We start from the raw sequence: 144179 nt of genomic DNA, 5'->3' as shown, positions 1-144179 counted from the left end.
TCAAATTGACTCTTCCAAATTTTTCAGGTGGGAGTACAGAACACTCATTAATTGTAGGTTTTTATCGATTGGTTTTTATTAATTTTACGTTTTTTGGTTTCTGAAACGACCCAGTATCTTAAAAAATGTTCGGATGGTCTATATGTATGCCTTTTGTGAATTTTTTTACTTGTCCAGGTTCCGACCACAATGAAATTTTCTAGGTTGTTTTGAATATAATATGCCAGTTCTGTGTAAAAATCATTCAAAACCACCTATTTCTGGTCAAGCTCAAGGCAAAACATGGGATAGAAATTTGAGATGCCTGGTATGGGTTCACCTGTCAAATTTCCTATGGCATAGTTCCTCCATGCTCTATTGGTTTGCGAGGCTTTTGAAATGATTCAGAACCTTACAATTTCCTGAAACGGCTTGTATCTATGCCATCCGTGAATTATCTTTACTTAATTGGATTGTGGGGACAATGAACTTTTCTAGGGACAGGCTCTAGGCTTTTTCAAGGCCTTTGAAGTGACGAAAAAAACCTTGAAAAATTGTTTGCTCTACGAATCTATGCCTTCTCTGTATTTTTTCCTTCATCTGATTCCAATGACAATGCCTTTTCCCGAATAATATAATATGCCCTCCACCCCATTTGTCTTCGTTATAATTCTAGACAATTACTAATTTATAATCTTCTTTTGTTTTTTAATCATGTTTTAAGGTTAATTATAATAAAAATAAGATCATATTGTGCTGAGAGACAAACTCCATCCCTAGCTAAGCGAAGGGAAGTGATACTCTCACTCTCTTTTATAAGTGACAAATAGGGTTCATAAAAATATATATATATATATTTCTTAGATATATGGATCTGCACTCTATCTAACTGATAAAAAATGAATTCAGAAAGACGCGAAAAATAAAATAGAACTACCTGATCTAACTTTAGCACTGTATCTTTAACCTGAAATATAACGATAAACTTATCCTATTCTAAGGAAGTTGTGCATGCCGTTGGTTTGAGTAGATTGTTTGATTGTATTACATTTAACATTTAGATTTATTTTATCATTCAGATTTGGCTATAGTTAGATCACCTAACATATCACATATTTTTCATTTATGTTCTTCTTCCATATGCGCTGCCGACTTACGGCGTTTCCTTTGCAACATCTGGTGCAAATGCTAGTTAGTTGTTTTCCATGACAATCTCGAGATGGAGTTCACACTCCCATGTCAGTAATATGATAAATAAAAATACAAGCAATAAATGAGAGGCAACCTAAACTCGGAAATAATGATATTTGTCCTTCTCGAATTTAAAACATACGCTACAAATTAACACCAATTTTCTAAATTAAAAGCTGCAATTCGATAGATTCGTGGTTCAATTTCCATTCCATAACCTAATTTTTGAAATCACCAAATACAAATCTAAAAGATCCATCCCAAATATATTTTTGAAGAAAGAAAAATAAACATAAATATTTGAAGTATAAAGATATTCAAAAATTTCCACCCTCAGAAAAGATATTCTAATTACGTTGAAATAATTCTTTAAAGAGCTAGTTCCTCTCATTATTCTTTTTTTAATATGCGCACAACTGGTTAGGAATTTGCAACCTACATTTAATGGCGAAATCAATTCATGGAATTAGATAACAAGATCGAGCAAGCTCCATTTACCTGCACGCCCCCTTCACCTTCACATTTTCCTTATTAACTAAATGCGAATTTACATTATTTTATTCATTAAATATTATTTTTGGATTTTCTCAAATATATTTTTTAAACCTTCTTATTTTTGTTTTTATTTGTGTTCCTAAAATAATGATAAATACATATTAAGTATAAAAATATTGTAAATAAATATTGTTAAATATTGGAAGCATAATTCTTTGGTTATGTAAATTTGGTTTATTCACTTGAGTGGAAGGTGAAAAGCCTTGAGTAAATTTCAAGAGTTATAGAAGTCAAAAAAACCTTGTGGAAAAAGAAAATCAATGGGCAGAATATTGTGTATTAATATATACATCTTCGGAATAATATTCATCACATGATTTATCATATTGGTTTGTTATTTTATATGTGTGTTTAATTATCAAATTGAATTTGATGTGTGTTTATATGGTATTAGAGCTAATTTTCCCAATATCCCCTTGCCATATGAGCTTGTCAAAGCTAGGTTTGGATGCACACCAGTGTAATTCTAATACAACTTGCTCAATCTTGTTATGTTTTAGATCCACGTTGCTTAAAATTCACTTACCCCTATCCGCTACCATCTCTTGAGATGTCAAAAATCTCTTTGTTTTAACTCCCCACAAAGATATTTGTGAAAAACCTAACAGGAATACCATTCTCTATCATTCTCCTGAGTTTGTGTGTTTTCATTTCAACGTAATTTCTACCCAAGACATTTTTCACATGAACATTTATGTCGATTCTCAAATTTCTCTCAAAATATGTTGCATTGGGGGGATTTTTGTGGCTACGAGGCCATGACTCAACACAGGTTGAATGCGGGGAAAAATTGAAGTTTTTATTTTTTGCAAAATTTTGGAAAGGAAGAGGAAAAAAGCACAAAAAATACACACAAAAACATGTGTTGTTGCTCAATTACTCTATTATTCATAAAATATTTTTTCTCCTATACATCCATTGAGGTGCGGATGGTATCTTTATCTTGATTCACCATTAGAATGACCCGACCACGGGTATATAAACATCACGAATACTAATATGTAATCATTCAAACTCTAACTAGACAACTTTTCTACGACCAACTACTTCATGCAAACTCATAGTAGACTTGACTTCTAAGATTAGACTCGACTTTATTTTCTTAACTTAAGTCAACTCTTCGTGAATTATATGCATATGCGAGTAATTAATATTTCTAACACTCTCCCTTAATTACGACCATATGACTCAACCTTAACTTAATCATGACTTAACATAACTTAAACTTACATGTTGGTCTAAGTCCCAACTAGACTTACAGTAAATCAAAAACTTTTTACAACGTTGGACTTTCTTTTTCATTTCTTTCAAATTTTATATCATCAAAACTACTTCATTCTCAGTTGTGCTTTCTTGTTGTAAGCTCCATAGTTCTTCACTTATTTTTGCTACAATTTTTATTTTCTTTACTTCTCTTGTATTTGTTATGAAAAAATAATTTAGGATTTATGAGCTTTTCGTCTACGGCTTCCTCTTCAAACATTTGTTCACTCATGGGCTACTACCACAGCTCTTCATCTTCAAATTGTGACCTTCACTCTACTTGTTCCTCTTCATATTCTTGATCTTCTTCTTTCCATATTTCTTGATAGAAGAATTTGATCTCTTCTCTACTCCATTGCCGAAATGATGTTTCAATGCTTTCTTCTTCATCTTCAAATTTTCCATGTCCCTTTCCTACATCTTTTTCCTCATATTCTCTTTTTATTTATAATTATAGATGGGTTGTTTTCCTGTTTACCTGCACATTAAAAATGAATGTTAAAAATATATTCATTATGATTTCCAGTGAGAGCCATTTTCACTTCTTCTTTCTTCTCTACCTTTTCCCTCTCTTCCTCTGTCATTGCATAATAATTTTCATTTTCAACTTTTTTTACCAACCTCTATTGTTTCACATAGGTTTTCTTCCACTTGAATTCCAAACACATGTGGACTTCTCTCACCAAATAACAACAATCAATGAGATATTTCTATTGCATAATGCACAACAACTCATAACTAGTTAATTATTCTTCATCAAAGTTAACATAAAAAATTCAATTGTTGGATCCACTAAATCCCTTGCTTATCCATCGGTAGCTTTATCTATGCCAAACTTAGTTGTTTCTAGTTCAAACATTGCTTAATGAGCAATTCCGACTTCTGCTTCATAACTTGTTGCAAGAGTGGCAACTTCAACCTTGAATTCTTAATGAAAAGTGATAGTTTCCATATTTCCACAATATGTTTTTTTTCCAAAAAAGAGAGAAAATATGTCATCAACATAATTTTCATCCACTCTATGGCGGGATATACGAAAATTCAGGTGTTCATTAACATTTGCAACTTCACCAAATTCATCAATTGTTGTTGAATTCACGAGAGATGCACTCTCACCTCCGCAAAAAGTAAATTCATATGAAAAGCTCTATTTTTCATTCTCAAAATTAAATGTCTCAACGTATTATGTAAATAGGTCATCATCAATTTCAATCTTACCACTTGGATCACACATGTTATTCACTATTTTATTGGAAGTTTCACCATCATTAGCAAGGGCTATTGCTAGATTCACCAATTCACAACTCACTTTGCAGTGATCATCAACATGTCTTGTCATAGTAAGATTCACCATAATCTTCCCCATCCATGTTACAGTGTATTTCTCGAGCATCTATATACTCTTTCACCGCTTCACAGATAGATGATTCAACTTCTCTCTCTACAATCTTTTATGTCTCTTCTTCATCCATATGCACGTCTGCATAATGGTTTTCACTTTTAAAGTATTCATGACCATCATCCACATTTGAGTGGGATTCTCTAAGCTTTGTTGTCCTCCCAGAGTCTTGCTCATTTACTCTCATACATGTGGTTGATTTCCCTAATGATTCTCTAATAGACTCTGACAAAATTTGTTGTTGCATGTCACTTTCCTTTGTATGAAATTCTGCTTCCAGTATATTCTTATCAAATGCCTATTAAAACTTCTCATCCAATGCCTATTTTATAAGGTCCAATACAAATCATCGCATACTTCATCATATGGGTTATTTGATTGGTACTCAATCAACCCTTTACATTGAAGAAAAGTTTTCATTTTCACAACCCAAAAATCAATTTTTTTACCATTAAATTTTTGAAGTGTTAACAAATCCACCCTGATCCATTCATCCTCAAATTTTTCTGCTTCATCTACTTGTCTTTTAGGCACCTCAGTTACGATGGGAACTTCTATGAGCTATTTGAAACAATCAGGCTCTTCCTTTTGGATTGTTTTCTTGGCATGCTTTAGTCTAGCTTTACGACCTATGAATGCCATATTTCTTCTATCTTTTGTATTTATTGTGTCAATCTTCTTTCCATATTTCCCTTGAAAAAAAATATGTTTTTGAATATATGCCCTGTGGACAAATTCATGGAAATAGAAGAGTCACTTTTGTGTGAGCTAGTTTGAGTTTGGACAAATTTATGCCATTTGTAGAGTCTAGTCAACCCATAAATTTATATTACATTGGAAATAAATATTCATATGTTATTTTGAAGGCGTTATAATGCAACTTCAAACTCCTCGATGAACGATTGTAAAAGTTTTAGTGTGTTATATATTGGGTGCAACATACACAGAGCATGTTTAGCCATGATTGGGATGACCTACGTAGAAGGGCTTGGAAAGAAAACCACTAATAATGCAACATCCTTTCTCAAAAGGAAAAATATCATCCACTACTCACACTTCATCCTATCCAACATTGGGACCTTCATGGCCTCTAATTCATTGTTCTTCATATTCCAAATGATGAACCCACTTCAATCGTCCAACTCAACGTGTATGGTATGTATATTAAAATATTGATGGCCATTAATATGATGAAATGAACTCTGGAATAAGTTTTTAAATCAAAAATAGAAAAATTAATTAGGAGGAGCACATCATTTTGAAGCACTTCGTCATATTTTGGTCAAAGTTTTCGTTTTGGAACTCAATCAATAACGTATTTTTCTAGTGGGATGCGTTGATATGAGTTGTTTAATTATCTACTATCTAAATGTATCTTGCAACACCCTTCATTAGCTGACCTTCCATTATTAAGAAAATGATAATAATTGCTAAGTTATTAGAGTTATTAGATAATGCGTTAGTATTTGATATTGAATTTGGGACAATCAAAATCAACAAAGTCTGTGTCACTGATATTTGAATTTGTTCGTCAGATGCATAGGAGAAAGTCTAGTTTCTCTAGGTTGAATTTCAACTTCGGCATGATAAGTTACTCTAAAAGAATCAACATTCTGAATTGTTGAATGTTCAAAATAACTCACTTTTTGAGTTTGAGGATGATTTCCATTAGTAGCCAACATTTGATCATATTAATCAGGCCATTTTAGGATCATATTTACATGAAGATGCAAAGGTTCAATTTGCACTTCCCACGCCGATCATTAGATCTTTGGAATAACTTATTACCAATAAGAACACAATCAATTTCAAATATGAAAATGATGTGTCCTTTCACATTCCAAACTATTCCAAACCAATCTAGTTTTAGAGTGAAGGGTTTATTCACAAAAATTCATCTTTAGCTGCTTAACATACACTTCTACATGAGATTCAAAAACGCCAACACTCTAATCAAGTTGGCCACTTAAAAGATTATTGTTTTGATCTTCACCCTTACGAGCATTGTGGAAGACATACAAATCATTCAAAGAGATGCTCTAGACAAAAGACTCTTGCAAGAGAAAAGATTCACCTTTGATGGATCACTTCTTTACAATGATCTTCAATAGAGAAGAACATATGTCAGTTATAATTTAGATTTTATTCTTGAGTATTGACACGTCTTGTAGTGGGTCTTAAATATTTTCATCTTGTCACCTTATATCTAACAAAGGTGCGATTCTGGTCAACTGCTAGATTCAGAGATATAGCAAGTAAGCCTGAACCACAACTTGGGCGAGAGCTAATTTCTAGAGCATAAAGCCAAAGAAAGTCAATGTGATACTCAAACTTGCAGGTAGAGCCAGATTCATGTTCCATGAACATCGCTGGTGACATGCCTTAAACTGCCACCTCTGAAGGACTTCGACTTCTACCACCCATATCATCAATTTGTGGTTATCTTCAAACCATCATTAGGGAGACATCCACATTGTAGAAGTCTTCATCTTCTAGCCACATTTTTCATTGTTCGAGGAACTACTTTGAGATAAGTTCCAAAGTTGTTAAATAGCCTTAAACCTCCATCAGCAAAATACTTTGGTTTCTACTGCTTTATTTGTTTTGTAGTCTTCGTTAAACCACCATTTAAGATAGCACATACATCCTTTGGTTGTCATACACTTGTATTTCAACTCTCTTATTTGACTCATATATACCGCTTGAGGCTAAGGGGGCTACTGTTAAAACCATAATCCTTTTGAATTATGAAAAATTGGATTATTCACTTGATAGGAGGCTATAAGACCTCAAATAAATACCAACAATTATGAGAATTCCAAGTAACCTCTTAAAAAATGAGAACCAAATATCATAAAATTATGTATTAATAATACATATTGTAAAGCATTTGCATCAAACTATTTATTAAATTAATCTATTATTTCATATATATATTAAAATACAAAATTAAATTAAATCAAATTAAAATATGTTTTTTCCCTTTATTAAAAACAAAATGGTACAACTTTAAACAATATAATCATCTCAATTTACTTATCTCACCATCTTCAAACAACATAATGATTCTTCACTTTGAATTCCCATTTTCTTACCACAAAAAAAATGCTAATAATTTAGCAACAAAATCTTTTCGAAATTTTTTATTTCAATTTATAAATATTAAAATATATATTTTATAATAAAAAAAATGAGTCAAACAATTTTTTATTTCAATTTATAAATATTAGATTATATATTTACGTTGTAAGGCGTTGTAAGGCGTTTTTTCTAAGATGAACTTCCCTTTGGTCTTTGCTGTCAGCATTATGTTCTGTTTGATTTAATGTTAGGTGATTCCGATAATTTCTGTTGTTGGATAAAAAATCTTGTTGTCATAACTAACTCGTCAAACTACCCACCCTTGCCCGACTCAAGGAAGCATTCTTTCTCTCTTCATGGGCAAGAGCAAAAGATTCACCACGACGGATCGAATCGCTTCACCATGGCGGATCGAATCACTTCGGTATGTTTTCTGAACAAGCGTGTGGTTTGTGTTGTAGATCCAAACGATGTAAAGGAATAGGTTGTGTGTGGAATCTGTGAGAAGTTGCGGTCAACTCGTTACCTCAACGTTGTGCAAAAGAAGTAAATATTTGGGTTATACGAAGGTTTTTGATGACTAGACAACTACAGTTTGAATCTATTATTTTTGGGAAACTTTTATATATATATATATATATATATTTTGTGTTTGATCTGCACATACCTGTTGAAGCAGCTTGAATGCGATGTGTTTTTTTGTGCGTTGAACTTCATTTTACTTGTTGGAGGCGCTTGAATGAAATTTGTTTCTTTTTTATGTTGAACATTTTCTTGCTGTGGCACTTGAATGTAATGTGTTTCTTGAGAAAAGTTAGCATTTTTTGATTGTCTTCCGTAAAGAAAATGCAGTTAAGCTAGTACGCAGGCAGTTAGATGGGCTTGAAGTTTTATTTGTTGCTTTAAGGTTTCCTTGCTAGATGGATAGGTTTAGTCACGTTGGATAATTTTTGATTAAGATTCGTAACCATAGAACTAAAATGTAAGTAAATGTTAAACAAAGTATGAACCGACTGTTCTTTTTTTATTTTTCAAGGTTTTAATGTTTGAGCTACTACTTTTGTAGAATGTGCTTGTTTGTCTGCAAAAATGATTAAAAATTTCATTAAAAGATATTAAAAAAAAATAAATTAAAAATCACAATATCAAATTCGTATATTTAAATAAAGATATATTTTCAATTTTGCTTCAAATAAGTTAAAGGGTACATTCAAAACAGCTCTGTTGTTGTACTGTGCTGGAATTGGTAAATCATATTTACTTCGTCAATCTAATGTTAAACGATTGAAAATTTTGTCTTAGCATGGAAGTTCACTTTAGATGATTTGATTTTATCTTTAATATCGTTAAGCTCGGCTCTAAAATGCATCTGATTAGCCATGTTAGTCTAAATCTTATTGTCCATTGTTGGATTGACTTAGTACATTGGGGGATTCACTTCCAAAAAAATATTGAGATCAATTATTTACAAACAATAAAATAGGGATTTAGTTAGATGATTTTAGCTATTTTTGGGTTTTGTATTTTTAAGAAAGCTCAAATTTGACAAATGAAAGTGATTTTAGTGGAACTTAGAATAATTGAATAACACAAAGGACATATAAGGTGGAAAATTGCCAATCAAATTGTTATGCAAATTAAAAATCACACATTAAATGCTTACGGCCATAACCATTTCCAGTACACTTTTATCCCATTGGAAATAATGGTGGCTTTGATGTAACTAGCCAAAGGTAGGCATTATCACAGGCATAACCATTTCATACATATTTGATATAGACACTTAACAACACTAAAGAATTGCATCTCAGACATGACAGTAAATGGTCGGTTAATTGTCAAATTGTTATGTAGATGAAAAATCAAACATTAATCACTTATGAAACAAAACCATTTGTAGTCAACTTTTGTGCTAAAAGAAATAAGTTGGCTTTAATGTGATTGGCCAAAGGTATCTATTATAGCAATTGGAACCACTGCATACATATTTGAGACTTATTTGCCTTCCTCTTAACTCTTATAGACTTTGAAGTCCTAGTCCATAAGCAATATTTATACATTGTCATGTTACCATTTGATAAAGAGAAATGCACTTAGCTTATAGAGATTTTATTTTCCTCTTCCAACCATGCATATTTTCCCATGATGAATGCATATCATTATCTCTAATTTCTTCATGAGATTGCATCCTACCATTCACATATAAAATTGAATTCTTACTCTCTCCAATGAGACTTATCTTTTCTGACAACTCTATGGATATTAGTGGTTTGACATAGTTTCAGAATGTGAATGATGTTCTATTCTAAAATCACTACATGATGCAACATTTCATGTTGATCCCCAAAACAGTTAAGCAATCTTCACCGACTAGAAAAAGAAAATTTGAAGGCATTTAGATAATCACCATCTTCTACTTGAAACAAAATCTACATAGATGGCCAAGTCTCATAAAATATCGTGTTGAATAAAGGAAAGCCTCATAAAATATCGTGTTGAATAAAGGAAAGCTGATGGTTGCTACTATAAAACTTCACCATGGTACCTCTCATAGAAATTTTTTTTTTTATTATATTTCATTCAAATAATTATATTATTTAAAATAAAAAATTACAAATAAATTTTAAAAAAATTCTTAATTTATATCTATTAAGCTATATTATATTTTTATCACATTTTGAAGTAAATTTAATAAAATCTTATTATTTTGAATAACTATATTGATTTTTTTTAAATTATTAATAAATTTATAAATAAAAATAATTTTTGAATTGATTTCATATAAATTTGTTAATTATAAATAAATAAAAAAATTGAAAAAAAATTATGTCTCTCATTTCATATGTATTGAGTGAGAAGGTATTATCTTCCAATATTACTTAATATCATGATCATTTCAATATCTAATATGAAAATGATTTAATTTGGTTCATCAAAATCTATCCAATATGTTCTATTGGAACTTGAAAGAGCATCTTCGAACATTAAGAGACAACCTATGCTGGAAAGGTTATAGAATCTATCAATTTGGCATAATGTAATTGATTTGTCTTTATCTTCTACCTTTGAATGACATTTTGTTTAGTAATTTCTACCTTCAATATTTTTTTATATATCATGATTCTTTTTAAATTTATGCCTTACTAAGTCTCCTTTGCAATATTTGGTGCAATCCCTAGTCTCTGATACATAAGAAATCACTATAATAAGACGAAATATTACAACTTCAAACTGTTAAATCATCTTAACTTTTCTTTTTCTTTCTAAAAAATCAGATATTTTATAATATTAATTTAAATTTAAATATATATATATATATATATATATATATAAAATTTTAAATTTTTTATCTCAATTTATAAATATTAAAATTATATACTTTATAATATTAAAAAATCAATATGATAAAACTTAATTGTAACAATAATCTAACTTAAAATAGAAAGAATAGAGAAAATTTATATATAAAATATAATAAATATAATTATATAAATAGTCGTTAAATATAGATATGTATAAGAAAATAATTAAATTGTAATATCTATCTATCGATATACATTAATATCACATCTAAAAATATCATAGTTTATATATATATATAAATATAAATTTTATTTTATTTTATTACATTAAAATATAAATTTTATATTTTATTTATAATTGATATAATTAGTGTAATTATATAAACGAAATGACGAATAATTTTTTTATAGATATTATAAATATAAAATGCGTACTAAAAATTTCCAACCCTATGTAGAGCTCTCTAATACAAGAACTCTCATCATGCACACTCCGCAGTCCCCCACTGCTATTTCACAATGTCTTTACCATGCTATATTGTCTGAATTTTTCTACTGTTTTTACATGCTTAACACGATATTTCGATACTTTCAATTTTTGCGTTAAAATTTGCCACGCGTAGTGAGCATGAGTTGGTGGTGCGTGGAATAATCAAATTTCCAACGTGGAAACTTTAAATACAAATGGCAAATGGCGAAGATGGTGGTAGAACATCAATACTTATTTGACTATCACAACCACATTAAAAGTATTAAGGTTTTATTTATTAAGGTTTTATTTTTATCTATTATTGATAAATCAATACATTAGTGACCATTTGTGTATAAAAAAACATTATTATAATAAAACATTATTATTATTATTACGATTATCATTATTATTTAATATTAAATATTATTTTTTATTATTTAATTTGAAATTATCTAATATAAATATGAATTCAGCAAAATCACATAAAGAATCATTTGTCTATGTGATTTTGCTGAATTCATAAGTCTAAATTCTTTGATAAATATGAATATTAGGAATATGAACTCTTAGATTAATAAACTCTAGGGATTGATATTATAAATCCAAGATAATAATAAACCCAAGGGGTTAATACTAAAATCCCTATGGATTATAAACCTTAGGGAATAATATATTATAAACTCAAGGGGTTAATACTAAAACCTAGAGGGATTATAAACATTACGGAATAATATTAACACAATGCGACATTGGACCATGGTTGACCAAGATTTATTTTCATATCAAGACAACCTTAGTTACAATGTGACATTCGACTATGATTGACCAAGATTGTTTTTCATATCAAGAAAATCTTTGTCACAATGTGACATTCGACCATGGTTGGCCATGTTTCATTATATAAAACATGGTTGACCAAGATCAATTGTGGTTGACCATGGTTGACCATGATTGTCCATGATTTTCATATGGAGACAATTTTTTTCATAATGCAATGTGCAACCATGGTTGACCATGACTGGTTATGATTGACCATGATTGACCATGATTGATATTATAAACCCAAAGCAATAATAAACCCAAGGGATTAATATTATAAACACAAGGGAATAATAAAACTAAGCGATTATGAACCCAAGTGGATAATATTAAACCCAAGGGACAAATATTATAAACCCAAGTTATATAAACCCTAAGATAAATATTATAAACACATGGTTGACCATGGTTTGATTTTCATATTGAGACAGTACAAACATTATAAACCCATGTTATATAAACCCTAAGATAAATATTATAAACACATGGTTGACCATGGTTTGATTTTCGTATTGAGACAATTCTTATCACAGTGCAACATTAGACTGCTGTTGACCATGGTTGATTTACATATCGAGACAATGTTTATCACAATGCTATGTTAGACCATGGTTGATTTTCATATCAAGTCAATCTTTGTCACAATGCAATGTTAGACCATGTTTGAACATGGTTGATTTACATATCGAGACAATTTTTGTCACAATGCGATGTTTGACCATCATTGACCATGGTTGGCCATGTTTCATTCTGTAAAACATGGTTGATCATGACCAACCATGGATGACCATGGTTGAACATGACTGTCCATGATTTTCCATGATTTTCATATGGAAACAATTTTTGTCATAATGCGATATTCGACCATAGTTGACCATGACTCACTATGATTGACCATGATTGACCTTCATTGATATTATAAACCTAAAGGAATAATAAAACCAAGGGATTAATATTATAAACACAAGGGAATAATAAACCCAAGGGTTTAATGCTAAAACTCCAAGGGATTATGAACCCAAGGGGATAATATTAAACCCAAGGGATAAATACTATAAACACAAGGTATATAAACTCTAAGATAAATATTATAGACACATGATTGACCATCGTTGATTTTCATATTGAGACAATTCTTATGACATTGCGACATTAGACCATGGTTTACCATGGTTGATTTACATATCGAGACAATATTTTTCACAATGCGATGTTAGACCATGGTTGATTTTCATATCAAGACAATGTTTGTCACAATGCGACATTAAACCATAGTTGGACATGGTTGATGTTCATATAAAAACAATATTTGTCACACTGTGATTTTGGACCATGGTTGATTTTCATATCGAGACAATTTTTGTTGCAATGTGACGTTTGACCATGGTTGACCATGATTGTCCATGATTTTCATATGGAGACTTTTTTTATGACAATGTGACATTCGACCATGGTTGACCATGGCTAGCTATGAGTGACCATGATTAACCCAAGGGAAGAATAAACCCAAGGGATCAATATTATAAATGCTAAAATAAACATGGTTGACCATGGTTGACCAAGTTTCATTCTATAAAACATGGTTGACCATGAATGTCCATTATTTTCATATGGAGACAATTTTTGTCACAATGCAACATTTGAGACCATGGTTGATTTACATATCAAGACAATCTTTTTCACAATGTGATATTGAACTATGGTTGACCATGGATGACCATTATTGATTTTCATATCGAGACAATCTTTGTCACAATGCGACATTCGACCATGTTTGACCATGATCAACCATGGTTGACCATGATTGTCCAAGATTTTCAGATGGGGACAATTTTTTTCATAATGTGATATTCGACCATGGTTGACCATGACTTGCTATGGTTGACCATGATTGACCATGATTAATATTATAAATCAAAGGTGTTGGACACCTATTCCTAAATGGGTTAGTGTGGAAGCCGAATGGACAAAAGAAGTCCAAGAGACCTTGGGATGTGAAACCCAACGGTCAGATATTGTACTATAAATGTAAAGATTCATTTGTTAATAAAAATTGTACTGCATGTTTTATCTTTCATATTATCTCTTGTTGTCCATGTGTGTTTAACATGGTATCAGAGCGGGCGATTGCTGGTCCTGATCCAATTTAAGCCACCAATTTTTGCGGTCATTTTCTGTGAGTTTGTTTTTAAACCTCAACGTTATCTAGACTCTCTGAAATCTGCAACTGTTAGAATGCAGGACCTAAATTGGGCTCTCTTCCCCACTAAATCTTGCTATTAATCATTCACCTGTCGCTACACCTTATTATAGCCTGCCCCAGGCAGTGTCATATACGTTTTTGATATTGTTTGCGCCCTCTGTCAAGCCTGCGCCCTCTGTCAAGAGACCTGCTGCAAACGCTGCCTCTCTGCGTGTCTTCTGTGCATAATTTTCTGTGCCCTCTTCTCTGGCCGACCTTTTTCACGCTGCGCTGCTCTGCTATAATATCTTCCTTACATAATACCTTCTGGATGTTGCCGGAGGCGTTGGAGGAATTGTCAGTTGTAATCGTTGGAGGCAAACAAAAGAATCCTAATCCCTGTCTTGCTGTGAGTGTCAAAAAAAAAAAAAATCCGAACCCATCTCTGTATTGCAGCCCTGCTGCTCATACCTCGGCTTGGAACGCTGTGATAAGGGTCAGAAATCTCAGCGCTTTCGGAAAACTCATCACTGTCATATGAGACCGTCAGGGGCTTCTCTTGGCTTATTACATTGAAATGAGTTGTTTATTTAAGCTGCTCCATATTACGTTGAATGTATTACGTTGAATGTGTTGAATGTCTTTGTGGGGTTGAGCATGGCGCTCCGCACGGTTCAGCTCATGGTCGCCACCCTAATTCATTCCTTTGAGTTCTCGCTCCCCAACGACCTGTCCCCTGAGAAGCTCGATATGGCAGAAGCCTTCGGTCTCACAATGCTTTAATACAGCTCTCAAACGCTGCCATCAAAGTCTATTTGAAGATTTGCAGCTCAGAACGCTGGTATTTGAAGATTTGTAGCTCAGAATGTTGGTATTCGTTGCTTGGCGTTCCACTTATCATTCATTGCATCAAAATGGCTGAGATCATAATCAGTTATGGAAAATAGAAAGACGCGGAGCCTTGAAGAACCTTCGCCACCCTCAAGCCTGGCATACTCTTTCGCTCTGCTTCACATCGCTGCCACTACCTGCGGCCCCTGCTCTTCAGCTCTCCGCTCCCATACGTTGTCGCGGCATCGAACCACACTTCCTCTACTACACCTTCCGCTTGCAACCCCATTACAATTATCTGCGGTCCTCTACACAGGCAGGATCTGTTAAGATAGTAAGATCTTCATCTTCAGAAATTTCTGTGGAAAATATAAATGTCTGATGGGTCTCCAGAAAAATTTCGGATTTGGCACATTCTAATTGTTTTGCTTTACAACATTGAACCGAAACTGACATAACATCAGAAACATAGAACCGTCATATAGAGCCGTCATCTTGAATGCTCTCTCCGAAAAAAAAAATATAGAGCCGTCATCTTGAATGCTCTCTCCGAATTTTTTTTTTTTCACTTAACTTTGAAGCCAGCCATTTGGCAGTTGCTTCCACGTTTTTCCTAAATTCGGTCTGGCATTCTTCTAACAATTTGGTAGCAAGATTCTTAATGTATCTCTATTCGATATATATGTCTGCGGGGGTTGATCTAAGACCAGGCTTTCCATTGCTTCTGTGGAGGTGAAGAGCAATTTTCAAACGCTTTCTCTTTTCCAAAGACCATATGCGACCGCTTCTTTCCAGAAATTCGGTATTATTTCGGACGGATAATCGATTCCCGAGCCAGAGTGATAAAAAAAACACTAAAATTGTCCAAATTGGGATGAATTACAGTTATATTTGGCTATTCTGACAAATAAAGTCTTGTTCCGGGGTTAATCTGCAGAAGAATTCGAATTTTGCGCTAGAATCGAACAACGAACGTGGCCGCAGCGGAAATTTTGATGTGAAAAACTAAGATTGGACGGTAAACCCCCCCTGGTTCGATCTTGCCACAGAAGAAGCCAGTTTGCTGAGTTTTATAAAAGTGCTCTTCTGTTTCTGGCTTATACTACTGTAGAGTCTCTTTCGGAACCGTTCAAGATGGATTTAGCATTTGACTTGTCTCTTGCTGCATTACTTGGAGATAACATATACAACTTTGGAGAACTGTTGGCACATCCAATTGTGAAGAGTCTTCTGGGTACAAGTGTAGAGTGGCTATATTATATTTTACAAGCTTTTAATGCTGGTGACTTAGCTCGGTATCAAGAACTATGTCATGTTCATAGGGATGCTCTCATCTAGTAGCTTTTTACATTCTTTCTGTTCACTTTGTTCAAGTTTTAATGCAGCTATTTGCATTCTAACATATAGTATTGGTTCCTCAATTCGTGTATCCCTTGTGGCACGAAGCTTCTCGATTACTCCCTCTAAGTAGCTGATAGCAGCTTCCCTTTTTGTGTACTGACGAGAAACAATAACAGCAAAATGTGCAAGCTTAAGCAGATTGATCTTCGTCTCAAAATCTGTTATAAAATTGTGATATAGTTGGATAAGCGCATCACCAGCCTGAAAAACTACGAGGGCTACGAACTGTTCAAGCTTGAGAAAAGTGGCAAGATCAAAGAATACTGATTCATACCCTAGTCAAGGCATATGAGCGTTCAAGTCCTGTCCATGATAGTGTTTTGTTAGCCATCATTTCTGATTCAAAAGGGAAGGAGTATTTGAAGGATCCAAGCAAGTTTGGAGTTGCTGCTGCCCCAGTTGTGGAACTGTATTTAAAACTCATTATAGTTTTTGTTCCTTGATTCATTTGCTGCACATTTACAAAGGATTTTTCTGTGTCTTTGTACTGTGAGTGGGTGTTACTTTTACTCATTGGGTCATAGTTGTAATCAGTCTTTTAAAGGGGTGTAATTTTGACAATGAAGAATATGCCTCGAATTACTGAAATATTAGAGTTCTTAAAAACTCTGATATATTCCTCTAATCATGAAACATTCCAAATCAGCAAAGGCTCTCTCTCAGAAATTCAGACATGTCTACAATATGCACAAGAGAAAATTGATTTTTTGCAGTTTGAAACACAGCTACAGTAAGAAGAATTAAAACGAAGGAGTCATTCTGAACCTGTTTCTACTCAGAACAATGAAGCAGACTCCCATAAACAGCAAGTCAATATTGTTCAAGTTCATTCAGATCCAGTACCCAATAAAGCAGCAATTGTACATGCAGATGCAGAAACTCAGTCTGCACTTCCCAAGCCCATCATCAGACCTTGGGAACAACTTGTCCACAACAAGCACATAAATGGTCTTGGATATGACAAGGACTTGTCCTTTCATATTCCAGACTACTCAAAGCCCATTCAGTTTCAAAGTGCTGGATTCATTCATGACAGTTCATCTGCTCCTCATGACAGTTTAGCTTCAGCTGTTCCAGACTCTGCCTTTCTTCCACAGCAACAACAACAACAAAAACACATTGTGAAATGCCAACACTGTGACCGAGTTGGCCATTTGAAAGATCACTGTTTTGATCTTCATCCATGTAAGCACTGTCATAAAACTAGTCATTCTTCACACAGATGCTTCAGAAACAAACACCCTGCAAGAACAAAGATTCTTCTTGGATGGATCGCTTCTTGGCAATGGGCATCAACAGCCAAGAAGATATTCCAAACACATGTCAGAACTTGTTCCAGAGTATTGAAAAGTCTTGCAGTTGAGTTTCCTCCATCATCTCACCTTGTATCTGACAGGGGGGGAAATGATGGTCATCTACAAGCATCAAAGTCACATCAACAAGCCTGAGCCACAACTCGACACACCAGTTTCAGAGTTGTAGCTAGAGACAAAGATGCCCGTGAACATGCCTTCAGTTGGCAATCTGGGACACTTCCTCTAGCAGAAGACTTCAGCTTCTTGCCAGCTTTGGAAGAATTCCAGTAACAAAATTGAGGACACTTCCTCTAGTAGAAGACACCAGCTTCTTGCCAGTTTTGGAAGAGTTCCAGGAATTGCATTAAGCATTCCAGAGTTGTTGGTCATCCTTAAACCATCATAGGTTGAGACTTCCCTTTTCAGGTTGAAGTTTTGCCTTTTATGCGGGGTGAGACCTCCCTTTTATGGTTGAAGGTTTCCCTCTTTAAAACAATAGGATCACTTCCTCTAGCTAAAAACTTCAGTTTCTTGCCAGTTTTGGAAGAGTTCCGGGAACTGCACTAAGCGTTCCAGTGTTGGTGGTCATCCTTAAACCACCGCCCTTTATACCAACATTTCAAAGAGCACATTCAACCTAGTGCTGCCATGCATATTTGCACATTTTGTATTACAACTCTCTTCTTGGACTCATACATAACCCTTCGGATTATGGGGGGGAATGTTGGACACCTAATCCTAAATGGGTTAGTGTGGAAGCCGAATGGACAAAAGAAGTCCAAGAGACCTTGGGATGTGAAACCCAACGGTCAGATATTGTACTATAAATGTAAATCATTTGTTAATAAAAATTGTACTGCATGTTTTATCTTTCATATTCTCTCTTGCTGTCCATGTGTGTTTAACAAAAGGTAATAATGAACCCAAGGGATTAATATTATAAACCCAAGAGATTAATTCTAAAATCCCAAGGGATTATGAACCCAAGGGCATAATATTAAACCTAAGGGAGAAATATTATAAACTCAAGGTATATAAACCCTAACATAAATATTATAAACACATGGTTGAAAATGGTTGATTTTCATATTGAGAAAATTCTTATCACAATGAAACGTTGGACCATGGTTGATTTACATATCGATACAATCTTTGTCACAATGCGACGTTAGACCATGATTGATTTTCATGTCGAGAAAATCTTTGTCACAATGTGACATTGGACCATGGTTTTCCATGCTTGACCGTGGTTGATTTTCATATCAAGACAATCTTTGTTACGATGCGACGTTTGACCATGGCTAACCATGATTATCCATGATTTTCATATGGAGATAATTTTTGTCACAATATGACATTCAACCATGGTTGACCATGGCTCGCTATGATAAACATAAAAAATCCTTAACCATTTTATAAATTCATTTTCCAAATATAAGCAAAATATCCTCAAGAAGACATCATCATAATGAATTTAAACTAATATTTGAAGTTTTGAAGATCTCCCATGTGATTTCCGACACAAATGACATCAAGTTTGGAAAAAAACAAGAAAGTGAAACTTAAATTTAAAAAAGAATAAGAAGAAGAAGAAGAAGAAGAAGCATCAAGAAAGTGACATTTATTATTAAACATACTCCTATAAACTCTATTTTAACTTAATACAAAATTTAAACATAGGTTGCATGTTTAAAATAATTTGGTAATTTGGAAATAGTAATTATGAATTAAATTATTTATAATTAAATTAATTAATTATTTAATAAATGAATAATAACTTATTTAATTAATAATAATTATTTATAATTAACATTCCATGTTATATTAAATTGTTAAAAATATTATTTAAATGTTGTAAAATGTTATATATTTATTATTGAATTGAGGCTTCTGTGATCCATAACAAGTTGATAAGAAAAGATTTCGTCGATAATCACATCAATATTCATTTGTCGACGCATTTCGAACTAGTAAGTGTGGTTCATCGTCAGGACGATGAACCACACTTGCTGGTTCAAAATGCTTCTACAAATAAATTTTGATGTGATTATCGCCGAAATCCTTTCTTATAAACTTATATATTTATTTAATTAATAAAACGATTTTGAAAAAAATGTTTCTTATATTAATTAACAAAGCCAAAGCACATCAAAACACCAAAAACAATTCAAACTAACTACTTCACCACTATACCACTACTACTGTTACTGCTGGCTAAAACACACTACTCCAACTTCCCATTCTTCCACTTATATATGTACGACTACTACTATGCTAACTTTTCAATATAAATGGATAGACATTAAAGAGTGATATAATATTATAACATTTTTCCTCTTGAGAAGTTAAAATTCTTAGTAATTTGGAAGTCTAATCCATTTTAGGTTGTACTGTAATACAATTTGGTACTTCAAAGTTCAAACAAAGTAGGACAGACAGTACACTACGCAACAAAGTAGTATAATAGACTAGACTATATATGTTGACAAATAGACTATTTATATTAACATTGACAGAAGCTTGCAATCCATGATCACAATGAGAAAACAACACTCTTCAACATCATTTAAAGGAAAAACTTATTATTTAGCAGAGCCTTAGCTCTGACGTCGCCAGTATATTTACACATTACCAGTCACTCTTCCATTTTCTGTTGGAAATAATAATCCCAACCACCACCTTAAACACACTGACAAACACCATGCTTGCCCAGTCAACCACTGCACGATTGTGATTTTATTTGCAGGCGAAAGGACAGAAGCTTGAGAAGAAGTACAACATGGACCATTCTGTAACACATTGCAGAAGTTAAGGCATTTAATGTGTTGAGATTGCAACAAGATGATGGAGCTTAGTGAAAAGAGTCGCCTTCACTAAGTGGGCCCGCAGGCTATTTTTGGCGCAAGTCTATTTTTAGACTATGTCTATTTTTAGACATATGGATCATGTCTATGGATTGCAGGTTGTTGTTTATGGATGATTGATCAAGTTGGGAAAAAAATAGATGGACTTCTATTTTTGATGAAAGTGTGAGTGATCACAGTGTGAGTGATCAAAGTCAAAAATAGAAAAGTCAAATATTATTATCTCACAATAATATTTGGACTATAAACTTAATCTTATTCTCTTGGAGCACTTCAATTTGAGCTACAGAGGTGGCACATGCAGCTGTCAGAAGGAAATACGCTTTTCTTATGAGTCAGTTGAGTTGTTGCATGCATGACTTCAGTTAGAACTCAATCAGTTGAGTTTGGTGGAGTTGATTGTGGAGTTGATGGAGTTGTGTTCAGTTTAGCTTTGTTAAACTAGTTGTATTTAGTCTAACTAGCAAATAGACTAGAGATGAGCTGGGTGAATTAGTTATTAATTAATTCACAAGTTATTAACTCATAATACAACTATTGAATACATCAGTTAACTCAGTTGCATGTCAGTGCATGTTCAGTTCAACAGGGACAGGTGGTAGAGAATCAGATTGCTATCAGTTGTGACTATAGTTGTGCACCAGATCTTGCAAAATTAAGGGATTGAGTATGCCAATGAGTTTGCTCACGTATTTGCCCACATTATAGCTTGTGCTCACGTCCAAAAAAGAGTGAGTGACTATTTTGCAGGTGAAAAACAAGTTTGGTAAGCCATTCTCATCAGTTCTTGAGTAGGTATTGAGCAGTGGAGGCAGGCAAGCAGTGGAAGAGATTTGGAGATCAGATCTGAGCTGTATTGTGTGTAACAGAGGTGGAGATACTTGTGAGAAGTATTATGCTGTGTAATGTTACATGACTCAATCATTAATATATTGATAGTTGGGGTTTTTAGCGAGATGCTTTCCCCAGGATACATACTGTGTTAATGTGTGAATGCTCTTGATGTTTTATTGTGATTGATGCTGCTATATTGATGACCAACGTAGAGGAGATTATGTATTGTGTATGTATTCCGCAATAGTACATGATCAGGATAATCTCTGTTGAATATGTGTTAAATTATTCAAAATTTCTACATGGTATCAGAGCTAGATGATTTGTAGAAAAAATTTCTACATGGTATCGGAGCTGTTGATCATCAGATCTACTATTCAGGAAGTGTTTACATTCTATTTCTTCAGGCAGAGTCTGTAATCGGGCCAGGTAGCCTCTGGATTCATCCTTCCTTTGGAAGGTGAGATATCCGGTGAATGCCCATACAGTCAATCTCTGTACGAGAAATATTGTGTTCTCACGAATTCTAGATCAAAGGCGGTTGAGTTTGGAGCTGGTGGAAATCGAATTTGCAGTAGTGTTGTTGAAATGTCTTTCAATGGATTGCAAATGTTATTCCAAAGCAAGAGCGACCTGGCGCTCAAGGATAAACTCAGTAACAATAAAGGTGAGAACGGATCTTCATCAAAGGTATCTGATGAAGAGAATTGTGCTTTGGCTGCCAAAGCAAAGAAAGGGAAGAGCAAGAAAGATTCTCAGTCTGGTGCGAAAGGCAAGAAGCAGGATATGTCCAAGGTGAAGTGTTTTCACTGTCACCAGCACGGACACTATGCCACAAATTGTCCGCAGAAGAAGAAGAACAAGCAAGCTGTTGGATCTGCAAAGGGAGAGGCCTTAGCTTCTCAGTTTGAGCTTGATTTTTCATTGATTGCATGCTTGGTTTCAAGTGTGATGGGATCAGTGTTGTTCTTGGACAGTGGTGCATCTTTTCACATGACGGGAGATAGAGATTTGTTCTCTGATCTGGAGGACAAGGATCTTGGAGTGCACATCGAGATGGGCGATGATGGTAGATATAGTGCGACCGGTATCAGTACCATTTCCTTTGAGAGGGAGTCTGGTAAACCCTTTGTATTGAAGGAAGTCATGCATGTTCCAGGATTGAAGAAGAATCTCATCTCAGTGGCGATGTTAGAAGACAAGGGGTATGATGTTGTTTTCAGCGAGGGAAAGGCCTTCCTGCGCAGCAAGACAACTGGTGAGACCCAGAAGATAGGGGTTCGAGTGAGGAACCTCTATCAGTGGCATGTAGATGGATGCGCAGCAATGGCAAGCAAGGCAGAAGGATTGGTGAGCCGGGATGATGGCGAGTTGTGGCACAGGAGATTGGGTCACCTTCACCATGGAGCCTTGAAGATACTGCAGCAGATCACTACAGGGCTTCCTAAAGGCACACTTCAGTCAGATCAGTGCAAAGGGTGTACTTTGGGGAAGTTTGTGAAAGCCACCTTTCACGAGAAGGATAGTCGCGCCACGACGATCCTTGAGAGAATTCACACAGATGTGTGTGGACCTTTCTCAGTTGCTTCGACAGCAAAACACAGGTATTATGTGATTTTTGTTGATGATTTCTCTCGTAAGTGCTGGATCTTCTTCATGCAGAAGAAGAGCGAGACATATTCAAAGTTCTGTGAATTCAAAGCACTGGTCGAGAAGGAGTCGGGGAAGAAGGTGAAAGCTCTTAGGAGCGATAATGGTGGTGAATACATCTCGGACGAGTTCAAGGATTTCTGCAAGACAGAAGGGATTCGTAGAGAGCTCATAGCTCCCCATAACCCACAGCAGAACGGGGTAGCTGAGCAGAAGAACAGAACGATTGTGGGTGCTGCACGGGCAATGTTGCATGATCAGGGCCTACCCCTTCACTTGTGGGCAGAAGCATGCAATATAGCAGTTTATGTGTAGAACCGTTGTCCTCATAGGATACTTGGCATGAGTACACCCGAGGAGGCTTATTCTGGTAAGAAGCCTGATCTTTCTCATTTGAGGATTTTTGGTGCTAACGTTTACATGCATGTGACGAAGGATGCTAGAAAGAAGTTGGAGCCGACCACAGAGGTTGGGCTATTTGTGGGGTACACTGATACGCCCCACAAGTATCGTGTGTATTTGCCAGACAGTGGTAAAACTGTTGTGCGATGGGATATAAAATTTCAGGAGGAGAAAGCCGGGAAGTGTTCGCTTGAGAGGGAGCTACACTTGCATGTAGATGAGGAGCTATTAGTTCCTAAGGATGAACTTCAGGATGTGGATCAGCCACAGGATGAGGTTCATGGAGTGGACGAGTCCACTCATGCAGCGCCAACCATCAGAGGGTGAAAGCGCTTGACAGAAGCTGAGTGACTGGCTCAAGATGCAGAGAAAGTTGTAGGACCACCTACAGCCCAACGCAGGCAGAGACAGTCACCTGATCGGTACACTGGATACATGGCTCTGATGAGCAAGTGTGTTGTGACTGAGCCATCCTCTTTCGAGGAAGCTGTGGAGGATCCCGTATGGGTAGACACCATGGTGGAAGAGTATGATTCTATTGTCAGAAACAGTGCATGGGAGATTGTTCCTAGACTGGAAGGGAAATCAGTGGTGGGTTCGAGATGGATCTACAAAGTTAAGCAGGCAGTTGACGGGAGTGTGGAGAAGTACAAGGCAAGATTTGTTGCCCGAGGCTTTTCACAGATTGAGGGGATCGATTATGAAGAGACCTTTGCACCTGTCGCAAGGTATTCTTCCATACGGACGATTCTTGATCTCTCAGCACAGATGGGATGGCACATTCATCAGATGGATGTGAAGACTGCGTTCCTTAACGGAGTCATTGAGGAGGAGGTGTACATTGAGCAACCTGAAGGCTTTGAAGTCTTCAGCAGCGAGTCGCATGTGTGCAGGCTCAAGAGAGCGTTGTATGGGTTGAATCAAGCACCACGTGCTTGGTACACACGGATAGATAGCTATTTCACAGGACTTGGATTCTCCAAGAGCGAGGTGGATCCGAACCTATACCAGATTGTGGTGGAGGGTAAGTTGCTTATCATTGTACTGTATGTTGATGATTTGATTCTAACGGGTGATGAGCTGTTGATACTGTCATGCAAGAAGGATCTTGCTACAGAGTTTGAGATGAAGGATTTGGGCCTCCTTCACTATTTCCTGGGATTGGAAATATGGCAGCGTAGTGGTGGACTGTTTGTTTCTCAGGGCAAGTATGCTCGGGAGATACTGGAGAAGTTCAACATGCATGGCTGCAAGCCTGTTGATACTCCTCTTCCTGGAGGTTGGAGGAAGGAGGATGCCACTTCGGGAGAAGAAGTGGATGCCACTCTTTATCGATAGTTGGTGGGGTCGCTGATGTATTTGGTCAATACACGACCTGATATATGCTATGCAGTTAACCAGCTTTCACAAGCTATGGTTAAGCCTACCAAGCTCTTCTGGAAGGCGGGCAAGCATGTATTGCGCTACTTGAGAGGCACATCGGGATATGGTTTGTGGTACACACAGGAGGATGAGGTGAAGCTATGTGGCTTCACGGATGCAGATTGGGCAGGGAGCCCAACAGACAGAAAGAGCACATCAGGAGGGGTCTTCAGTATCGGATCGACTGCAGTTTCTTGGTACAGCAGGAAACAGAGATCCGTGGCACTCAGTTCAGCGGAGGCCGAGTATATGGCAGCAAGTTTGGCTGCATGCGAGGCTATATGGATGAGGAAAATCCTGGTTGGTTTGTTCGGTTCTCATTTGGATCCTACTGTGATTTACTGTGATAACCAGAGTTGCATTAAACTCTCGGCTAATCCTGTATTTCCTGATAGATCTAAACATATTGACATCAGGTACCATCATATCAGAGATTGTGTGCAGTGGAGGATCATGTTACTTTCGTACATTCCAACGGAGGATCAGGATGCTGATATTCTGACGAAGGCTCTCACCAGGAGAAAATTCGAGTACCACCGAGGCAGGATAGGGGTTGCTGATAATCGATATCTTGTCGAGAGGGAGTGTTGAGATTGCAACAAGATGATGGAGCTTAGTGAAAAGAGTCGCCTTCACTAAGTGGGCCCGCAGGCTATTTTTGGCGCAAGTCTATTTTTAGACTATGTCTATTTTTAGACATATGGATCATGTCTATGGATTGCAGGTTGCTGTTTATGGATGATTGATCAAGTTGGGAAAAAAATAGATGGACTTCTATTTTTGATGAAAGTGTGAGTGATCACAGTGTGAGTGATCAAAGTCAAAAATAGAAAAGTCAAATATTATTATCTCACAATAATATTTGGACTATAAACTTAATCTTACTCTCTTGGAGCACTTCAGTTTGAGCTACAGAGGTGGCACATGAAGCTGTCAGAAGGAAATACGCTTTTCTTATGAGTCAGTTGAGTTGTTGCATGCATGACTTCAGTTAGAACTCAATCAGTTGAGTTTGGTGGAGTTGATTGTGGAGTTGATGGAGTTGTGTTCAGTTTAGCTTTGTTAAACTAGTTGTATTTAGTCTAACTGGCAAATAGACTAGAGATGAGTTGGGTGAATTAGTTATTAATTAATTCACAAGTTATTAACTCATAATACAACTAATGAATACATCAGTTAACTCAGTTGCATGTCAGTGCATGTTCAGTTCAACAGGGACAGGTGGTAGAGAATCAGATTGCTATCAGTTGTGACTATAGTTGTGCACCAGATCTTGCACAATTAAGGGATTGAGTATGCCAATGAGTTTTCTCATGTATTTGCCCACATTATAGCTTGTGCTCACGTCCAGCAAAGAGTGAGTGACTATTTTGCAGGTGAAAAATGAGTTTGGTAAGCCATTCTCATCAGTTCTTGAGCAGGTATTGAGCAGTGGAGGCAGGCAAGCAGTGGAAGAGATTTGGAGATCAGATCTGAGCTGTATTGTGTGTAACAAAGGTGGAGATACTTGTGAGAAGTATTATGCTATGTAATGTTACATGACTCAATCATTAATATACAGATAGTTTGGGTTTTTAGTGAGATGCTTTCCCCGGGATACATACTGTGTTAATGTGTGAATGCTCTTGATGTTTTATTGTGATTGATGCTACTATATTGATGATCAACGTAGAGGAGCTTACGTATTGTGTATGTATTCCGCAATAGTACATGATCAGGATAATCTCTATTGAATATGTGTTAAATTATTCAAAATTTCTACATAATGTATTTTGGTAAATAGATATGGGCAAGCATCCACTCAACGACTGTTGCCCACACTATACAACACCTATAAGTTCAAAAAATCATTCACTATGTAAAATTTCCCATGTTGCGTATTAAATATTTTCTCTGTCATGCAATTAATGTAAAATTTGTATGTTAAGATAAATATGCAAGTAAAAGTCATTTGTAATGTTGGTCATGTTGGGAAAGTTAGAGAGCAAGAGTCTGTAAGGTAGTGAGGAGAAAATTGTGGAGGAAATATTGGTGGGCACGTGAAAACCAGTTTTACAGAAGTTTACTCCACAAACCAGTGATGCATAAATTACAGTAAGTTTGTTGTGTTTTCACTTGGAGCTGTAGCCTCCATTTATGACGTGAATGTATTTCTTTATGTTTTAACATATAATATAAAGTGTGGCTAGTTGCGTTATCACTTTAACCCTTCGCAAGTAGATTTACGACAACCTCCTTTGCTTTCTCTGTTTTGCTGTGCATAAAATTTATTTTTTAATTAAGTCCCTGTGTGGTTGCGATATCCTCACCGCAACATAAGATTTACCTTGCCGCAACTGAAATTTATTTTGCCTACTTTACCGCAACCTATTTTTGAGCCCCTTTTCCCTCGTTAAATTTTTCTAACATGGTATCGGAGTGGGTTAAACTCTGTTAGTGTAAAAACAACTATTTTTACTAGCAATTAAAATTTTTTTTGAGGGCAGAATTTTTGAAGTATATTTACCAGCAAGTAGAGAGTTTTTTATTTCACTCATAAACAGCAACATCAAGCACAAGCTTGACTAATCCTTAGATGCCTTAGTTTAATGAAAAATTTTATGATTATTGGGCTATTACAATGAAGGCCCTTTTCTCGTCTCAAGACATTTGGGATTTAGTGGAGAATGGTTTTCAAGAACCAGCAGATGCAGCAACATACAATGCCTTGTCTCAAGCAGAAAGATATTTGTTAAGAGACAACAGGAAGAAGGATTCTAAAGCCTTGTTCCATATTTTCCAAGCAGTCCATGAAAGTATTTTCCCAAGGGTTGCAGCAACAACGAAGTCCAAGAAAGCATGGGACACCCTCTAGACAGCCTACCAAGGCGTGGCAAAAGTGAAGAAAGAAAAAGTGAAGAAAGCAAAGCTACAAATGTTAAGGAGAGATTTTGAAACACTTTGTATGGAAGAGTCTGAGAATGTAGACTCGTTTTTTACACATGTAATTGGGTTGGTTACTCAAATAAGGTCTCATGGTTAGACACTTGAAGAAAGAAGAATAGTTGAGAAAGTTTTGAGAAGTCTGCCAGCAAGGTTTGATGCCATTGTTGTGGCCATAGAAGAGAGAAAGGATCTCTCACAGTTCTTAGTGGATGAGCTTCATGCATCACTGATTTCTCATGAACATAGACTGAATAGAGCAAAAACCTCCTCATTGGAGCATCCCTTCAAGACACAAGTTTCCTTTGGTCAAGGTCGAGGCAAAGAAAGATCATATGCTAGAGGAAGAGAAAGAAGCCCACACAGAGGTTGAAGAAGCATCCCTTTAAGCTCAAGTAGAAGGGGCAACAATCAAAAACCAAGTCAAGGCCCAAGTCAAAATCAAGCACAAGGTCAGAGGTATGACAAATCTCAAGTTCAATGTCATTACTGTAAGAAGTATGGTCATTATGCGAATGAATGTAGAAAGAAGCAATATGACATTAGTAACAAACCAAGTGTAAATTTCACAAAAGACAATCAGAACCATGAGAGCATGTTTTTAGCTTGTAATGTAGCACAAAAAAAACAAAGTGCTATATGGTATCTAGATTCAGGGTGTAGCAACCACATGTTAGGAAACAAAGAAATGTTTTGAAATCTAGATGAAAGTGTGAAATATGAAGTGACATTGGGGATTGATAGTAAAGTCCCTGTCATGGGAAAAGGAAGAGTTAATATCCTAATAAATAAGGGAGAGAAGTACATCTTAGATGTTTACTTTGTCCCTAGTCTGAAGCATAACCTCATAAGCATTGGACAGCTCATGCAAAAGGGCTACAATGTCTTCTTCAAAAATGATGTGTGCACAATTTTGGATAGGCCTCCAAGCAAACAATTGATTGCAAAGGTTCAGATGACAAACAATAGAATGTTTCCCCTAAAGATAAGATCAGATTTGAAGGAAGAAGGTGCACAAGCACAACTATCAATGAACTCACAAGAGAATGGAAGAAAAGAGGCAGTTGTCACACAAGTGAACTATCAAGCAAAAGCTAAAGATGAAAATTGGTTATGGCATTTGAGATTTGGTCATCTCAACTTTGGAGGTTTGAATTTGCTGCATAAGACAGGCATGGTGAATGGATTGCCACTCATAGAAAAAAAGGCAGCCTATGTAAAGGATGTATCTTGGGCAAGAAACATAGAGAGACATTTCCAGCAGGAAAGTCAATAAGGGAAAAGGCACCTTTGGAGATTTTCCACTCAGATTTATGTGGACCAATGCAAACACCATCAATTGGTGGCAGCCACTATGTATTGACCTTCATAGATGACTACAAAAAGAAGAAATGGGTCTATAAACTAAAGTAGAAAAGTGAAGTGTTTGAGCACTTCCGCCAATACAAATCTCTTGTTGAGAAGCAAAGTGGACACTACATCAAAGTCCTCAGGACTGAGAGAGGTGGAGAATACATCTCAACTGACTTCCTTCGATTTTGTAGGGAGCATGGAATTCACAAGCAATTTACAACAATATATATGCCTCAACAAAATGGAGTGGAAGAAAGGAAGAATAGGACCATTATGGAGATGGCAAGGAGTATGCTGAAGGAAAAGCATTTGCCAAATGTTTACTGGGCGGAAGTTGTCGCTTGTGCAACATATATCTTGAATAGATGTCGAACCAAAACTGTCTAGAATATAGTTCCTGAGGAGGCATGGAGTGGAAGAAACCATAGTATCACTCACATGAGAGTTTTTGGATGTGTGGTTTATGCACATGTCTCGGATGAGTTGAGGAAGAAGTTGGACAACAATGGGGAGAAATGTATATTTGTTGGATACAGTAATGAATCCAAGGCATATAAACTCTACAATCCATCAACCAAGAAGGTCATAATCAATAGAGACGTGAAGTTCACAGAAGAAGAAGCATGGGATGGAAGTTTAGAGAAGATAGTCAATGTCAAAGCATGTATACCACATGAGGACAAAGAGGAATTGACAACAACAAGTAATTCCTCAACAATGACTCCCTCTACTCCTATTCAAGTGCAACAAAGGATGCAGCAAGTAACACCATTGAAAAATAATAGGACAGCGTCACAGAGTCAAGCAAGTGCTTCTCCAAGCATGCCACAAAGCGCAACACAAAGTGACATGTCAAGCCCATCTTCAACAAGCACAAGAAGGCCAAAATTCATAAATCTAAATGAAATTTATGAAAAAGATGAAGTAGATAGCAGTGCTGGTCTGAATTCCTTATTTGCATTGTTTTGTGATGTGGATGACCCGATCCATTTTGAAGATGCAGTCAAAGAAGAAAAATGGGTTTTAGCAATGGAGGAAGAATGGAAGCAATAGAAAGGAACGACACATGGGAGTTAGTGAACCTTTCGCAAGGAAAAGAAGTCATTGGAGTGAAGTGTGTCTATAAGACCAAGAGCAATGTCGATGGGAAGATTGAAAGGCACAAAGAATGGATAGTTGTCAATGGATACAAGCAGCTACATGGAAGAGATTATGCAGAGACGTTCGTGCCAGTTGCGAGGATGGAGATAGTGCATACAGTTGTGGCGATTTCTGTGCAACATAAATGGAAAGTGTATCAAATGGATGTAGAGTTAGCATTCTTGAATGGAGTGCTGAAAGATGAAGTGTATGTTGCGCAACCGCCTGGTTATGAGGTAGAAGGAAAATAAGACAAAGTGTATCAGTTTAGGAAAGATCTTTATGGGTTGAAGCAAGCATCGCATGCATGGTACAACACGATAGATGCATACTTGTTGGACAATGGTTTTGACAAATGTGATGGTGAGCCTACTCTCTACATCAAAGAGAATGATGGTAAGATTCTTATTGTCGTCTTATATGTAGATGATTTGATTTTTACACGGAGTGATGATATCCTCATCGTTGATTTCAAATAAGTCATGAAAAATGAATTTGAAATGACTGACTTGGGGTTGGTAAGTTAGTTTTTGGGCATAGAAGTGAAGAAAATAGAAAATGGAATTTTTATCTCTTAAGCAAAGTATATGGCAAACATTTTGGAGAGGTTTAAAATGCAGAATAGCAAGCCCGCACCAACTCCAACTGTCATGGGGTTAAGGTTGAGCAAAGAAGATTGTAGCAGCAATGTCAATCTGACATAATACAAAAGTATGATAGGCAGCTTGATGTATTTGACCACCACTAGGCCAGATATAATGTATGCAGTGAGTTTGGTGTGGAGGTACATGGAGACACCCAAGGAGATGCATTGGAAAGTAGCGAAAAGGATTCTAAGGTATGTCAATGGGACAAAACAATATGGCGTTTTTTACGCCGCAATAGATGATTTCAGGCTGGTTGGTTACACTGACAAGATTGGGCAGGAAGTGTTGATGACAGGAAGAGCACGTTAGGATATGTTTTGCATTTGGGTTTTGGAGCCATTTGATGGACCTCCAAGAAGCAGCCAATAATGTCACTGTCAACATAAGAAGCTGAATATGTCACCACAACAGCAACAATGTGTCAGGCTGTTTCGATGAGAAGCATGTTGAGGGATCTTCGCCACGACCAAGAGGGAGTGACAACTATTTTCTGCAATAACACATCTCCAATTGCACTGTCAAAGAATTCAGTTTTTCACAAGAGGACTAAGCATATTGATGCTAACTATCATTTTATCAGAGAGTTGATTAACAATGATGAAATTCTGTTGTAGCACTGTCGGTCATAGGAATAGTTTGCTAATATTTTCATAAAGCCATTGGCACGTGAAATTTTTGTTTATCTCAAAGACAATTTGGGAATTGTCAATGGCAGAAGTTGTGATTAAGGGGGGATGATGGAAATAATAATCCCAATTACTGCCTTAAACACATTGACAAACACCATGCTTTCCTAGTCAACCACTACATGGTTGTGATTTTGTTTGCAAGTGAAAGGACAGAAGTTAGAGAAGAAGTACAACGTGGACCATTCCACAACACATCACAAAAGTTAGGGCATTTAATGTATTTTGGTAAATAGATATGGGCAAGCATTCACTCCACGACTATTGCCCACACTCCACAACACCTGCAAGTTTAGAAAATAATTTACTATGTAAAATCACCCATGTTGCATATTAAATATTTTCTCTGTCATGTAATTAATGTCAAAATTGTAGATTAAGATAAATATGCAAGTAAAAGTCATTTGTAATATTAGGCATGTTGGGCAAGTTAGAAAGCGAGAGTCTGTAATGTAGTGAGGAGAAAATAGTAGAGGAAATATTGGTGGGCGCGTGAAAACCAGTTTTACAGAAGTTTACTCCGCAATCGAGTGATGTGTAAATCACAGTAAGTTTGTTGTGTTTTTACTTGGAGTTGTAGCCTCCATTTATCACGTGAATGTATTTCTTTATTTTTAACATATAATATAATGTGTGGCTAGTTGCGTTATCACTTTAATGCTTCACAAGTAGATTTACGGCAACCTCCTTTGTTTTACTCTGTTTTCCTGTGCGTAAAATTTATATTTTAATTAAGTCCATATGTGGTTGTGATACCCTCGCTGCAACATAAGATTTACCTTGCCACAACTGAAGTTGACTTTGCCTACTTTGCCGCAACCTATTTTTGAGCCCCTTTGCCCTTGTAAATTTTTTATAACATTTTCAATTGTAAGATTATTCTAAAACTTTAAATTTGGTTAACAAAATTATTGGAAACGGTGATTATTAATATATGTAGTTGATAAATTTGTATTTTCTTCGATACGAAATCAAAATAAACAATTTTGTGGTTATGTTTCAAACTCCCTGTATATGTTTCATGTGTGATTATGGAATTTCCATACACGGTACATTATCGTTGATATTATTTTGATGAACATAACACATTGAATCATAACTTGAGAAGTCCTTCAGAACTTAAATTGATTGCAGAACCCCAACAAGCTAATAGGTAGGTTTCGTTTTCGCAAAGTGCGTTGAACATCAAAAGAGAATCATTTAATTGCTTAACCATTGTCACTATATATTATTCTTTTATATTTTATATCATAAATGTGAGATATTTGGACAATTTAGAGCATTGAAATTGCTACATGAAAGGGGTTTTAGGATATTTTTTTGAGACAATTTTTTTTTAATTTTTTAATTTAGTCTTAAAATTAACTTATTGTCTTAACTATTTATTGTCTTTGAATTTTCAATGATGCCTTTTTTGCATGCTTAGCACTCTCCCACTAACTGCTAGATCTCTTTGCCTTTCCTCCATTAGCTCCAAGGCCGTGACAGTTGGATTTAGGTCTAATGGGTGGCATTGTCTAGGACGAGTAGTACAAAGGTTGTGAAAAAAAGAGATCCCCTTCCCTCCCCTGTAGTGAATGCTAGAGAGTGCCTTGCTAAGGAGAGACCTTGGGGAAACTGAACTAGATAGATGGATTTGAATGGAAGGGAATGACATCATGGGATATAAGGTATCCTAAGTTTCACTTACCATTTTTATTAATAGATTGACTAGTTAGGTCGAGAGTGTCTAAGACTTTCTCCTCTCAACTAGCTCAAGTTATAGGAGAGAAAGAAAAGCATCCAAGGGAATATAGGAGGTTGGTAAGAGCTATGATTAAAAACTCTTTATTTATAAAATGCATCACATCTTGGAACATTTTTGGGATCAACAGATAGGTTCAAAATCTTGCCATGGTTCGAATTGGCTAGCCCGGCTACAAAAGAACAAGAGAGACTAGGATGGAAGGACTTAAGAATGGAGGTCAGTCCCCTCTATGGCATTTTCCATTATTTCATGAGTATGTTGATCTATCTCCATGAATATTCACTGAAATGAAGGGCATGGTTTGATAACTTGATGAGATGATGTGCTCTAATCCGATGGATGTTCAGTTGGGGTAAATCCTTATTAGGTCAAAAAGAGCGTTTCAAGAAGCTAAAATGGAAATCTAAAATATTTCGGGGGAAACAATCACAGAAGACCTGATGAAAAGGGTAGGGGTCCAAGGTCCTTAAGAGAAAGCAAAAGAAGCTCTTACTGGTGGAAATGAGAACTCGATTTCTACTTTCCACCTTAAGCGAGGAGCTTTTCCTCACATTGAGCCGAGGGACTTGCCTTCACATTTCTTTAGGCATAAACAGACTTGAAGGGAAAGAATTTGAAATAAGGACCTTTCTGAGGATAAAAATAATCTCCAGGGTGCATTCCTTTTCGCTCATATGCACAACACCGAGAAGGCTATCATTATCATTATTTGCAACAAAATTGACGCACGTGTAGCAACCGAGAGGTGCCATCAAAAGATGAAGCTCTACATTGAGCCACCCCTTCATGTTGCTCCAATTGTCCCCAAAGCTTGATTTGATATATAATTTATTGCTCAATATTCTAATATATATTTATTCAAACATTTTCTTTGTTCCGTGTAGAAAGGATTCTTTTCAAAATTCCTTGCTCTCTTCTATAATTATTTTTCATATCTGGGTTTCAAATCTTATTCGATATGCATGCATGAACATAGAATTACTTCTATCTAGATGTCTCAAGATTCATAACACCTCGTTAAATGGTCAAAGGAGCATAGCAAGAAGATGGCACTACTGAATCCCCCTACACAATAAGAAATCCCTCCTATTTTTCCCCAAAATAGAGGGAAAGAACTTGAAGACCAAGGGGATAGGTTTCCTTGCCATTACCCATGTGGTATGACCAATTGGCTATGCCAAGGATTAGGTTTGTGATGTCTAGATGGAAGTGGATAGTGTAGATTTACTTTTTATAATGCTGGAGCTTCGTAGGGAAACCATTGTTTGAGTTGTGATGCATAACTTATAGAGCACCAACCAATTTTTAATGTGTTATGATGACATATTTAGGATTATGGTTGCAGGTGGTTGATGATACACTTTTGGTCAAAGTGATTAGCTCTCTTGCACTTCATGTTGTTTTTTTAGTACACCTTTATGTTATTAACAAATATTGGTACATGTACTCTTAACTCATATACAACACAAATACTAGGAACTTGAAATTATTTGTTTGATCTTTAGGAAGGGACTTGGATGGGGAAATTTAACAAATTTGGGAACTAGATTCTCTAGGGGAAAAGATAGATTGAAGAAATGGGGATAACAGGTTGAGAGGGCTAGCTTCAGTAGGAACGCAGGAGCTCAGGGCATCCTTTCAAAGGAATTTACACCCCATATCTATTTGGGGGAATCCATTTCATTGGAATTCTAAAGGAATTCCTCTTTATCCTATTGGATTCAGTGCCCTTGAATGCCCTTTAGCTATTGGCTCGCTATAATCATCCTTAGGTTGGTTGGGTTAGCTTAGGTATTAACACCATGTAGTAGCTTATGAATTAAAACCATCCCAATAAACTAACATTAATGCAGGTAAAGTGTTTGAAAGTTTTCGTAAACTAAATATTGTGTCATGGAATCCTATCATTATTGGTTATTAATAGAATGACATTGATTTCCAATGTCAAATTTGTAATTGAAAGATTACCCCAGTTGACCCATCTCATCTCGTGGTTTGTGAGAATCATATGTCAACTCAAATTATTTAATAATATCAAAAAAAATTATCCCCATCCAAAGTGAAGAGCTGGTGTCATGCATCATGTTTCATATAGTTCATAATATGTTTTCCCTTAATTCATATACGATTATTATCTTGGTAATCCATAAACTTAAGAGTCTTTATAGGCATAGATTTTTTATTGTTGATCCATACATTTAAGTCACTCTACATGCACAACATTTTTAATTTTACTCCATCCTTTGTCTTTAGTTTTATATGTGGAAATAATTGAAGTCCATAAAGGAAAGGAATCATAATAATTGAGGCCATCAAACAATCTCTCACATGTAGTGTGAGGTATTTTTGTGTTTCATACTTTTGACATAATGATAACCATTATTAATGTTCACAATATATTAGATCGTAAGAAATGGTAGTTGATGGTTTAAGTTATAAATGAACATGACTCTTTACAACCCTCTTCGGCCTGCAACTCTACAGAAATAGGAGTCTATTGAAGAGAAATTTGAAATTTATGGACCTGAAAGTGTATGACGCCAAGTTGTTTGAAATTCAATATCTTTACATTAGATAATGTAGATTGAAAGCTTGGAGGAGATAATTTCACTTTCTGAGATGATTACAACATTCTAAATTACATTGTAAAACTAAATTTGTTAAATTGAAAGTAAACGCTTGGAACTTTGTAATATTGATGGTGACAAAACTATTTTATCCATTTTCCTATTGACTTATAAATACCATAAGATGAAAATCAAATGTGTCATTTTTTAAATGAAATTCAAATTAATAAGAGCCTAAAGAAGTCTACAACTCTATTGTCCAAATTGATAAATAAGCATGTTGTCCTGTTCCATCTATTGAAATGTAAATTTCGATGGAAGGAGATTTGACGATTTAACTCTGAACTATCAACCAAATTGTTGTTTATTTTGGAATAGATTAGTCTTCTCCTCCTTAAAAGTACACAAAAAAGGACACAACTTAGATTAGTTACACATGACATTCAAATGTCCAAGTTTCTAGTGGTGTATTTGGAATTTCTATAAAATTCCATCACATCACTGCCTAGCTGTGATGCAAGTGTGAAATGACCATTACAGTCAAGTTAGGGGCAATAGAGGATATATTTTTACTCAAATACAAGAGCCACTATAATTGCAATTTGTTTTAAGACTATGGTCAGAGTATTCTGAGTGGTATTCTTTGTAAACATTCTAGATTAAGTATAAAACCAAAACCTATTTTGGGAGTGACTCTTTCAAACTACTTCATATTAAACGAAATTTCTGGAGTACCATGCATTTTTGATGAGTGAATGAAACCTAACCTAACATGTATATTGTAAAAATAATATTGAATTGAAAAAAAATAATTTGTAACATCCAACATTTTCACTTTCTTAGCAATGCACCTTTGTAATAGAATGTACTATTTTAAAATCCTTATGTCCAACCTAGCTTGGAATCAAACCCTTTATCAATAATTGTCTGTAGATCAAAACAATTTTCCATTTCTGCATAGTTCTTTTTTCAGAGTAATATATTTATTTATTTGCTTGTTATACCATCAAACCCTAACTATTAAATGTATGAAACAAATCAACAATATTGTCCTTAGATTATAAATATTTTCCTTTTATGCTGAGTTCTTTTTTCCTGTTATACTTTTATTTTCTTCCCTATTATACCTCAAACCCTAACACTTAATTTTTTGGCCATGAATATTTGGATTGCAAGCATGATATTTGTTTCTAACATTAAATATGGTAACCGTTTAATTTTGTAGTCTATGATTGAGCATACTCTTGGTGCTGCTAGTGCACTGAAAGCAATTGCAGTGATAAACGCTATCTCTACTAGGTGTATTCACTCCACAATAAATTATTTGTAAGTTACTTACTAGAATGGAAGTTCTTTGTTAATAACTAAATTAAAACAAGCCACTCATTTCCCTTTGATGTAGAAATATCATTTTAAAGGGTCATTGGTTGGTTTCACTTTTCCTTTTTGTTGTACCCGGTACAACCACCCTCCAAAATTTTGCCTATGCTTCATTTTTTAGCCTCCCTTCTAAATCAAAACAACTCATCTTGTACTGTTCCAGGTACTTTTGCTTTGATATAGCCTTGTCCTTTGCATCATTCCTTTTGTTTTCTTATTAGTTTTATTGTCTAACCTACAAGCTGATCCCTTGACTTAGTTTTCATCCAGTTCGAGGCTTGCCTTAGAGAACTGTGCAATCCTTGAGGACAACCAACCTTGCTCTCAGGAATTGCGTGATCCAAGATGACAGATAGCCTTGAGCTCAAGAATTACATAGTTCTAGTTGACAACCAACCTTGATATAGGAAATTTCACAGAGCATGAGAGGAAGCCGAGAGCCACTCAACCTAGAAATTGCATAGAAGCCTTTCTGCTAAGAAGTTTCTTAGTGCATGAGTCAGAGATTTGCCTAGTACTTCCCACAATTGTGCAGTCTCTCTGGGAAAGCATAGTAGTTTTTACTGAAAAAGAAAAAATTAAAAAAAGAAAGAAAAAAAGCATCCCTAAAAAATAGGGATCTATTTTTAGCAGTCCAAAGGAGGCACTTGAGTTATTTTGGAAATTGTCACCAAGTGTCGCTTTTTCCTTGATTTTTGGCCTTCACATCATAAACCCTAAATTGACCAAATCTATTTAATTGACACTGTCAGAGATCATTTTCACATTCGATCTTGGAGCTCTGGCATTCCCGAGGAGATCAAGGAACCTTCGGTGTGATCGTCATCGCTTTTCTAGGTAAGTTTCGCTTTTCCAGGTAAGTTTCGCTTTTCTAGTGCTTTAATGCTTTTTCTTGTCTCTCTTGTGAGAGTGTTGTTTCACTTGTTTTGTTGAATGAATGATGGTGTTTTGATTTTTTTTAGCTTGTAGACATGTTGTTTCAAGTTTTATAACGCCTTTCTTAATTTTTGAATGTATTTTGCCATTTTTTGCACCAACGGTTGTCATTGTGATGATTCCATTCACATGCATCATTTTCCTTCAGTTTGATTGATTCCTACACTTGTTTCACTTGCATGTATCATCACTTAGTCAAATATGCACTCAACATCACACCATCCTTTAGGTATGCTTGATTTCACATTCCCCTTGGGGCAGATCTAGGCTCCCCGTGCCCAAATCTTACACTCCCTTTCATGCACTACACATTCTAGGAGCTCAAGGTGTCTACCTTTGCTTTTGGAATTGCGTAGAGGTTGTCCTGGCTTGGCTCCAACAACACATTGCACAGTTCCAGGAGCCAACCTCCTAGTTTGGTCACTGAGACTGCATAATTCGCAGTCTCTCCTGACCTTGGCCCTTGACTGAATTGCGCATTGCATAGCTCTGGTCAGCGAACTTCCTGACTGACTGATGTGACTACACAATGCGTTGTTCCAGAAGTCAGCTAGTGACCTCTGGTAACCAGAATTATGTTGTAATTCCCATCTTGAGTTTGGTTTGTTTCTTGATCTTGTTTTGAAGTTGCTTTGGTTTCTGAGTTGACATTTTCTTGCCATGAGTGTCCTCTCTGTCCCATAGGTACAACAATTGTTGAGCATATCTCAAGCAGTTACAATTAACATGGTATCCAATAGAGATGGATCAAAGGAAAATGCTAAGAGTAGTACTGGGGAAACAGTTGAGAAGATATCAATTGATCTACGAGTTTATGCAGACACTCAACTGTTCATTGAGAAGGGCACAAAGTTGACATGGCAAGAAATCAAGGATACTTTTGCAGAGGACTTCAAGGAGGACTTAAAGGACCGACATGTATATCAATATCCAATGGTCTGGCTTATATAAGGTGGCATGCAGGTACCCTGCCTTCCCATGTGCGGACATTATTAACCGGATTATCTCACACACATATAATGAGACTACGACATTGAGCAGTGCAAGCGGGATATATATTACCACCTTTAGGGTGGAGAAATTTCAGCAGATGTATCATTTACCTGAGCCAGTGAGGCGCATGGGCACACTTTTCTATGTCACCCACAAACATATGAACATGAGGGATATAGTCAAGCATTGGGTGAAAGAGCCATCAAATTTTAGGAAGACACCCAATCATGCTTATAAGACAAAGTCTCTCAAGAAGGCTTATCAATTCTTGATCATCTTTGCACGCAGAGTATATGGTCAAGAGAAAACATAAACCTTGCCTAAAGGTTGAATAGTCTTATTAGACCGACTTGTGAGTGATGGAAGGCCATTGAACTAGTTGAACTTGTTGGATTATCCATTGAAAAACCATGTGGCTAAGGCTCTGAATTTGCTCAAGGTTGAGCAAGCGAGATTCTACATGTCTGCATTCTTACTAGATGCAATCTATACTCAACAACATTTTCCTGGCATGAGCTTAACATGGACACCAAAAGAGACTATTGTCAACATATATTGCAAGTTTCCTTCCAACTGTAGCTACCAAGGAGTAATGGAAAGGCTAAATAACCATTTCATAATCCTATTGTACAAGCCTGTATTTGAGCAAGATCCACCTTGCATGTCCCGAGAAGAAATGGAGGTGATACTAAACTTTGCATATTGGTATTCCTCACCCTCACACCTTAATCAAAGTGTTTGGCGAAGAGAAGCCTCTGCATGATCTACCAAGGTATGCAACGAACAAGCTGGTCATATAATAGGTCTCATATTCCCTCTCCATAGAGTTATCAACAGGACTGCATAGGAACAAGAAAGCACCATGACCCACTCTTCCTTTTTGAAATAGATTGTATGAGATTAAGATATTGAAAGATGCATATGTCGAAGCTAAGGATATATTAAAATTAGGTATTGGCACCAAAGACCTTAATATGTATGATCCCCACAATATTTGTAAGAACCACTGTGAAAATGTGTACCATCAGTGAATCCGTGGGAGATTTCATTGGCATGAGGAGGACTCTTGGAGGTATTGCTGCAATGCTTCCAAAATCCACGAGCTGGTCAATTTGGCAACAACTTGGAAGGTTGCTCTGCAAGTAGCAACAACACATGAAGCAACAACAACAATGACAATAAGCAAAAACCTAATGCAAGACAAAGGAAAGAGGAAGGTTGTTGAGGATCCACAGGTAGAGCAAAGCTGTAAGATGAAGGTAGATCCCATTTTGGAGAAAACATCTTTGGCAGCAAAAGAAAAGAGGGAGTAGAAGATAAAGATAACAGAGTGAAGGAAGAAAGAAAACTAGAGGTTGCAGGAAGAAAAATTGAAGCTATAGGAGACATAGAAGAAGTTGAAGGAAGAACAAGAGCTGAGGAGGAGAGAAAGATAATATAAGTGGAAACAGGAGGAAGAGGAAAGGCAAGGCATACTGATAGAGAAAACAATTCCCATACAGGTTGAGGAGCCGGAACAACAAACAATTGAAGAAGAGGGTGACCAGATGTAGGATCAGGAGCTTTCTCAACAGATTGAACAACTTATTGAAGTGACAAACATGGAGATCGAATAGGAGCCATAGAATAAAGAAACTGACCTTATGCTAAGAGTGTCAAAGGTCATATCTCAGTCTCCACCACCTCGAGTGTCAAAACTAGTTTCGAGCGAGAAAGGAGAGCTTGTTCTCCTTGATGATGATCTGGTCATCGATGTGTACAATCTATCATTTGACGAGTTTCAGAAGAGGATTGTATAGGCGAAGAGGAAGGACTTTTCGAATGATCATGCATCACCTACATTCATGAATTAAAGGGTGATAGTTCCAGACACAATAAAACATCCAACTGCCCTTTCTGATAACACCTTGGGCTATGTAGGAGCAACAAGCTCGAATGTTAAGTTCTTATTGGCCAAGAATTAACAACTAGAAAAGAACTTATAGGCTACCAGGAAAGATGTAAAACAACTCAGATAGAAGAGTGAATTTTTCATAATGGGGGAGATTAGGAAGGCAATACTTCCTAAACTATCAACACTTGAGACTACCATGCAAAAGCTCTATGATGGATTTGTCACTGTGCATAAAGTAGTTGTCTGTGTTCATGGCTTACAACAGTGGAGCAAAGAGTTTGTTCAAACTCTCAAGAACATACATGCTACATTTCCCATGTGCAATAGTGGACAATGCGATACAAAGGGGACCCGCTTCACCTATCAAAGAAGATGAAGCCACAGGAAGAGCTAGAGAAAGAAAAGGTCTGTATGTTGATATCGAACTATGAGCATATCTCCCATTTTTTAGAAGCATATTGGCCTCATATGCATGGTTTTATAACATTGTGGATGTCATGGTGAGAACACACAATATCCAATCACTCAGATCCCTCACCGAGGCTAGATATAAGAATTAAGTCTGGCTAGATATTGATGAGTACATGGAGAATCTAAGGGAAGACCTGGAGTTGAGCGCACATAACATGCAGGAGTACATTGGTGGTTTGGTCATGGTCAATGCCATGCTGCGCATGCTTCAGGACGAGTTGGACACAATTTCTAAGACCATATGCCCAAATGCTATGGAGGAAAGAGTCCGCTATCAGAAAGACACCATCAAGTAGTTTGGGGACATCATCACACAATACCAATCTTGGAATCAATATGTGACCGAGAAACACCAAGTGGAGGTTTTCGAGTTGATCTTTCACCAAACTTGGATGTCATAGTGTTTTTTTTTGTTAGCCTCTCTCTAGCTTATTTTGTCTTACATGGGTACATGTCAAAAATGTAACATTATTTGTAAATATGTTGTAAGTGGATTTCCAAGTGTCATTAGTTGAATGTGAAGGGTCATTATGTTATGTAATGAGTTACTTGTAAAGAAGTTGAAGAGTCACGAGGAAAGTCAAAGGGTCACAAAGGGGAATGTCAAGGGTCACCCCACGCTTTTTTATAATAGAATGTCATAACTCATAAAATAGGGTTCTGGGAGCCAAGCTTTTGGATAGGCTTAAGTTTAGTAAAGTCTTGGGAGTATTGTGATGAGCCTTGGCTTCTCCACAGTGTAGAGTGAGTATAATTCTTTGGAGGAGCAAGTGTTCTTGACTGTAATGTTCCACTATTGGGGCTAGTGGTCGTCAATGGTGTATGTACGTATGGATCTTTCACTTATAATAATAATAATAATACAGCCAGCACACTTTCATGCATATGTTGTTATTGTAGTTGGACTATTCTGGTTGCTTTTGCAATGCATGTTGTTTAACTTACACATTTTCTTATGAAATACTTTTTATGCAATTGTACGAATCTTGTTGAATGCGTGTTGTTGTATTAACATGTAACTTTATTTTGTTGACTATTCTGCATTTTATCTTGTGATGTCATTCCACTCGTGTGTTCCTTTCAAGGTGCATACTATTATAGGATTCTAAGGGGTGCACTTCCTTTTCCCGTCCATGTGTTAGAACCTTCATGCATCGCACTTGACTCTTTATAGGGTCACACACTTGCTCTCACCCGAAGATATTGTACTTACCTCTCTGCGTTGCCATTGTCAAGGTGTTACACTACCACCCACTACTGGGACTCCAACTCCAAATGGTTTGAGGTCTAGTTGAGACTTCATATTGAGGAGATCCCTTGAATGTTGGTGGGTCTAGCACCGTTAGCACTTTTGTGTGAGCATGAAAAAAATAATTCAATTTGCATGTTTGTGACTCTTAGCATAATAAAAGGCCTACTATTAAAATTGACACAGTGCCAAATATGAAGAAGAAATAGGAAGTACACGTTGGTAAGTAAATTTGATTGAATTTAGGGTACATCATAAATTTTCCTGAAGAATTTAATGAATAACAATATGAGAATGATCTTGGTTCCCTTGGTAACATAGCTTGTGGTTAATCTCATTGAATTCCTTGTCATAATCAAACACTACAATGCTTATATGTGATATAAATGCTGGTTTCTCTTTCTTAGTGTTTTATACATCTTCTTTCTTAGTGTTTTACATATGTTCAAAAGTTATTATTTATTTATTTTCCTATTACAAACAAAAAATTAAATGTCATCTAATGTAATGTAAAAACATAAAAGTAAAATATCAGCCTAGATCCATATAATCCTATATCCATCATAATCCTTCTTCTCTCAATGATGATGATAATGATGGGTTTCCCTTACTTGAAAAAAATAGTTTTCTTCATAATATTTATTGATATTCCAATCCACATTCAACTCAAATGGCTTGAAAATATTAAAAAGTAGGGGTTGTCTCAGTAACGGATTCATCATTGAGCATCTAGTACTACACTGCATGTGTAACTACACATTGTTTTTCATTTGTTCTTCCTTGTTTGGAATTATATACACTGAAATCTATGTTATTCCTTCCCTGGAATTATATACACTGAAATCTATGTTGTTTTAGTTTGTCGATGGAGTCATTAGATTTCAATCACTATTCTTATTTAATCATGTTATTAGTAGATATCTATCACTATTAATTTTTAATGATTGTTGCTTTATAATTTACTCTAGTTTGAGCCAGATAATGGTTTCAACTAGTCCCTTTTGGGTTCCTAAAAAAGTTCACAATCCTGAGAATTTGATTGCAATTGATAAATGATCTGTGGCTACAAACCTTATTGAAGAGAAAATATAAATGTTGGTTTTCTTTGTACTATGTTGTGATAAAAATGGGTGAAGAGGTCTAGGACGAGGGATATGAAACTGCATTTCCAAGTTGGGTTGGTAGGTTTGATGCTACAGATCACAAAATATTGTATGTATTCTTGAAGGCTATATGCTTTATATTGAATGAGGCTAACACATGATCTAATGAATTATTATCGTAAAATTCTAACACAATATAATATGCATTGGCTACACTTATCTTTGTCAAGCTTGCTTGAGCACGTATTTATTTATCTGAAGTTGTGGCCAGAATCATAGTCACACGTCTTTACCTTTCATTTGCATGGGTTTATGTTGGATGACCAAAAGTTGGCTTAGTTTTCCATTAGTGCAACAATTAGACATAAATTTAGGTTAAGAAATATGTTTCAAAAACATCACATAAATGTATTTTGCAACCAATATAATTAATATTCAAAATAAATAAATCCACACAACAAATATCACATAAAAGAGATACAGCCATATAATAAGTCCTACAATTGTATTTTTGGATAAAGGAGGAGTGGATAAAAGAGGAGAAAGTAAAATTAATCACCCCAAGACACCACTCTGTGACATTATTCTCTTATAGTCCCTTCCTCATAATCATTTATTTCCCTTAAATTAACCACATACATAAAATTATTGATTATTATGATGCATTGAAATCTTTAACTAGGGTTGGCAAGGATTGGAATATTTTTTTTAATTCACTAGTTTTAAATCTTGGTTTAATCGCATAAAATGTTTGACACACATTGTTAGTTATCTTTAAATCTTAAACCCTTTAGAAATCCCAACTTAAATATTCATTTTGGTTTCTAGCATAATATCCCAGTGTAGGGATTGATGGAACTATTTGTATTTTAGTTTGTGGGTATAAGCTGTGTTATTTTATGGGAGAATTTTATTATTAAAATTGTTCTAGTGTGAAAAAAATATTGAGAGGGGGGATGAATTAGTATTTTAAATTACTTAGACTTTTCTTTTCTTATTCAGATTTCTCTACGCGAATGTTATGAAGTAAACTTGCATATGTATGCGACTATGATGAGGAAAAGTAGCGTATATCCAGTTCACTAACTATTTTAGTTAATTCATCATTTGTTTAAATTGAACGAGTTTATCAACACTTCAATAGAAATTAATTAAACAGTAATCATGAGTAGGAAGAGAATAAGTCATCACACACAAGCAACACATGAACACCAGGATTTTTAGGTGGAAACCAATGTGGGAAAAAACCATTGTTGTTGTCCTCTTTCTCTTATTCTTTTATTATAAAGAGAAATTTCTTACAATACTTGTAAAAGTGCAAACTCTTACCAATACACAGGCACCCACCTGCAGAAGGCTAAAAACTTCTCTCATTTTCTAGCTTCTACTTGAAGGGAGCTACAAAACCCCCCATCATCTATTCTTCATGGATCACTTTTTAGAATATTTCAAATTGGATCCATTCCAAATATAATACTGAAGCCAACATTGTATCAAATCGTTGAACTGAATTCATCATCAAATCATTAAATAAACCAAATATCAAATCTCAAACAACCAAAGCAAATAGATCATTTCAATTCAATATATTCTCTTCATCAGAATGTCAGACCACCCACTATTCATCACAGAAACTAGATCCTATCACTGCAAACCCTGGTTAAACTTATGTTAGAATATGTAAAATGTTATTATGAGACATGCCTGCGTATATATGTGATTTTTCTTTAGATAACTCGCATACAGATCTAAAAACATTGAACCTTGAAAGCAAATCATTGCACTACTTAAATAAGTTACTGAAACACATACTTACCTTGTGAAGAATCTCTGAACGAAATACAATTCATCTCATAGCAACGTCATTACTATTCAAAATTTCACAACATAATGAGTTCAACATCAACCAACACTGTCAAACATAGATCTTCATGGAAGACTTCATCGACAGAGAACAACAAACACAAAAAGATTGATCAGACATTGTATTCAACAAAACCCTAGCATATGTACGTGACACTTTCATGTATGTATGCTCCTTTCAAGAATCATACTTGCCTAAAAATATGTACATATTTTAGAATTTATACGCTACTACCCAAAATCCAATCCGCGTATCTATGCGATCTTTCTGAAAAAAAAATTGTGTATAAACATGTAACTACTTTATAATACCTTCGATGCACAACAGATCATAAATAAAACCCAAATATGGGCACATACTATAAAAGACACACATCAAAACATAATCATGACAAATCTATCAAACCATAAGCATATTATTCAATGTGTAGTCATTTCAGATCTATAAGATATGATCCATAATCATATTCTTGGGTGCACCCTTATTTTAGATCAAACAATTCATCAACAAACAAAAACATGCACGCATAGCACTTTCATCTCCATCTCCTTATATATCTTAGGCCTTAGCCAATACCTTAGGCCAATTCCATAGTTATGTCATTGGTATTCTTTGTGTTGGGTCCCTATAATACTAGTGATTACCCCATTACTATTGTAGTTATACCCCTTATTTATATTGTTGTGCCCCTATTACCCCCATATTGTTATTTCTGTGCCCCACAGAATCCCTCTATTGTTATTTTTGTGGCTTTATATTATTATTGTTAGGTCGGCTGGATTATATTGTGACTCCTTAGACTCCTATATATAGAAAGGAGGTTTTGTCATTTGTATCATCCAAGAATTTTTCATTTATGTAATGTAAAGGAGGTTTCCCCCTCGAAGAGGCTGAATTCTAAGGCGTTGATCTATCTTTTCTATCTTTTCTTGAGCTGGTTTCATAACATTTGGTATCAGAGCTTTGGATTCTAGGGTTTCGCTGCTCCAAACAGGTCATCGTGGAATTTTCGCTATAAATTTTTATCTGTGACGTTTCAGAAATCACAAAAAAAACCCATTTGAGAAGAAATCATTCTGAACCTTGGGTCCAAATTTAAGATCTTTTCGCATGATATTTGCGGAGATATCATCTGAGGAAGTTGGTCTTTTTGCAGACTCCTGAATTACATTCAAAACAGGTGACCTGGGGAAAATCGTCATAAATTTATCTCTGGGGATCGGATTGAAATTTCGTAAGAAGGTACAGAAAGAGGACTGACTGTAGTTTCTATTGTGTGTGTTTCAGATTCAGAGGTTGAAACAGTGACTCGTGGCATGTCGTACAAGTTCGCTCTGCTGAACCAGTCTAAAAGCAAGTCACTGTGGGAGATTTCACATAACTCTTCCTTGGAGAATACAATTTGGCTCAGATTTGTGGCATTGGAAAGAGGATGCAGAAGGATACTACAGGTAGCAATTTTAGAATTGGATGATCTGAAATTACAGAGATACATCAGATTCAATATCACGCTTCTATAAAGTGAAAAAAGGTGTGTAGTTTTTTTTTTAAATTTTTGTGTAAGCTTGGTTTAACGGAATTCAAAGGGCATAGTAAAGCATTATTATCGGTAACTGATGCCCTGAGGAAAGAAAATGCAAACACCTAGTAAGGAACCTGAAAGCTCTAGCATGACTCATGAAGAAGAGGAAGAAATGCTACATGATATATCAAAATTACAAGAACAAGTGCAACAAATGTCACACTCACAAAAGCTAACAAAAGCTAAGATAAGTGGCATGGAATCTAAGATAAATGGTGTAGAATCTAAGATAAAGGGCATGGAAGCTAAGATGGAGGATTCGATGGCAGATTTGAAGATAGATTTGAAGACAGACATGGAAGAATTGAAGAAGTGGCTACAAGAAAGGGTCACTAATGGTGAAAAGGTAGTAAAGGAAACTCATGATGAGAACAAAAGAAATGTTAATCATGATTCCATAGACACTAATGTTGGATTGAAGAATCACCATATTCCAAAAATCGATATGAGGAAGTTTGATGGCAAGGATCCCGCCACATGGATATTACAGATGGAGCAATTCTTCGATCTCAATAATGTGCAAAACGCACAAAAGGTACGTATGGCAACTGTATATTTGGAACCAAATCAGTTTGTATGGTATCAATGGCTTTGCTCTCGTAAACAATTTATCACTTGGGCAATTTTTACGGAAGAATTGATAGCACATTATGAAGATACAAAAAGCAACACTTTTTTTAGCCAATTGATAAGTCTCAAACAAAAGGGTTCAGTAATGGAGCACATTGAGGAGTTCCAAAAATTGAACATAAGGGTAAAAGATATTCCAGAGGAGCATAGGATTGATGTGTTCATAGGGTCTTTAAAGGATAATATCCAACATGATGTTCGCCTTTGGGAACCTGATTCATTAGAGAAGGCATTCAGGTTAGCAAGAAAAATGGAAAGCAAAATTATGGCAACCAGGAAGCATACCACTCACAACTATAAAGACGGAAGTGTTGTTGCCCCTAGTCTTCCACAACCTATAAGGTTGACACCACAACAATTGGAAGAAAAAAGAGCAAAAGGGCTTTGTTACAGTTGTGATAGCAAATACACTAAAGGTCATAAGTGTGCTGAGAAGAAATTATTCTACATAGATTGTGAAGAGGAAGAAGAAAAGGAGCAAGAAAGGTCAAAAGAAGAAGATATACTCCAGGAACAAAGCCTAGATGAAGAACAAATAAATCCGACCATATCTTGTAATGCATTGGTGGGAATTACCACTCCTCAAACCATCAAGATAGAAGGACAAATCAAGAAGAAAAAGGTAATAGTGTTGATTGATTCAGGAAGCACCCACAATTTTATTCATTGTAGGGTAGCAAAAGAATTGAATTGCTTCCTATATCCAGCACCAGAGTGTCAAGTGATGATTGCAAATGGAGGAACAATAAATTGCTTTGGAAAGTGCCATAATATCAAGCTATCCATGGGAGAATATGTATTGACTAGCCCAATGCTTTCCATTCCAATGGGAGGTGCTGATGTTGTACTAGGAGTCCAATGGCTACAATCCTTGGGTACAATAGCTTTTAATTTTCAAGAACTTTTCATCAAATTTTCTACGGAAGGAAAGGAAGTTGAATTAAGGGGTATTGCAGGGAAACCAGGAAAGATAATCAGCTCTAATGGCATGACAAAGCTTCTAAAAAAGGAGCAAAGAGGTGTAATTGCACAATTATGTTCGCTAGATGTTTCCACATTGGAATCATCTATTTCTCCAGATCTCCAAAAAGTCCTGGACAATCATTCCAAGGTATTTGAGACTCCCAAAGGTCTCCCACCTATGCGTGATCATGATCATGCTATTCATCTGATTCCAGGAAGTGTTCCTCCAAACATCAGGCCGTACAGATATCCCTATGTCCAAAAAAGTGAAATTGAACGTATGGTTGCAGAAATGCTAGAGGCTGGTATAATTCAACCAAGTCAAAGTTCTTTCTCAGCTCCAGTAGTATTGGTGCACAAGAAGGATGGATCATGGCGCATGTGTCCGGATTATAGGGAGCTCAACAAGCTCACTATTAAAGATAAGTTCCCCATTCCTGTTATTGATGAATTACTGGATGAATTGCATGGATCAATTTACTTCACCAAGTTGGATCTTCGTTCGGGATATCATCAAATCAGAATGAAGATTGAAGACATTCCGAAAACGGCATTTAGAACTCATGAGGGTCATTATGAATTTTTGGTCATGCCTTTTGGCCTTACCAATGCACCTTCAACATTTCAAGGTTTGATGAATTCAATTTTCAAACCATTCCTTAGAAAATTTGTGTTAGTATTTTTTGATGATATACTAATCTACAGCAAGTCTTGGAAGGATCATGTTGAACATGTTGACAGGGTGCTACAACTATTGGAGGAGAAACAATTATATGCAAAAAGATCCAAATGTTTCTTTGGAGTCCAGGAGGTGGAATATTTGGGTCATATTGTATCTCATGAAGGAGTTAAGGTAGACCCTAGCAAAATTAAAGCCATTAAGGAATGGAAAATCCCCACATCCATAAAGCATCTGCGAGGATTTCTTGGGTTGACAGGGTATTATCGCAAGTTTGTTAAGAATTATGGGAGAATAGCAGCACCTCTAACAACATTATTGAAGAAAGATTCATTTTCATGGACTCCGGAAGCAACAAAGGCCTTTGAACATCTTAAAGAGGCAATGTGCCAAGCACCGGTCTTAGCTACACCGGACTTCACAAAAACCTTTATTGTGGAATGTGATGCTTCAGGAAATGGAATTGGTGTTGTTCTAATGCAAGATGAAAGACCCATTGCTTTTGAAAGTCGTCCAATCAAGGGAAAGTTTTTAAGCAAAGCTATTTATGAGAAGGAAATGTTGGCAATACTCCATGCACTTAAGAAATGGCGACCCTACCTAATGGGAAGACACTTCAAGGTAAAAACGGATCATGATAGCCTTAAATACTTTTTAGAAAAAGATTATCCTCTGAAGAGCAACAAAAGTGGGTCACAAAGATGTTGGGTTATGACTTTGAAATCATCTACAAAAAAGGGAAGCAAAATGTGGTGGCAGATGCACTCTCAAGAAAGGATGAGGATGTGGAAGCATTGTTGTGTGCCATTTCTATTATCCAACCAGATTGGATAAACGAAGCAAGGGAGGAATGGAAGAATGATGAAGAAGTGTGGGCACTTATTCGAAAGCTACAACAAGATTCCAGTACTTCTGATACATTTAGCTGGCAAAATGATTCGTTATGGTACAAAGATCGCTTATACCTCTGTAAGAATTCCCAGCTAAAACAAAAGATTCTTATGGAATTGCACACTTCTCCCTTAGGAGGGCACTCAGGATTTTTAAAAACTTACCACAGGGTTAAGAAGGAATTTTTTTGGGATGGCCTTAAATCAGATATTCAAAAGTTTGTGGCGGAATGTTTGGTTTGCCAGCAAAATAAAGTTGAAACAATTAAGACACCGGGTCTATTACAACCTTTATCCATTCCAAGCCAACGTTGGGAGGAGGTTTCAATGGATTTTATCACAGGTTTACCCAAGTCTGAGGGAAAGAGTGTCATCATGGTGGTAGTTGACAGACTTACCAAGTATGCACACTTTTGTGCATTATCACATCCATTTAAAGCCAGTACAGTTTCTACTGCATTTATGGAAACAGTTCAAAAGCTACATGGAAACCCAAAGATTATTGTAAGTGACAGAGATCCCATTTTCACTGGAAATTTTTGGACAGAATTATTTTCTTGTCTTGGTACTCAGTTAGCTCATAGCTCATCTTATCATCCTCAATCTGATGGGCAAACTGAGATAGTAAACAAATGTTTGGAAGGATATCTTCGTTGCTTTGTATCTGATAAACAAACACAATGGGTCAAATGGTTGCCTCTGGCTGAATGGTGGTATAACACTTCCTTCCATACAGCAACAAAAATGACCCCATTTATGGCACTTTATGGGTATCAACCACCATCCATCACATCATATTTAAGAGAAAATTCTAAGGTTCAGGCAGTGGAACATCACATCGAACATCAACAACAAGTCCTCCAACTCTTAAAGGATAACCTCGTGTTGGCACAAAATAGAATGAAACAACAGGCAGATCAACATCGCAGTGAAAGAAGTTTTGATGTAGGTGATTGGGTATTCCTACGGCTACAACCATATAAGCAAATGTCCTAAAGCAAGCTAAGAAGGATAATAAATTATCACCAAAGTATTATGGTCCGTACAAGGTGTTGCAAAAGATTGGTACTATGGCATACAAATTGGAGCTTCCTGCAGCTTCTCGATTGCACCCAGTTTTCCATGTTTCATGTTTAAAGAAGGTTATAGGTGACAAGCTCCCAATTCAAACAATATTGCCAAAACTTGACGAGGAAGGAAAAATTATATTGGAACCGGAAGCAGTCACAAAAACAAGAACTCGACAGCTACGAAATCGATCAATTTCAGAGTATCTTATCAAGTGGAAGAACTTATCCGCTGAAGATTCCACATGGGAGGATGAGAATTTTATGCAGAAGTATCCAGAACTACTCAAGCGTTGAGGACAACACTTTTTTGAAGGAGAGGGGCATGTTGGGTCCCTATAATACTAGTGATTACCCCATTACTATTGTAGTTATACCCCTTATTTATATTGTTGTGCCCCTATTACCCCCATATTGTTATTTCGGTGCCCCATAGAATCCCTCTATTGTTATTTTTGTGGCTTTATATTATTATTGTTAGGTCGGCTGGATTATATTGTGACTCCTTAGACTCCTATATATAGAAAGGAGGTTTTGTCATTTGTATCATTCAAGAATTGTTCATTTATGTAATGTAAAGGAGGTTGCCCCCTCGAAGAGGCTGAATTCTAAGGCGTTGATCTATCTTTTCTATCTTTTCTTGAGCTCGTTTCATAACACTTTGACATAATCAAATATCCGTTGTCACGCTCATTATTATTGGTCAATACCATGGTAAAGACCCTGGTATTTAGAATACCACGGTACTGAATCTGTATGTGACTTTTTTTCATCATTCTCGCATATGTACACAGCCTCTATTCACAGGACCCATGTATACTTCTTAAAACATTGTTTATATCATTCCTCTGTCCCTAAATTGATATTAATTTGTCCATGCTGTATGTCACATCTATATTGACCTACATACTTATCCAACTATTATCATGTTGACATCTTTATTAAGTAGGTTTCCATCAAGGACAACATGTTTGTCATAATGTCGAAAATATCTCCCTTTGGACTTGATGGCAACCACCACTTTGGTGTTTGGTCACCACCACCTGTAGGTACCTGTAAACACATTTGTAGATATACCAAGTCACCAAGCCTTCTCCAAAAACCAGGCTTCTCTCCCCCTTTGAAATCAATGACAAATGGGCCGACCAATGTTGATTGAAGGCGCCTCTCCCTTTGTAGATCTGATCTGCTAAGTATAAACACTGAATACTGACCATGCTCCCACTAAGCACATGCTGAATTTTCTGAAGATATGCAAAGAAGTAAATGACTCTAGAAACGACCTTTCCTATCACCAAGGACTCATTCTTACATCAACTACCAAAAACTATGGGGTTACATAGTTGAATCATCATTACATTAAATTCTCGAAATAATGGGATTACATACATAATGAAATTGACTCCAATATTTCAATCATGACTGAATATAACATTTTTACATCATGGGTCTTTACATGACCTTTACATCAAGAGACAAATATGACATTTATAACCAAAACCAAAGACCTCAATAGTGAGGTAGTAGGACCATGATAGTCATCAGTAACCATCATTTACCATATAAGGATGAGCATCTATCAACAAAAATATGAAAATTATTATGAAACAAGGAATAATCAAGAAATCAAATGCCAACAATGTGCACTATGATAGATATAGTGAATTCTCCCCCTCCCCCTGAACCTATGCCATCTGTTCACTATCAAGACTAGTCATGTTCATCAGTAAAGTCATCAAAGCAAATTCATCAATCAGTAAAGTCATCAAAGTAAAAAATTTATTTAGAAACCATCATAAGCCATTATCATTTATAAGTATCATCTTATTAATAATAGACTATAACCAATTAACATAAGGACCAAAATGCTAAATAATAACTGTATGAAAGATATCAGAGCCTTTCCCTGAGTCTATCCCACTGTTTCTTCATCATAGATAAACATACATGACTGTCTAGATCAATACTCGTGTTTATATGTGACTGTACTTTATGAAATCTGCATACAAAAAGTAAATTGTAGTAATTATAGACTTAGATCCTCTTCAACATGAAAAGATATGTCAGAATAATTAACAAAGTGATGAAGTAGAGAGAACTCCTAGTTTTTGTCTGAGATATTCAAAGGAATCACGTGGAAGTGGTTTAGTAAATATGTCTGCAACTTGTTCTTTTGAGGGAACATATTCTAGTTTTACCTTTTGTTCAAGGACCCATTCTCCTAGAAAGTGATATTTGATTGGAATATGTTATGAAACCAGCTCACAAAAAGATAGAAAAGATAGATGAACGCCTTAGAAATAAGCCTCTTCGAGGGGGAAACCTCCTTTACATTACACAAATGAACAATTCTTGGATGATACAAATGAAAAGACTTCCTTTCTATATATAGGAGTCTAAGGGGTCATAATATAATCAGAGCCGACATAACAATAATAATGTAAGGGAACAATAATAACAATAGTGGGCTTCTATGGGGCACAATAGTAACAATATGGGCACTACATGGGTACATCAATATAATAAGCGGGTTGTACTAATAACAGTAAGGGGTTACACTAGTAGTATAGGGGTCTAACATGCCCCTCTCCTTCAAAAACTGTTGTCTTCAACGCTTCAGTAGTTCTTGATGCTTCTGTATAAAATTCTTGTCCTCCCATGTTGAATCTTCAGCGGGTAAGTTCTTCCACTTGATGAGATACTCTGAATTTGATTGATTTCATAGCTGTCGGGTAATTGTTTCTGTGATTTCTCTAGGTTCCAATATGATTTTTCATTCCTCTTCAATTTCTAGCAATATTGTTTGAATTGGGATCTTTTACAACTTTTGAATGAGTGGCCATACTTCTTCATCCTTCTTCCATTCATCCCTTGCTTCCTTTATCCAATCTGGTTGGATAATAGAAATAGCACAAAACAATGCTTCCACATCCTCATCCTTTCTTGAGAGTGCATCTGCAACAAAATTTTGCTTCCCTTTTCTATAGATGATGTCAAAGTCATAACCTAACATATTTGTGACCCATTGTTTCTGTTCTTCTAAAGATAATAGTTGTTCTAAAAAGTATTTAAGAATATCATGATCCATTTTTACCTTGAAGTGTCTTCCCATTCAGTAAGGTTGCCATTTCTTAAGTGTATGTAGTATTGCCAACATTTCCTTCTCATAAATAGCTTTCTTAAGATGTAGCAGTAAAAATACCCAATCACCTACATCAAAACATTTTTCACTACAATGTTGATCTACCTGTTGTTTCATTCGATTTTGCACCAAAGTGGTGTTATCCTTTAAAAGTTGGAGAACTTGTTGTTGATGCTTGATGTGATCTTTCACTGCTTGAACCTTTTTCTTCTTGATATGTCCCTCTATCTTGAGAGTTTGAAGAGTGGTAGTTTCTTCCAATTCTTTATAGGATATGGCCAGATTCATTTCTTGATGCTCGATGTGATCTTTCACTTCTTGAAATTTTTTTTTCTTGATATGTCCTTGTATCTAGATAGTTTGAAGAGTGGTAATTCCGGCCAGTGCATTACAAGATATGGTTGGATTCATTTCTTCTTTCTTGATGTGATCTTTCACTTCTTGAACCCTTTTATTCTTGATATGTCCTTCTATCTTGAGAGTTTTAGGAGTGGTAATTCTTGCCAATGCTTTAGAAGATATGGTCGGATTCATTTCTTCTTTCTCTGGGGTTGGTTCCTGGTGTATATACTCTTCTTTTGATGTTTCTTGATCCTTTTCTTCCTCATCTCCACAATCAATGTAAAATAATTTCTTTTGAGCACACTTATGACCTCTAATGTATTTGTTATCACAATTGTAACAAAGCCCCTTTTCTCTCTTTTCTTCCAATTGTTGTGGTGTAACCCTTGTAGGTTGTGGAAGGCTAGGAGAAACAACACTTCCATCTTTATAGTTATGAGGGGTAGACTTCTGTGTTGCCATAATTTTTCTTTCCACTTTGTAACAAAGCCATTTTTTATATTTTTTCTTCCAATTGTTGTGGTGTTGCTCTAAAGAAGGTGTTGCTCTTTGTATCCTCATAATGTGTTATCATTTCCTCTGTGAAAATTGACCATGTAACAAGTTGTTTATGAGAACAAAGCCCTTTATACCATAAAAATTGACCCGACTCTAAATATGAAGATGCAATACATACCTTTTATAACAGTGGTATGCCATGTAGATCAAAATATTTCTTCATCTGTAGTATCCAATTTACTGGATCCTTGCCATCAAACTTGCTCATCTCGCTTTTTCTTGATTTTAGGAGCTTGATCTTGAAACGACTGTAACTCTATAATTTCATATCTTCCAGTTCGGCAATCACGACCTGCAGTAGTCCTCCGTGTCCTCTTTCTAATGCCACTAGTCTGATTGAAATTGGATTCTTCAAGAAAGAGTTATGCACAATCTCCCAAGATGACCTAATTATACACCTTTTCAGAATAGCGAACTTGTATTACGTGCCACGTGTCATTGCTTTGACTTTCGGATCTGAAAAATATGCACAAAAACCTACAGTCCTTCCTCCTTCTATAAATTTTTACCAAATTTCATTTGATTCTCAGAGAGAAAGCTGTGACAGGTTTCACAAGGTCACCTGTTTAATATGTAATTCGGGAGTCTACAAAAGCCCTAACTTCCTCAAATCATATATCCGAAAATATAGCAAGACAAGATCTGAAATTCAAATCCGAGGTTCAGACCGTTTTTTTTTCAAATGGGTTTTTGTGTTAGCTTCTGAAACTTCGTAGAGAAAATTTTATAGCGAAAATTCCACAATGACCTGTTTTCGATGAAATTCTAGAGCTTGCAAAAACTATAACTTCCTCAGATCATATCTCCAAACATATAGCAAGACAAGCTCTGAAATTAGGACCCACGATTTAGAACAATTTCTTCTCAAATGGGTTTTTTCTTTAGCTTTTGAAACTTCATAGTGAAAAGGTTATATCGAAAATACCACGATGACCTGTTTGGAGTAGCGAAACCCTAGAATCCAAAGGTCTGATACCAAATGTTATGAAACCAGCTCACAAAAAGATAGAAAAGATAGATGAACGCCTTAGAAATAAGCCTCTTTGAGGGGGAAACCTCCTTTACATTACACAAATGAACAATTATTGGATGATACAAATGACAAGACCTCCCTTCTATATATAGGAGTCTAAGGGGTCATAATATAATCAGAGCCGACATAACAATAATAATGTAAGGGCACAATAATAACAATAGTGGGCTTCTGTGGGGCACAATAATAATAATATGGGGACTACATGGGCACAATAATATAATAAGGGGGTTGTAATAATAACAATAATGGGTTACACTAGTAGTATAGGGGCCTAACAGAATATGCTTGGTCTTTGAGTTCATGATAAGATTTTAAAAAATACTTAAGGAAATAGTATTATCACATAAAATAAGTATAGGTTGGGGATAAGTGATATGAATATCTTGTAATGTTTGCATCTTCCATAGAAGTTCAGTACAAAAGGATGCAACAACAGCATATTCTACCTCAATAGTAGATAAAGAAATGGAGCTTTTTTTTTATAATCGATGATATCAAGTGAGGTACCAAGTAGAATCCTCCTCCACTATTAATTTTTTGGTCATCAACATTACCTACCCAATCCACATTTGTTTAAGAATCAAGAGAAAAATCTGCATTTTTTGGATAACACAGACCATAATCTTGAGTTCCTTGTATGTACTTGAATATTCTCTTGACTGCATGGAGATAAGTATCCTTAGGATTTGCTTGAAACCATCCAACAATCCCAATCGCATGCACTATGTCGGGTCTTGTGCCTATAAGGTAGAGAAATCTCTTGGTCATAGATTTGTATTCTGGTTGATTTACTGAGGGAGAATCATCTTGTAAACTGAGATTACACCCTGTTACCATTGGTATGAATAGAGGTTTGCAGTCTTCCATTCCATACTTCTTTAAAATATGCTTAATGTATTTAGTCTGTGAGATAAAGATCCCATTATTTGCTTTCTCAACTTGAAGACCAAGAAAGTATGTTAGTTCTCCAAGAAATGACATTTCAAACTCTTTCTGCATGATTGAGGCAAAACTTTGACTCATAGAATCTTCATTGATTCCAAATATAATATCATCTCCGTAAACAACAACTATTAGAAGTTTACCATTATCCATATTTATATATAGATTATTGTATGTAGATCCGTTAGTGAAACCTTGTTGTTGAAGATACCTGTCAAGGCGATAATACTATGCACGAGGAGCTTGTTTTTGCCCATATAATGTCTTCTTGATATACTTTAAAGTTATGAAAGCTTGAAAATGCAAGGAACATTCTTATGGCTTCAAGCCTAGCTACAACTACAAATGTTTCTTCAAAATCTATTCCTTCTTGTTGCACATATCCTTTTCATACAATTCTTTTTTTGTTTCTAATTACCTCTCCATTTTCATTTAGTTTTCTTTGAATACCCATTTTGTCCCAATAACATTTTTATCATGAGGTCTTGGTACTAGTTCCCATGTATGACTCTTTTCGATTTGGTCAAGTTCTTCATCCATAGCCTTAACCCATCATTCACATTTTATAGCTTGATTTACATTTTGTGGTTCAATTTTGGATAATAAGGCTAGATAACTAGAAGTTCCAACAAGAGTTCTTCTAGTTTGTAATCCAGGTTCCTTATCACATAGAGTTTGATATTCTGGATTATTTTTCTGAACATACCTTGATGGAGTATTTTTTTCTACTTCTGTACTGTCAATTCCTTCTTCTGCTCCTTCATTGATTCCTTCTCCAACATTCTTTTGGCTTGTTGTAGGAGTATCTTTGTCATATGTTGGTGCTTTCCTTTTGGTACTAGTGGATGCTTCATTAATCACAACATCGATGCATTCAACAATATTTTGAAGTATTTTATTGTAGCATTTATATCCTTTTCTTCTAGAAGAATATCGAAGGATAATTCCTTCATCAACTCTAGCTTCAAACTTTACAAGTTTATCATCATTATTATTTATGTAACATTTTCTTCCAAATAATCTAAAATTATTGATAATTGGAGGTTTACCAAACCATAGTTCATGAGGATTTTTGTGATTGTTTAACTGAATACGATATTTTTTGAGCATATTTAGTGTTCTATGTGCTACTTGCCCCCATAAGGCATCAGGTGTTTTGGACTTGTCAAGCATGGAACATGCCATTTGTTGGATTGTTTTGTTCATTATTTTTGCCAATCTGTTTTGTTGAGGTGTTTTAGCTATAGAAAAATGCCTCTTGATGCTATACTGTTCACGAATTTTAAAAACAAATATGATATAATTTCTCCTCCTCTATTAGATCTAGGACATTTGATCTTAAAATCTAAATCATTCTCTACTAGAGCTTTGAAGACTTTAAATCTATCAATTTCTTCATCTTGATGTTTTAATAAGCCAATACAACACATGCGAGTAAAATCATTAATGAATAATATGAAGTATTGTTCCCCTCGAGGTGATTTCTTTCTCATAGTACCACAAAAATCAGTATGAATAAATTCAAGTGGCATAGGACCACATAAATCGGTATGAATAAGTTCAAGTGAATTACTTGAAGTACCTTCTTTGGCATTAAAATACACCCTAGTTTGCTTACAAAATTGACATGATTTGCATATGGTACTTTCTGTTAGAGAGATGTTAGAAAAGTCATGAAATGTTCCCATTCTGTTTGACTTATGTAGTTGACTAAATCCTAGGTGTCCCAATATTTTATGCCAAAGCCAACTTTCTTATGATTTTCTCAAGTAACAATGTTCTAAACCACCTTCTAAGACATATACATTACCTCGAGTTTTTGTTCCCTTTATTATGATTTTACATGTATCAAGATTTCATACCACACAATTATTTGATATGAAAACCACCTCATGCCATTCATCACAGATTTGACTAACACTCAATAATTTATGTTAAATCCATCAACAAACAAAATATTTCCATCTTTAACATTTTATTTCAACAAAATAATTCATTTTCCTTTGATAGTTGTAGGTGAACTATTTCCAAATGTTACATTCTTTTCTTTATTTATTTCATTAAAGTACATAAACTTATATTTATCACCTATGATGTGTTTTGAACATCCACTGTCAATGTACCACAAACTTTTTTGATCTCTTGCATATAAAGGTAAACCACAATTCTCAGATTTTATCGTTTTCTTTTTCCATACCTTAGACATTGTTGCTTTTTGTTCATTCTGAAGAGTAGATCATATTTTTCTTTTGCATTCAGTTTCACTATGACTAAAGTTATTGCAAACGGAACATTTTGATTCATCTTGAAGAGTTGAGAATGTATTGTAAGAATATTTATCTAACCCAGTCTCATTCTTTTTTTTCTTGCTTCTCTAGTCATGATAGTTTTATAAGCAACACACTGAGCTACCTTATGACCAAAATTATGAAAATTGAATCATTGACCATTAAAGTAAAAGTTCCTAGGAGTGTGATGCATTCTTGTGTAGCTTTTCCTTTGATTGTGATAAGGGTGATTCACCTTAGAAATATTTTATCCCTTCTTTGCTGAGAGATCAAATTTTGTTGATTGCTTCCTTTTACTGCATTGAGATAGCTTATTGTACCTATTTGAGAAGATTTGAAAATCCTTGATGAATCCCCATTGTATTTGAGACCTGTTTTTATAATAAGATAACAGTGTAATTTGATGATTTCTTCTAAGGTTTCATATCCTTTAAAAATCTAAGCTTTAGACTTTTTTCTTTTTGCAGTTCCTTCTGTAGACTAATAACTTCTAGTTCTAACTTTTCATTATGTCTCTCATTTTCTAGTATTTATTTCTTCAGAACATCTTTTGTTAATTTAGCTTCTTCTAAACTAATTTTAACATGAGTTATTTCTTCTATAATATTATCTTTTTCTTCTACAGCATGCATAAAAACATCATCAATTTCATCAATACATTTATTTTCAAATGCCATAAGTAGTTGATATTCTTGATTAGACTCACCTTCTTCTCCATTTAAAATAGCATCACTATCCTCGTGTGTGTAGAAGCTTCTCTTGTTCTCAAACCTTCTTCTAACCTTCATTTTTGTAGCATCCTTTACTTTCTTATGGTTTTCTATATAAGGGCATTTAACAACATAACGACCAACTCTTCCACAAGGAAAACATTTGAAAGGAAGCTTACCTCTAAATCATCCAGTACCTACTTGGAGTTCCTTTACAAAATTTGCCTCTTCTTTATCTGATACATAACCTGATTCCTTGAGATCCTCCTTTTCATTTCCTTTAAAAGTAGCTTTAAACACAACTTCTCTGATATTTGAGGGATCCCCTTTTCTCATTTCATTGGTTGTTAAAATCCCATGAAGTTGTTCAATAGTAAGATTTTTAAAATATTGAATTTCTTCAATGGAAGAGGCTTTCAAATAGAATTTTGGAGTTAGATATCTTAAGATTTTCTCAACGAGTGATGATTATTTTATTTTGTCACCACTATTTCTCATAGAGTTCATGATCTCATCTACCATAAGAAAGAAACTTGCAATACTTTCATCATGATGCATTTTGAGAGTTTCATATTGAATTCTAAGATTTTGAATTTTGGAACATTTTACCTTGGTTTCAACTTCATAACTTTGGAGGATCATGTCCCATATAGCCTTTGCAGTATTCAACTACATGAATTTGACAAATTTTGACTTTTCCAAGCTTCCTAACAGAGCAATGACAACCTTTGAATTGGTCTCATATTTTTTCTTTTCTACTTCATCCGTGGGAATAGAGGATGGATATTCATAGCCTCCTTCAATGATTCCCCAAACATCTTCTCCAAGCAATTGTAGGTAAGCTCTTGTTCTAAATTTCCAGAAAACCAGATTAGATCCATTGAACAATGGTGGCCTAATAGATGTTGAACCTTCTTTGTTTGTCATCTTGATGGGTATTCCTTCAAGTGAATAAGGTTCTTCTGAAGGACCTACTCTGATTCCAATTGTTAGAAGAATACTGAGAGGGGGGCGGGTGGGGGGGGGGTGAATTAGTATTTTAAAATACCATTATTTTTCTTATTCATATTTATGTATGCGATTGTTATGAAGTAAACCCGCGTATGTATGCAACTGTGATGAAGACAAGTAGCGTATATCTAGTTCACTAACTATTTCAGTTAATTCATCATCTGTTTAACTTCAACCCATATATTAGTACTTCAGTAGACATTAATTAAATAATAATCATGTACAACAGGAACAAAATAAGTCATCACCCAAAAGCAACACACGAACACCAAGATTCTTAAGTGAAAACCCAATGTGGGAAAAAATTATCACTGATGTCGTCTTTGTCTTATTCTTTTATTATAAAGGGAAATTTTTTACAATACTTGTACTAGTGCAGACTCATACCAGTATGTAGGAACCCACCTGTATAACGCTACAACTTTCTCTCACTTTCTAGCTTCTATTGGAAGGGAGCTACAACCCCCTTATCCTTTGTTCTTTGTGGATCACTTTTCAGAATATTTCAACTGGATCCATTCCAAATATAATACTGAAATGGTCAACACTGTATCAAATCACTAAACCAACTTCATCACCAAATCATTAAATAAACCAAATATCGAATCTAAAACAACCAAACCAGCTATATCATTTCAATTCACTGTATACTCTTCATCAGAATGTCAGACCATGCATTGTTCATCACAAAAACTAGATCTTGTCACTGCAAACCTTGGTCAACCTGATGCCAGAATATGTATGTTGTTATTTTGAGACATACATGTGTATATGCATGGTTTCTCTTCAAATAACCCACATACAGATCTCAAAACACTGAACCCTGAAACTGAATCACTACAATACTAAAATCAATCACTGAAACACATACTAACCTTGTCACAAATCTCTGAAGCAAATACAGATCATTTAATAGAAACATAATTACTATTCAATATTTCATAACATAATCAGTTCAACGTCAATCAACACTATAAAACATAGATCTTCATGGAAGACTTCATTGACAGACAACAATAAACACAACAAGACTGATTAGACATCACATTCTTTAAAACCCTAGCATATGTATGTGATGCTTATAAGACACTTCTGAATATGTGTGCGCCTTTCAAGAAGCATACCTAAATATAGATCTTTCCATACTAAAGAATTGATATGGTGCTATCCAGGAGGTGACCTCTGTATGTACACGATATTTCTGAAGAGAAATTCTGTATAGATCTATAACTACTGAATAGTACCTTCAGTGCACAATAGATCATCAATCAAACCCAAATCTCAGCACACACTATAAAGGACACACTTCATAAAATCATCATCACAAATCTATCAACCCATAAGAAGATTACTCAATGTGTATTCATTTCAGATCTATAAGATCTGATCCATCATCACATTCCCGAGTGCACCCTTATTTCAGATCAAACAATTCATCAACAAACAAAAAATGCACACATAGCACTTTGATCTCCATCTCCTTATCTAGCTGAGGAATTAGCCAATACCTTAGGGCAATTCTGTAGTTATATCGATGGTATTCTTTGACAGAATGAAATATTTGTTGTTGCGCTCATTATTATGGGCCAATACCATGGCAAAAACCCGTGGTATTTAGAATACCATAGTGGGGAAATTGTTCACGATTTTTCTTCACCATCCCCACATATGTATGCGACCTTTGTTCATAGAACTCACTTATACTTCTTAAAACATTATCTTTATCATTCCTCTATCTCTGAACTGATATTACTTTGTCCAAGGTATCTGTCACATTTGTAGTACCCTGCATACTTATCCTACTATTATCATGTTGACATCTTTATTAAATAGTTTTCCATTAAGGACAACACATTTTTCATAATGCCAACATATAGGTCATATATTTAGACTGTATTTTAGTCATACACTTATGATGAACATGGAAAATAATAAGGAAATGTGTGACAATTAAGTGGGAGCATAGGAATGCACAGAAAAGTGTAATTGGCATATTGATGTTGGGTGAGTCAACCCCTTACTAAGGACCATGAATGACCAATATTCAACCCACCAGGGAGTACCAATGGTCTATGTTTCATCATAGGGTTAGGTCTATCTAACCTTAATGATATTCCTTGAAGATCCCAAAATTGGAAAATGTGTCTTACGACATATCTATAAGACACTGCCTCATAGTGTTGAGTAGTTGAATGAAAAGAAGTCATTTTGGGGGTTGGAACTCACCTCGTATCTCATAGGGGCCCATTGCAAATTATCTAAAATCTTTACAATATCCTTATGCACATAATAGTTGGGATTATGATGAATTTTGGCAAGTTTACAACCATAACTTCGACATAACAATATAGCCTTAGGGAAGTATCTTTCACTTATTATGCATTTTAACTCATTAACATATCATTATCTCTGACCTAACAATTAATGTTTTACCCTTTTATTACAATGTTTGGGTGGAAATAACTAGAGAAGGTATGTTGTTGTATAACAAAAACACATATCTAGAATAAAACATAGTATCTTAATTCATGGATAATGTCACCTCCCTCCAACAGGTTTTGTTTGGTTAGGGGTCCTTTCACATACATGTCAAATTCCAACAATGTTTATCTCTATCATTGAAGGAATAGTCACATTTTCATTTGGGTACGTACTGAGTGGTTGGTCAATCCCATGTGTTGTACATAATTGTCATAGGAGGGTATTTACATAATGAAAAATCTACCTGCAAGTATTTTTTTGTAGTTTTTCTTCGTTGATTTTTGGTCTCTACTCATTTTTGTTGCTTGGAAGGTGGTTTACTTTTATTTTTCCTTTTAATATTTGATTCCTTCGATCATGGGTAACAAATTTGAGAAATTTATGGTATCCAATGCTAGGGAAAACACTTTGGGAGGTTAATAGAATCATGTAAACTAGTTTACCTATTTTTCTATTTTTACCCCTGGATCTATACACTACATCAATCATTGAAAAAATCCAAGGGCTTTGTCTCTTTAAAATTATTGTAGGTGAAAATTTGTATTTGATAAATTATTGCAAGCTTATCTTCTTCATACTTCTTATCAATCTCAGCTCCATTCAGGCATCCTTTTGCAACACCAGCTCCTTGTTGACAACATTATGAAACAACAACTCCGTTTAGGCACCATTCTGTAACACAAACTTTAGCCATATGTCCATACGATGTTAATGTAAATGAAACTATCTTGAATGTAGTTGATATTGTACTTGCTTGATAACCCCAATTGGTCATGCAATTGATGATTGAGATAGTTTTGCTTCAATAGATCCTCTCAAATGAATGTCTCCAATATCACCATCTCAAAGTAAAGATATTTTCAAATGCTACAATTATTTCTCATTGGTTCACAAATATGATCGAATACTTTCAATCAATTCACATAAATATGGAATCAATATCTGACCCAAACACCCAATGTACATGTTAATCAATGTACACTAGCCATAGACCAAAAGTTTTAGTTAGAAAAACAAAGTGTAGCTTTACGACCATTTCAACTTGGGTGAGAAGAACACTGTTCAAGGTGCTCTTTCAAGGAGTGGAACTCATGGAATGTACCAAGGAACCAACACTTTTTGTATAATATTATCATCTTAATCCTCTATGAGCCTAATAGAAGTGAAACATGTAATTAATATTGATCTGGCATATAAGTTTAGTTCTTCTTGGTCTCCCATAATTTTTACTAAATATATCCTACATTATATTATTTTAACAGGGTCTTCTCTATTGGAATTATTATACATATATATATAGATATAATATCTATATACATATTTTGAACCAATCCAACTAACTTCTTCCAACAGACTAGAGAATATGATACCATCCTATATTGGCTTACTGATGTGTACATATTCACATGGATTTCTATATTTCTTGATGAGAGCGATCCCAATATAGATGCATTGATAAGTAAGTTTTTTAGTGTTTTGAATTCTTAATCTTGATATAAATATTTGGATATTTATTTGCATTAGGTCATTGAAGAAAATGGTGTTATTACCCACCCCTTCAAAATATTGAACATGCTGCCAACCAAGAGGCAAAGCCTCTTCCATGAATGTGCCTTGCATGTAATTTTTCAAGATTGGAAAATCTTTGTTCATGGTACAAGTTTCCATGGGCGTTTGGTACTTTCATCAAACTTTAAGATGTAATATCACTTGGTATATGAAGTAATGAAACAATTTAGGAGGTTATGTATGCCATTACGACCATGACTCATGTAGACTTAGTCCAAATAATTGCTAACTTTGATGGATGCACATTAAGATATTGATGTGCATCCCAAATTGTAAATTACTTGTACCTATAAATTACTTGAGCCAGAACACCCTCTCTCAACTCTAAATATAGTTTTCCCAAATTCCCTAGTAGATGATAGAGATTTTTGTAGAGTTTCATTAGTAAATGTATTATGTAATTGATAACCTTCTTCAGCACTAGAAACTAGTGTAACATATTGTTTCTTTCTATTCCATAACACAAAAACACTAATGGAAATAAACAATTTCTTGTCGTACATTTTCCTATTCCAAGGTCTCCACAATATGTTAAACACACTCATCTTACCAAACACTCAGATAGGCTTGCAGGGGATCATGGGTCACCCATTATGAAAAGAACAACACTAGCCTAAAATGACATATATTCATGCAAAGGAAAATTTTACTATACATTTTTTGTATGGTTGAATTTCTTTTCGAGACTATAAAAAAAATGTTCGTTATGAGTGCAATGGGATGTTTCAAATTCATGGATCAATAAATAAACTAATAGTCAACCTTGTGCCTTAGAAAAAACAATGAAGATCCTGCCCTCAGAGAGTAGTTGTGTTCAAAATACATAGTTGATCTTAACTTGAAACCATTATCCATTGTTTCCTTGCTCTACTCTAGAAAGTAGGTAACCTCTTTCCTATATATATCTTCAAGACTAGATATCTATCTTGAAATACTACTTTCAAATGGCTAGGTGTGAATTTGATGCAAATATTTCTGGTCACTGATATCTTGGACCCTTTCTTATTTTATTTTCCTGACTGCAAAAGAAGGGGAAATCAAAGTGTTGGAAATAATACTGAGAGGGGGGTGAATCAGTATTATCAGATCTATAATTTTATTTCCCAAATATATTTATATACGCTACCTCAGTGAAGTGAACTAGCATGTACATGGAACTATACTTAAAGCAACCAACATATATGCAGAGAACTTTTGATTTAGACAATTTATCATGTATTGAGCTTAAACCAGTATATCAGATATTTATTAGACAGTGTAGTAAAATCAAAATAAAGTATCACACATAAGCAACACACATGAACACCAACATATAAGGTGGAAACCCAATGTGGGTAAAAACCACCTGCTCCTATTGTCTCTGTCTTCCTTTTAATAATAAGAAAATTTGCTTACAATCTTGTACTGGTGCAGACTCATACCAACACACAGGCAGTCACCTATAGAAGGCTACAACCTTATCTCATTGTCCAGCTACTTACTGGAAGGGAGCTACAACCCCCTAGCTCTTGTACTAGAAAATATGTTTATTAGTACGTAGGTGCAAGCCTACAAAAAACTCCACTCTTCCACCAGAGACCATGTTTCGTGAATTTTCAGACTAGATACTCCTGGAACAGAACACCACAATCTAAAGGCCACGTTTCATCCAATTTTTATACTGGACGCATCAAAAACATCATAACTACAATACAATCATCAAATAAATCTGCATCAACAAATCACTGAAACTCAATCATCACTTTCTGAATGAATCAATCACTTGACAACCCATCATCACTGAAGCAAATCACAATGAATCAATCTAATCATTTAGAACACTGTCACCAGAATACAGTCACCAAAACCCAAAGCAAAACCCAAAACTTTTTACCAAAAGGAACCAGCGTACAGATCTACAATTTCAAATTTATGATGTATACGCTCCTTTGATATGTTGAACCAGCATGTATACACTCTTTTACTAAAGTGAACCTGCATACAGATCTGTAAATGGTAACTTAAAACATCACAACTATTCCATACTTCAGTCATACCCAGATCATCACATTTACAGAATAAAACATGCTTCAGTATTCAAATCTAGACTATTCAAGATCACACCACATAAACTTTTAAGCCTTTATGATCCCGGTCCATCAACCTTCATTAGCCATATAGGTGCATCCTTAGATCAGATCAAGCAAACCATCAGAAGCTCATTAACTTGCATATATGATCCAACACTTCATAAGAGATTCAAATTCTTGCACACATATTGGCCTAATGATCTTCTCCTCCTTATATAGTTTAGGCCTTTCTCAATACCATGGATCAAAACTACTTAGGACCAATACGTTGGACCAAATACCTCAGACCAATTACCTTGGGTCAAATACCTTGGAGCAAAAACTTTTTTTTTCCAAGATATATGTGCTTTTCCTTCTGTGAACATGCGTGTGTATGTATACTCTCCTTTTGTTCAGTAAACCTACGTGTATATGCAGCTTGGACACAGTGAACCTGCGTATACCTTTCATTCTTTGGAGTCTGATATGTAATTCTTTGCTTTTTCCATCATGTGATCTTTAATATAAGTGAGTTTCCATCAAGTACAACACCTGTATCATAATGCCGACAATCTCCCCCTTTGGACTTGATGGCAACAACAACACCAAGTCACTTTTCCCTTTTGACATCAAGGGCAAAGGGTGGACCAAGATATTTTCTTGCTTTGACATACATTATGCTATTCATGCTCCCCTTGAGTACATGCTGAATTCTATGATTGAGCTCCCCTTTTGTACATGCTAAGATGCACTAAAACCGTCCATGCTCCCCCTGAGCACAAGCAGAGACTGCAAAAATATTTTCTAAAAGAATAACATGACTCTATAACTCAATTGTGTGAGGATGACCTTCCTATTACCAATGATTCATACATACATCCATCTCCCAACCAAGTGGGGATATACCAAATTTGACACATCTACCCAACCAAGTGGGGATATACCAATTGTTTATACATGACATAAACAGTAAATATTAAATCATCCATCCCATGTAAAGTGGGGATGCAAATTACATCATTTGTCGAAGAGGACTCATTCAAATGTATGAGAAGACATATCACACCCTAGACATTTACATGACTTAAGCAACAAATGGTATAAATATCTGAAGCCATAGCTAGACTCAGCAACCATAATGTCAACAATGTTGAATGTACATGAAGGCTAATGCTCCCCCTGAACCTATGCTATCGATGCATTGTTGACAGGTCAATGATCGAGGCATCTTTGTTAGTGAGATAAAAATTAATGAACAAAGCATATCGATAGACATTAATCATCAGTATCAGTCAGAGCACCCATATCAGAGCCCGCCCCACTATTTTTCTTGTCTGAAAAAACATATACACTCCTTGATTCACAGAAACTCGCGTGTGTATGCGACTATACATCATGAAACACGTGTATAATAACCTTTTTATGAAAAATTGGATTTAATAGTAGGATGATGCAGAAACTACTCCCAACGTCTGTTTGAGATATTCAAATGTCTCTTTGGGTAGTGGCTTAGTGAATATATCAGCAACCTATTCTTTGGAGGGAACATACTCCAATTTGACCTTTTGTTCAAGCACTTTTTCACGTAGAAAATGGTATTTGATGGGTATGTGCTTGGTCTTGGAGTGCATGACTGCATTCTTTGAAATACTAATGGCACTTGCATTATCACATAGAATGGAGATGGGTGGAGTACATGTGATTTGAATGTCTTTCAAGGTTTGGATCATCCAAATTAGTTGTGTGCAATAATATGTAGTAGCCACATATTCTGATTCAGCTGTAGATAACGCAATTAAACTTTGTTTCTTGCTGAACCAAGACACTAACTTGGAACCCATATAGAATGCACCACCACTAGTGTTTTTTCTGTCATCAACACTTCATGCCCAATCTACATCTGTATATGCATGAAGTGTAAGATCTGTATCTCTAGCATACCATAAATCAAAGTTCTGAATTCCTTGAAGATATTTGAAAATTCTTTTGACTGCTTGAAGGTGCGATTCCTTTGGATTTGCTTGGAATCTTCCAACTATTCCTACCGCATGCATGATGTCAAGTCGGGTACCTGTTAGATAAAGCAGACTGCCAATCATGGACTTGTAAGTTGGTTGATGTATTGCTGCTAATCCATCATGTGAGCTGAGACTGCATCCTGTTACCATTGGGGTACATACAGGTTTACAATCTTCCATGCCGTACCTTTTCAAGATCTGTTTGAGATATTTAGTTTGTGAAAGAAAAACACCATCTTTATTTTGTTGAACTTGTAGACCAAGAAAATAGTTAAGTTCACCAAGCAAGGACATTTCAAATTCTTGTTGCATTACCAAAGAAAAATTCTGACTCATGGATTCTTCGCTGCTACCAAAAATGATATCATCAACATAAACAACAATAATGAGAAATTTATCAGTTTCAATTTTTGTATATAGATTGCTATCTGCCTAACCTTTTGAAAAACCTTATTGGTGTAGATATTTCTCAAGGTGGTAATACCAGGCCCTTGGAGCTTGTTTCAGACCATAGAGAGCCTTTTTGAGTCTACATACAAGTTTTACATCATTTCTAAGAATGAATCCTTCTAGTTGTTCAATATAAACTTATTCTTCTAAATCTCCATTAAGGAAAGTAGATTTTACATCCATTTGGTATACTTAGAATTTTTGAAAGCTAGAAAGAGCAAGAAACATCCTTATTGCTTCAAGTCTAGCAACAGGTGCAAAATTTTCTTCAAAATCTATACCTTCTTGTTGAGCATACCCTTTACAAACAAGTCTAGCCTTGTTTCTAATGACTTCTCCATTTTCATTTAGCTTGTTTTTGAATATCCATTTAATTCCTATAATATTTTTATCATGAGGTCTAGGAACTTATTCACAAGTATATTCTTTTCAATTTTCTCAAGTTCTTCATTCATGGCCTTGACCCAACATTCATCTTTGCATGCTTCATTTACATTTTGAGGTTTGGTGGAGGATAGTAATGCTAGATAGCTTTAGGTCTCTGTAATAGTTCTTCTTGTCTTTACACCTGCCTCTTTTTCCCCTAAAATTTGAGTTTCTAGATGATTTTTCTGAACATACCTTGACAGAGTATTTTCTTCTATCGTTATCTCTTCTTCCGGTGCTTCATTGGTTTCTTCTTCAATATCATTGTGATTTGATGTGGAAAAATAATCCCCATCTTCTTCATTGTTATAATCTTCTCTTTTTATCTATTTTGGATTTTCGCATGCTTCATCAACTACAACATGAATACTTTCAACAATTTTCCCAAGTATTTTATTATAACATTTATATCCCTTACTTCGGGAAGAGTAACAAGGAATAATACCTTCATCTGCTCTGGTCTCAAACTTACCAAGTTTTTCATCAGTCCTTTTGATATAACATTTTCTTCCAAAATCCTTAAATTATTTTATAGTAGGAGTCTTACCATACCAAAGTTCATGTGGATTTTGAGTGCTATTTATCTAAACATTTTCTTCGTTCAGAATAGTTATGGCAGTGAATGCAGTTTCACCCTAGAGGGTTGCAGGAGTTCCAGATTCATCTAGCATAGCTCGAGCCATTTGTTGAACAGTTTTGTTCATTCTTTCTACCACTCCATTTTGCTAAGGATTCCTTGCGGTGGAGAATTGCCTTTTTATTCCATGTTGTTCACAGAAGTCAAAGAATTCATCCGAGGTAAATTCCCCTCCTCGATTAGATTTGAGGCATTTGATTTTTCGATTTGATTCATTTTCAACCAAAGCTTTGAAGGCTTGGAACTTTTTGAATGCTTCATCTTTATGCTTTAGAAGACCTGTCCAAAACATTCTGGAAAAATCATCAATGAAAAGAATAAAGTATTCTTCTCCACGAGGTGACTTTTTCCTTGATGGTCTACATAAATTAGTATGGACAAGTTCAAGAGGCTTACTAGTTGACCATTCTTTTTCCATGAAGTGAGCTCTAGTTTGCTTACCGATTTGACATCGTTTTCATATTGTATTTTTAGGGATGCTGACATCTAGAAGATCACGAACAATCTTGAATCTGAATGCTTTTTTTATTTGAGAAAATATTAGATGTCCCAATCTTCTATGCCACAACCATTGTTCATCATTTTTGCTTAGATAGCATTGTTTTTGTCCTCCCTTGAGTATGTATAAATTGCTTGGAGTTCTTGTACCTTTGATCACGGTCTCTCCTGTATCAAATTCACGAACAACACATCCGTTTGATCGAAACACCACTTCATTTCCTTGATCACACATTTGACTGACACTCAACAAGTTATGCTTTAAACCGTCTACATACATAACATTTCCAGCTTTAACCTTTTCTTTCAAGAAAATAAAACCGCTACCTTTTATGTGAGAAGGAGTGTCATTTCCAAATGAGACATTCTTTTCCTTTTCTAAGGCATTATATGAGTGAAGCTTTTCTTTGTCACCAATCATGTGTTTGGAGCATCCACTGTCGATGTACCACTGATTTTCTTGTCCTTCTTCATATAAGGCTATACCACATCTTGCTGTTTGAGATTCTTTCCTTCTCCATATCTTCAAATTTAATGGTGTTTACTTCTTTTGAGATGTTTGCCTTATTTTTCTCCTGCATTCAGATTCTTTATGACCAAATTTGTTATAGATTGAGCATTCTATTACATTTTCAAGAGGAGAAAGCTTATTATAAGAGCTTCCCTTGATCCCTATTACATTCCTGTGATTTCGTGATTCTATAATCATGATGGTTTTGTAAGCAACACATTGAGCAGGTTTGTGCCCAAAATTATGACGTGAAAAACAATGCCCATTAAAGAAGTTCCTGCGACTATCGAATCTATTGACCTGGTGATTGTAGTTTCTATTGATATTAATCTTTGGAGCAAATTGAGTATGATTTTCCTATAGTTGGTTGTGGCTTCTATTCATCCTTGGAGTAAAGTGAGTATGATTTACCTGATGATCAACTTTATGCCTTTGCTAACAATTGTCATATTGTTCACTGGTCTTTGTTGCATCAAGATAGCTTTTAGTGGAGGTTGACAGTTTCTGTGATTGAGATGCTTCTTCAGTATATCCAAGACCTATTTTTATCAGAGGAGAACGCTACACTTTGATAGTTTCATTTAAAGTTTCTCATCCTTTAGAAAATCTAAGATTGAGAGATTTTGTTTTCACAAGATCCTTTCTTAGACCCACAATTTCACATTCTAGTTTTTAATTGTGTTTTTCTTTTTCAGCAAGCTGGTATGTCAAGGTATCTATAATCATATTCTTTTCTTCTAAACATATTTTTAGTTTATATATTTCTTCATGAAGGTCATCCTCTTCCAAAGCATCCCAAAAATTATCATCGTCATAAGGCATTAGAAGTCTATAATCATTACTATTTTATTCTTCATCACTATTTGATAAACCATCGCTATCTTCATGAGTATAGTAACTCCAAGTTTTAATTACAACTTGTTTTCTATTCCATTTTTCATATTCCTTCCCTTTTTCATATTTATCTTTATGAGGACATTTGGTAGCATAATGACTGACTCTACCACAAGCAAAGCATTTGAAGGGTAGCTTACCTCTAAATCTTTTGGAACCCCATTGAAGCTTCTTGACCAAGTTTACCTCGTCTTCTTATTCTAAAATATGTCCTGATTCATTGTGTTCTTCCTTTCCTTTTGCTGAAGCTTTAAATGCAACTTATCTCATATTTGATGGTCCTCCTTTTCTCATATCAAAGGCAGTTAAGATTCTGTGAAGCTGTGTCATAGTGATAGTATGAAGATCTTGTTTTTCTTCTATGGCAGACAATTTTGATTCAAATTTAGTAGACAGGGATCTCAAAACTTTCTGAACTAAGGTAACTTATTTTATTTCTTCACGCAAATTCTTCATACAATTAACAACCTCATATATATGTAAGAAGCAACTAGCTATACTTTCATCACTGTGCATCTTAAGAGTTTCATACTGAATTCTGAGAGTTTGAAGCTTAGCACATTCTACCTAAGAGTCTCCTTCGTAGCTTAGAATGATTTTGTCCCATATTTCTTTGGCTAATTTGAGCTGCATGACTTTAACAAACTCTAATTGTGACAAACTTCCCAATAAAGTATTGATAGCTCTGGCATTGGTTTCATATTTCTTCTTTCCTGCCGTATCGGTAGGAATTGCTATTGGAAATGTATATCCTCCTTCCACAATTTCCTAGACATCCATTCCAAGTGATTGTAGACAGGCCATGGTTCTTATTTTCGAATAAACAAAATTTCTCCCATCAAAGATTGGTGGTCATGGATCCCACGCTTTCTTGATTACTCATGATGATGGATATCCCTTCAAGAGATCAAGCTTCTTCTGAAGGACCTGCTTTAATAGCAATTGTTGGAAATAATAACAAGAGGGGGGTGAATCAATATTATTAGATCTATAATTTTATTTTTCAAAAAGATTTATATACACTACTTTAGTGAAGTGAACTAATGTGTACATGCGACTGTACTTAAAGCAACTAGCATATATGCAGAGAACTTTTGATTTAGACAACTTATCATGTATTGAGATTAAACTAGTATATCAGAGACTTATTAGACATTGCGATAGAAGTAGAATAAAGTATCACACATAAGCAACAAACATGAACACCAAGATATAAGGTGGAAACCTAATGTGGGTAAAAACCACCTTATGTTGTTGTCTCTATCTTCTTTTCAATAATAAGAAAATCTGTTTACAATATTGTACTGGTGTAGACTCATACTAGTATGTAGGCAGTCACCTGTAGAAGGCTACAACCTTCTCTCGTTCTCTAGCTACTTACTGGAAGGGAGCTACAACACCCTAGCTCTTGTACTAGCCAATATGTTTACTAATACGTAGGTGCCAGCCTACAGAAAACTCCATTGTTCCACCAGAGACCACATTTCATGAATTTTCAAACTGGATACTCCTGGAACACAACACCACAATCTGAAGGCCACGTTTCATCCAATTTTCATACTAGATCAACAACATCATAACTGCAATACAACCATCAAATACATCTGCATCAACCAGTCACTGAAACTCAATCATCACTTTCTGAATCAACCACAACTGAATCAATCAATCACTTGACAACCCATCATCATTGAAGCAAATCACAATCAATCAATCCGACCATTCAGAACACTGTCACCAGAATACAGTCACCAAAACCTAAAGCAGAACATAGAACTTTTTACCAAAAGGAACCAGCGTAGAAATCTGCAAATTCAAATTTATGATGCATACGCTACTTTGATATGCTAAACCAACGTGTATGCGCTCTTTTACTAAAGTGAACTTGCGTACAGATATGTAAATGCTAACTTAAAACATCACAACTATTCCAGACTTCAGTCATACCCGGATCATCACATTTACATAATAAAACATGCTTCAGTATTCAGATCTAGACTGTTGAAGACCAAACCACATAATGATAATACTTTTAAGCCTTTGTGATCTCGGTCCATCAACCTTCATCAGCCATATAGGTGCATCCTTAGATCAGATCAAGCAAATCATCAGAAGCTCATTAACCTGCATATATGATCTAACACTTCATAAGATATTCAAATTCTTGCACACATATTAGCCTAATGATCTTCTCCTCCTTATATAGTTTGGGCCTTTCTCAATACCATGGACCAAAACTACTTAGGACCAATACCTTGGACCAACTATCTCGGACCAATTACCTTGGGTCAAATACCTTAGACCAAAAACTTTTGGTTTTCCAAGATATACGTGTTTTTCGTTTTGTGAACGTGCATGTGTACGTATACGATCCTTTTGTTCAGTAAGCCTGCGTGTATACGCAACTTGGACATGGTGAACCTCCATATACCTTTCATTCTTTGGAGTCTGATCTGTAATTCTTTGTTCTTGCCATCATGTGATCTTTCATCTGAGTGAGTTGCCATCAAGGACAACACCTGTATCATAATGCCAACACAAAGATATTTCCTTCTATATACAACATTGATGATTTGGCTAGATTTTTAGTGAGAAATGTGGTTCTGGATGCTATTTGAATGGATCCAGTGGTAAATGAGCAAGGATTTTTATTTTCCACATAATGGAACACATCATCAATATTAACATAAGAAATATGACAACAATTGAAGATAAAACGGTATCCTTCATTTTGTCCCTCTTTTATCTTCAGCTAAATTTTGTATCTACTTTGTAAAGGAATTGCACGTGGTAATTATTCATGATTTTCCACATCCAAAGTCCCTCCATTCTAAGGTGGGATGGTAAAAAAAAATTCCTTTCATAATACTATAAATAATTGGTTTATCCATCTCAAACATTTTCTCTTAGGTCCAACATATTCTATCAATGCTTCATTTCATTAGTTAGATGACTCGACTTCCTATTTCTTGATAAATATGGAGAAATTTTCATTGATATTGCCATCACCATTATTTATAGAATGGGAAACTACATCCACATACAATACATTCAAAGATAGTTGAAAAATTAAATTGAAACCTTCTTGAAACTATTTGAACTTCTCATGTCCTTTGCTACCAAATAATCTTCTATGGGCTTACATAGTTCTTTCTCGATTGATGAGTCCCACTTCAGATTGAAATCCCTTGCCATTTCTTTCATGAAGCTTGAATTTGAATCGCATATTGGAGATATAACTAATATTTCTTAAATAATATGTTTTTTTTTAGTAGAACTAGTAAGTAGTTCCATTGAGGTAGACATAAATTCAAGTCCATATCTCTCCATAAAAAAATATTGTGTAGGTGTTGTAACTACGGTAAATCAACACACATTGCAATATGAAAGATAAGACTTGATAGTGTTTTGTTAATATCGAGAAAACATCCCTTATATCTCTAGATGAAATAAATTCACTTTATAATGTATTCACAAAACTACTCAACCATATCATATCTATGTAAAGGGTTTTTCTCCTTGAACACTAATGAAGCTATTTTCTATTTTGTCCTTTTAAGGTTTTAGAAAGCATGTTTTTCAATTACTTTGTATCAAGGGGGTATTCTTTGTAGATCTTAGAGGCTTGATGAAATGATAGGATTAATTTTAGGGAAGACACATTAGTACATGTCCCTAGCCTAAAGAGTTTGACAAATCAATGCATAGAATACTACAATCATTTCCAAAGTCATCACCACTTGAATACTACATGTCTAATGCTTGAGACATGTATTGATGATGACTTCGGTTGTAGATATGTATTAATGTGGATTAATGTTGGGATTTATTTTACAATAGTTGGGGCCCAAACATGTACTGAAATTAAGTGCAAATGAGATGACAGTCATTAAGTCAAGCCTGGTGGGGTCACAAACCCCTAAAAAATATGCAAGGAATCATCCACCTATTGATAGGTGGTTAAAGTTGATCACTTCGTTAAATGAAACTAGTTTTCATGGATATTTTACTGTTTCATAAAGTTTTGTATGCTTCATTCCAACATCTAATCTAACACGTCATCACAACATCTCCCTCATACTAGGTGTTGGAGTACCTCCCTTTGGACGAAAATTAATATATTTTGGATTCGTCCAATTAGGAAAAAAATTATCCCAAGTTGAATATTCATTATTGAATTTGAACTGTCATGGTTTCATCCTGGTTCCTGGATTAGAAAAGAAATTTTAATGACGTACATTAGATAGGGACCTAAAATAAGGTTTCGTTATAATTCCATGGGAGGAACTTAGCCTCCCAAAATGGTACATTGATATATTTCTACAGATGGGCAAAGACCAGATTTTGTAATTTAGTTGTCAAAATTTAAGGCTTAAAATTAGCTTCACATGTTCACCTTCGATTAGGATGCATGCACCATCTTTTTGACAGTGTTGGACCCTCCAACATGTAAGGGGATCTCCTCGGTAAGAAGTCCCAATCAGACCTCAGACCATTTGGTGTAGGAGTCCCGGCAGTGGATTATATGGTAATGCCTTGATCGCGATGTCACATAGAGGAAAGTAAGATAACTATGTTAGTAGCAAGGGTGTGACTACTGCAGTGAGTCAAGGATGGTGTATGAGAGGTTCTAACACATGTGGGTTTAGATGCCGATGAAGGTGAGTTCCAGGTTGAAAGGGATCAGTCCCAACTCGGCCAGGAACACACAACACATAGGACATACACAGCTTCTGGCGGAGCAGTCCACACGGATGTGGAAGTTACAACATACAAGATAAGATAATACCTACAACACTCATAGATCATTCTGAATGAACACAACGGTTGTTACAAAGAGCTTCATATGAAAAGTCTGTCTGATGTCTGGCAGAATAGTCAACATAGACGGGACAACATTAAAAACATATACAACACATTTCCATTAATAGATTATGCATTACAACAAATGAAACAGTTCAGATGTAGAACACAGGTTAAAGAAACATGCATTACTAGTATTAAAGATCAGTCTTACAACAGATACAATACATGTGTGAAAACGTGCTGGCTCTTATTATATAAATAAGTGTAAGTTCCAATCATACAATACATCCATGTAAACCTGCTAGCCCCAACAGTGGAATGTTACAGCCACATCTGCCTGCTCCTCCAAAGAGATGAACTAGCTTCGTGCAATGGAGAAGCCAAGGCACATTACAATACTGTCCAAGCTCTTTCTGAGATAGTCTTATCAGAAGCTTGGCTAACCAAAATCCTTTCCAATGAGTTATGAGGGACTATTTATAGCAAAGGGTGGGGTGACCCTTGACATTCCCCTTTCTGAACATTCAACTACTCTCATGACTCTTCACCAACTCTCTGACCCTTATGTCCAACTGTTGACACATGAATTATACTTAACATGACTCAACATTACAATGCACATGTACTCATGTGAGACAACATGGCTTGAGCAAGCCATGCAAGACATCACTGAAACTCGGTTCGCTGTAATGAGACCAACTATTTGACATGCTTGTGATGGTGAAGGTTGTGAGTCGATGCCAAGCTTGGTCATCCATGATGGTGTGCATGCACCTCATGGTGACACCTTTCTGAAGTGAACTCTTACCTCTATTGCAACCGGTGCATTGGTTTGGCCCCTCATCCAACTCATCTTCTAACATGCACATGATCTTCTTGGGTGTAGTTGAATCGGAAACACATTGATGCATAGTGTCCGTACTGATATTCAAGTGTGTGCTGGTGGTCATGTGCATCAACTTTCTAAAGTACATGTTTAGCTCCAGTTTGACTTGCTTCTTGTCTTCGCCTTGGTGAGTGTGTTGAATGGCTTGAATTGCATGCATATGCACAATGACATGCATGTTGTTGAATCCCTTGCATGCGATTAAAAACAATGCTCACCATGTCTGCTTCGTGTAAGCTGCTAGGATGGATATTTAACTTGTACCGCCACAGTTTCATCCATGAGTGTATGTTGTGCCCATGTTGTTCCTATTCCTGCTGCAACTCATTCATATGTTTGTGCAGCTTCATGTTCTTCCCAAGTTGCTGCTTCAGTACATGAAACTCCTTCTTTGTTCCATTCTCTGTCTTTGCATGATCTTCATGTCGCGTCATCACCTCATAGTCTGAGTCTCCAAAGTTTCTTTCATTATCAATGGACCTACATGATCTTGCAACTTTTCTTTGTCTAAGTATTGTCAAAAAACTTCCTCTTGAATTTGTTGGATTCGCTGCATTCGTTGCATTTGCTACATTCGGTATGCTACATTCAGTTGTTGTTCATGATGCATCTCTCTATGATATCTTGATATTCTTGTCTACGAACAACTTGATGTCTTCATGAGTAGGCAAGATCATAGACATTTGATCAAATGATCTCTAGTTGTGCTCTCGATGGTGTCTTCGACTCTGCACTCTTGGAAACCATTGTACTGTTGGGTTGTGTTATATTCTTTCCATGACTAACCTACGTAGTGAACCGAGGGGTTAGAGGGGGGAGTAGATCCCCCCCTTTGTTGCGACGATTGTGCAGTGAGGGCGTCATAGGGGGGTGGGTAGCCCCCTTCTACAGGGTCTGAGGCAGCAATCTGAGAATTTTTTTTTGGACCCTATATTAGGTTGGGCGAACATACCTATGATTTTCGGTCCATGGTTTTGGATGCGATGGTTTTTAGTCCATGCTATTGGATGCTTCGGCATGTATAAATATGTATTGTAACATTGAAAGGAAGATAATGAAAAATAAAACTGGTAGTCCTGGTTTTGGGATCCAGGGGAAAGTCTCTGTGTATATGTGTTTTATGTGTTATGCGCTCGCATTGTTTATTTTTTTGTGTTTTAGAATTTGTATGCAGGTAATTTTTGTACAGGGTTAAACCCTACATTTGGTATCAGAGCTATTTTCGCTTCAAGGGGACGCCTTTGTTGTTGAGGGGTTTCGCTCGGGCTTGTGGTAGACCCTGTTCAGTGGGAGATCTGCGAGATCGATTCTAGTGGTGAAAGAAAATTGTAAGCAGTGGAAAGATAGAGATCAAGAAATTTAATGGTCTGAGTTTTGAGTTGTGGAAACTCAAGATGAAGGATCTGTTGGTGTATAAAGATCAGTCGATCATGGTAGATCGGTGTACTAAACCAACGAGAGTGTCCGATGAAGAATGGAAGAAGTTAGATCGGAAGGCAAAGAGCACAATACGATTGTGTGTCTCAAATTCAGTATTTCTGAATGTATCAGGGGAAGCTATGGTGAAGGATTTGTGGGACAAGTTAGGGACATTGTACCAATCTAAGTCTCTGGTGAATAAACTGTTCCTGTGGAAAAAGCTGTATAACTTGAGGATGAAAGATGGAGACTCGGTGACAAATCATCTGAATGCATTTAATACTGTGGTCATTCAGTTAGCATCTATTCATATTAAAATTTCATAGGAAGATAAGTGCATCAGTTTGTTGTGTTCTCTACCAGATTCATGGGATAGTCTGGTTATTGCAATAGGTAGCAATGCAACTACCTTGCATTTTGATGAAATAGTCTCATCCTTGCTGACAGAGGAGATGAGATGGATAAATATGGAGAGCCAGAATGGTGATGCCTTGTCTGTATGAGGATGGTCCTAGAACAGAAAGAAAAATAAGTCATCGAGTGGGAGATCTAAATCTAGAGGGATATCTAAATCTCCAGGAAAACCTGTAAAGGTGGTGTGCTGGAAATGCGGAAAGGAAGGGCACTTCAAAAGGGACTTCAAATCTAAATATCTTGATAAAGGAAAGGGATCTGATGATGCTCCTTCTATAGAGGCGAAAACCACCTCAGATGAAGGTGGGGATGTGTACTTGGCTTCTTCAATTACACATGTAGATCATGAGGCATGGTTGATTGACTCAGGTGCATCCTTTCACTTCATTCCCCATAGAGAGTGGTTCTCCGAGTATGAGAAATACGATGGTGGTGATGTCATCTTGTGGGATGATAGGAAGGCTAGAATCATTGGTCACGGAAAAGTAAAGCTGAAGTTGCAAGGTGGAAGGGTTAGAACACTTCTAGGTGCTCTACATATTCTTGCATTGGCTAGAAATCTGATTTCTGTAAGCAAGCTAGATGATGTAGGTGTAAAGACAGTATTCGAGAACGATACCTACAAGATGGTTTGCAGAGCACTGGTATTGATGTGGAGAGGTTGGATTGTAACTCCGTACAAGCTGCAAAGTAGCACTATTGCTGATGGCTGCAATAGTTCTGTGGTTCCTGAAAGTGGAGCTGAAAATCTAGTGGTCTCTGGAGAGAAGACCTTGCTGTGGCATCCAAGGCTTGGACATATTGGAGAGAAGGGCCTTCGAATACTTCATGGTAAAGGTATGGTAGAAGGTATGAGTAATAGCTCTTTGGATTTTGATTTCTGTGAAAATTGTGTATATGGGAAGCAGAATCATGTGAGTATCCCCTCTGGTGGTAAGAGGGCAAAACAGATATTAGAGCTTGTGCACATTGATGTGTTTGGACCTGTGAAGGTTCCATCACTAGGTAAGTTTGTGTACTATGTATCATTTATAGATGACTTCTCAAGGAATACATGGATATATCTCCTTAAGAAGAAATGTGAAGTCTTTGATAGGTTTAAAGAATTTAAGGCTCGGGTCGAAAACCAGACAGAGAAGAAGATAAAGGTGTTGAGGATAGTTAATGGTGTAGAGTTTTGCAGTAAGGAATTTGAAGAATTCTGTAAGAAGTGTGGTATAGCATGGTAGAAGACTACTCCATATACACCTCAACAAAATGGAGTTATAGAAAGAATGAGCAAGACATTGATGGAAAGGGCAAGAAGCATGCTCAGTGGTGCTGGGTTAGGATAAGAATTCTGGGCAGAGGCGGTGGGTACAACATGTTACCTGGTCAACAGATCACCTTCATCAGCATTGGAGGATAAGACTCCACAAGAGGAATGGACTGGTAAGAAACACTCTCTTTCACATCTGAGGGTATTTGGATGTGATGCATATGTACATGTTCCAATGGAGAAATGAACCAAATTGGATAGTAAATCTGAAAAGTGCAACTTTATTGGGTATAAGGATGGTTTAAAGGGTTATAAGCTTTGGAACCCAACAACAAGGAAGGTTGTGTATAGCCGAGATGTGGTGTTCAGAGAGGTGAAAGATGTTATTAAACATGAAGTCCAACCAAAGGAACCTGAGAAGGTAGAGTTTGAGCTAAAGGAGGAAGAATCAGACTCTACAGCAGAGGAGGAATCAGAAGATGAAGAGCCACAAACTCCGGGTGTGAGAAGATCAGTTCGAGAAAGAAGGCAGCCAGAAAGGTATAGTCCATCTGCTTTCTGTTCAAAGTTTTCTTTATCTATTACTGATGATGATCCCAGAACTGTGAAGGGAGCAGTGGCTTCAAAGGATGGAAAACTTTGGAAAGAGGCCATGGTTGATGAAATGGCATATTTTCACAAAAATGAGGCTTGGGATCTGGTGGAGTTGTCGGTTGGAAGGAAGCCCATTAGCAGCAAATGGGTGTTCAAGAAGAATACAAATGAAGAAGGAAAGGTGGATAAATACAAAGCTTGGTTTGTAGCAAAAGGTTATTCTCAGGTGCTGAGAATTGATTTTGGTGATATTTTTTCTCCTATTGCCAATGTAACTTCTATTAGGTTACTTTTATCTGTTGCTGCTACTTTTGATTTTGAGGTAGAATAGATGGATGTGAAGACAACATTTCTTCACGGGTATCTGGAAGAGGAGATATACATGAGGCAACTTGAAGGCTTTGCGGTGAAGGGTAAGAAAGAATTGGTATGCAAGTTAAAGAAGTCTTTGTATGGGTTAAAACAGTCACCAAGGATGTGGTATCATAAATTTGATACATTTATACGGGGACTTGGCTTCACCAGAAGAAAAGTAGATCACTGTGTGTATTTTAAATTAATTGGTGACCATGTTATTTATCTGGTATTGTATGTGGATGATATGTTGCTGGTTGGAAATGACAAAGAAATTATCCAGGATTTCAAGACCCAATTGTCCTCCAAATTTGACATGAAATATCTTGGTGTTGCAAACTATATTTTGGGCATGGAAATTAAAAGGGATCGGGCAAAGAGGATGCTCTGGTTAAACCAGAGGAAGTATGTCGAGACAATACTGCAGAGGTTTAATATGCAGGATAGTAAATCGGTGAAGGTTCCTATTCCTGTAGGTGTAAAGTTATCTATTGAACAGTGTCCCAAGACATAAGAAGAGGAAGATGACATGTCCCATGTTCCATATGCAAGTGCAGTCGGTAGCCTGATGTATGCAATGGTCTATACCAAACCAGACATTGCACATGCAGTGGGAGTATTGAGCAAGTTTTTGTCAAAACAAGGAAAGGAGCATTGGGCAACAGTGAAGCAGGTTTTCAGGTATTTGTGTGGCACTAGTGATTATGGTTTGTGCTACCGAGGAAGACCAGAATTGGACAGAGTGTTGGATATTCGTGGCTTTGTTGATGCAGACTGGGCTGGAGATCTAGATCAGAGAAGATCTACAAGTGGGTATGTTTTTAACCTATTTAGAGGTGCAGTCAGTTGGATGAGTAAGAAACAATTTGTAGTGGCACTATCAACTACAGAGGCAGAATACATGGCAGCCACACATGCAAGCAAGGAAGCAATTTGGTTGCAGAGATTGTGTTCAAGTATGGGGTTAGTACAGGGAGCTACAAGGTTAGACTGTGATAGCCAAAGTGGACTTTTCTTGGCAAAGAACCCTGCTTATCATTCAAAGACAAAGCACATTGATGTTCAGTATCACTTTGTGAGGGATATGATAGAAGACAAAAAGGTGTTTCTAGTAAAGGTGGACACTTTGAAGAATATTGCAGATGCATTGACAAAATCTGTGAGCTCTGAGAAGTTCTCCTAGTGTAGAGAAACAATGGGTGTTTCAGGGCTGGAAAAATGACTAAACTCTCCTGTGGCCCCCTGTGGAAAGAAAACAACAAGTGGGAGAATGTTTGGTTGTGTTATATTCTTTCCACGACTAACATACGTAGTGAACTGGGGGGTTAGAGGGGGGGCAGAGCGCCCCCTTTGTTGCGCCGATTGCACAGTGGGGGGCGGAAGGCACCCCTGTCTGGGCGGTTTGAGTGGGGCGAGTAGCCCCCCTCTACGGGGTGCAGGGTAGCGCCCTGGGAAATTTTTTTGGACCCTATATTAGGTTGTGCGAACCTACCTATGGTTTCGGTCCATGGTTTTGGACGCGATGGTTTTCGGTCCATGGTATTAGATGCTTCGGCATGGATAAATATGTATTGTAACATTGAAAGGAATATAATGAAAAATAAAGTTGGCAGTCCCAGTTTTGGGATCCAGGGGAAAATGTTTGTGTATATGTGTTTTATGTGTTATGCACTCGCATTGTTTATTTTTTTGTGTTTTAGAATTCGTATGTAGGTAATTTTTGTACAAGGTTAAAACCTACATGTACCTACACTGCTGAGAGGCAAATGAACACCTGAAATACTTGGAGACATGGCAACACTCATGGCATGAAATTTGTCAGTCAAAAATGAAAATGAACTTGAGAACTGGCTCACAACATACCTGTGTGACTGATCATGAAGGTCATGCAATTTTGGCCAGGAGATCGGGAGACTGACTACCAAGACTGGATAAGGCACAGTCTGGGTTGTTGGGAGACTGACTGATAGCTAGAACTATGCAATGCATAGTCTAGTCTGGTTGCTTACTGCTGGAATTGCACAATGCGCAATCCCAACTGGCAATGGTTGTAGTCTCAATGACTGCACTATGCAATTTTCTCGACCAACAATCACTATCCCTCAGAAATGTGCAAAACAGTACCGGAGGATAGTCACTGTGTAGAAATGCACATTTCTGGAGAGGAAGGCAAAGCCTTCCTTCTTAGGATTGCACAATGTTTGTCTTGGTGAGGCGGAGTCTAGGCTGAGGTTGGCCAGGCTTGCCGATGGGAAACTGAAACGCATGTTGATACTGAGTTTAAGCATAAGTGAATGATCATGAATGTAAATGGTGAATGATAGTTTTAGAAAGTGGGACAACATGCATGTGGGTGAGGCGAGTCGCCGAATCAGTGACCATTCGCAAAAAACAGTTTCATGCATGTGACAATAGTGAGATAGTAACAAAAACTGAAACAATGCTAGGACAAACTAATATAAATGTAAATGAAACCAAACACTCACTGAAATCAAGCAAACAATAATCACATAAGAGAAAACACAAAAAGCGACAGAAATGCAACATAAGGCATGGGAAGTGGGCTTACCACAAAACAGCCAAGTTGAATGTGCCGATTGCTCCTAGATGTGATGTGGGATGTCAGAGCTACAAGGTTGATGTGAGGAATGAGCTTTGCAGTGTCTGGTTGATGATTTTTGATAACATCGAGGTTGTGACGCCCATGCCACAAATCTAGGGAAAGCGACACTTGGTGGGAGGTTTGTGAAATGATTCTTGCATGTAACCTCCAACTGCTAAACATAGATCCCTGAAACAAGGGATGCCTTTGCATGCTGTCTTGGGAGAAGTAGTCCATGCATGAAAGTCAGTTTTTCTTGGTCTCAGAGGGAACCGATCAACTTAGCTGCACATGCAGGAGGCTATTCAATTGCTTGAAGGAAATCCACATTTCCTGTTGGGAGTTGGGCTGACTTCCTAGGAGATTTACATAATTTCTGGGAAGAGGAGTTGACTGCTGCGCAGATTTGTGAAAATTATAGGCTGAGCAGCCTTGCAGGGGAAAGTTGCACAATTTTTGCTGGGAGTGTTGACTGGAAGAATTGCGCAATATTGGAGCCGAGCTGGCTTCCAGATAGGATTGGGCAATTTCTATAGGGAAGGCTGGTTTCCCTCCAGAAATGCGCAATTTTCTTAGGGAAGCTGCTTAGCCTGTAGTTGGACCAAGTCTATGTGAATAGCCTGTGAGGGGAATGCATCAAGGTGTGATCGATATGTTGCCTTTTTGTAAGCAAAAAACTGAAGCTTATGAACCTGATGAGGCAAGACAAGTTTTTATGAAGGTTGAAAGGGAGGCTCCAAAACGAAGCTAAGGCGCAATTTTGGAGGGTGGTTATAGCCACTACAACACTTGGCGACACACTGGTAGAACTCTAGCTCTCTAAGTGGAACTTGTTCATGAAAAGCAAGTCTAACACCTCTGGAAGTATTGCTCAGTTCTCAGCTCCTCTTACTTTCGCACTAGCTTGATTGTAAGATGTGGCATCTGCCAAACCATTGGTCAATTGACACACATTCCAATCCAAATCAACACAATTGTTTTGATTGGGGCTGAGGGGTATATTGATGCATAAGCAGTATTGTCGTCATAGTCTTGGTTTCATATCTGGTGTTGCTTCGCTGCCTATAAGCCTAGACAATACCTCGACGAAGTCACATAGGAACACAAGCATGGCCCTGCTGCTAGCGAGCCTGGTCAGTACCCCTATGGAGTTACTTACATCACCTCTCTACGCAGGAAACCTTTCTCTTCTTTCCCCTTATTCATTTTCATTTTTTTTATTTTCATCTTCATAACTATGCATGGCACTTATTCATTTCAGAGGCGGAAGAGGGATCCTAACTTATTGGGAGAAGAAGAATTTGTTGTTGTAGAGAAGTAGTTTATTATACCTTTGACGTGCATGTTAAAGTTTTCTCCCTCACGTTACTCTACTTGACTAGACTAGACTAGGTAACACTAGTTAGTGTGCAAGCATTGTGTTTTTACCAAGGTTCACTTTGAAAAGTACTTATTTTCCATCGATGTGTCATGGACTGAAAGTAACCAGTTCTTGAAAGATAAACAAGTACTGATAGAAGCACATGGCATCTTGTACTTTACCCAACTTGCTTCAAGATTCATACATGGTTTCATGAAAAACTATCCTATGAAACGAAACAAGTGAACTAACAAACAACAAAGAAAAGCAAGAGAAGAAGAAAAAGCAAATGCAAAGAAAGTAAGCAAAGAAGCAAGTAGCAAACAAACAAACAAAACAAGTAAGAAAACAAGAATGCAAGAAAACAACTCAAAAGCAAACACTACTCCTACTCCTAAGCTAACAATGCATGGGTCATCTCACGTGAAGTGATACTTCCAATGCAGCCACTGCCACATTGGTTGAACCATGTTGGTGAAGGCATGGTTCACGAACAAGACAGCTATGCAAACCAACAAACAAGAAATATGTAACAATGAAGACAAACACACTCCAAACTTACAGGCGACCACAAAACGAAGATGAGTGATAGTGCATGACATGAATTCTGTGGTGCTGCCATGATGTTGTGCTACCCTGTGTGTAGATGATGAGTGTATGCATTCTTTGGACTGTGACATGCAAGAAAGCATGAGAAAGGTATACCACTTGTATTGTGCATGTGTGCTTGTTGTGTAAGATTCCTCCAATGCATGAGCGATGGGATTGCGTAGTTTGAGTGGAGGAAGAAAAATCAGAGTGTTTGGTTGATCTTTAATGTAAAGCAGAGAGTAATGAGGAGCCTTGAGTGTTTCGACAATTTCCTAACCGGAAGTGAAACCAACGTTAGGGCAGTGAGGGCCTGACATAACCATCAGCTCGGGCTGAAGTGCCTCGACAGTTTGGGGGGTTCCGACCTTATGGAAAGATATATCATCATAGACCAGTGTCTTGGATAGATTAACAATGGTTGTATCAACATCGTCATTAGATGAGGAAGTGAATAGATAACAACAACCAAGATTAGAAAATTCAGGATATTTGTCAGCATCCTCATGATTTGATGAACTAGGCAGAGGGGTAGATGAGAAGCAAAGATGTTCACCCTCTGTGTTTTCAAGGAAGATAAATGATAGATTGAACAGATTTTATGAGGAAGATGTGTCCTCTCCACACTGTAATGATGGACTAACATCCAAGGTGTCCTTCGAATGATCGGAAGTAGAAACATCTGGAAATGAGTTTTCATAGGGAAAATCAGTAGTGGCAAAATCACAAGGGATGTCAGGATGAAGTGGACGAGGCGCGATGGAAAGGGGTTCATCCTTCACCATGGGCTCTTCTTTAGATTCCCGCACACGCTCATCATGAATGATGGCACCGGTTGGTTGCATAAAACCAACTTCGTCGACAACTTGATCCTCGTTCACAGCTAGTGAGGAGTCTAGAATGGAAGAACACAAGACAGTACAGTCCAGATGATCAACAGAATGTGAGGATGGAGGTCATGGGGAAGATTCCACGTGACAACCAACAGGCTTGCAAACCAAATCTACACAAATTTTAAGAGCAGGTTGGGTGGGAGAGTGTGACAGTTTAACTGAGGTGTGTGCATGATTTCCCACGTCACTCTACGGTGGTGGAACTGTTTGATGAGGTGAAGGTGGGAAGTCACTTGTGACAATGACTGTGTCCCTATTGTGACTGTGCAGCTCCATCATCGAGTGTGCTAAGCGGGGTTCGGATATGTGAAGAAGATACTCAAATATTAAATAAAGAAATTCCTAATCAATATCATCTTCCGAGAATTGATATGCAAGATTACAAAAGCACATGTAAAACTATTCAACGGACTCATGAGTTGCTTTTCATAATTTCAGAATTTCTTTGTTGAGTGCTTGACGGTCGAAGTGATTGAAGGCACAATCTATCTCTGTGACCAGATGAGCAAGAGAACAAATGGATTTTCTGGGCAGTGTGGTACACCAGTGCATTGGGCACCCTCAAAGCATGTAGATGAACAATGCCTAGCTCATGTATTCTTCAAAGAATCCATGTCTTTCACATGAGCCTACAATGCCGACCGCATGCCTTACCAAGGGTACATAGCCTCCACCATTAAATGTTTTATGAGACAAGTTATCCGAGAGCCTTTTCATGATGATGAAATCGTTTCCATAAGACATATATTCCAGAAGAGAAACTTGGTAGAGAGTCATGATAGATTTGTAGAGATTCAAAACAGTTGTGAGGACTCAAGCTGTCATCTGGCCCTCCTTCTAGTGCCAAAATTTTGATGGTGTTGGACCTGCCAACATGTAAGGGGTCTCCCCGGTAAGAAGTCCGAATCATATCTCACACCATTTGGTGTAGGAGTCCCAGTAGTGGGTCGTATGGTAATTCCTTGACCGCGATGTCGCATAGAGGCAAGTAAGATAACTCTGTTAGTAGCAAGGGTGTGACTACTATAGTGAGTTAAGGATGGTGTATGAGAGGATCTAACATAGTTGGGTTGAGATGAGGGTGAAGGTGAGTTCCAGGTTGAAAGGGATTAGTCCCAACTCGGCTAGGAACACACAACACATAGGACATACACATTTTCTGGTGGAGTAGTCCACATGGATGCGACAGTCACAACATACGAGATAAGATAACACGTACAACATTCACAGATCAGTCTGAATGAGTGCAACAGTTAATACATCGAGCTTCATATGAAAGGTTTGTCTGATGTCCAGAAGAGCAGTTGACGCGGACAAGATAGCATTAACAACATATACAACACATTTCCATTAATAGATTATGCATTACAAGAAACGAAATAGTTTAGATGTAGAACACAGGTTAAAGCAACATGCATTACAAGTGTTAAAGATCAGTCTTACAATAGATACAATACATGTCTGAAAACGTGTTGGATCTTATTATATAAAGAAGTGTAAGTTCCAATCGTACAATACGTCCATGTAAAACTACTAGCCCCAATAGTGGAATGTTACAGCCACATCCATCGGCTCCACCAAATGAACTAGCTATGTGCAGTGGAGAAGACAAGGTGCGTTACAATACTGTCCAAGCTCTTTCCAACATAGTCTTATCAGAAGCTTGGCTTACCAAAAGCCTTTCCAATGAGTTATGAGGGACTATTTATAGAAAAGGGTGGGGTGACCCTTGACATTCTCCTTTGTGACCTTTCAACTACCCTCATGACTCTTCACCTACTCTATGACTATTATGTCCAACTATTGACACTTGACTTACACTTGACATGACTCAACATTACAATGCACATGTACTCATGTGAGACAACATGGCTTCAGCAAGCCATGTAAGACATCACTGACACTCAGTTTGCTGTGATGAGACCAACTCTTTGACATGCTTGTGATGGTGAAGGTGGTGAGTTGATGCCAAGCTTGGTCATCCATGATGGTGTGCATGCACCTCATGGTGACATCTTGCTGAAGTGAACTGTTGCCTCCATTGCAACTGGTGCGTTCGTTTGTCCCCTTCATCCAACTCCTATACTAATATGTACATGATATTCTTGGGTAAAACTGAACTGGCAACACACTGATACATAGTTTCTGTGCTGATCTTCAAGTGTGTGTTGGAGGTCATGCACATCAACTTGTCGAAGTACATGTTCAGCTCGAGTTGGAATTGCTTCTTGTCTTCACCTTGGTGAGTGTGTTGAATGGGTTGGATTGCATGTGTGTGCCAATGACATGCATTTTGTTGAATCCATTGCATGCGATCAACAACACTTCTCACCATGTCTGCTTCGTGTTAGCTGCTGGGATGGATATTTAATTTGTACGGGCGCAGTTTCATCCATGAATGTATGTTACGCAAACTACTATTCCTATTCCTGCTACAACTCATTCGTTTGTCTGTGTAGCTTCATGTTCTTCCCGAGTTACTGCTTCAGCACATGAAACTCCTTCTTTGTTCCATTCTCTGTCTTCACGCAATCTTCATGTCACGCCATCACCTCATAGTTTGAGCCTCCAAAGTTTATTTCATTATCAGTGGATCTGCTTGATCTTGCAACTTTGTTCCACCTCTGTGTTTTCAGCAACCTTCCTCTTGCATTCATTCCATTCACTGTGTTCCCTTCGTTTGCTACATTCATTGCATTTGCTGCATTCACTGTGTTTGCTATGTTCACCACATTTGGTATGCTGCCTTTAGCTGTTGTTCATGATGCTGCTCATTGTGATATCTTGATATTCTTGTTTACGAATAACTTGATGTCTTCATGAGTACGCAAGGTCATAGACATTTGATCAACTGCATATCTAGGTGTTCTCTGAACAATTTCTTCGACTCTGCCATCTTGGAAGCCATTTACTTGCACTACTGAGAGGAAGCTGAACACTTGCAATACCTGGAGACATGGAAATAATGATGGCAAGAAATATGTGAGTCAAAAACCAAAATAAACTTGAGAAATGACTCGCAACATACCTGTGTGATTGATCATGAAGGTTGTGCAATTTCGGCCGGGAGGTTGGGAGACTGACTGCTAAGACTGCGCAAGGCATAGTCTGGGCTGCTGGGAGAATGACTGAGTAATAGAACTGTGCAATGCACAGTCCAGTTTGGCTACTGACTATTGGAATTGTGCAATGCGCAATCTCAGCTGGAAATGAATGTAGGCTCAGAGACTTCACTGTGAAATTTTCTTGGCCAGCAGTCACTGTCCCTCAGAAATGAAAAATAGTCCAAGAGGACAGTCACTGGGAAGAAATGTGCATTTCTAGAGAGGAAGGTAGAGCTTTCCTTCTCAGGATTGCGCAATGTTGTCTTTGTGAGGTAGACTCTGGGCTGAGGTTGGCCAGACTCACCGACGGGAAACTTAAATTGACTACGAGTGCAAATGCATGCTGATACCAAGTGTAAGCGTAAGTGAATGATCATGCATGCAAATGGTGAGTGACAATTTCAAAAAATGAAACAACATGCATACGGGTCAGGTGAGTCACCGAATTGGCGATCGTTCGCGAAAAACAATTTCATGGATGCCACAGTAGTGAGATAGTAACAAAAACTAAAACAGTGCTAGGACAAGCTAATATACATGTAAGCGATAGAAAGCACTCATTGAAATCAAGAAAATAGTACTCACACAAGCGAAAAAAAAATAGAGACAAAAATGAAACACAAGGCATGGGAAGCAGGCTTACCCTAAAAGAGCCAAGCGGAATGTGCCAACTTCTCCTAGATGTGATGGGGGATGTTAGAGCTACAAGGGTTATGTGAGGAATGAGCTCTGTAGCATCCGGTTGATGATTTTTGATAACATCGAGGTTGTGATGTGCATGCCACAAATCTATGGAAAGAGACACTTGGTGGGAGGTTTTTGAAATGATCCTTGCATGTAGCCTCCAATAGCTAAACATAGATCCCTGAAACAAGGGATGCCTTTGCATGCTATCTTCTTAGAAGTAGCCCATGCAAGCAAGTCATATTTTCACGGTTCTAGAGGGAACCAGTCAACTCAGCTACACATGCAAGAGGTTGTTCAATTGCTTGAAGGATATGTACATTTCTAGCTGGGAACTGGGCTAAATGCCTAATAGATTTACACAATTTCTGGGCAGAGCATCTTACTCCTGCCCAAATTTGCACAAATTCTGGGGTGAGCAGCCTTGCTAGGGAAAATTGCACAATTCCTATTGGGGAAAATTGCGCAATTCTTGATGGGAATGTTTATTGGTAGAATTGCACAATCTTGGAGCCCAGTAGGCTGCTAGATAGGATTGCACAATTTCTCTAGGGAAGGCTAATTTCCCTCCAGAAATGTGCAATTTTCTTTGGGAAGTTGCTCAACCTGCAACTGGACCAAGTCTGGGTGAACATCTTGTGAGGGGAATGCATCAAGCTGTGATTGACACACTGCCTTTGTGTAAGAAAAACACTGAAGCTTGTGAACCTGATGAAGCAAGACAAGCTGCTGTGAAGGTTGGAAGGAAGGCTCTAAAACGAAGCTAAGGAAAAATTTTGGAGGGTGGTTGTAGCGACTACAACACATCTCTATATGAACTTTTAATCATGATCATCTATCCATGTTCAATTTTTCTCGTAGTGGTCTTACTAGTGATCTGAGGCACTCTCCAATTCAAAATCCCTAAAAGGATCGTGAACTTTTAGGAATGACAAATTATGATAATTTATAAGATCTGATGTTTGAAGAATAGTAAGCCAAGGATATCAAGACTTTGGATTAATTAGACCTATCTGATTTTTTCCCTTAAAATTGAAGTTCACCATATGAAAAATAGTCTAAGATAAATGGACATTGCAGTATATCATTATCCTACTACCCATAAGCCAACACATGTGAAGGTAAAATTATATTAATATTATTGTTAAGATGTTGTTGTAAGCTTTACTTTGTAATCATTGTTATTGTGTTACTAGGTTTTGTTGAAAACGAACCTAGTCAAAACTCAATTATTTTATACCTAGATAGTTAATGTTGTTGACCTAGTCATTGTAGTGGTTCGATAACCTCTCTTGAGGAAAGTGGCTTTGTGTTATATATAAAATCGGCTGCAATTTGTAATATTGTTTTGATCATTGATGAAAATTCCTTATTTTATAGGATATGGACAAATATATCATGTGTTGCGATCTCATTTTAAGGTGAATCTAACCTTCTAGTATTGTTATGCATATGGGTATTCCCCCCCCTCCCTCCCCTCCGTCTCTCTCTCTATTGTTTTTTTCTCTTTTAACTTGCACACTAGTTGTGGTTCATCTTCTAATTGTACATATTTAGGGTTTGTTGGATTAGAGTTTTGCTATTGGGTCCCATTTGATCCTCTTTTTTTGTATTTGGATCTCTAACATGGTATTAAATTAGGTGTGAACCTCCTTTATTTTACTTAGTGCACTTGATTTGAATATTTTTGGTTAGAAGCATTGCTTTAAGGGTTACAGATCTAGGTTTTAATATTTTTTTCCTTTTTTTCGGGTATCTTAAGGTTTTTCCTATGGTATAAACTCTTCCAAGGTTATCTTTAATGGTTGATTTAGATTTTTTAGACAAGTAGCAATCACCTTTGAGCTCTTGAACCTTTTTTTGGATCATACCTCATTTCATGGTTTTCTCTAACGTTATTTTATCACTGCTAATTTACGGAGTTAAGTAGTTATAAGGCAGTAATATGAGCCCATATTCACCATATACCAGTGATGCCTTATGATATGCAGTTGGTGCTAATTCTTTTAAAATTGGAGTGGTTATAATTTGTATTAAAATGTTGTTGCAGTCACACCATGCAACATAATAATGCAAACAAAAATGGGCTTTCCATAATGCCAATCTTTCAAAATTTTTCCAAAATTGTAAATTGTTTCTTATATACTAGGACATTATAACTCCCATCAAGATATATCATAGACTTATGCTAGTATATATCCTAAGAAACTGGCTTAATATCAGATATACTTTACAAAAGATAAACTTAGAATCAGAAAAAGAAATGTTTGTTATTGGCTTCTTGCTTGATATCTACCAATAACTAAAGCTCTTGGTCCACATGTTTAATGTCCAAATCTACTAGAGCTTGCTAAGGCATTTTTCCATCTTTTTCAATAATTGGAATAAACTTGTTGATATCTTTATCTTGGAACCCAAATACTATGAGATAGGGAGGCCTAGGACCAATTGGTAATGAATGCCATAGCTAGTTTCAAGATTTCCAATTTTCCTTTTCTAGTTCATCACAATATCTTATAATGTTGCATGTTTGGAATTCTAAGATTCAACCTCATTAGTAATTTTTTAATTGACATTTGAGACAGGTACCTAATTTTTAGTGAGGAGACATTCATTCCATGTCAAAGCATTATGTGAATCTGATGGATCACCTGAAGAACACCAACTTGAGTGAATGTTATTAAACATCCTCCTAACCGTCTAGGGTTTGCAAGAAATGAGTTTGAAAAGACACAACAATAGAACTAAAATCATGCTCTATTGTAGAATAATGGATCATATATTTTGCAACAAGTCTACTTGTTAGAGGCCATTTTTTCACATCTTGTCAATAGGCCTACAAACTAGATGAATCAAAAGGAGCTGAGTTAAAACTTTTTGCCTCTTTTTAAAACCATCTAAACATAAAAAAGGAGCTGAGTTAAACCTTTGATCAACTCATAAAAACATCAATCAACGATGGACTCGTCTAACATGACGAGACCAAATCAATCCTTATAGGGGTTCGTTAAATATGCTTTGAGGGATTCATCCAAAGGATGAACTTACAAATCAAGCATATGTTATCATTCTCAAGCTTGTTAAAAAATAAAGAGGCACTAATCAATTTTGGTTGGGGAAATTAGGAAAATGGGATATTCTACCTATTATGGTAGTGAGTCGCTCTTGAACACAACATTTTTCCACTTCATCTCCATGGTTGTTGGGTTGGGAAATCTTCTTGTCTTTTGGTTGCTCATACCATTTCAGAGGCTCCATTTTTGGTTTTCGGTAAATGCATCCAACTCCATTAAGTGTCGCGGATGTTTTCAAGAGAAGTTATTCATGTGATATATACTAAGATAATCTTAAGTCTTTATTCCATGTCTGTCGTTCATGAAAAAATTCCTCATTGATGTCATTATATCTTGAATCATGATACATGTTTCCAATTGTTAATGGGGGATACATCAAGGCCTTTCTACTCGACTTCAACTCATTATCTAGGAATTTGACTTAGAAACTCTTCATTCAATACCTTGCGGCTTTTTACATCAATGGCCAGTTTCGTCACTCTTGGTGACATGTTTTCATCATTGGCCTTCGACCGACATACTTTTTGTGGTGTTTGAATTCAAATAATTCATTCACAAGATACCAATGATATGATTGTACTTTGAGATCCATTAACATCATCAATAGTTTCTCTCACATCTGTTAATGGCTTACATCATTGGTCGGTAATTAGATCGTGTCTACCATGTTCAACTCCTGCTCCATTGTCTACATGGTTAGCCTTTTACACTGGACGATCGAGTGAACGAGATAGAAGACATGAGATCTAGTTCCATCCATCTAGGTTGCGATTTTAGGATTACTAGGAGATCACAATGTGTGATGGATATGATCATACATACAATCATCCAATAATGGGTCACTCTTTATCATCAGTGGGCATATCTTCTTGATCATTTTACATGTAATGTTAGCTTATGTGTTGAGCATGGGTACGCCTCCCTCAGCAAATATATCATGATGAAAATGTATTGTAACAAACGATGATCCAACCAATTTTTCTTGATCCTGGCTTGTCACAGGGTAAATCACTTAAGTCATTAGTTTCAATTATAGACTTTGCGCCTTAGGGGGAAATCTACAATAGGCCATTTTGTCAAATTTGGCCAATAGACCTACAAACTGGATTAATAAACATCCATGAACACCTTGTCATCATCCCTACATTAAGCCCTAATCATGACTCTCCCAAATCCCTGAGTTTCTGACCTTAACTGTTTCATTCTAGTGCTTTTAAGGCCCATCATACCCTAGCCCTTTAGGTACCCACATAGAAAGACGAGTTGCTTATTTTTTCACCTTACCGATCAGTAGTAGGTTGTCCCTTTCTAGGGGTGCTCTAACTCTATAAATTTAAGAAGAATAAAAAGAATCCCGAAGCTTCATCTTCCAGAGGCTTCTAGGAGTTATTACAACTATTTACCTTGGATAACAACTTTGAATCCTATCTGATCCTACCCTGGAGATTTCATTTCTTATCCTTGAACTCATCCTCCCATCAAGAGTGGATCTCAAGCATATTTTGGTAAATGGATAAGAATTCCTAAACTACCATACTATCCTATAAATTAACAACCATTTACAACATTAGGGTTGGATTTTGGAGACTAATCATACCTTTATGCTATTGCTTTGATCATAAGAGAGTTATCATTCCCATGGATTAGGGAGGATTTGAGGTGTACATTGTGGAAAGGAATGACAAGTCAACTTGGGAGGATCTCTACAATATCAAATTCCACTTTTGGTTGTAAACTCCCTCCCTTTCATATTAATACAAAGGTTATAATATTTTCCTATATCTGTTATGTTTACATTAATATAATTAAATGCTATGGCGATCCATTAAAAAAGGTGATTGGATAATGGTACATAAATGTCGTGGATCCTTGGCTTGTATTGTTTGTTTGTGCAGGTTCAAATTATAGCGATCAGAGCTACAGTTGGAGCTTACAAGTGAAGAGGAGGGAAGATATTGTGAAAGATCACAAGTAAGCATATTTCCATTATCCATTCTCCAATCCCATTAACAATAAATTTATAGTCTTTGATTTCTGTTGTTCTAGACTAGGCCACTAGGTCTAGGGAACATACTTCTATCCACACTCATAGATTTTGTATAACACTACTATCTCCCAAAACACAGGCATAGAAAAAATCTTAGTGACCTAACAAATTATAACCCAAAGGGAGGGGTCTGGTCCCTAGAAGCCACTATTATCCTTGAACCTAACACATTCCATAGCAAAAAACTAGAATAATTACACTTCCTATATCCAAAAACATTTTATTCCATTTAAATGTCCTACAATGACATTGCAAGTGATATATGAGAGAGGAATTGGGGATTGTGTTTTGTTAATACCCATCCTTTCATATTGAATTCACCCTACCACATTGTCTATACTTGTGTCCATTGCAATTTGTAATTTGCAATAGAACTATAGCTAATATCAATTATTCTATAGGATATGGGATGAAGATATCATCCCCCATTTTTTTTTTATTTTCTCTTCATCTAAATAGGTTGAATCATTAGCCAATTGTCCCACTTGGCTATTTTGTGCCCCTTAGCACATGAAAAGACTCTATCGTTGGAACCTTTTTACTTTATTTTGATTTTTGAGCATGAGGCTTGCTATCTTGCAATCCATGGGGTTGTAAAGTATTTCATATCCCTCATAATGATTGTGGATTATCATATAACCAAAATTCTCCTAATCCTTCTCGAGTCTCAAGTGCAAAGGCCTTGAAAAGGTGCCAATGTATCAACTTAACTATGAGTAGGTTCCCTAGTCCCCACTCAGAGTTAGTTTCATGATTTACTTTCAGATCAAATATGATCCCCTCCCACCCTTTCCACCCCTGTGTTTTGTGACATTCTTAGCCAAATAGGGTGTTGATGTTAACAGATTTCTCTGTTGACTTGGTGGGACTAGTTTTGACAATTACAAACTATGGTATGTGGTTGGTTTTATGTTGTTTATAGATTTTTCTAGAAGAGGATGATTTTTCATGGTGATTTTATTAGATAGAATAGTCCACCTTATTTCAAGTTATTTAAGACTATTTTCTACATCAAAATTCACAATATTTGAGTTCCCTACATTAGGGTTTCCTATTGTTTTATTTAAGGAATTTTCCAGCAAAAAACCTATGACTTTTCACTAGTGTAATCATTGTTGCTTTGTGATTGTGGAATTAAGGTTTTAGTCCATTTATGTTCCTTATTTCTGAAACATCTATATGAAGCTTTTGGCTGGTGGAATATTAGTTTTTTGTGACCATGGAACTAGGGCTTCTAACAACCTTATGTTGTGGTTGATCTAAATATTGTTTCTAAGTAGCATTGCCCTATAGCTGCGGAATTATGGTTTTTGGATCATCTATCTCCTACGGTTTGAAACATTTTTTTAGATAAGTTTTTTCTTAGTTATTTCAACAAAACGTTTGAAGAATTTATGAAGGCTTCCTTTATGATGTCCTTAGACCTAATAGAATACTTTTGTAGTGAAAATTTGATGACATATTTCACATATTGGGCCTTACTTATTCTAAGTTGTGATGATATCAATATTGACCCCATAATATTTGGAATTTTAATGCTTTAGGTGTTGGTTGTTTTACAAAGGATGCATTGCTTTATTGTGATGGGAGGCACGATTCTCAACTATTGGTTCATGTTGACATGTATGAGCCTATGACCACTTATTCTTCAGCAAGGACTACATGCTTGCTCCCCTTCTTTGATGGAGTGCCTATTGACAAGTCTAAAGGATGTATTCCCAATAGTGAAGATAATTTTGTGATAGAATCTTGGATTGTGATGTCATATATTATATCTTAATGCAAAATCCCAATTTATGTTTTGTTTTTGTGCATTTTTTATGCAATATTTTCCGTTATAAAGAATATTTTTTTTTGCATTTGAACAATTTTAATTAGAAAAAACTAGAATATAGGTGTTACTAGTGTCCTTACCTTAAATTACTTACTTATTTTGATGGCTGGTCCTTAAGGAAATAAGTTCTTTATAATTATTTAGAACAATTCCAAACATTGAAACTGAAATATTGTCTTTATGGCTTTTGTTTTCCTTCGTTTAGAAGAAAACTAGTTCCTTTTATATTTTTAAAGAATGTTTTGAGAATCAAGGCTGACCAATTTTTTTGGCTTATTACCATATTTTTCCTTTACTAATGTCTCTTCTTCCTATCTTCTTGGTTACAAATTGTAATTTGTAATATTTTTTCCAAGTTAAATAAATTTACATTTGATTTGTTTTGCAATACAATTATGGGAAGTGAGGTAGCATAACTCATGCTAGTGGCCTTATTTCTATTTACTTTTTCATAAGGTACTTTTGTTTCCCACTTTATATTAACTGAGTTCCTTTTATTTTCCTTTGTCTTTGTACAAAACTAGAAAATTTCTTCATTTTATAGCAAGGTCTTACAGGATTTATTATTTAAAATACAAGTTTTACAGACCCAATTTTCACTTGTTTGACACAAATTGTATAATGCTTCTTAAAATTAGGTATTTATGAATGTTATCAAGCATGCCTAAATGTACATAATTAGGTAGGTTGTCTAGAATATCTATTTCGAAGGGAAAGTGAAAAATTCAGACTGCCATTTTAGAGCTTTCCCTTGCTACCATTTTCTCATCTACATATCTTTATGATTTTATGGATGAATTTGTGGTAGAGGATTACCCTGCCCCATCCGTATCTTTCATGTCATACCGCCTTTTTCCTAAACAAGGTTCATGTATGTTATGCCACCCTTCTTGTTGTTATCCTCTATTGGAGGCATCCATTGATCCAATTTAACTTCTCACAATTTTGCAAAGGCCTTTGTTTCTCATTCGCCTCCACCCTTGGATCAGCATAACAATTCAACCCATGGAAGAAATTGCATTTCCAAAACACAATATTCTGTTCCCTAGTACATTCTTTTGGAGTATATGAAATGCTTATAAGATGCAAACAAGTCTAGAGATGTTGATGCCACAGAGAGGTTTCCTCAAGAACTTGGTGAGTGTCTTAATTATTTCTCTTCGGCCTCTATTATGGTTTCTACTAGTGGAACACATGAAATTTCATCCACTTTGATGTTATTCACACATCATTATCTTTGAAATCCATCCATGGATACAAGCAGAGATCCCAAGCCTAGAATATCCAGAATCAAGTCAGATGTATGGATAGCCAATTCAATATTATGAGGAGAAAAACAACCATCTCTTCCTCTAGATTAACCATCAGATACCCCTTGTAATAGTAATAAACATGTGCAATTTAAATATACCACTTTTTGGGTTCACTACACTGAGTATGTTCTCATACGAAGCAATGCTTTTTTTGAGGTAGGAAGAAAGTGGTAAAGGACTGTAGAAGGCCTTGATGAGGAGGATCTATCAGATGATGAAGGAATGATTTTTGACACAAGTGATTATCATCGTTGCATATTATTTGAGACCTTTCTAAGCTTATCTTCTTAACCTCAAAACGTTATGGATATTGATCAAGAGAGGACTTGGGCTATGTGTGCTGGAACATCAGGAGAGGGACATTTGAAGATAACGAAGAAATGTGATACATTAAAAAATGATATTACCCTCATTAACACTTTATATGATAGATGTACTATAGATTCAGAGCCATCTACCTTGAAAAAGTTGGATAGTAATAAGGAAAGTAGTGTTGCAGAACTCCAATCAAGTAATTCTTTTGAGCTGACCAGTGGAGGTAATCCAGTTTTAGGGCAACATCATAGTGATATTTTTGTGCATGGGTCATTGGTGTCTGGAGTGGATGGCTCAAAACTAGTCATGGAAAGTACAAAGGCATCCTTATCAAGCAAGAAGTTTTCATTTGATTCCTTTTGTGCACCTTCCCAACAGCCACTATAAACACAAAGTCACAACAACAGGTATCAGAATCCAATGCAAGATTGACTGAAGAATCTCAAGGGAATAGTTTCCATATAGGATGATTGAGGGAGAATAGAGAGTGCCAAAAATATTGTGAATAGAGGAACATTAGGATGAGGTAGAAGAAAATTGCTTGACTAAAATTGAATTTTGATGGAAAAGATTTTAAGGATATGACCAAAGAGAATTGTAGAGAGAAGCAAAAAAGGATTAATGCTGATGCAAAGGTAACTCAAGGGCCTAGTGCCTTATTATCAAGCATAGTTGCAAGTCTCACTGATGTAGTATCTATGGGTTTATTTGTGCTTGAGAGATTGCTTAATGTTGTTTTTCAATAGAAATGGTGCTCAAGAACTCAAAGTTCTATTATTGCAAGAAGTGAATAATAGCGATGATTTGAATTTAAATAGGAACACAACAAGTTACAGATATAACCATACAAAAAGGGATGCAACAGAAATAAAACTTCATTTCATTATAGCAAATAATTGAAATATGCTTACATAAAAAATGGAAATAAACAAGCTTGAGCGATGGTAGCTTATATCTGAGAAGAGATGTTGCGTCTACATGCCTTTGAACCATGTTACAATGAGGCTTGAAGGCCTATTTATTATTTATTAATAATGGAAAAACCTAAACATCCAAAAACCTAAACCTAGGAGATGAAACACCAAATTATGGGCCCCGTTGGGGTAATTTGGTACATCAACTTCCGGGGGTCGTAACTTTGACATACCATCTTCAATTGACGCACCCAATATCTCGTTAGAAAGATCTATACAAGGAATACAACTGTTGACAACAAATATTGAGTTGAAAACTTATATTCACCATTGGTGGTTTTCCCAAAAAACATTGTTTAGGGCCTCAAAATGGTTGCAGAATTTCCACATCTAAAAAATTGCCAAAAAATAGTATATTGTGCTACAATTAAGGAAACTAAAAAAATGAAAGAAACAATGGTGGGGGTCCAAGTGGAATAGGTGGGTGGTTACCAATAATCACTTGGATGATTCCTCCCCCTGTAGGAAGCAATGGTACCCATTGTGTTGAGTTCCTCCATGAGATGAGGAAACTTCTGTTGAACTTGTTCCTTGGTGAGCCACTTGCCTTGGTGAAGGAGTTGGCCTGCTTTGACAACTTGATATAGTTGGATCCTTTGTTGTCTGATGTTCTTGATCTATGATTGCATGATTCAATCGGTTGTGGCTTGTTCCATGCAGTCTAAGTTTAACTCTGTTGGTGTGTGTTGTTAGGCAATGTCGGATGTTTCCAACAATGGTGTAAAGTAGCGCTGAAGGCATCCACATTGAACACTGGTTGCAAACCAAATAATTGTGGAATACTGAGCTCAAAGGCATTGCTCCTATTTCCTTTTTGGTGGTTTATGGCCCATATCGGAGTAGGTGAAGCTTGCGGTGGTTCCCAGCAAGGTGCTCCTTCTGGAAATGCAGCCAAACTTTGTCACCCACCTAGAACTTGTGTGGTACCCGATATTGATCATGCCACTACTTGTACTTAGCATTGGCTCTGTCCAATATGTCATGGAATTATTGGTCGATGTGATGAATGTTCTCAATGGAGTTGTTTGCCTTGTCAGCTTCAGACTTGATATGATTTGAATCTGCATGAGTAGTTGAAAATGGTATGGCACATCAATGGGACATAGTGGCTGGAATCCCAAGCCCATCTGAAAAGGGTTTGGCCAGTCGAGCTATGGAGAGCCCAGTTATAGTTGTGCTGGACATATGGGAAGCTTTCATCCCATGTGGGTGGATGCTTTGAGTTTTACATGCACAGAATGTGTATGGATCATCCTACTGACGACCTATGTCTGGCCATCAGTTTGGGGATGGAAAGTTACGGAATTAGTGAGCTTGGTGTCCACCATCGACCAAAGACGGGACCAAAATGTACTGAGGAACCTTTTGTCTCGATCTGAGATGATAGACTGTGGGATCCCAAAGTGTACCCACACTCGTTCATAGAAGAGTTTAGCAGTGGCTTCTACTATGATATTCTTCTTGTAGGTCACCATAATGACCATCTTCGAGAATTTGTCGATGACCAAAACAACACAGTTGTTATCATGCTTAGTAGAAGGAAGGCCCGACATGTAATCCATGGAGATGGATTCCTAAGGTAGACTGGGGGTAGGAAACAGTGTACAGAGGCCTTGCTTCTTGATGGTCAGTTTGGAAATGGTGCAACTAGTGCAGGATACGATGTACTTGCTAACATCCTGTCAAAGATTCAGTGAATAGAAATACCTCTACAATACTGCAACTATTTTCTCGATCCTGAAATGCTCAGCTAGCCAACTGTAGTGCTCTTCCCAAATAATCTTGGCACACTCACTTGAAAGAACACAAATGCGTCCCAGGTGGCATAACAGTGCATCCTGGAGGTTAAAATCTGGCACTTGCTGACCCTCCAAGAGCATATGGTATGTGTGGCCAAATTCTGGGTCACTTTTGTAGAGAAGTGGGCAATTAGAAGTCTCGTGCCTAGAAGAGTTGAGCATGGTGGTTAATGGCATGATTGGGGGTTGATTGAGGCAATGTGCAACATTATTGGTGTTTCCCTTCTTTTACTTGATATTTAAATGGAACTATTGAAGGTATGTGGACCAATTATAATTGTTATCATTCTACAAATTCCCTTGCATCTGTATGAACTGCAAGGGTCGATGGTCTATGTGGATGACCGTTTCCTTCCCCAAAATGTAATGCATCCATTGTTGCCAGGCCTGCACAATGGAATATATCTCTTTTTCATAAGTGGGATACTTCTGGACTATGTCTGAAAGTGTGTCATTTCGATATTCCACTCGATGCCCCTGTTGAGTAAGGACTACACTAAGAGCATAGTTAGAGGCATCTAACTCGATCTTAAATGGTTGTTATAAGTCTGGTAATGTGAGCATTGGTGTAGAGTAGGGGCAATGTTTCAACTCTGTGAACAAATTTTGTTGAGATTTAGACCAAAAGAGTTTTTCTTTCACTCCTCCCATGGTGACTTGACTCAAGGGCCAAGAATTATGAGAGATCCCCAACATGAACCTGCGGTAGAAATTGGCAAGACCCAGAAAGTTGCAGAGCTCCATTAGAGTGGTTGGGGATGGCTAATCCCGAATGACTTGCATCATGGCTAGATCCACATGCACCCACCGTTCATAAATAATGTATCCCAGATACTAAAGCTCAGTCATGCCAAAAGTGCATTTCTCCAAATTGGCACACAACTTGTGTTGCTGCAGTGTTTGGAGAACCTATCAGATGTGGTGGAGCTGCTCTTCCCAACTCTGGATGAAGACTAGGATATAATCTAAGTATACCACTACAAATGAGTTGGCGAATGGCCACAAGATGTCATCTGCCGGCCTCATGAAGGTTGTAGGAGCATTTGTCAACCTGAAAGGCATAACCAACCATTCAAAATGGCCCTCCTTGGCTTTGAAGGTAGTATTCCACACATCAAAGGGTTCGATTGGTACATGGTGATATCTAGACTTTAATTCGATCTTGCTAAAATATGTTTCGCCCCTTGAGATGGTCCAGAAGGTCATCAATCCATGGGATTGGGTACCTATTCCAGACAATGATCTTGTGTAGTGCCTGATAGTCAATACAGAGTCTCCAAGTCCTGTCCTTCTTCTGTACCAACATGATCGGGCTCCCACAAGGTGATGAACTCAATTGGATGTGACCTTTCTATAGCAGCTTCTAATTCTGCCTCTTGATTTTGCTATTCTCCATAATAGAGCACCAATAGATTGGTCCATTGGGCAACGATGCACCTAGGGTAAGATTGATGGAGTGGTTGACATGGCAGTGCAGTGGCACCCCTGTAGGGGAGGTGAAGATGTCCTTGTACTCCTCGACGACCTTGTCCATCTATTGTTGTCATGTGGAGGGGCCCTCTTTGGAGGTCATGGCCACCATATTCTTCTTTCCCTGAGGGCGTATCTTCAAGAAAACTAATTTCCCAGTTCTGGAAATGAGCTTACTACATTGTTTTGTAGTGACGAAAGAGATTGTGGTAGACAGTGCTACCTCCAGTATCCTGTACAACTTATTACCCAAGGTAACAATAATAACACTAGGCCTTGACTCATACACAACATGTCGCTTCCACAAGATTTATGGTTGGCCTAATAATACATCACAAACATCAAAAGGAGAAACTACACATAATACCTCATTCGTGAAGGGCTTGGTGCTCTACGAAAGGCGACACTATTGGCTAACATGGGGATCCCATCCTTGGTCAAGCCACCCGATGGTGTACGGTTGTGGGTGTGTTGTGGTGGGTAAGCCAAGTCTCTTCATGACCTCTACTGAAATGAGGTTCCTTTAACTTCCGCTATTAACAATGAACTGTAGCGGGGAACCCTTTACCCAAATCTAGGAGTGGAAGAGGCACTCTTCCTCCTCTGGATCTTTAGGTTCCTCCTTCTGAATCTTCATGGTGGAAACAGTGGCATTGGGCTCCACATCAATAATCTGCTTCCCTTTGTCATTCTCCTTGTTGGGTTTTGACTCAGAGTCAGAACATTCATCTAATTCAAAAGCCTTTAGCTAGGCCACTAGTGATTACTTGGCCCAACGCTCACTTCTGTTGTGAGTGGAGATATTATGGAACTCACACCACATTCCCATGTCCTTCTTTGGCTTCGCAGTGTTTTTATTTTCTTGTGGCTTTGGCAGGTTGCCCTAGGCTGCCCGCCTTGGCTTTGTCCTTTTTTATATGCTTTGGGGGCACCTTTCCCTTGCTTTGGATTCGTAGATCCAAAGTTTTTCTTTTTCCGTTTAATCTTCTGCTCGATCTTGACAGCATATCTATATGTCGTACCAAGTGAGGATATGTCCTGGAAATCCATCTCATCCTGGATGTACCTATGTAGGAAGCCACGATACTTGAGTTACTTGAGTACCAAATGTTTCTTAGAATCCTTGATAACCAAATTCGTGCAAAGGGTATGAAAAACATTGGTGAACTCTGACACGTCTTGGTTACTTCCCTGCTGCAGCATGGTCCCCTTTATATATTTATCCTCATAGCTCCTGATAGGGTAGTACTACTCCTTGATGGCATCCCAAAACGAATTCCAAGTGGGTGTGTGATCCGGATTTAAACAGGAACACAATAAAATATAGAGATAACCATAAAGACAGATATGCAGCGGAAATAACACTTCATTTCATTAATGGAAAATATTGAAATATGCTTACAAATAGAAATAGAAATAACCCAGCTAGGGCGATGGTAGCTTATCTCTGAGAAGAGATGTGTCGGCTACATGCCTCTGAACTATTCCCAACTGTCTTTACAATGAGGCTCAAAGGCCTATTTATTATTGAGAAACAATGGAAAACCCTTCACATTCCAAAACCTAACCCTAGAAGATGAAACGCCAAATTGTGGGCCCCATTTTGGGGTGAGTTGGACAACCAACTTCCCGGGGTCGCGAATTGGTCGTATTATCTCCGTTTGACGCGCATGATAGCCCGTTGGAAAGATCTCTCCGAGGAATATGACGGAAAATACGATTTTTATCAGAAAAATCACTGGCGGTAGATTTCCCAAAAAATGTTGTTTAGGGCCTCAAAACGGCTCCGGAAGTTTAGGACTCGAAAAACAGCTAAAAGTAGTAAACTGCGCTATAATTAAGGAAACTGAAAGATTGAAAGAGACAGTTGTGGGGTTCCAAATGGGATAGGTGGGTGGCCACCAACATCCACCTAGATCATTCCTCTCCCCTTATGAAGCAATGGTCCCCATTGCGTTGAGTTCCTCCTTGAGATGAGGAAGCTTCTGCTGAGCTGGGTCTCTCGTGAGCTATTCTGCAATCTCTGATGTGTCCAGAAATGGTGGGAAGCATGGGCGGCGATGGTCCACATTGAACAATTGGTGCAAGTGAAGGAATGGAGGAATGTTGTGCTTCAAAGCATTGTTGCCCACAACCTTGTTACTGGTGTAAGGACCATGTCGAAGTGGTCTGAGTTTCTGATGGGTTCTGGTAAGGCGTTCTCTCTACAGATGTAACCAAACTTTGTCGCCCACTTGAAACTTGTGTGGTACCCCTCTGGGTAAGGATAAGTTGTTCCTGTGTTCTGTCATGACTGTATCCCTATGTTGCTACTGCTGCGTGGACGAACCCTTTGCGGGGGTCATGGATGTAGAACCGATCTTCCCCTTACTTTGGGAGCGAACCAGACAGAAAATAAATTTCCTAGTCTGTGAGATGAGCTTGCTGCCTTTCTTAGCAGTGATCAAAGAGGTGGCAGTAGGTGGAGCTACCTCTGGTATCCTGTATAATGAATTATCCAAAGAAATAATGACAACGCGAGGCCTTGACTCATACACAGCATGTCGCGTCCACAAGTATGGATGGCCTAATAGTACATCACAAACATCCAGAGGTGTAACATCCCACAATACCTCATCTATGAAGGCCTTGATGCTGTAGGGAAGGCGGCACTGCTGGCGAACTTTGAGATCTCGTCCTTCGTGAAGCCACCCGATACTGTATGGTTGTGGGTGTGGTGTAGTTGGTAGGCCCAACCGCTTCACGACCTCTGCTGAAACGAGGTTCTTTTGGCTACCACTATCGACAATGAATTGCAGCGGCGAACCCTTCACCCACATCTATGAGTGGAAAAGACGTTCCCCCTCCTCTGGCTCTTTGGGCTCATTCTTCTGGATCTTGGCAGTGGCAATAGTGGCACTAGGATCCGCATCAATGATTTGCTTCCCTTTGCCATCCCCCTTGTCGGGTTCTGGCTCAGAGTCAAAACATGCATCTGATTCGGAAGCCTTCAACTCGGCCACCAATGATTGCTTGGTCTAACACTCACTTGTGTTATGAGTGGGACTCTTGTGGAACTCACACCACTTTCCTGTGTCCTTCTTCGGCTTCATGGTGTTGTTCTTTTCTTGCAGCTTCGAGGGGTTGTCTTGGGTCACCCCGCCTTGGCTTTGTCCTTTGGGCTTCAGATTTGCAGATCCAAAGTCTCGCTTCTTCTGTTTGAAATTTTGCTCGATTTTGATGGCGTATCGGTATGTTGTGCCGAGTGAGGAAATGTTCAAGAACTCCATCTCTTCTTGGATGTATCTGTGTAGGCAGCCGCGGTATTTGAGTACCAGATGCAGCTCAGAATCTTTGATACCCAATTGTGTGCGAAGGGTATGAAAAATATTTGTGAACTCTGGCACATCTTGGTCTTGTCCCTACCGCAGTGTGGTCCATTTGATGTATTTGTCCTCATAGCTTTTGACAGGGTAGTACTGCTCCTTGATGGCATCCCGGAAGTCATTCCAACTGGGGGCGGCTGAAAATAGTGAGCCTGTACTTTCATCCTTTTGCTCGCAGTATGTTTCCCACCAGTCCTTGACGTGGGGGGCTGCTTTGAGAAGAGAGAAAACAATCTTTTCCCGACTTGAAAATTCATGAACAGAAAAATACCCATCTAGCAGATTTAACCATTTATCTACAACATCTGTGTCTATTTGACCCTCGAAGATGGGGATTTCAAAATTAACTTGTACCTTAAATGGTGTGGCGTTTCCAGAGTAGCTGTTGGAAGCTGATGTGTCGCCTCTGGGTAGCCGTTGAAGGATCTGCACAAAGCTATCCATCATCGTGTTCCTTTGCCGCTCGAGGGCTTCTTTGAGCAAGATTCTGATAGGATCTCCTACCCCCTCGTCATTCTTCTCATCCGCCATGGGAGGTCATCGAGATTTGCGAGGCTGGTCTTGCAAAGGTTCGACCAATTCAAGCCCTAACTCCTTATATCCCGACCTCGTTGGGGACATGCAAAGAAAAACAGAGAAAAAGCAGACTTCTCTGATACCACTGATCCGGATTTAAACAAGAACGCAATAAAATATAGAGATAACCATAAATAAAGATATGCAGCGGAAATAACACTTCATTTCATTAATGGAAAATACTGAAATATGCTTACAAATAGAAATAGAAATAACCCAGCTAGGGCGATGGTAGCTTATCTCTAAGAAGAGATGTGTCGGCTACATGCCTCTGAACTATTCCCAACTGTCTTTACAATGAGGCTTGAAGGCCTATTTGTTATTGAGAAACAATGGAAAACCCTTCACATTCCAAAACCTAACCCTAGAAGATGAAACGCCAAATTGTGGGCCTCGTTTTGGGGTGAGTTGGACAGCCAACTTCCCGGGGTTGCGAATTGGTCGTATTATCTCCGTTTGACGTGCATGATAGCCCGTTGGAAAGATCTCTCTGAGGACTACGACGGAAAGAGACGATTTTTATCAGAAAAAACACTGGCAGTAGATTTCCCAAAAAACGTCATTTAGGGCCTCAAAACGGCTCCGGAAGTTTAGGACCCGAAAAACTGCTAAAAATAGTAAACTGCGCTATACTTAAGGAAACTGAAAAATTGAAAGAGACAGTTGTGGGGGTCCAAATGGGATCGATGGGTGGCCACCGACATCCACCTGGATCAGTGTGGCTAAAAACAATGAGGGTGTACTTTCATCCTTATTCTCATAGTAGGTTTCCCATTAGTCCTTGACGTGGGGGGCGACTTTGAGAAGAGAAAAAGTAATGTTTTCTCGGCTAGAAATGTCATGAACATAAAAATATCCTTTTCGAAGGTTTAACCATTTACATATGATGTCTGCATCTATTTGGCCCTCAAATATGGGAATGTCAAAGTTTATTTTAACCTTAAAAGGAGTGGCGTGTCTAGAGTGGCTGCTAGATGTGGATGCGCCACTCGTGGGAAACCATTGAAGGATCTTGGAAAAGTTTTCCATCATCCAGTTACTTTGTTTCTAGACGGCCTCCTCAAGCATGATCCTGATAAGATATCTTACTCCCTCATCTTTATTTTCTACCGCCATGAGTGGCTGTTGGGGTTTGCGAGGTTGATCTTACAAAGGTTCATCCAAATCGAGCTGTAACTTCTTATACCTCGACCTTATTGGGGACATGAAAAGAGGGATCGAGAAAGAGAAGACTGCTTTGATACCAATGATTTGAATTTAAACAGGAATGCAACAAATTATAGATATAAACATATACACAAATATGCAGCGTAAATAAAATTTCATTTCATTAATATCAAAGAACTGAAATATGCTTACATACAAAATGGAAATAAATTAGCTCGGGCAATGGTAGCTTATCTCTGAGAAGAGATGTGGTGGCTACATGCCTTTGACTCATGTTACAATGAGGCTTGAAGGCCTATTTATTACTGAGAAACAATGGAAAACCCTAAACATTCAAAAACCTAACCCTAGGAGATGAAAAGCCAAACTATGTGCCCCGTTGGGGTAAGTTGGTACATCAACTTCCCAGGGTCATAACTATGGCATACAATCTCTGTTTGACACACATGATACCTCGTTAGAAAGATCTATACAAGGAATGCAACTGCTGACAATGAATATAGAGTTAAAATATAGTATTAGCTACCTATGCTTTTCCTAAAATAACGTCGTTTACGGCCTCAAAACGGCTCCGAAAGTTTAGGACCCAAAAAACTGCCAAAAATAGTAAATTGTGCTACAATTAAGGAAACTAAAGAACTTGAAGAAACAATTTTGGGGGTCCAAGTGGAATAGGTAGGTGGATACCAATATCCATCTACATCAAGGGAAAATCACTCTGAGTAGAAACATATGTTACATTAACAAAATCATTTGTTGAGATTATACAACCATTTCAAGATACATTTTCCATGCTTATGTGGTGATTGGACTATTTGGCTTATATATTGCTTCGTTGCACCAGTGAGACATGCATGGGGTACTATTCAGTTGAAAATGAAATTTCTTCATGCCCAAACAAGGAACTTCAGAAACCTCTAAGAGGGTGATGGGTATAAGCTTCAAGCAGCCTCAAATTCTCTTACTCAATCTATCCAAAAAAGTTATGGATTTTTTTCTCTAAAATCTAAACCCTTTTGTTTCTCTGATATTGTAACTAACAATGTGACTAATAGGTCTTAGGATGGCAGTATGAGTTTGAGTAATTAGGAATACAATAAGATTGGGGCCAAGTCTATTAACTCAATCTCTAGTCTTGCAAAAATTGCTTACTCTGCAGCTATACCCATGCTTGTAGAGAAGGCAACAGTCAAGGGTATATTACATGATATTGATCCACAGAACATTAACTTAGAGTCTAAATTTGCAGGTTAGTATCTTTTAAAATTTATACAGATGTTCAAATATAATGAAATATTGTTTTAATTTTGTTCATGATATTAAGTCCTCATCTATTTTACACTGATTTGTATTTCATATTAACTTTTCTATAAATTTTCACCAACACTAATTTTGGGATAAACTAGAATTGATCCAGTCTTATGGTATTCCTTGGGATTTTGTTAGTGCAAGGATAAAGGAGTTGATACCCTAGTTTAGACTTACCTAACAAACACATGTCTTTTTCTTTTAGCAACATTGTGTGCACGCTTAGCCCATCTATCTTCAATGACCTTGAAATCTCCACGTGATGGTGTTTCTTCAATTCATAATTGCTACAATGAAACAATTTATTAGCAATTATGAGGTGCAAATTTACGGTTTTGTAACTAATGCCTTTCTTGTAAGGGCCATGAATTCTAATATGGGACATATTGCATGGGTTGTTGCTATTGTTTCTATGGAGCATCATCGAACCAATCTTCTAGTACATGTATTCTTTTCCTTTTGAATGGAATAATATTTGTTGCCTTTTTTCTGCACAATATATATCTAGGTCATTAATGTGTTATTTAACATCATTGAAATGATTAAATTGTATTATGAATTGATTAACTAGGAGGTAACTTATAATATATATTCAAATTGTAATCTGGTTGAATGAAAGGGACTCAACAACTTTTCTTTCATTGTTGATTGGCTTCAACTTATCAGAGTGAATCTAGCATGTCTAACTCCATCTAGTAGTCAATGCAACCAACAACATTCTAGCTAAAATCCTTTGGAAACGAGGTCTAGGGTGAGGGGTATATATTCTACCAAATATTCCCAAGACTTGCACTTGCCCCCAATTTCTATTGAAAGTATTGGTGTACAACTAACATGAGCACAAGCACAAGCACAAGTGTCTCATTAGAGAGACTTAAACCTTGGTGGGGTATTAACAATCCCCCAATTTCACCAACTTGTCTAGCTACTATTGAAAGTTGTTTTCCTACTCTTGAATCTCATAAATTATTGGTCTTCATCTTCAAACATAGAAGTTGTTCTTCTCTAACAAAGGAGCTCCTCTCCCGATTCATATTTATTTCTCTGTCTTTACAAGTGTTGGTTTTCATGCTTTCCTCCAAAGGAATGAAGGATGTTGAGACACTCAGGATGTAACATTGTCCTTCATCATTTTTTGAAGTATTTACTGAAGGATTCTTGTGGAATTAGGGAAAATGGGGTAAAATTGAGAAGAAAGTGCTTCTTGTATGAATATATTTTTGTTGTAATAGGCACCTTGGACATTATTATGGATATATGACTAGACTGTGAAGATTAAGGCAAGTTAATGTTAAAAGTGTAGAATATATTAGAAAGATAATCATTATTTTATGTTCACAAGTGATAAAAGAGGGTCAATGAGGCTAGAAAGTACACAAGTCAAAATAGCAATGTGGGAGTGCCAAAGGAAACTCTTAGATTTAGAAAAAATAAAAATAAAAATAGGGACTATAAAAGGGTAAAATTAGAAGGTAGTGCCAATCAGGACCAAAGATAAATATATCACTATGCAAGAGGAAGATAATTATAAGAGAAGGAAGCCATTATTTTTCACTGGAAGTAGAAGTGGAGGGGCTATCATCATCAACATCAATCACAATGAAGGTCCCAATGCAAAGTTTAGGAATATCCTCTAGGTAACAGCTAACATTGATTAAACCGGGAGGGAAACTTGGGTTCTACCAACAAGACCTACCCTAACATCCAAGACTAAAGAGAGAAATCTAGTTATGGGTGCTTGACTACCCAATCTGGAATGAGATAATTTCAGGAACAACATATATCTCAAGGACTGGGGGAAGAATCAATGGCAACAGTGACATTTCCAGCCTAGTGGAGACATAGAGGCACATGTGAAGGGTGTTTTGCTTGCACTTAGATTAAAACTCCATCTTTCTATTCATTATTTTCGATAAGAGAAACCATCTCCACTGGGAATCCAATGTTGGTTCGGTTTTTTTCCAACCAAATTCCAAGTTCATCAACCATGAGATAAACATGTACTTTGAATAGTATTGGACCCAAGAAGAAAAGTTATCCAGAGATGGAACAAGACAATTTTCCTGTATATACCATTGTATTTGAAATAAACCCCCCTTTATTCCATATTCTCTATATTAGTAAAAACCTAATGTGCATCTACCTAGATGATAAGTTGGTTGGTGTTGTGATTGTTCCGCGTTCTAGTAGTGATGCCTACATTTATGGCATATTTGGCTGCAGCTTTGGCTTACATATGTGTCAAAGGAATCACTTGTAGTGGGACTTGGGAAACTTGTGTGGGATGCTCATTTAATTGCTCTTCGTTACCTACTCTCTCTCAAAAGATTTATGTTTGACATCTTTGTCATACTCCCATTTCCATAGGTTTGTGTTGATTGCCATTTTTCTAAATTCTTTTAGCATCTAAATTGATAGAGCCTTTGGATTCACATATCTTTAGATGCTTAGATTCTCTTAAGTTTGTTTAAACATTAGAGATGGAGATATATTTTTACATGAATGTAGAGATAAATAAATATTTTATAGTAGTTAGTTAGTCATTGCCATAAATCCTACGTAGTCTTGATTCTATTCTCATTTGAATTGATTCTGAATACCTTTTTATTTGTGAGGTGGTGTTATGGTTGGTTGTGGCAAACGTTATAAAAAGGGGAGAAATCACTTAAATTATGAATGTGTTGCTCCTAATATTCTTATTTCAATATCTACCCAAGGTGTATCATTCTATCTTCCTCATGGACTGGATGCAAAGAGTAACATGTTACATTTTTGGTATAGTTTGGTGGGGATTAGCCCTAAATTTGATAGGATATTTTATAGCATCCCATGTAAGTTATTATAAGATCATACACATTTCAAGAAATTCTATATAAATTCCTTACATTTTTTTGTGATACTTTATAACATGTGACGTAAATTTAGCCTTCAAACCATAATAATATCACAAAAAAATTGATAAACATTGTTTAATTCTTATAATTTTTGCACTTATTTTAGTTATATATTATGTTTTAATGTTTTGACATATTTTGGTTATATGTAGGTTAGAACCTTAGAACAATTAAATAACATCCATTTTAGTAACTTCTATCTAGATTTTTCATTGGATTTTATCTAAGGATAAATTTTTAATATTTATGCATGGTTTAAATTTGAGTTAATTGCATTCCTAGTTATATTAATTTTGATTTTTTCCAAATTTTTTCCTTATTATATTAATTATTTAACAAAAAAAAATTAGATCTCACAATACTTCTTTTAGATGTCTTTCTAAAAAATGCTATTACTAAATCAAATACACTTAAAATTTTTAATATTAAAATTATACCATATAAATAGCTATCCCAATTATATATAACTATCCCAATGTAGAATTTTGCAACACCAATAAATCAGATAGACAGATAATAATCCATTGAGATTTTTATTAGCAAGTTCTTCCTTGAAACTCTTTAACCATTATCATGTATATTGTGGAAAATGGGGTTCTTGGGTTTAAATGAGGTGTTTTGAAGAGATGAGGATTTTTACAGGTAGTTGGAGGGTGTTGGTATGTATTGGCTATCTAAAAAATAGTAACATGTCCGAAAAAATAAAGCACAAAAACAAGCAATTAATGTCGAGACGCAGTAAATCCATTTGACCTAACCTTGGAAAGGACGATCTACTACCCTTTAAGTGGGAAAAATTAAGACTTTGCACCTTGGTTACTTGACTAAGAATGCAAAAAACAAAATAATTAATGTTGCGAGGCAGTAAATCCATTTGATATAACCTTGAAAAGGACAATCTACTACCCTTTATCTAAGGGAAAATTGACACTCTGCATCCTCGCTACTTGACTGGAGACCGTACATTCCACTATGGCATCTACAAATGGACACTACCATTGGAAGAAAGAACGTTGTACTCAGATGGATAGAAAGAACGTTGTACTCAATTTGCCTCGTCACGTTAACGTATGGTTGATGTTACTTTTTTGGGTTTTTCTTATTATTTCTCTAGTAACCATCCTTAAGCTTTAAGCTAGATATCATTGAGTACAATTGAACTCAGGGATTGGATTTAATATTTTTGCACATTTGGCAATTATTTGGAACCAAAGTGACATTGGATTGAGGTGGTATTAAACATAATTATCATTCTTAGTGGTCTCCTCTTATTTACTCTTTTCGTTAGAAATATTCAGGTAGATATCTATTTACAGATCAATGGAAAAATTAGGTGGTCTAAAAGTGTGTTGATTAAATTAATATAGCGATCAAAAAATTTATCATTATGCTATTTAATTTATTAGACATTTAATTTATATAATGCTAAAAATTTATAAATCTAGAATAGTAACTTAAGTTTCATCGATCTATATATACAATGAAGAATCTTCTCAAAATATGAAATCTTAACCAGACATATTTTTATTTTCTAAAAGTAGAGGCTCTCCGAGTCTTATTACTAAATAAACGAGTCACATTGGTTCCCTTAAAAATTATGAAGTCTCATTTTAAAATAAAACACACTTGTTAACTTATTAAATTTTTTTTTGTTTCCTCACCATTTTTGAGATTGATCCAAGTTTTGTAAAATATTTTCTGAAATTTTTGATTTATTTCTTTTCATTAAAAACTTGACACCTGAAGGAAGGATGAGCAGAACCATTATTTGAATGATATGATGAAAGTATTATGTGAAAATACTTGCTTTAATCCATTTTTAATTTATTGGTTAAATAATCGTTTTCTTTGTTTATAATTTTTCCCTTATCCATGAATAACATGCTATGGATGCAAATTTAGTTGAGTAGATCTTATAAGAATACCTTAACTTATAGGTTAATAAATATAAAATTAAATAAATCTATATATTTCATCACATCCATTTATCTGTCCATTCATTCAAGCAGGTTTTACTGCATGTTTTTATGCAAAAGAAATGGTTGTTGTAGCTCAAGACTTAGGACTTAGAACTTAGAATAGTGGATGAAGAGGAGACAAATCCCCCTCACCACTCAGACAAAGAGTGAGACATTTTGAATGTCGATGGTGGGCTACATCGCGTGGAGTAAATGAAATTGAATGATCAGTTATCTCCCGGAAGGCCTGAGGAGAGACATAAAGCTCCACCTCAACCTTCATCTTATCAAACATGGAATATTCCATCAACTTTATTGGATTAAATGACGAGGAAATCTTGAAAAGGAGTTTTGTTTGTCAACTCCGGAAAAACTTTAGAGTGAGATGGACAAGAGTATTCTTGAAAAATTTTAATCTCACTCGACTTCTATATATCTGATTTTGGAATATTTTTCAAATCAACATTCCGGTAAAATTCAATTAAAAATCTTGAAACATCTTGCAAGGTATGCTAATTTAGTCAATTAAGCTTCGTTAATTAACATGTATCATTATTTGATAACGTAGATTACCTACCCTAGTACGAGATGATGTGATAATATCATGTACATTCTTTTTACTTGGTCTGAAATTTGTTAGGTAGCAATATGCAACATAAGTTTTCTTCACTAATATGATGGTATATTTCTATTTTTTTGATTAAAAAGTTTTAGTTTAATGGAAGAATACTGCTTTGCAATTAGGAGGTTGGTGGATTGATTGCATTGTGTCATGATATGAATTAATCATTGAAGAAACAAAAATATTCACGTTTTATAATTAGATTTAAAGACAAATGTTTTTAATTATAGTTATAATCTCTTCAAAGACAAAAATGAATTGTTTTTTAAGAAACAATAATACTTATGTTATTTTATTGTATTTATAGAGATATTTTTTGAAGACTAAATTTTAATTTGATTAACAACCATAATTAAAACCATTTACATTTTTTTGGTCTCAAATTAAAACAATTTACTAAAAATTATCGTAAATAATGTCTTAAAATCCCTTCTCTGTAGTAGTGTGATTTTTTAACTACATGTGAGATACCGAATACAAGAATATATGGCAAAATAGATCAATTCATCAAAAGGAAAATAATCAAACACCATGGACAACGGAACGAACTTCAATTATTTATACAATTTCCGCGATATTTGCCGTTCAACAATTTGTAAACATGCGAACTAATTAAATGAAATAAGGCAATCCTGTAATTACAACTTTATTCTACCCAAGTCGAGTCGGGAAGGCTGATAGAGAACAACGTCAGGAGATAATCACAACCTTATCGTTACTTGGAACAATTTCCTAACTGCTTGGAGGGTTAGCAATAGTAATTATTGTCATATTTAGATGTTTGGAGTATTGGAAACAATGATTATTAAGTTTATATCACAAGTTTGAGTTAACTTAAGTTAGTGTGAGTTAATTTAAGTTCAGTCTAAATTTAGAATAATTTATTGAGTTGAGTTTAGGTAGAGTTTGCCAGATTCTATATTTAGTACTTTATATGCTAGTGATTGTATGAGGCAAGAAAAGCCAAGAACTACAAGTTAATTTTGTATGTGAAAAGTTTTAATGAATATAAATTTATTGTGTGTGAATTTGTGTTTCTTCCTCTCTGCATTTCCAATAAGAAAATGAGGCCATGTTTAAAGAGCTGAGGGAGAGCCAAGGAAATGAGGCCATGTTTAAAGAGCTGAGGGAGAGCCAAGGAATCAACAACAGTATGTGTGGAGATTTCTTTTTTTCTTATATTAAAGGAACAACAGTAACGTCACCTGCAAAGGCCCGTGCTATAATGTAGAAAACGCCCAAGAAGATGCGCGTTAGTAAATGTTCAGCCCTTTTTACATTGCAACTCCCGTAGAAAAGAAAAACATTTTCTTTAAATCCAAGTCAAAGGTCAATTAATAGTGTCACAACACAGTTATTCGTGAGGATATTTATTAAAAAAAAGTGGTTTGTTTTTTTGGTGTATCGAAAACTGTCCTTCGAATATATTTTGGGAAGCTTATAAAGGCTCTACGAAAAGCTTTATTAAAGGAATATTAAAGAATGAGTCTTTGAGGTTATTCGATACGTTTATTAAAGGATTGTTAAAGATTGTTTTAGAGGTGCATAGTATTTAAAAATAAAATAATAAAAGGGTTTGTAAGGCTTATGAAGATTTCCGAAGGATTATAAGGGTTTATAAAAAGAGAGAGGAGATTTTCTAAAGGGTTTTTTTATTTTTCTTTTATAAAAGAGAATTAAAATAAAAGGAAAAGGGTTTTATTTGAAATGTGTTCAGGTTTTTGAGAGGATAACTCTTTTCAAAACTTTTTTTTTTTTTTTTTTTTTTGTGTTTTTTCAAGTTTCATAATGTTTTTGGATTCATATCTAGTGAAGTTTGTGCTTTACAGGCTTACATATTGAAAATCACAATTTTTTTTGGTGGTGATATGGAAGGAAGCATCTTGTAATAAGGAAAGAAGATAAAAGAAAGACAACAATCATGGGTCACAAAGTGCAACTAAAACATATCAATAGAAGAAATCGAAAAGAGGATTCAATGATCATTGCCATGATAAAAGAGGCATAGGCTACAGTCGAGGCACTGGAAATCTAGCAGGAGATGAAGGAGAAATTGCGGATGATTGGTGTAGCTTGGATTTTCTGCCACCTCCTAAGTTTTTTCGTAAGAATTTTGAAATTTGGAGTGCTAAGACGAAATTTTTTCTGTGGTAAAGATTGATTAAGTATCGGTTTAATAACCCATATGATGAAGTATGTGATGTTTTAGCATTTGATTTTATAAAACAATAATTGGATAATAAATCTTTGTGCAAGGTAGAAAAAACTACATATTTCTAGGAAGCGTGGAAGATATTGGAAGCAGAGTTTGGTACAAAGGTAAGTGGCATGCAACAACAAGATCTATCACAATATATTGAAGAATCAATAGAGAATTCAGTCGTAGATTTGAGAGTAGATAAGTAAGGCTCTAGGCGGACAACAGAGCTTGGAGAATCCTAATCGAAAGTGGATGATGGTCATGAATACTAAAAAAGTGAAACCCATTATGCAAACATGCATATGGATGAAGAAGTTCCAACAAACATTGTAAAAAGAGAAGTTGAAGTCTATGTGTGTGAAGAAGAGCAAGAAAATATTCATGTGGGTGGTGCAGATGATGGTGAATCCCATTATGATGAAAGACATGTCGATGACTGCAAAGTGAGGTGTGAATTGGTGAGTCCACCTACAACTGATGAATTTGGTGACGTTGAAATTGTTAATGAGCACATGCATGCTCAGATACTCAGATATCCCACCATAGGGTGGATGAATATTATGTTAATGACACTTGTGGTATATTTTTTGAAACAAGCATTTATTGTGGCAATATGGTAAGTGCCATGTTTGATGAAGAAGTGAAGGTTGAAGTTGTCACTATCGCAGCAAATTATGAAGCAAAGGTTGGAACTTCTCATGAAGCAATGCGTGATCTAGTAGCAGTTGATTATCAAGAAGAGGATAAACTGATTCAAGGGTTTTTTATGAGAATAACTAAAAACGACATTATAGTGGAATATAGTTTCAATGAAGTTGAAGAGGTAGAGAATGAAGAGGGAGAGGAAAAGGCTCTCACTGTGAAGCATAATGAATATTTTTTTAACATTATTTTTTAATACACAAGTGTTCAAAATACCATGGTAGTTGAAGTTGGAAACAAAGTTGTTGGTAAATTTGATGCATATTTGAAGCTCATTAAAGAACGGATTGAAACACCAATTGACCAAATTGATGAGTCTTAAAGAAGTAGTTGGAATAAAAGAATTACATGAAATGGTCAATGAGAAAAAAGAGAGTGATTATGACTTTACATGTAAGCATATGAATGACCTTGAGTGTGAATATTACAGGCTAAAAGTAGTAGTACTTGATGATGAAAGTGAATATAAAGACATGAAAATTTGTGAAGACAAAGAAGAAAGTATTGAAACAATCTTTGAGCAATGGAGTCAAGAATAAATTAAATTCCACTATCAAGAAATATGGCAGAAAGAAAATAATGAATATGAAGAACAAGAAGTAGAGTGAAGAACGTAGTTTGAAGATGAAGAGTTGTGGCAGTAGTCCATTGTTGAGTGAATATTTGAAGAGGAAGTTGTAGAATACATGATCATATTTATTCTTAGAAAAAATACAAGAGAAGTCAAAGAATAATTGCAGCAGAAGCAAGCGAAGAAATATGAAGCCTATAGCAAGAAAGTGCAACCGAGAATGAAACAAATTCGAGGATACGGAATTTGGAAGAAAGGGAAAAAGAAAATCAAACATTATAAAAAATTCGAGTCATTGTTAGCCTAGTTGAGGCTTAGGCTAGTAGGCATGTTTAAGTGATGATTCATTCAATTTTTCTTTATAAGCCTAGAAGGCATAGTTGACATGTTTAAGTTATGTTGATTCATATAGTTGTAATTAAGGGGGAGTTTCGGAAATAGTAATTACTCTTGCATGCAATGCATTTTATATTAAGAGTGTGAGTTAATTTTATTTAGTGTGAGTTAATTTGAGTAAATGTGAGTTAGTTCGAGTTTAGTCTATATTTGGAAAAGTCTAATTTAGTGTGAGTTTGCATGAACACTTGATCTAGATTTGAGTCAAGTCTAGTTTGAGTTTGCAAGATTCTATATTTGGTAAGTTATGGTTTATATACCCATGATTTGGTTCAATTGTAATCAAGCAAGTCTGTGTGTGAGATGTATGAGGCCAGAAGATCCAACAGCCACAACTTGGTAATTGTGTATGTGAGAAGTTTTAATGAATAGAAGTTTATTGTGTGTGTAAATTTGTGTTTCCTCCTCCCTACTTTTCCACTAAGAACAAACCCTTCATATTTTAACTTCTCCTCCACAATACCCAAAGTGGTGTGTTAAGAAATTGATCTTCTCAACTGTGATATCTATGGTTTCACGAGATTCCAAATTTTGTGCACTAAATATATGACCATTTGCCTTTGAATCCATTCTAGCATGCTTAGCCTTTGACACCTGCTATGGATTTATGACCCATGGCCTTGGAATTCGAGCATGAACAACCCCACAAAAAATATGCATTCACTTTATGACCCCATGGTCTTCAAGCTCCTGTGCCTGGTCCCTCAGCTTGCGTAATGGAGCTATGGCCTCAGGGCCTTGAATCCTCTATGTGATTGGTGGGAGAGCTATGGCCTCAGGGCCTTGAATCCTCTATGTGATGGGTGAAAACTACCGATGGAATTTTTATATGGCCTCTCAGCCTTAAAACACAATGTTATATATGTATGACCCTTTGGCCTTGTGCTTTTCCATGATGGGCGTGTGGCCTTGGGCCTTTTAACCCCTATGAAATATATATTGCCTGCATTGTATATGTAATGATATGTAACAGTGAAATACAATAAAACCTGGAGAGCAACCTCTTATGTTGATGCTCACCTAGAGAGAAACCTCTTATTTTGATGCTCATGACAACCATCATATTAATGGAGTCATATCTTCATATATGTTAAGGGCTCGACCTTTGCTCAAGGTTTAGATCTTGGCATCCTAAACATGAATGGACATAGCTGATACAACATAGCTAGTTTCAATCTTAAAAACCTTCAAATTAGCTAAATTACCTCCACGAAATCAAACATATGGAAAATAATCGAACTAGCAAGGGTGATATCTAGTATCATCGAAGTTGGGTTGTTGGCTAAGGTGAAACTTGTTATTAATTGATGCATGAAAAATTAATATAAATAACAATTACTTTTAATATTGTTTCTTTAATTTTAGTTTAGCTAAAGTTTGGTATAAAAACCACTTGTCAGTTTTTAACTACCAATCTATTTTCAATGACTAAATGTAAGGAGAATAAATCATGTAGAAAAAGACGAAAATAATGAAATAATAATAGAAGATTATTCCTTTAGAGCATTTACTAGAGATTTGTGTTTGGTTGTTCGTGATTTAATAAAAGGGTTGTAAGTTATTTTATTTTCTTTACAATTATATTTTTCCCGTGTTTAAAGAATTTTCTCGAGTTTTCAGAATCTTCAATTGGTATCAGAGCATAGGTTAATCATGTCTAATACGTTGCCCATTCATGAATTTAATGGAAGTGATAATTATTATTGGCGTATCAAAATGATGACCTTTTTAATAGGAAAATATTTATGGGAAATCGTAGAAACTAGATATGTAAAGGCACAAGACGATCCTTAGAGCTAATGATAGAGTTAGCTAAAAAGTAAAATAAGAAATAGAATGCTAAAGCTTTATTTCATATCCAAATAGCTCTGAATAAGAGTCTATTTACAATAATTGTAGGTGCAAAAACTATTAATGATGCTTGGCACATTCGAAAGGAATCCTATGAAGGCAATGATCAAGTCAAAGTTGTTAAGTTAAAGATGGTAAAAATAGAATTTGAGAATTTGAAGATGCAAGAAACTGAAAATGTAAGTGATTATTGTGTGGGAGTAAAAGACATAGTTAATAAGTTGGCTACTCTTGGAGAAATATTAAACAATGAGTTTGTGGTTAAAAAGGTATTAAGATCTCTAACACCAAAACGGAACCATGTTGCTATAATAATTGAAGAATGTAAAGGTTTGTCTACCCTTCAATTTGATCATCTAGTTGGATCTCTCATGTCTCATGAAGAAAGATTGAGAGGTCTAGGTGAGTCCATCAAGGTCGTAGCAGAAATACTCAGGGGATACATTTTCTGAATTCAAATATAACTATATACCTTAAGCATTATTGACCATCTACTCCTAAATACCCATAAGTATAAACTGACCCATGAGGATAGATTGAGATCATACATGTTTATAGTTACATAATTACATATAAAAATCTGAACAACTACATAATACTATCTACTATACTATAAATACTATCATAATATACATATGGCCGCATCATTCTATAGACAGGAGCAATTTAGTTCTTTAATTTGCAAAAGAAAAAAGACAAAACTTCCCAAAATAACTTTCTAGACGAGTTAATCGATGGCTGAGGATGGCATGCTAAGATCAATTTCGTGACATACCACACTATCCTTGTGCTTTCTATTGAAAATGCAACAAGAAAATCTCTATTTAATTTTCCCTTGAATTAAATTAGGAGGAAAAATATAATTACATGTCACAAGACAACGAGAATGAGTTAACTAAGTTAATTTCACTTAGTTGGTTCAATTAATTAAAGTTGGGGGTTTAACTTGAGTCATGTAGAGTGTCTCCTACTTTATAGGAGCCCTGGTTGAGTTTATTTTGAGTTGTAATTAATAAATTCAGTTTAGCTGAGTTAAAGTCAACTAAACTAGTTCCAATTGTTGGAGGAACTAGTAGGAGTTCTAGCAGTGTGCTTCATGTGTTCAACCAATTAACTCATAATTCAACCCCAAATGACTCATGCATGTCATATTTGAGATTCACCAAGTTGAGATTGAAGTTCAATGGGAGTGTACTATTAGTTGTATAATTATTTGAATTGTATGGATGGTGCATGCAGTTAAAGGAAGAGCCTAAAGGAACTACAAAATCTAATGGAGGAAAATTCCTATTAAATAGGGGCCTAATTCCTCATTGAACAATGCAAGGAAATAGGGACTTGGGAAAGAAGAAAATTGGTTAAGTATTGACCTAAGATAGTCTAGGAAGTAGTGAGACAGATAGAGATAGTGCAAAGGTTGCTAGGGCTTGAACAAAGCATTGTAATCTTCTCATATTTTCTGACTAATGAAATATACAGATGGCAGGGGTTTTTAGTTGTTGTTTTCCTCGAGAAATCATTGTGTAATGTGCTGATTGAATTCTTTCTCTTGTATGCTTCGTGATTTCTCGATTAATTTATTATTCCCACTTATGAGTATAGTAGATTCAAGTATTTTTTTTTAGCAAATAACATAAGAAGTTTGAATATACAAGGAATTTCTACATGGTATTAGAGCATAAATCACTCTAGAAGAGAAGAATATGAGTTTTTCTTTGCAGGTGAAATGAAATTTGCTTCAGAGCTGACAGGATGTTGTTCTATGGATTAAGACTCAAATATGCCCTTGAGGTTAGTTGGAATTATATTTCTTGGAAGGAAATGATAGAGGTAGTGTTGGAAGACAATAGGCTAAAGGAATTCATAGACAATGATATTCCTAAGACTCCAATGATCAATGCTCAAGATCTGGTACAGTGGAAGAAATGTGTGGCAAAGGTAAAGAGGATCATACTAGAAGGAGTTCGTGATCATATTGCCTTGAATCTCCTGAGGAAGGATACACCATATGCCATGTTGAAAGCCTTGATCGACTTGTTCCAGAACAAATGTGACCACATGAAGTTGGAACTAGAGGACAAGCTTCGGTAGATCAAGATGGAGAAGGGTGACACGATACCACAATACTTGAGGATGTTCACCTAATGTCAGGATGAGCTTGGGAGCGTTGGTATTACAATTGCTAAAAATGATATGGTTAGCCTAGCACTTTTACGCCTCCCTAAGAGTTGGTGCAACTATCATGATTCGATAAATGGGAGGGAGAATCTATCAAAGTGGGAGAGGTTTTGGTTCGACTTGCTGCAAGAAGAGATAAGGTGAGACAATTGAGATGGGAACACATTCAAATAAGTGGAAGAGGACTTTGCATTAGTCAGCAAAGGAAATAAATCCAAGGGAAAGAAGTCCCAAGGCTAGGAGGGAAATAAGAAAGACTTGTCCAATATCAAGTTCTTTCACCGTCATGAATTCGGGCACCATGCCACAAAATGTCCATAGAAAAACGCAAGTGAGAAGGAGCCTACAGTAGCAGCAACACGTGAAGCTCTAACTTCATAATTCGAGCTTGACTTTATTTTCATTCCATGCATGGAAAGGAGTTTAACGGGAAGCATGTGGTATCTCAACAGTGGTGCCTCACTCCATATGACGGGGAATAGAGATCTCTTTAGTGACTTAGAGGAGAAAGACCTCGTGAAGAACATTGAGTTTGGAGATGACAAAATTAGTTATAACATGATTCTTCTTTAGGCCCAGTTCAAGGGAAGTGTATTATAAGTTGTATAATTATCTAAATTGTATAGATGGTGCATGCAATAAGAGGAAGAGCCTAAAGGAACTACGAAATCCAATGGAAGAAAATTCCTATTAAATAGGGGCCTAATTCCTCATTAATTAATGCAAGGAAATAGGGCTTTGGGAAACTAGAAAATTAGTTAACTGTTTGCCTAAGCTGATCTAGGAAGCAGTGAGATAGATAGTGATAGTGTAGAGGTTGTTGGTGCTTGAGCAAAGCATTTTAATCTTCTAATATTTTTGACTAATGCAATATACAGATAGTAGGGAGTTTTAGTTGTGGCTTTCCCTAGTAAATCATTATGTAATGTGTTGATTGAATAATTTCTGTTGTATGCTTCATGATTTATCGATTGGTTAATTGTTTCCTCTTATGAGTATAGTATATTAAATTGTTTTGTTTTATAAAATCACATAAGCATTTTGAATCTACAAGGAATTTCTACACTTTCCTGGTTCCATTGGCACATCCTTACTCAATTTAAGATCAATCACAATGCATTTGAGAGTGTGTACTTCATCCAACAAATGAGATAACTGGAATTGGAGAGACAAGAGATTATTAGAGAGTTCAATCTGAGAGTGATTCATTTGGAAAAATTTAACATGCAGATCATAGTTGGCATTGTGAAGGGCATCATGAGTGGATAAACTATGGGAGTAAGGGGTATTTGTCATTGAGGAGTTAGAATCCAAATCAAAATTCATTTTTCTATTTAGAACAAGAGCTAGGCCTGGATAGGGGAAAAGGAAATCAACCGTAGAACACTTTGAGTGCTATCCCAAGATATGACACATGACTACAAGCAATTTCCTTTTAGATTCAGACTAGCATGCACCATAAAATTGAATCAATTTCCAAATATATTTGTAGAAGTCACCCAATTACTAGAACACCACTTGATTCTCTACTACGAAACTCACAAGAGGGCCTACATTTAGGGGATTGCCAATCAAACACATATTAATAGAGAAATATAATAAGGATGTTTAATCCACCTTCTCACCAAACAAGAGAATAGATGAATCCTAAATTGGAGCTCTTCATAAAGTTTCCATAGAGGGATGTGTCTTGACACCAGAGTTGAGAATGAGAGCCAAACCAGAGCCACAATCAAATCCAATTAGAAAGATAAGTCCTTTGAGGAAAGGAACACATAAGAGAATGGGTTTGAAAGGATGCATCTTGTCAATTTAATTCTCCATTTTTTTTCAATCCACATGAGTTCTACCTCCCAAACATTAAATTTCTATGCACATCGACTTGAGATATCCATCATTATTATATGTGAAGTGTAATTCACTACAAGAAAAAGGTCATTGGTGAGGGTCATGCCTATGACAGACCTTTAAGGTCCATCACCGATGTCGCATATGGTGACAGTCCTTAAAAAGCATCATTGTAAGTGTATATAGTGATGGTCCTTTAAGGTTTTTCACCAAAGCCATTTTCAATGACACTTTTGGTGAGGGTCGTTAAAGGTCTATAACTCATTATCTCTTTGGTGACACTTTTGGTGAGGGTCGTTAAAGGCCCATCACTAATTCTCTCTTTGGTGACACTTCTAGTGACAATCTTTTATTGACCCTCACCAATGCTCTTTTTGGTTACTTTTGGTGATAGACAAAAAATTTTCATCATCATTGATCATTCCAATGAGTTTTTGATGACGCTATGTACCTATTACTATATTATTTGTCAAGAGATAACAATTTAAGACCATTGTTACAGAGTCATTTTCATTATGTGTCCAAGGCCACAGTGGTTAGAGTCAATCAATTTGTTAAGAAGTAATTAGTGTGTATCATTTCCCTCAAGTAATAAGAGTATAGTTTTCGTATGAGTCAACACATGATTCATCTCTATTAGGTTTATTATCTAGAAAATTCCCTTTAGATAAAGTTCCACTAGTGTGTGTAGGAATTATATTATTTAATACATAATCAAGATTTGTCAATTCTATTAATGAGAGAGACCTAGCACTCCTCAACACTCATGGCACGCCTTAACATGCTTTGGCACACACTAACATTCCTTGGCACTTTGCATGTCTTGGAACATCTTTGTACCTAGAACATCTTGCCATGAGTAGGATGCCCAAGCACATGTTGGCATGACCTAGCATATCATAGCACTCCCCTAACATGCGTTGGCATGCCCTGTAGTCCCTAGCATGCCCTGGAACACCTTGGCATAATATTGCATTGACATACATTAGCACTTGGCACACATTGGCTCTTGGCATGTATTGGAACCTATTATTAGTGTGCCTAGCATGCCCCTTTTGAAAAAGATAAAGTTCTGAATTATTAACCCTCTTATGTGTTCATTTCCTTGAATTTTAGCTTGGTTATTCCTTTTGTTTCCTTAAAACTCCTTGACGCATATTGGCATACTTTGGCACCCTGCACATCCTAGCATGTCTTAGCACCTGGCATGTCTTGGCATGCCTTGGCACTATTTGGCACATGTTAGAACACCCCATAACTACCTAGCACACTCTAGCACTTCTTGACATGCCCTGGTATTCCATGACATGCCTTACCAGTTCTTAGCATACCTTGTCACTCCCTCCTTGGCATGATAGTTAACACTCATTGACACTCCCTGAAACACCCTCATATTCATTCACTTCCATTCATTTTGTCCTAGTGATCCCTTGTGTTGTCCTAGTACTCCCTAACACTCCTCAGCATGCATTTGCACTCTCTAGCACACCTTAGCACTCTTTGACATGTTTTGCCACTTCATAGCATGCATCACACTCCCTGACACACATTGGCACTTTGCACGTGTTGGCACTTGGAAAGTCTTAGCATGTTTGGCATGTGTTGAGATTACTTGGTATGCTTTGGAATGGTTTAATATTAAAGTTATTTGAGATCAATTATTGGAAAGTAGATGAGAAGAAATGGAGGAAGATTTGGCACTTAGAATGCACTGACACTTGGCACTTGGCACCTATTGGCACCTAGTGTTGGTGTGCGTTGCATGCCCCTCATGGAAAAGGTAAATTGATGACTTATTAACCCTATTATGTGTTCATTTCCTTGTAGTTTAACTTGTTTCTTCCTTTTGTTTCCTTGACAGTCCCTAGCATGCATTGTCACACCCTTGCACATCTTGGCATGCCTTAGCACTTGGCACATCTTAGCATGTTTGACATGCCTTCGCACTATCTAACACTTGTTAGCATGCCCTAGAATTCCCTAACATACCTTGGCAGTCATGCCCTCACAACTAGCATTACATTTTTCCACGACTTGGGAACCTTACATTCCTTAGAACACCTTGGTACTCCCTAGTTTTCATGCCCTCATAGATAGCCTTACTTTTTTTGCAACTTGGGAACCCAACCAATTCATTAGCAAAACAATATTGTGCCCAACCCAAAGTCTCCCTTTCTCTGAAATTGCTTTGTCCACGCCTTATCACAACCATAGGCTTGCCTTCTGCAAGTCCTATCTTGAACTTCTCCTAAAACACTTCATCCTTGGGACACCTGGAATCCACTGACACTCCTTGGCACACACTCTTATTCATTCATTTCTAAGAATTTTGACTTAGTTCTCCCTTGTGTTCCCCTGACACTCCCTAACACTCCTCAGCATCCATTGACACTATCTACCATGTGTTAGCATGCCTTTTCATTCCTTGGCATGCCCCGACACTCCTTAGCTATCATGCCCTCACAACTACCCTTACTTTTTTTGAGACTTGGGAACCCAACCAAGTCTTGCCTCGACTACAACAACTTAACCAAGTTATAATGACTACAACTAGACTATGCCTTGTTCACCTAAGAACTACCTAAAACACATCTTAGGCTACTCATGTCCAATCTCAACTCATCCCACTTAACAAGTTACCAAGTCAAGGCTCACGTCCAACCATGGCCATAAAACAACTAAGCAACATAGTTTACATCTTGACATGCCATAGCACCTGGCACGTCTAACAATTCGTTAGCACTGTGTGGCATGTGTTAGCATCCCCTACATTTCTTGGCATGCTTTGCACTCCATAGCACACCCTAGCACTCCCTGACATGCCCTGGCACTCTAGCATGCCTTGGAACTGCCTAGCATATAACCTTGTCACTCCCTCCTTAGAACACTTGGAACTCACTGACACTCCCTATCACACACTCTTATATATTCATTTCCATGCATTTTGAACTAGTTGTCCCTTGTGTTTATGTGGCACTCCCTAACACTTTCTCGCATGCATTCGCACACCCTGGCACCTGGCACATCTTGGCATGCTTCCCTGGCACTCTAGCATTCCTTGGCACTACCTAACATATCTTGTAACTCCCTCCTTATCACACCTAGAACTCACTAACACTCCCTACCACACACTCTTATTCATTCATTTCCATGTATTTGAAACTAGTGATCCCTTTTGTTGCCTTGGAACTCTATAACACTCCCTGACATGCATTGGCACACCCTAGCACTTACCACATCTAGGCATGTTTCCTTGGTATCTAACATGCCTTAGCATTGCCTACCATACCTTGTTACTCCCTCAACACACTTATAATTCACTGACGCTTCCTGACACAAAATCGTATTTGTTCATTTGAATGCACTAATTTTACCTAGTGCTCCCTTGTGTTTCCTTGGCACTCCCTAACACTTCCTAGCACATTTTGACACACCCCAGCACCTAGCACATCTTGGCCGCATGTCACCCTAGCAATCTAGCATGACTAAGCACAAACTAGCATACCATGTCACTCTCTCCTTAGCACACTAGGAACTCGCTGACACTCCTTGTCACACACTCTTATTCATTCATTTCCATGCATTTTGACCTAGTGCTCCTTTATGTTTCCTTGGTACCCCGTAACACTCCTTAGCATGCATTGGCAGACCTTGGCGCTTGGCACATGATCTTGGTATGGTTCCCTATCACTCTAGCATGCCTTGGAATTGCATATCATACCTTGTCACTCCCTCCTTAGCACACCTAGAACTCGTTGACACTTCATTTCCATGCATTTGAAACTAGTGTTCCCTTGTGTTTCCTTGTCACTTGTCCCAAACACTCCCTAGAATGCATTCACGCCACACCCTGGCACTTGGCACATCTTGGCATGCTTTAGCAGTTGGCTTGTCTTAGCATGCTTAACATGCCTTGGAACTATCTAGCATGTGTTAGTACTTCCTGACATTCCCTGGCACACCTTATCACTCCCTAATTGTCATGCCCTCATAGATAGCTTTACTATTTTTGTGACTTGGGAACCCAACCAATTCATTGGAAAAATAGTGTTGTGCCCAACCCAAAGTCTCCCTTTTTCTGAAACTGCTTTGACCAACCCCTTATAATTGTAACCATAGGCTTGCCTCCTAAAATTCCTATTCTAACCTTCTCCTAACACACTTTGTCCTTAAGACACCTGGAATTCATTGACACTCTTTGACACACACTCTTATTTGTTCATTTCCATGTATTTTGACCTAGTTCTGTCTTGTGATGCCCTAACGCTCCCTAACATTCCTCAACATGCATTGGCAATGTCTGACATGTGTTAGAATTCCTTTTCATTCATTGGCACGCCCTGACACTCCTTAGCTGTAATGCCCTCACAACTACCCTTACTTTTTTTGGGACTTGGGAACCCAACCAAGTCTTGCCTTGACTACAACAACTTGACCAAGTTACAGTTACTACAACTAGACTATGCCTTGTTCACCTAAGAACTGACTATAACTCATCTTAGGCTACTCATGTATAATTTCAACTTATCCAACTTAACGAGTTACAAGTTACCATGTCAAGGCTCATGTCCAACCGTGGCCATAAAACAACTGAACAACATATTTTACATCTTGAAATGTCATAGCACCTCGCACATCTAACAATCCCTTGGCACTATGTGGCATGTGTTAGCACCCCTACATTCCTTGACATGCTTTGGCACTCCCTAGCACTCCCTAACATGCCCTGGAAATCTAGCATGCCTTGGCACTACCTAGCATATAACCTTATCACTCCCTCCTTAACATACCTGAAACTCACTGACACTCCCTATCACACACTCTTATTCATTCATTTCCATGCATTTTGATCTAGTTCTCCCTTGTGTTTCCATGGAAATCCATGGCACCTGGCACATCTTGGCACATCGCCCTCACACTCTAGCATTCCTTGGCACTACCTAGCATACCTTGTCACTCCCTCCTTAACACACCTAGAACTCACTGACACTTCCTGTCACATGCCCTTATTCATTCATTTCCATGCATTTGAAACTAGCTCTCCCTTGTGTTTCCATGGCACTCCCTAACACTCCTTGGCATGAATTGACACACCTAACACTTGGCACATCTTTCCATATCGTTTCCCTAGCCTCTAGCATGCCTTAGCGCTGCAACAAATAACTTCCTTAGCACACCTGGACTTCACTGACACTTCCTGTCACAAAATCTTATTCATTAATTTCCATGCATTATTTTGACTTAGTGGTCCATTGTGTTTCCATGGCACTTTGTAACACTTCCTAGCACGTGTTGGCACACCCTGACACCTGACACATCTTGGTCAGATGTTGCACTGGCACTCTAGCATGCCTTAGCACTACCTAGCATACCATGTCACTCCCTCCTTAACACACATGGAACTCACTGCACTCCCTGTCACACACTCTTATTCATTCATTTCCATGCATTTTGACCTAGTGCTCCCTTGTGTTTCCCTATCACTCACTAACACTCCTTAGCACACATTGGCACACCTTTGAACTTGGTACATCTTGGCATGCTTCCCTAGCACTGTAGCATGCCTTGGCACTACCTAGCATACCTTGTCAGTCCCTCCTTAGCACACTTGGAACTCACTAACACTCCCTATCACACACTCTTATTCATTTATTTCCATGCCATTTAAACTAGTGCTCCCTTATGTTTCCTGGCACTCCCTTGTAACACCCTCCTCCCACATCTACCCAAGCAACCGACCAACTGGGGTAAACATGCGACGAGAGGCCACTATGATATGATTCAACCTCCTAAGTCATGTTAAGGAAGTGGAACTGATGGAAACACACCATGCAGACATTAACCATTAGCTACAAGACCCTCAAGAACCAATCCAATACTTTAGACAACTTACCTTGGGGTCCCACTAAACTAATTTTGGACAACTTAAGTCTCAGTTGCTCACATGATATAGGCATCAGGGTGACCATAAACCACAATTCGCTCTCACAGGTTTTCCTGCTAGCGACCAGAGACCAAAATTGTTAGTGTTATGCCAATGACTCCAGGATTTGAGCCACTTTTTTCAGGCCCAAAGCCTAGGTCATTGCCTAGAATTGAACCATCTCTGCAAATCAGTAAAAGAACATGGAAATGATAGTGCTAAAGAAAATACTTGTTCAAGACCTTGACTGGACCCCTACTAGCCATGACAGGCATTTCATCAAACATATTGCAAATGTGTAATCTAGTTCTAAGCATAGGGGTCTCATACTTAGCTGAGAATTGCTAAGAACCATTGATGCCTCAACACATCAACTGCCATTCCATCCATTAGGTCATAGATACATTGATCATTCAATTGTAAGTAAAAACATGATGAGAGCCACACATGGCTGCTGTCATAAAACACATACATAACCAACATAATAACAACAGAAAATACTCATGAAAGTACAGTCATATAGACCACATATAATCCATCAAAATGCTCATAGAAATACAAGGTGAAATAACATTTCATTAATGATGCAAAATCCAAACTCGTGATGGGACTTCCACGTTCCACCCGACCATAGAATGGATGAGCCAAATCTCTCTTCAACCATTCAGCCCTGTGCCATATTCCAAGCATTAATGTGGGATCTCATAGAACACATCAATCAAAAACCATCCAGGGCTTCCAGAGGCCATCCACCTCAACCCATCAAACAATGATTCCACCTCATGGTCGGACATCACAAAACCATCATTAGATCAGTCTCTATCCCATCCATCTAGGGATCTAGAGCATTTTTCCAACCAAGGCTCCAGGATTGTTAAGGGATAAATTCCCCTAGGGTCTTGGGTTGATACCCTAGCAGATCAGAGGTTGTCTATAGAGAGAAACACACATTCCATACAGCCATAATGCTAATATAAGAAAACTATATGATAAGGGGCATACTTGGGCATCCTTCATTTGAGAAGATCCTACCAGGGTCCAAACCCTCTTGGATTTCCTTTTGCTCCTTCAACCTGCAAAACAATCAATTCAAGAAGGTACAGTAGTGTATGGACTAAACATCATAAATAAATAATCTTCATAATATATTGAAAGGTAGTTAGTTATGCAATTAAACAACCATTCATATATGAATCATAACATGGATATCATGAACATGAAGAAGATTTATATCAGGAACAAAGACAAGTGCTTCTTTTATTATAGACAAATAAAGTACAGAAAGGAATAATTTCACCTGATTCATCCTTTTGCAGGCTGCAAGCGGAACCATCCTCTGGATTCGTCCAGTCTCAAGCCTTTAACAAACTCCTTCCATGACTTACTCCATGATATCTCAAGTAGTAGATAGACATCATCACACAAGGAAACAAGGGTTTCCTATAAATGGGGGAAGTGTAGGAGGCACTAGGATCTTCAGACCCGGTCAAGGAAATCTCAGCATAGTAACCTTTCTCTCTATTCTCTCCTCCCTTAGGCCTTCCCATTGAAGTCTTTTTATACTTCTCCTAAAGTAGTTTTTTAGTTGGGAATTCGTTGGGAACAGTTGGGCCATAGGCACTAAAAGGTGATCAGTAGGTAAAACCCGTGATCTCCACTCGAAATTAAGGAGTTTTAATTTTTTAAAGTTTTCTAAGACATATACGTGGGTTGGGTATATACAGACCCATGTACACATGCATTTAGCTCAGGGAAATATCACGTATAGAGAATAAAACATTGTTTTTTAAATTTTGGACCAGGTCTGGAAGGAGGGGTTGCACTGGGCCATGAGTGCAGCATCACAAACATCAAGACTGAGATTTGGAGCTATAACAGATGCCCCCTAATATATGAGGTCAGAAGGGTTACATGATGGCCAAAATGTATTAAGCAAGTACATGGAAAGGAAATCTATCAAAAACTGAGAAGGACTTCACCAGAGTTCAGCCTGCGAAGCCACAAAAGGAGATCAGAAAGAAACACTAACTGAGGTGGGCATACCCATGCTCAGAGAAAGTACAGCATGTCCGCATATCAAGTACAAGTGGATCCACTAAGTATACAAGTATAAAAGACTGGAAAATACATAATGGATCATCTGATCATGATTGAACAAGTACATGTCTGAATATCACATATAAGAATGTCAATGATGCTGAAGAATGAACCAGATCATTGATATCAAAGACTGATCACAAAAGGTACTAAATGAACATGATGGAATAGAATGGTACTACACTGCAAACTCAGGTTCTAGCATATAGAATGTTGCCATGACTGACTGCAACATATAAGGTGGAGTGGTATCAACTACCAGCAACAGGAGCAACTGTCAAGTGAACCAATGAATGTTGATACAACCTGAGGTCTTCACCGACCACCGTCGTACATTTCTACACTATGGGAATAAATGATCTGAAGTCGACCATGTGAATAATCATTTGATTACCCGTCATTGATGTATACCATTAACAAACGCGAGACTACTCACCGATAATGATAATGAGTGTCAAGGTAACCAGTACAATCTAACAAGTGTGAATGGATGAGCTGAAGTCAAACACCTGTAAGAATCTATCAATCAGGAGACAATGATGGTTTCCCACTATCAATAGCGAAGGATCTGCCACTAATGACCACAAACCCCAAGTTACTGCCAAATGGAATCTAGATCTTTGCCCCAGAGCAATGAGTCATAGTCAATAGGGAAAGATCCACTAGAAGGAAGGCATTAAGGCATCCTTCATCAATCTAGCGTGAGTGTAACTCATAGGCCAATAATGTGGAAGGAATCGGACGAAAAAGATGTAGTAACCCGATTGAAGTATGTTTCCGGTGTACACAAGATGTGGCTAGCACACGACAGAAACCCTTTGAACCAACCAATAATGAAAGCTAACACAGAGGCAAGGTTTCCACCAATAGGGTCAAATGGAAACCAAGGTACTACACGAATCTCAATGTGTGATAATGCAAGTTGATTTTGAACACAAGGGAAACCACTCAGTCAAAGACCCATGATATTGATCGATGCTGAGCACAAGGTGACCTATCAATAATGAAGATAGGGCTAGGGTGCAGCTCTAGGCCTGTCCTCAGAGCAAGATGTCGTCGTCAATAAGGACAAGACCTGCCAGCAAGAAGTCAATGGAGACCTTCTCAAACTGGCACGATTAAAGGACCAATATAGCGGATGTGATGATAGACATGATACTGACAACCAAGGATGGCCGACTGAAAAATGATTCAAGAGACACCGCAGAGAGGCCGACTCAGGGTAACTTCCCTTGAACAAAATCACAACTCAATGTGACTATATGGCAGCATATGATGACTCTGATAAGTTTGTCATGCAGGAGGCATGAACGAACCCTTCATATGATTGGAAGAGATAATCAATTGGGGGAGAATTGACTCAATAATAAGGTTAAGGTGTACCTAAGTCAAACTAAATCCTGCCCAAATGGAGGAGACTTTGCTTTTGAGTGCTTTTTTTAAGGGCGACACGATTGACTCTAGCTACCAACAATAAATGGAAATATTTTCCCGTTCCCACTCTTTTTTGGAATATATAATTTTTTGTCTTTTTATTTTAAGCTGGAAAAAGAATAAAAGAATGATATAGTACAGTGGAAAGAATGAGTGTCGGTGAAACAGATGATCTAGTTCCTGGGTTTGGAAAGTTCCTATGCTCAATGGAGGGAGGTGAAAACTGGTCAATGACACTCAAAGGTGTGTTCCTTCCACGGGTCAGGGTGTGTCAAGTTGCAGAAGTCAAAGATATGCAAGTTTTATTTTGCAGTTGTCATGGTCAAAAGTTAGCTTAAACACGAGTCCAAGTGAAGCCGGCTCAAGGCCAAAAGGTGCAAATGGTCAACATGCAATGCAGTAGTACAACTCAACACAAAGGAGCCTCTAGGGTATAAGGCCAGAACGAAGCGAAGAAGCAAAGAGGAATGAGTCTTCATCGCATAATTCATGGCGGGACTACAGAGGACTCCCGACCCTACTCAGATCGAAGCAGCATGGGTAACAAATGTCGGCGAGGTGCTAACTATGATGCCCATGTAAAGGATGGCTTCTACCATCGTGTCATGATTTAAAGAATCGGCGAGTGAAGATGGTTTACGAACCATAACACGATGGGATCGACCCTATGGCAAATGTATTGACAAATGGAGGCTAGTATGCATAATGCAACAAAAAAATGGCTTCCCTAACCTATATGCCAGTGAGAAAATGATACCTGCCATGACGGGTTAGAAGTCATGGAACGGTCTCAAAACCGTCAAAAAAAAGTCCAAAATGTCCTGAAAATCAAACCATTCTCGACATTCCAAGCTCCCATGTTAAAAGTTACATGAGGCCAAACAAAATAAAATTTTGAAAAAAATTTGCATTTTCAAAACCTATAAAAGAGTTTTTGGACTCACCATTTTCACCATTTGAGTTTGAGAGTAGAGAAGTGGAGAAAAGGGAGCAAACTTTTCATACACCAAATTCAACCATTCAGATTCTTCCAAAATCCCCAGGTAACTCTTATACTTGTCTTGCAATCGATTGTGACTAGTTTTAGAATTTTTAATTTATGTTTTACCGTTGAATTTTCATCAAGAATTTCACCGCGGCGTATACGTGGGTTGGAAATATGAAACCCGCGTACATGCGGGCCCTACACATGACTGTGTGTAAATGAACCCGCGTATATGCCTCGAACATTTCAAACAAAATAACTAACGGTATAAAATCATTTTTTCTTCAGGATGCCAGTCACTTGGTGAGAAAGAGAGCATACCTTAGTGGATGATGAGGTCATGAATGATCCTAATGCTTTGGATGCCTTACGGGGATGTGGTTTGCTAAAATTCTTCAAATTGCCAAATATAAAAGAAAACACATGTTTGCTGGAGATGCTCATTCATTACTGGAGTATCGATGATGATTCGTTTATGATTGACTAGATGCCACTCAAGATAGAAGTGGACGAAATTTATTTCATCACAGGCCTTTCCCGAACGGGAGAGGTAGTACATTCCGGGGACAGGACACGAGGCAGTCTCTCGATCGAGGACTACATACATATATATTGCCCGAGACATCCAAAAAAGGTTGGAAGTCAGATTTCAATCACACATGTGGAGAGTTTATCACTGAGGATAATTCTGTTCACCATAGCTAGAGCGAACGGATCAACTTCTCTACACTAGGCATCACGGCTAGCCATGAGCTTGGCGGTAGACTGTCTCACCACGGTATTCGATTGGTGTACTCCTCTTCTGGCCAGCTTGAAAAGCCAGCTCACTTCCATCAAGAGAGGGCAGACCCAAAACTTCGGATATGGGACTATTTTGTGTTCATTCTTTTTTGAGAGGGTCCTTGCACTTCATCCTAGAGTACTGGCTTCAATCAGCACCCCACGAGATCCCCGAATGGGTAGGTGGGATAAGCTGATGAAGCATCTAGGAGGTGGGGACGTCCCATGGACTGCATTTGATGATGACTTCTTTTCCTAGTGGGATTAGTAGATCATTGCCATAGATGACTACCCTTATGCTAGGTTGGATTTTTGAGGAGATCTCCATCTAGTATTACCACCGATTGCAGCATGGGGCGACATTGGTAAGTATTTTTTGATTTTATGATTTTTTTGTGATTTTTCAAATATAATATTGATTTTTTTTTAAATGTTTTTGATAGGATTCAAATGAATAATATGATGATCATGTTCTAGATATTGGGCCGGTATGACCAGATGAGTTCCCACAGCACAGATGTCGCAGCCGAGGGGCCAAAGAGGTAGCTACAAGCACAGAGCGACGACTTCACACAGTCCAACGACACTTGGTGAGACTCACTCATGGAGTACTGATGGCGGCGGTAGAGGATCTTCCTGAGGATATGCAGTGTCATGTGGTTGCATGCCACGTGACTGGGTTCGCACTCTTAGGCGTGTGGCCAATGCGATAGTTACCTACTTAACCGCTTATCCTAAGCCAGGGTGTTAGATGTACTAGACATGATTATGGGCATTTGAGTCCCAATTTTTGTATATTATTTTTGGACAAACTTATGTACACTCGAGATGTTTTATGATATATCTATATCTATATCTATATCTATATCTATATCTATATATATATATATATATATATATATATATATATATATATATATATATATATATATATATATATATATATATACAGTTCGACTTTTTGATGCTTGATTTTATTGTGATGAATGATTGATGTGCCAGTCCAATGCTTGATTAGCGATAGAATCAACTAACCAATTATGAGATCTTGGAATTTGCAAATAATTAATATAAATAAATGATCTTTGCAACAACCTCACCCTTAAATATTGGCAATATAAACATGGATCCCTTACCCAATAAATGTTATTCAATTGTGACACTATCAATTGTGAATCAAGATAAACTACCAATGATTTGATTTTGTGAGAAATTGCCACGGATAGTAAATTAATGATGGTAGTATACTCAGCCATATTATTTGAAGCAGGACCAATGCATACTCCCCTTGATACCATCAACTGACCAGTTGGATAGTATAGTACCCAAGTTGTGGAAGCGAGGTTCTGAGTGTGTCGACTAGCACCATCGGAAAATCCAAAATAGACCAAATCATCCATTAACACCTACCATAGCAGACCAAAAAGTGTAGATATAAAAAACTCTCGATGAGATATGTACAAATATACACAATGTACAAAGAATCCATTGCCTAGCTGCTAAGCAAAGTACTTCCTAAGGTAGAACCAATCGGGGGGCTCTGCCATCTTTCTGTTAGGGATTTTTATCGATTCTATTATTGAACCAATCAATATACCTCCTTCAGTGAATAACTATGTTGGAGCCAAAGGAACCGTACAAACATCACTAGTCGGACTGGAGGACTTGGATTCGACTTCATGCAAAGGGGAATGAAAACATGACTGACGATGTAAATCTTCCAAAGGTCGACCTACAGCCATCATTGCTTCGAATATCGCTTCGTCAGATGGAAAAATAATATCTGAGCAATCCAACACAGAAGTGGAATTGAGGGTCTGAGAATGAGCCACATCACCATCTATCTCTTCTCAAAGGAAGGAGTAGAATGGTTATTTGCAGAGTTGTTGATAGATTCACATCTAGGCTTTACTATAGACATAAGAGATTCTATTCCACCTACCTTGCCATCATCTGATGTGGTCACAGATGAAGATAAGGTTCCAGGATCCAAAAAATAATGAGCTTGAACAAACTCTTTCTGTAAGGGGTCCTTGGAGGATGAAATTGTATCTATTCTAGCTGTAGGAGGGGGAAGATCAAACATACCCATCAATGAGGAGTACATCGCAACTCCTAAATTCTCAGTAGTTGGACGGGGGTTATCCACTAAGGGAATAGTAGAGTCTGAAGTTGCCTGAGGATCAACTGGAGAATAGTCCAATTGATCAACCTTAACAATTTTCCCCTCATGAGGAAAGCAAATGACACGAAACAGGGTCGAAACAATGGCCTCCATTTCAAATACCCAGTTCCTTCCTAGGAGGAGATTGTAGTCTAGGTTAGCATCGATGACTTCTACTTCAATATTAACGACCTTTCCCCCAACACATATAGGAAAGGCCAGGATAATCCCGTATGGCCTATGAGAATGACCATCAAACGCTGTCAAGAGGGTAGGTGAAGGAACAACCGAAGGTGATCCAATGGCCTTCCAACATGACATAGACATGACACACGTGGAAGCTCCCTCATCTATAACCGTCCGAAAAATATTAGTTTTCTGGTAGGTAGACTTTATCTGGAAAGCCATATGATGAGGAAGTCTCTTTTTGACATTATGCATATCGAAAGTGAGAGCTAAAGAATTATTTGGATCTACTAGCCCCATTGTCAATAGCAAGGCACTTCTTTGAGTGAGACGCGATTGGATCACCTCTAAAGCAGACATAGCACATGGACTCTAAGCTAGATCCTCAACAATGGAGTAATTCTGGGCTGCTCTAATATTAGGGTTGATAGTTGCACATTTAGCAGAACCTTTCGGTACACATGGTATAGTCTTGACAGAGGGTCGCTCAATATGAAGTGGGTTGTTAGTTGTGAAAACTGTTTTATCCTTGGAAGTTTCACCTTCACCATAATCACGTGACTGTGTGGCCACATTAGCGTGAGAACCCATCATGAAAACATTTGATGATTTATCCCCTTCCTGGTCGTCCCCTGCAGAGGTACAAGGGTTTGAACTCGCGCCAAAAAGATGTTGTTGCCCTTGGGGAAAGGGTTGGTTAACAAAGCTTGAGAGCTAGAAGTCCCTTGCTGCTCTAACAAGTGCGGAGCATCTTGAATCTTGGGGCAGAGATGAGTTAAATGTTCTCCACTGCATAACTTGCATGGAAACTTGACTTTCTTTTTAGATTCATTTCTACCACCACCAGCATTATTGCCAGATTTATTTGTGTCAGCCTTCCCATCTTGACTCTTTTTCTTACCTCATCCTTTCTTTTTCCCATTGGAATTTTGATTTCCTTTGGGGTTATCATATTGGATGGCATTAATCGAAGAGGGTTGGGAAGACGAAGGGTTAGACGATGTGACTTGGTTGTTAGAATCAATTTGTAAATACAACTGCTGCAGTTGGTTCAACAAGTTCACTGCATTTGTGTCTACCGATCCAACGATACCATCTGCATGGGGACCTAGCTTCGACTTGGCTATATCAACCTTAGACCCAAGAGAATCTGGCAAGATTTTTGTAGGATCCCAGATTGAGAGTAAATCAATTCTAATTGTTGGGCCCTAAAAATAGCTTCCTCTTCAGAATAGACTACAGACATGGAGACATCCTTAGAGATTTCAGGTTGTAAAGATTTCAAAAACCATTCGAGATGGTATTCCAGAGGAATTTCGGCTTTAATGAGCCTCTTTATCCATCTCCATTCCTGAATATGATCAGAAATGTGAGTTGCCGTATCTTGATGAAAAGTGTCCAGAAGTTCAGTTATGGCATCATAATGGACAGGCAACTGGAAATGATTTAAGAAAATATTAGCTAAGTCAGTGAAAGATGTAAAGCTGCCCCCTGGCAACTCTATGTACCACTTGGCCGCATTACCAGTTAAGGTTCGTTGAAAAAGTCTCAACTTAATTGAGTCATCAATAAGGGATTTTGATGAGCACCACAAATGGAATGTGGTTACATGGTCTCCTGGGTCTTCACCGCCCTTCCCTTCGAATTTTGGAATGTCCGAAGGGAGTTTGGTTGGGACCAGAGGCCAGGCCGAGTTGTATTTGATTGGATCATTTGTTAATTTTGTGAGATCTGGCAGGTTCAAAGTTGCCAGAAAAGGAAGCCTAGGAGGACCTTGGGGGTTCCACCCTGACTGGGCAGAGCTCCCAAAGTTCTGAAAAGATTGGCCTGGATTTTGAAAGGCACCAGGCTGCCTGAAGTATCCAGCAGAACCAATTAAACCAAAAGGCAAGCCTTGTGATCCAGTGAAACTCGGAGTTCGACCAACTTTGGCTGCAAAACCTCCATAACTGGCGAAGCTTCCTCCTAAAGGATTATAAGGAGTCGATAACCACTGATAAGGATTCCTAGAAGAAGCTAAGGGAGGAATACTTCGAAATGAACTAACTGTGGAGTACAGCCCATTCCCTTGTTGGCCAAAAAACGGATTCCCAGTTCCCATGCCAGTAACCGCAGGGTTAGTCCAACCATGGAAAGGATTGTTGCTTTGTCTTGTAGAAGAAAAAGGCATAGATCCTACTGTCAGGTTGGATGTGGTATATGACCACTTCCAAAAGGAAAACCCTGAAATGAAGCTGATCCGCCCATCATGGATGTGGAGGCACTAAACGGAACTAATGGAATACCCTATGAATGGGTGCCAAATGGGAAGAATCCAGTACTAAAAGGATTGGCTTGGGAATTTCCACTCGTAGAAGGAATGGAGGTAGACCCAACAAAATATGTGCTAGGAAAAGACCCAAATAAAGATGCAGAGGGAATGCAAATAGTTCCTCCCCCTTGTACTGATGTTGGAGTCTACATAGTTGTAGCACTTGTAGTAGAAGCCATGCTTCCAGTAGTGGTCACTGATGGTAAATGCGTAATGTGACCTGGACTTGACGGTCTATGCGTCGGATTCCCGACGTATCATAATACTTCTAGATAACTAGAAGGTAAGCGAGAATTCGGAGCCGCTAATGACTCTGGGAGTTCCTCTACCTCTATGTTATCTTCTTTCTGAAAGAGAACTCGAGAAGGAATTGGAGTGTTCCTCTCTTATTCTATGGAAGTACCAGGCCTATTCAGAACACTAATGCCTCCAAGAGGAGGATCAATCCCCGATGCGTCAGCTACCATGGGATGAAACCCACCGGCAGTATTACCTCTGTGCCTTCTAGGAGAAGGCTCTAAACTTGGTGGTGAAAGACCATGAAGTCTTCGAGATCGTCTAGGTGATCGGTCAGCCACTTTGAATTTTTTATTAAGATCTAGCTAAAGACTCAAAAAACTGAAAGCTAGGCAAACTAGGAGCACAGAGCACACACTAAAAAGCCCCTAAAAGATATCATCCAGTCAAACAAATTTTGAGTATTTCCGCTCCGGGTGATGAGGACCGGACACCAAAATACAAGAAAGTGAAGCAAGGGGCCTTTCGAAGATAGTTTGGGATAATGACGGCCCAGTCCTATCAACGAAGGTAATAGAGGAAGTTATGCTGACCTCCTAACAACAACCTGTGCCAGTGCAAGACCCCAAGCTTCGCATGGGTGCCCTCCAGTAGTACAGTTGAGAGTGATACAACATCGACCTCAAGTGCCACAGGATTCCCCTCCATAGCCACCTGTGTAGATCCCTAGGAGTAGCAACTAAGGTTACCAACTTGTATCAGAAGCCAGGTGGAACAATCTTGAGGTTAGATCCGACAAGTAGGAGAGGGGGTATCTCTCTTCCCTGTCTTCAAAAACCCTTGCGCTTAACACCCAGATCCGGAGCATTCCTAGTCTCCCTAACACTATTGGATTTTCACTCACTATTCAGACTCCTATGTTTGACAGTTTAAATGGCCTTGGAGAGTTATCTCTCCACTTGCCTAATCCAAAGCCCTAAAATATCCTAAAACTTGTTGGTGTGTCTAACTTGACAATTATAAAAAGTTCTAGTATATTTTAATTAGCAGTTGTTTTTAAATGGGCTGTTCTTTAAGTCAAGGGATAAGCAGAAGTGAAACTACTAGTGCTTTGACGCAAAAGAAATTAATAAAAAACCAAACTACATGCAAATGCACTTGTTTTCATTTTTCGATGAAAGAAATTTCTACTGGGTTCAGAGGAACTTCAAAGATAGCAACGAATTTTTCTTTTCTTTTCTTTTACTCACGCGCCACACTCACAAAAGTTAACAAAACTATGGATGTCCTAAAAAGATGTGCAAATTTATCCTAATGCAACAAGTACATGCTGATGCAAAACTCAAAACTATTCTTAAATGAAGAAATGAAA

The 144179-nt window shown here is 37.0% G+C and overlaps 1 pseudogene; it reads left to right on the top strand.

Annotated features, from left to right (window-relative positions):
• The first annotated feature begins 39046 nt into the window (after positions 1-39046).
• Positions 39047-115069, top strand: LOC149192982 (cyclic nucleotide-gated ion channel 2-like; annotated as a pseudogene).
• The last annotated feature ends 29110 nt before the right edge of the window (positions 115070-144179 follow it).

Source organism: Pinus tabuliformis, chromosome 2_2, assembly GCF_031772625.1.
Source record: "Pinus tabuliformis cultivar Carrire ecotype Pingquan chromosome 2_2, CPIR1, whole genome shotgun sequence".
NCBI lineage: Eukaryota > Viridiplantae > Streptophyta > Pinopsida > Pinales > Pinaceae > Pinus > Pinus tabuliformis.
The sequence above is the reverse complement of the archived record's forward strand: the minus strand, read 5'-3'. Positions and strand labels throughout refer to the sequence as shown.